At 38.6% G+C, this 133,284-nt stretch overlaps 3 protein-coding genes across 4 annotated transcripts; 2 read left to right on the forward strand and 1 right to left on the reverse strand.

Annotated features, from left to right (window-relative positions):
- The first annotated feature begins 2,959 nt into the window (after positions 1-2,959).
- LOC100892976 lies at positions 2,960-40,841 on the forward strand. Its single transcript, XM_030990411.1, has 20 exons — positions 2,960-3,020; positions 16,268-17,194; positions 17,658-17,909; positions 18,387-19,076; positions 20,469-20,708; positions 21,516-22,259; positions 22,726-22,968; positions 24,780-24,896; positions 25,868-26,015; positions 26,634-26,739; positions 28,109-28,247; positions 28,885-28,962; positions 30,121-30,258; positions 31,122-31,319; positions 36,671-36,868; positions 37,556-37,819; positions 38,207-38,405; positions 38,976-39,139; positions 39,785-40,035; positions 40,704-40,841. Exons 2-20 carry the CDS (start codon positions 16,360-16,362, stop codon positions 40,839-40,841), a joined length of 5,142 nt encoding a protein of 1,713 aa, XP_030846271.1. The 5' UTR covers positions 2,960-3,020; positions 16,268-16,359.
- Positions 40,842-63,663: 22,822 nt separating this feature from the next.
- On the reverse strand, positions 63,664-80,644 carry LOC100887844. Its single transcript, XM_030990420.1, has 13 exons — positions 79,770-80,644; positions 74,363-74,587; positions 73,034-73,726; positions 72,290-72,496; positions 71,599-71,732; positions 70,520-70,751; positions 69,136-69,269; positions 68,082-68,328; positions 67,523-67,656; positions 66,804-67,050; positions 65,312-65,474; positions 64,701-64,845; positions 63,664-63,803 (listed from the first exon to the last, which is right to left on the reverse strand). Exons 1-13 carry the CDS (start codon positions 80,587-80,589, stop codon positions 63,765-63,767), a joined length of 3,420 nt encoding a protein of 1,139 aa, XP_030846280.1. The 5' UTR covers positions 80,590-80,644; the 3' UTR covers positions 63,664-63,764.
- Positions 80,645-99,748: 19,104 nt separating this feature from the next.
- LOC100893569 lies at positions 99,749-125,717 on the forward strand. 2 transcript variants are annotated; one of them, XM_030990874.1, is made up of 10 exons: positions 99,749-99,885; positions 114,097-114,967; positions 115,833-116,072; positions 116,724-117,419; positions 118,065-118,301; positions 119,627-119,760; positions 120,571-120,808; positions 121,909-122,041; positions 122,825-122,880; positions 124,093-125,717. In XM_030990874.1, the coding sequence occupies exons 2-10, from the start codon at positions 114,175-114,177 to the stop codon at positions 124,098-124,100; spliced, it is 2,535 nt and encodes an 844-aa protein (XP_030846734.1). In that variant the 5' UTR covers positions 99,749-99,885; positions 114,097-114,174; the 3' UTR covers positions 124,101-125,717. The 2 variants fall into 2 exon arrangements, with proteins under 2 accessions (XP_030846734.1, XP_030846741.1); XM_030990881.1 differs by having other exon boundaries at positions 121,918-122,041.
- The last annotated feature ends 7,567 nt before the right edge of the window (positions 125,718-133,284 follow it).

A 133,284-nucleotide genomic window follows, 5' to 3' on the forward strand; every position in this document is an offset into this window, starting at 1 on the left:
TTCCTCCCTTTTCTTCGGCTCCCCCCCCCCTCTCTCTCTCTCTTCTTCCCCATCGCCCAGTCGACACACTTAAGGGCGGATATTTTAACTCTCTACGTCATCAAAACGACTCCCCAAAATCCCAGTACTACTTTAACCATAAAAAGGGAACAAAAACGAGGTTAACAAAAAAAGAAGAAAAAAAAAAGTCATGACACGATTTTCTATTCATTTAAAGCAGGTCATGACGCACTGAAACTTAGCCTCGTCTCGATTGTTACATGCAAGTTAATAATAATAACTATATTTGTTTATACAGCGCCTAACACTGACTTTATCCAAACTTAGCAGCCGTTAATGATAATAATATCGAATATTTAGGAGCGCTATATGAAAGTACCATAGAGAGTTTACATTCTAACTGTTTAAATAGATAAAATAATATGCATATAAATGATCAATGGCAACAGTTGAAACTGAATATTTCAAGGGTCTATAAATGCTCCAATAAGAAATGTGTAAATAATAAAAGAAATAATTGCTTCTTTTTAATGCACATTTTTCGCAGTTTATGAATCGCTGAAACTTATCTTTGTCTCGATTATTAAATGCATGAGCAGCCGTTTATACTGTTGAAATAGATTAAAGAAAACGCAAAGAACTATCAATAGCAACATTTGAAACAGAATATTTAAGGGTCTTAACGAGAAGGTTGAGTTCTGGGAAGAGGTGAAAAATAATTTGTTAGGGTTATCATTGTATTATGCAAGTATGGAGGAACATCAGAAAGAAAATGTTTCCTGAAAAGCATGGCTCTTCAAATGCCTTAATATTCTAAATATGGCATGTAACATCATACAAATCGAAGCGGATTTTTATGCCACATGTTCCTGTATTCCGAAATAAATCTTTGTATGTACAGTACTTGTAACTTTACCAAGACTGGGCCAAATTTCTTATTATTTTGATGATTCCAGAACCTTGCAGTACATACACTAGATGATCAACCTTTTATGATCGATTCCACAATGTTTCCTTCACAATCATGCAATCGCATGACCAGAACTCAACTTTAACTGTGATGATATAATAACAAACTTGCAAACAGTTGAATAAATATATGCCTTATAAATAAAAAGAAATACAATTTAAAAAGATAGACAAAAGCGCAAACGGGTTATTTTTAAGCAGTGCGTAATGCCCAATGTTTGTTTTTTTGGCACGCTGCCTAATGTTATTCCTTTACACTAGATTATGAGTTAATGACGCAGGATAACTACCGTGACTCTTAACTACCCAGTAGTTTTTTATTGTACTGTTAAATAAAAAACACAAACAAAGAATGACAATAATCTATTCGGAATATTTTTAGGTTGTACGTAATGCCCGTGATTTTTCTTTGCTTCTAAGCACGCCACTGTACGTTCTTTTTACACAGGCGATAACGCGTGAGAAACCATTGATTTTTTTTTATTCCATGCAAGTCATCAAATATCTCATTGATCAAACAAAAAGGGAAGAGGAACAAATCCAGACCGCAGGAGATCCTGGAACACAATTAAATCGTATTGCACCAACAAACCAGCAAATCAATGTACACACATGCACGTCAGAGCTATAGGCCTATAATGCTTTAGAACTTTATACGCAATACAAGACCAAATATGGGACGATGTACCGCTATTCATTATCACAATTCGTATTATTATGTCTGTATCGCCAGAATCTATTCAGTCACATGGTCATTCATTTTTTATAGGATTATTTTTTTGTTATTGACCTATTCATGGATGAAACCCGCGGCCTCGGCATAATATAATTATTAACCTCCCGGAAACTGGCTATTCAAATATTTACAAATAGTTTCAATAGTTGTCGCTAAGCCCATACGTTGCGTATAGGAGGCGATATTTAAAAAAAAACCTATTTACTAAATATTCTATGCTGAGCTATTGAACAAAAATTTCTCCATCCCTTTCTCCATAAGGCCTACGTGTTTATATATACAGACATTTTTATCTCTAAGTCTCTCTCTTGTTTTCCATCTCTCGATCAATCGAGATATCACACGACTCCTTATTATACGCGATCACACATTAATTTTCAAATATCACCATATGAATTTATTCACACGCTCAACACTTCCCCCAATGATATCAAATATTTCACTTCTTTTTCTCTTTTTCTCTCGAAATGCGCATAGTATATCGCTCATATGGCCTATTAGTGATGCCCTTATTATTATGTTCTAATGTAATTACATTTATTATGCTGACATAGCCAGTGGAGTGTCCACCTGACACATGTGTCTGACTCATTTGCATACAGCCAATCAGAAGAGTCTAGCTAGCTATCTAAACTTGCACGTGCACACATGGTAACCGTTAGGGTTAGTGATAGGGTTATAATAATCATGCAGACCCACCTATATTATCAACCCATCGTTAGCTCAATCGGTAAGGACAGCGTACATGTAATACAACGTTGGAGTTGTGGGTTCGAATATCAGTAAATATTCATTTCTATGTTTTGCCTTTATAACTAGTGAGGCAAAGCAATACATAATCAAAGTTTAATTGTTTGTGACCTTTTCCCAAGCTGCTAATGACGTAAAAACATATCATCCGGTACTCTCGTTGGATAAAATGGCACAGACCGGGGTTGCCCAGATACAGGAGCCCAACAATACTCCAATTTAAAGAACTACAGGTCTACATTGATCGAATGCAATGTTTTATACCCCCATCCGCAAATATAATAAATCAATTCAGATACTAATCTCAATATTCTTTTGCTTATTATTCGGATTCGCTGTTCCTATTCTATTCTGATATGCGCATATGATAAATGTGATCACGTGGTATAGCCTGTGCAATTAAAACGCAATGAACTATATCTGATTAAATGTGAATCGTGCATAAACCAATCATATCGCTCGGGACCAGTGTGATGTGGTTCCATATACACAGTGCGTATCGTCATCAATTAGAGCCGTTCATATTTTCAGATTGAAAACAACGATTGATAGACCCACGTTGAAGGTAAGAGATCATTGCTTATTACTTATTGATCATGCTTAGTATATTTGTCGTAGGCCTATGGTTTTAATTTTCACTTGCTTTATGTGTAATGGCATATACTTCAGCTGTGATATATACTGGTAGATACATCTAAATATGTATAAATAATGAGAGAATGTCACTGCATGGTGTTGGTACTCGTGCATACCAAACGCTTTGATCAGCAATATCAAGGGATAGGCGATAAATGATTATGATGAAGATGATGATAATTCTGATGATGATGGTGATGATAATTCTGATGATTATGATGAAGATGCTGATGATGGTGATGATAATTCTGATAATGATGGTGACTAAGTTCTTGTATATAGCGTCAATATACGTCTTGTTACCAACATCATACATATCCTTGTCTATGTGAATATCATTATGAGGATGAGCAGGAGACTCGTTAATAGTAAAAGCTGTTTTTTGATTAATAAACATAAAACCGTCTGCACAGGTATTACTGTTGTGTAGTTATGATTTTGTGATATGATTTTTTTTAAATAATGTCATCTTCTTGTGACAGTCTCTGCCCTGCGCTCATAATGCAACATTTTGCTTCTATCACCATTATAGATGAGTGGTATGTAATGACATGTGCTCCTGATGGCATCGAAATCTAATTAGTCTGATCAAATCAATTATAAATGCATTTGGTAATTCTTTATGTTCCCCAAGTTTTCTGGGCTACAGAATATTGATAAAAATACCACAAACGTCTCTAAAAAAAAAATACCCAGGTCTACACACACACACACACACACACATATATAACCCTATCGGGTACCTGGCGTGGACATCATAACAATCCTTACCCTAACCCTAAAACCCTAACCTTAAAACTTTTCTGTATAATTATTGTCCTCATAATGACAATGTCTACTTAATGACTCGCTTTTCCACTCCAAATGTCCATCTAATGATGCCTGATGTAAATAAAATAGGCCTTCTATGATGAATAAAACGTACACACTTAAAGAGGACACGAAATTGTCCTGATAACAATGTCTACTTAATAACTCATTTTAATTCCAAATGTACATACTATTTATTTATTATATTTACGACATGAAAGATTTTCATTTCAACTGATTAAATTATTATATGTAAATTAGATATATACATATTATGTGTGTGTGTTTGTGTAGGTATCTTTAGGTATCTATGATTATGTAGTTATGAAATGACAAAAGGCAAATCGATGGTCATTTTGCCTTCTGGTATTAATATTCATATTACTTCTACTTCTATATGTAGGCCCTACCACTAGACACACGTTTACTACTACTGCTCCAGCTACAACTACGACTCAATCACCACCACCACCAAATATATTCGAACTAGATGTATATTTTGTATAGATCTTTTGCGGTGGATAAATTAAAGACTCAATTCATTTTATGTTAAATGTCAGTAGATTCTAATATTTTCAACACCTTTCTCAGTTTGGTTTTACTGTCTTACTATGCAAGACAGTAAAGACAAACAACATGAGAAAGGTGGTGAACATAATATGCTATTACTACTGTTTCAAGACACAATATTCCGATGTTGCCACGGTGAAACTCACACAGAACAAACGACAGAAGAACTTTGATACCTTTATAAACATTAACAATACCAAGCTTTCATTATCAATCTCTCTTCTACCAAAATACGAAATTTGCCGCACGTTGTACTTTTCCATTCGCATTTGCAAATATGCATTATTCTGTAAACATTCAATAGCTTTTGGGAGACGTGCGCTATGACGTTTTTTCCCCTCAACTTTTATTTTGTTTCCTCTATTGACACAATAGTGGCGAAGCGTTGGCAGATATGTCTGGTTGTCTAGACCTCGGGAGGTGTCATTCTCTCGTACAAATCTCTCCCTAGGTTCCAGCTTCGTTGAGATAAAAGTGGTGGTTTTGGTTTTGATTGATGACGTAATTGTAAAACGCTTCACATTTCTGTTTCTTATAATAAAACAACACAAAGCTATAAAGTGAATAAGCACATTGTACATGTACCACGACATATCCGAGCATGTTTTTACGCTTACTCGGCTCTTATTTCTTTTTACTCCTGCGAAAATTACTTCGAGTCAATTTCCTACACTTACCGAAATCCTAACTTCAACCCCAAACCAGAACCCTTGCCCTGACTCTGAACATAATCTAAAACCCAATTGCAACCCTAACCTTAATGATCTTATCCTATACATTTGTTGAAGTAAAGCCCAGAACAATTGTCGCCTGAGCAAATGCCAGGTATTCACAGCGAACAGATCATCTGCCAAGCTGTGAGACAGAACGTACATACTGAGTAAGCTAAATGACCTTGTCTTTCATTTTTCAATAGTGAAAAGTTGTATTCGAGTGGCATTCCGAATATGAGCAGGGTGTTTTGGCATTTTAATTAATTTAGATTAATTTGTTTACCCTTTTCAAATGGTAATGCATAGCTTGAATAACGTAACAAAATGACATTAGTGTGCCCCATTGCATAAAACTGAGCATTGATTTTAACTTTGCCATTAACATTAACTACCATGACCCCATTGCATAAAACTTAATAGCATTGGTAACTTTGCTATTAATATTAACTACCAGAACCACATTGCATAAAAATTAGCATTAGTGGTAATGGACCAGGTAACCTTGATTTGATTGGCTGTTAAGTGATGTTGCCATGGTATATAGTAATTATATTGATGGCAAAGCTACCATCAGTAGAAAGCTTTATGCAACGAGCATCAACAACGTAACAATATACGATTTGTCATGTCATGAAATCTATGATAATTAATCCTTTGAAATAAGTAGGACAGGGCGGCCGAGCGACTTCCAAAGTGGGGGGGCACCAACAAAAAAGGGCACTTTTTGGAAAAATAAGGGCACCTACAGTGGGAAATCTCAAAGCGAAAATATACAATTTTTTAGACATTGGTAAATACCCCTACATTGTGATTACATTATCAGGGATGATTGCAATATTTGTTTCTCTTCATACATCATACAAGATATCGCTTAAGCATCATACTTTACAGTTGGGTGTGATGTCTGAATATGCATTTACGAGCGAGCGAAGCGAGCGAGAAAAACTTTAAAGATCTGTGAGGTCGCAGTGCGAAAAATTGGACTAGGAAAGCTAGAGACAGAAGAGAATGGAAATTTCATGAGGAGGGCTTTGTCCAACGTCTGGATGAACTATAGCCTGATAGATAGATAGATAGTGCGAAAAATTACATCTTATAAAGAGGAAAAAAGCCAATCGTGATGGGGTTATAAGCACATTCTCATAACGGAAGACTGAAAAGACCTTTGATAAGTAACATAATTATATCATCTTTAAATGCGAGCGAGCGCAGCGAGCGAACTTTTTGGGGAAATTGCTCTTAGTCGCTTTAAATAAGGGGCACGTTTAATGATTACATGAAAAGGGGACAATTATCGAAAGGGATAAGACACTTATTAGAAAAGAAAAGGAGCACGTGTCAAAGTACAAAGGATAATTATAAGAGGTGTAAATGAGGCATTTTTTTCACCTGAAAAGAGGCACTCACCAGTGATGAAAAAGAGGCGTTTACAAAAATGGGAAATAGGCATTTGTTGACGGAAAAGGGGCACCCATCAGATTTTGATAGGGGCATTTATAAGAGGTGAAAAGGGGATAGGTCCCTTATTGGAGAGGAAAAGGGGCACGTATCATTATTAAAAGGGGAATTAGCAGAGTTGAAAAGGGGCACTGACCAGATATGAAAAGGGGCACTTATGAAAATGTAAAAGGGGCACTTATAATAAAGGAAAATGTGCATTTGTTGAATAAAAAGGGGGCACCGTTCAGATTTTTAAAAGGGGCAGTTATGAGAAGGGGAAGGAGCTCTTTCTTTTCAATGGGGGCACTTATCATAAGGAAAAGGGGCACTTATTAGAAAGGGAAAGGGGTAGTTATGAGAAAGGGAAGGAGCTCTCTCTTTTTAATGGGGGCACTTATCATAAGGAAAAGGGGCACTTATTAGAAAATAAGACGGGCACATGTTAAAATGAAAGGTGTGCTCATCCGAGTTTAAAAAAGGGGTAGTTATTAAAAGGAGAAGGGGCACTTCTTACAAAGGAAAAAAGGGGAAGTTGTCAAAGTAAAAGGAGCACCTCTCAGTTTTGAATAGGGCAATTATCAGAGGTGAAGGGGGCACTTATTAAAAGTGAAAAGGGGCACTTCTCGTACCTGAAGAGAGGCATTTACTAGAGATTAAAAAGGGCACTTATTCAAGATAATTTCAAGATTTATGAGAATGGAAAATGGACACTTATTGCAAAGGAAAATGGAAACATGTCGAAGGAAAAGGGGCACGTGTCAAAAATAAAAAGGGCACTCGTCAGAGTTGAAAAGGGGGAAGGGGCACTTTTACTAAGTAATAGGAGCACTTGTCAAAGTAAAAGGGGCACCTTTCCTATGTAGAAGGGGCACTTCTTACAAAATAAAAGGGGCACTTTTCCTATGTAAAAAGGGGCACTTTTGGGGTATCTGAAAAAGTGGGGGGGCACTGTGCCCCCCCTGCCCCCCCGGGAGAACCGCCTCTGCAGGCTATCCTTATACATGTATATTACATTGCCCGAAACTATGTTAAAATATTCTGGTTGGGAAATTGTATAAATCTTCGTGATAAATGAGATGTCGTATTTTAATGGTTTAAACACTTGACTTGAAATACAAAGATCGTGGCGGGTTATTGGATATCTCGTCACTAGGTCCCCAGGAAAGAAACATCTATTAAGTAGAATATGTTAGTAAAACGGTTTATTGGGAGCTTCATTAATAATCATATCATCAATATATAGGTTAACGGAATACCTTGTCACTTGGTCCCGAGTTAGTATATCGGCTAATGGAATACCTCATCGCTAGGTCCCCAGGAAAGAAACATCCATACGTTGGAATATGTTAGTAAATCGGTTTATTGGGAGTTTCATTAATAATCAATTCATCAACATAACAGGTTAATGGAATACCTTGTCACTAGGTGAATAGTACGAAATATAGAAAGAGAATGCTTTGTACTCGTTTGCTATACTCGTAATGTACGAGACTATTTCTTGTACTGGTAATCATAATAAAAGCAAGAAGCAATCCATCTGCAGTTAATTGGTATTTGTGTTATTTTATGGAACCCCAGAATGTTGATTCGTAAATTACCATGACTACATAGTTACTGGATGATCCATTAGGCATGCATGCGTTATGAACTATTCTAATGGTTTTCGTTTGTAATTTATTAATTTTTGCAACCAGTATTCTTTCTGTCGAAATTGTACTTTTTACCTTATTTTCGATAATCTGATATACACTCTCATCCTTAGCATTATCTTTTATATATATCTCTCTGTCTCTCGCTTTGTCTCTATTTCTCTCTCTCCCTCTGCCTTTCTCTATCTTACACTTTTCCTGGATCTCCTGTGCTGTCTGCACTATTACCCCCTACCTCTCTTCTATATTTCCCTCCAGCCCTGTGATGATTGTGGAATACAATTAAGCAACTGTTAGCTGTTTTATGAATTTTATGAATTTTATGAATTTTATGAATTTGTATATATATATATATATATATGTGTGTACACTGATTTATTTTAAAAAGTCAATAATATGTCTTAATACGATTTATTTTTGTATAAATATTTATGTTTTTACAATGTACAGATTTCTGCAATTCAGCCATCTGGCTGAAAATGAATTTTTAATAAAACCATTACCATTGTAAAAGCCGGGGTAAAAGTATGATAACAAGGCCCTAAGCGAGCACAGTATTAATACTGATAAGTGATGAGGCTACACTGGGTACAAAAAAGGTATAATATCATCATTATCATCATTATTATCATATAATTATCATCACCCAAATGTATTGGTTAATTGTATTCAGCGATATTATCCCGCGAATAAGGTAAAACAAAAAGGAATTAAGTGTAGACTGCAGGGAGGGTTGTTCTTTGGAAGAAATATCTAAGTGATGACATTATTCCGACTTTTTAACGGAATTTAACATGATAAAATAACATAACGTAATGTTTATTTGTTTTCCGGTCTAGTTTATTGTATGTTGAAACCCTTAGGAATGGCACCCTAAACATTGTTAAATTATTATGTTGAGTTCAAAGAGTGTAAATAACGGTATTTATTTCATTCACCAACACAAAGAAGTTTTTTCCGACCGGACACATAAGCACAAAATCAAAATCAAAATCACATATTCTACACTAAAAAAAGATTATGAAATCTTCCAAAAGACCCCTAAACACAGATTTTATCCTCAGAAACTTATTGCAAATTACCTTTTATTTAAAAATTAAGTCTTTGTATTTCACTTATCTTCTTTAATTTTTGTTATTTTGTGAGCGCTATGATCATATGGTACTTTTGTTTTTAGCACTCCTTAATGATGGTTTATCCGTTCGTTTGTTATTGTTATCATTATCAATATTATTACACTTGTTAAACGAACAATCGTTAAAATATCACCAGATGCCGCAGAACGTAAGCGGTGTGAACAAAGGCCCATTGCTATAACAAAAATACATGTATTACATCCAATCAGAAGCGATAGTGAAACTAAAACACTCCAAAGCCATAGATATTAATCATGCCCTTAATCTTTGATGTAAAAATCACCTACTCTATCTTTATTGATTGTTGTCCTAGTGACGCTTGCACGCATTCCGTCCGTCCTGACCTTTGCTGAGAACGCGGTCACGGTGTACCGTTTTTTGGTTGGAATATCGGTGTTTTTTAATTATCTTATCTCCATCTCTCATGTAGCAGGATTTACGAGGCACAGCGTTGGTCCTACTATTGAATTTGAATTTGAATTTGTAGATGGGGGCACTGATGTCATGTGGAAGCGGTGGGGGGGGGGGGGGGGTGCATTGCACATTATACATGTTTTATGGAGATGATAGTTTATATTGAAACAAGGCCTTCGTTGAGAACGCAGTCACAATGTTCCGTTTTATTTTGAATAAAACACAATCAGTTTGTTTTCTTTATCTCTCATATTTGCAGGCATAGCGTTGGTCCAATTATTGATCATGTCAATGGGGCACTGATGTCATGAAGAGAGAGAGAGGGGGAGGGGGCGCATTGGACATAATACCTGTTTTATGGAAGATAATTATACTAAAACGAAACCAATACCAGGGTTAAAGAGAGAGAGAGAGAGAGAGAAAGATATATATATATATATATATATATATATATATATACTGCTTTATCTTCTCTCTTTTCTCCACTTTCCCTTTTCCTCATCTGTCTTTTCTTCTCTCTCCCTGTCTTTTAATTTTCGTCTCATTTTTGTCGTATCTACTCTATTTATGGCAATTTCTTAAATGCCCCTCCATGTGCTCCACGTAGTTTGGCCGCTGCGTATTGCCTATGACGATAATCATAGTTCGTTTTGAAAAAAAGAAATCGCTACAGTGCTGGAGCCGTTTGATACCGTACCAGGCGCCTTTCAAATGAGAGAGTAATTTGTGCACCTAAAGAATGAATCGCTAGAAAAGCCATTAATCCATTAGCCATTATCAATCCACTATGCCCCATGAACAACACATGCTGCTCACTTTGTTTACGAAAAGGGACTTAATTATGATTTGCTGTTTATTGTTTATCATTTCCCCCAATGCTACTCTCTATTATTCCTTCCGTGAATGTGCTCAATATTAGGAGCTTAAATAGAAAAATAGAAATAACTTCTGGCTTGTAACACTATTTCGTGTTATTCTTATATCAATAGCCAGAATGCTGATTGCAAACAGTTGTTATGAAGTGGTGGAACATCATGGCTTATCTACGGAGGTATAAACGTAGAGTGAAAGGGCGACTTGTTAAAACTCGCCAAGACGCCAGGAAACATGACTTATGTACAGAAGCTTAAACGTGCAGTAAGAAGGCGAGTTGATTAACACGCCAAGGCGTTATGCCAAGACGACGAGAAAGCGATATTTTAAAACTGTTAAAAACTCGCCAAGGCGCTAGCTTGTAAGAAAGCTGACCTAGGTACCTCGGTTACGTACATAAGGAGAGAAGTTGGCTTTATATTAAAACTCGGCCAAATATCCTTGTTTTAGGTCGGGAAGGCGAGAAAGCAACTTAATTGTTAAAATCCCACCAAGGCACCTTGTTTAAGACGAGAAGGTGAGTCGTTAAAACTCGTTATAGTGGCTTCTGCTAAGTGGATAAACCTCACTAAGTCGCCTTCTTTATCCTTCTCGACTTAAACAATGCACCTTGGTAAGTTTTAACAACTCCCCTTCTCGCTTTCTCGATTTAAACAAGGCGTATTTTCGCCTTCTCGACTTAAACATGACAGATTGACGAGTTTTAACAACTCCCCTTCTCGCCTTTGCGTCTGAAACAAGGCCCCTCACTCATACTAATCTTGAGCTCTGGTATGGGAATTGTATTTTGAGAGAGAATTGCTATGATTTAATATTCTGGATTGTTTATCCTGCAGTAGATTGGTTGTTTGAACCAGTGAATTAAAAAAACGCAAACAAAATTAATGGGCATGATCTTCGATAAAAACCACAACTCCCATTTGCACATAATGACCCGTTTATAAGCACATGGTGTCGGGTCTATACTTACCCGGATTTTCTCATCTGTTCATGCTCATTACTTAGCCACTAAAATTTTTCTACCAAAATTGTTTGGCACATTCAGAGTAGAGTTAGTTGTATTCTGTGAGAATCTATTTTTCAATATTTACCAGAACTCATGCTTATCTTGAAACTTCCGTAGTATTTCATTCAGATCCTGTCTTAATTATGACATATAATACTAAAGGGTGACAGGCATGATCAGTCACTAGGACTTCACAAAGTTGCAGGCATTAATCCATTGCAATTCGGTAATTTATAAAGGTCTACATGAATAAGTTGGCAGCAGTAATTTGTATTCTCCACTTTTTCAGAATTACACTAAAGAATAATGTGTATTGAATAGAGCCGTGTGAATGATAATTACAAACAAATAAAGAAGTAATTGCCAATTCTTACACAGTGATTGTAAATTCATTTTGCCTTACCTATATTATTTAGAGACTTATGACGATTATTTTTCGATTACATTGCTCTTAATCAACACAGTCTTCCATGGGCTTACAACTTTCAGTGATTGATACACATTTTGCTCATTTACATTTTGAATTTCAGAACATTCTAAATAAAAAAAATAAAAATAAAATGAAACGGTGACACTAAACTGATGTGTGTTCAATCTAGATATCTTACGGAAATGGCATGGTCTGTGTATTATTTGACAATAATGTTATATTATCAGTGCAGTCGTATTTTAAGAAGAACATTTATATATATATTTAATGCAAGTGGTTTGTACCAATATAGCAAAATAACAGGAGTGGGCCCAGTGTTTTTCTTAGGGAGGGTGAGGTGCTCTTTAAAAGTCAGAATTTCCCGGATAAACTTCATTTTGCATGAAATTGTAAAGGCTTATTGTTGGTGAATACCTGAATCTGTGCGAACGAATTTTATCGGTCTTTGTGCATGATGTGGTACTTTACTGACGGGATTCGCTGGTATGAATAGCTGTCAGATATTATCGCGTGATAACCTGAAGTATAGTTTGCAATTGCACATTTAGCAAAAAATGCCACAAAAAGACTCATTTTTTTTGGTATTAACTATTCATCTATGCAACAACAGCCTGCATTCCATAATGCGCACGCGGATGTATTCCTTTCAGAAAGAGGAACGGACTCAATTCTTAACCCGTTCGCTACTGAATTCTCTATTTCTCATAGGCTTATCACAGGGACCACCAGGCTCCGGTAAGCAATGGGTTAAAGTTCATCCATCCCTTCAGACAGGGAAGTCAGATCTATAAAATGCACAAAGTGAAACCTCGCCATGCGTCATGGACGCTATGTGTATTAAAAAGAAAGAATCATAATGCTAGCTATGCGAGCATAAACATGTTTACCAAGTTATAAGAAATAAAACGCTGTTCATAATTACAGAGGCTGCTACGCTGTAGTACGTGGACAAATACAGTGTGTCCCGAAAAAAACTATACACTTTTGAAATGGCTGCCGAATAACAAATATATGATTCTAGGGGAAAAGTTATATATGTATGGAAAGCTCATATACTCAACTTTCATATAACATCAAAAGTTGCGAAAATAATTCATGCTCGGGTGAGCACTGCTCACTTTTGTAAAGGGTATGAAAATTAGGTTGCGCAGGAATTAGCCTTCCAATTTGTGACACTTAATCCTTTGGAGCTTACGGAATTGAGGATGATATGGCCAATTTATGATCAATTGTGATGAGTTTGGGTTTGCTGAGTGAAATGTTTGGTTTATGGGATTAACATTTTATGCATGAGTGAACAGGAATTGCATTTTTTATTGTAGCACTGTAACTTCCCTGTTAGACTCAGTGGTGTGTTCATGGGAGTCAGGATGGGGTGATGGTACATGTTGTAATTTCCATGTTACAAACTGTTATTCTCTTACATCTGTGACTTTGAATAAAAACCTTCACCCCACATTTCAATTATTGTAAGATTAGTTGAACATCTCATTGATTTATTCAATACCCAGGTAGGGATAATGTAAATCGAATATTCAAATACGGTTTGTTGAAAAAAGGAATGTCCAAGATGTCGGCTACTTATTCTTCAGGTAAATGGTAACTGAAATGTGGGGTGAAGGTTTTTATTCAAAGTCACAAATGTAAAAAAATAACAGTTTGTAACATGGAAATTACAACGTGTACCATCACCCCATCCTGACTCTCATGAACACACCACTGAGTCTACCAGGGAAAGTTACAATGCTACAATAGAAAAATGAAAATCCTGTTCCGTGCATAAAAGTTTGGTTTAATAAACCATGGAATTCACTCAGTAAATCATGAATTTATCATATCACCCTCAATGTTGTAAGCTCCAAAGGATTTACCTCTCACACATTGGAAGGCTAATTCCTGCGCAACCTAATTTTCATACCCTTTACAAAAGTGAGCAGTGCTAACCCGAGCATGAATTATTTTCGCAACTTTTGGTGTCATATGAAAGTTGAGTTTATGGGCTTTCCATACATATACAACTTTTTCCCCTAGAATCATATATTTGTTATTCGGCAGCCATTTCAAAAGTGTATAGTTTTTTTTCGGGACACACTGTAGAGCATGAACACAGGCAGCAGATAATGCGGCAATGGTTCCTGGGAGGGGGGGGGGGTGAAACAGTCAACATAACTCATCATATTAATCAGTAAAATGTTCTTGCTAATACTATAGCGCCATAATCCTACTAATTGCTGCAATATTCTGCAACCTGCTCTAGTTTCTGCGATGATGGCGATATAATAAGATACATTCCACAATCGAGTTCCATACAACAACAAATATTAATGAAATTAATTGCAAAAGATTAATGAAGAAAGTGGGGGGGGGGGGGGGGGGGGGGGGGGCCGTGCAATCTTGATCCCACCCCAAAATGTGCCTCTTCAAATGTTTGACCATGAAGGCTTAGAGAGAGAGAGAGACAGAGAGAGAGAGAGGGAGGGAGGGAGAGAGAGAGAGACAGAGAGAGAGTGAGAGAGACAGAGAGAGACAGAGAGAGAGAGAGAGAGAGGGAGGGAGGGAGAGAGAGAGAGAGAGAGTGGGGGGGGGGGGAGGTGGAGAGACAATTTGCAAAAAAGCTGGGTTAATCTATTTATTCTCATTCCTTTCACTATTGCTGTTCATCATCTTTTGACATTTGCCAATAATTTATTGATTGCGTTATTAATTGATTAATAAAGGGAGGGAGAGAGAGAAAGAGGGAGAGAAAGAGAGAGAGAGAATAGAAAATAGATAGTAATAGTTATATTGATTATGACGGTGCTTTCGTGTGTGGGAAAGGGGGCGTGTGTGGAATGGGGGGAGAGAGAGAGATAGGCAGACGGAAAGGTGGTGGCTGGGAGGCGGAGGGGTTGAGATTGATATAGGAAGATACAGTTGGTAAAAATGCATTTCACTCAACTCTTTATCATACAAGATCATATATGCCGGCATAAATGCTTACGACGTTATTCACACGATCAACGACTTCCCCAATTCGATACAAAATTCCACTTTTCGTTCTCTCTCTCGTCCTCTCTCTCTCTCTCTCTCTCTCTCTCTCTCTCTCCCTCATTAATAATTGTATTTGTATGCCAGCGATATAAATTCGCGCTATTCCCATTAGGCACGATTTCCTCTTCCGGAAAGCTATAGTTGTGTTCTTTTCACAACCTTATGGTCATCAATTAAAATGAAACTAAAACGTCAGAGCTATTTTAGGGTATTGTGCTCGCATTTTTTTGTCACGAATCGTACCATTCCATTACCTCATGAAGCTCCATCGTCAAGATTCGTCTCTCTATCTTTCACTCTCTTGCCTTTTCTCTCTCCTGCTATTTATGGATTTCTCGAGGGAGAGTGTTCCACAGCATTATTCAGTCCTTCAGTTCAATTCAGTTCAACAAATATTTAACTAGAAGTCGTATTTTCCCTTTAAAAGACGAATAAACAAAGGGGTGTTTGACAACTGCACGTTCGTTCATTCGTTTTGTTCCTTCCAGCACCCCCCATGTCTGTGGTCTTAGTATAGATACTTTATATGGTATTGATTCAAGTAATTCAAATTATTTTATTTCTCATGCAAACACATAATACAAGAATAATTATATCACAACAAATATGCAATGAAACGATAAATATAAGGAAATAGCACGAGAGAGAAACTTGAAGCAGAGCTTGTTAAAGTGTTAGTTCCTCAGATGCTGTTTTACAATAAAACATGAACAAAGTATGCTTAGAAATCAATAAATAGTCAAATATGTAGCTAAGAAGTGAGTAGAAAACAAAAAGAAAGAAAGCTACAAAAAAGGGAAAATTAATGATTGCAAAAGCTCTAGAAAAGGGAAATTAGATCAGTATAATGAGGGAGAAAAGGATTGAGAAAGAGATTGAGTCGAGAGTCAATTTGGAGAGCGTATGTAGATCTAGGGCCGCGGAGATGTGATTGTGTCTTTTAGAGAAGCGAATGCAAAAAGAAGAAAAGGTCATTTCCAATATCATCTGGTGACCAATGACACACCATTGTCAGGCTATTCATCACGGTAATCGAATCGTTGTTGATTTAGAAGACCACATGGTTCTAAAATGTGCATAACCTCTTTTGTCTTTTTATTCGCAGGAAACCAAACTTCTAATTCTTCCGAAGCTGTGCAGGTACTATCGGGATATTTATACAAAGGTCTTTGAACTCCTTGCTACGCCTTATACACCATGAGGGCCTTAACAGTCCTTCTTTTGACAGCATTGCTGGTTGCTATGGTAACCGGACAGACCTCCTACCCACCATATCCAACATCTTACTACCCGGACAACCCGTACCCGTACCCGGACTACCCGGATCCGGAACCGCAACCGTTCCAGAATCCAGGAGAGATCATTCCTGGCTCTGGGTTTAACATCGAATTCCTGATCAACGCTGCTGGTGGTATCTGGCAGCAGGATCGGGTCATTGATTCAATGGCATATGTTTGTAAGGATGTCCTTCCGGTAGTCGGTTCGATGATACCGGAAGTGGACCCTACAAGTCTGTATTGGGGTTTCGTCTGTGATGAGGTCATCGAAGCTTCTAAAGATCTGGATGCATTTGATGCAACGGGATTCTGCAATGACATAATAACTGTGATCACTGACTTGATATCTCAGGAGAGTGGCGAAAGATATCGCAGACAAGCGGAATATATGGATGATCCCCTGGGTATCATCGAGATCCTGACCAACATCACCAGAGACCTCTATGGAATCGACATCAACATGATCATCAATGACCCATCTACAATCAACACCATCTGCACCAACGTCAAGAAGAATTTCTTGAGACCATCTCTTGAAGATCTCATCTCTCAGTTCGCGACTGAACTGATGAGTGCATTTCTACCCCAGGCAGCTCCGATATGTGACAACTGGGAAGGTTTCCTCGAGGACTTAAGGTTGGACTCCACCTCTCCAGTGTACCATATCATCGAGAAGGCTGCTAATATCGGATCTCAAGCCGTGGGGTACGACGACTTTGACGCGCTATGTGAGGCCATCACCCAGGCCCTTGAAAGTAGGTAACACACACACACACACACACACACACACATGCGCGCGCACACACCAGCTCGCACAAACACAGGCACGCACGCAGGTGCACCCACACACATACACACATGGACACTGATACATCACGGATATAATACAGTGCGAGTCAGAAAAAATGAAAGTTTTGTAATTGTCTATTGTTTGGAGTTAGTGGTAAATGATATATAGAAATATTTAGATATGTCCATGTATTACAAAATACTGCACACCTCTTTTGATACCATATGTCATGCATCCTTGCGCATGATCGGTCAATTGAGGAAGGCCTATACATGATTGTACCATGGACCTACAAGGCCCACGATTGTACACACATTATATGTTTATTCTATTGTATTCACATGAGAGGGTTTCGTGCCTTGATTCAATACCTTCATTATGTATACAGCCTACCGTGTTTTTTTTTTCATTCCTCGATCTGTTGGCAGATGATGACATCAACGCGAGGAGAACATTCTCCAGAAATGTCATCGAGAGTGTCATCGACCTCCTGGAGAACGGAGAAAGATGTACAGCTTTGGGCAATTATGCTATCACCAGCCTCGAGGAAAACAGCGCCCTCAACAGCGGCGGCATCGATTACTACCCGTCTTCCTATTCTATTGATCATCTACTCTATCTTTACACCGGTTTCTGGTCGGCCGAGGACATTTGTTATGCATTGGAGGAAGCATTTACTAGTGAGTTTATTCATAAGTTTGTCTAGTTTAAAACTAAATCTTTGTATCTATTTCACGGAAATGTTCACTCTGTTATACCTTTCAACTGACATAGTACGTGTATTTATATCTATATTTGCAATTATACGTACCCAATAATTCAACACTAATTAACATGCCTATACTGGAATTCAAGTGTAAACTATGAGCAAATGTAATAAAACTGTTAATTTTCCCCCTTTCTCGACAAAGCTCCTTCCTTTTTCTTCTCTTTGTCATATTTCCCAGGTTGTCCCTTTTCATTTCCCCCTTTCACTCTTAACTTAGATAATTGGAGATTCGATTCGATTCGATTTTTGTTTCTTGAATTGAAAATACCTTATTTATTGTTTTTGTTAGTTTCTCCGATAGACAGAACTTCTTTCTGGAAGAATAATTTAGACTTCGCTTCCCAGCAACATTATCTATTGTTTTTATTTCATTGTCGTCTTTATTCAGCCGAAGTGGAACTACCTACCCCTCGAGTCGATTTCATTCCAGGAACGAACCTCACTCTTAAGTTCTTCGTCAACGCTGCTGGGGGTTTGTGGCAACAGGACCGCCTCGTCGACACCCTCGACTATGCTTGTACTGATGCCCTCCCAGCAATCACCGTAATGGTACCTGTCGTGGGTTACTACCGTCACTACTACAACCCTATCTGCCAGGAGATTAGGGAAGCAGCAAGAGACCTTGAGGCTTTTGACTCGACCGGCTTTTGCGACCGCATCATGGATATGATTAGCGACATATCTCCTGGTGACACTGATGGTGGTATTGGAACCTACGACATCGCCGGATCCATACCAGATCCCATGGGCATCATCGGAACCCTGGTCAACATCACCAGAGAACTCTACGGAATCAACATCAATGACATCTCCACGATTTGTCCTAATGTCCATCAGTTCTTAGATCAGCCTCTTCCTGGGATTTTCTTAGAGTTTGGGACTGAGTTGATGAGTTCGCTACTGCCACTAGCAGAGCAAGTCTGCGAATGGGACGCTTTCTTAGAAGGGTTTGGAGTTGATTCATCCTCGTCATATTATCAAATTATCGAGGACGCTGCTCGTATAGGATCTCAGGCTATGGGATATGATAGTAGACAGGCTCTTTGTCAAGATCTGGTCCGCGCAATCTCTGCTGAAGGTAGGTATTATAAAAAAGTACCAAGGTATTATTATTATTATTATTATTATTATTATTATTATTATTTATATACTGCGCTTTTCCCAGAGTGGCCCAAAGCGCTTACAACAAGAAGAATCATACACAAAATAAAAATGAAAACTTACATAATCCTAAAAATCTGGATTACAAAAAAGAAATGTTTTAAGTCCCTTTTTGAATGAAGAGACAGATGGTGATTGTCTGAGTGTTAAAGGTAGCCTATTCCAATATTTAGATGCAGTTATAGTAAAAGTCCTATCTCCAGCTAGTTTCCGTGTGATGTTATATGTAAGACGGAGTGGGTCACTGGAGGCTCGTAGATTCCTGCTAGGGGTGTATAGGGTCAAACAATCACGTAGGTATTGAGGTGCCTGTTTATTAAGGGATTTATAAACTAAAAATAATAATTTAAAAACGATACGATGTCTTACAGGTAACCACGATTCTTTGTCCAAATTCCCATCCACAATCAAACCATGGTAACCACAATCGTAATTTCACTTCGATGGTCACCATGGTTCGAATGGTAGACGGTAATTCAGACAAAGAACAAAGTGTCATGTGTACAATACTGTTAAACCCATCCAGATGATTATTGGATGCATGCTAATATAGTTATGTAATCAATATTCATTTATTCACCGACCACACATTCTATGACACCCAGTTGGAGGTACTCTTCTCAAGAGAGCAACAAAAAAGGCATTCATGAAGCACCTCCATCACTTTGCTCAAAGCAGGACTCCGCTATGTTTAAAATACCTGTCTATATATTTTGGATCATTTGGACCATGTGCTTACTACAAACTGGTGTATTGCGTAATTGCCCGTTTCACCCGTTGACCATTGAATTATCTCATTTCAGTTATATTGAGTTTAAATTCCTTCGTCCCAATCTTTTCAATTATTCAGATACTTAAGATACATAACTAAAATGACTCTAACCCGACCAATTCGCGAATGAGGGTAAAGCTACGGTCACAATTAAAGGTTCGTACGAAAGATGCATTCGTAAGAACCTCCCTGTTTTCCCATGGTCTTTCCGAACTTCCATGGTCTGAAAATCGTTCGTTCGACGTTCGTAACAGTTCGTAATGGCATTGTGACCGAGGCTTAAATTAGTAGCAAGTTCGGTCTGTTGTCATGTTGTCGTGTTGTTATGGCAGCGTTTCACGAAACCGTCGTACAAGTGATATAAGTAATAAGCTCCCCTACAACTCATTGAAACGCGTGTTATTAACTTTAGCACGCATTTCAATCGAATGGCGGTGAACTCGTACCTGTGGCAGTTTCGTGAAACGGTACCCTATAGTGGAGGTGTCTTTGATGTGACTTGGAGTAAAATATAATGTGTTATTTTTGTATTTCTAGGAGACGAAGCAAGCATGACATTCTCCAGGAATATCATTATCAGAATGTTCGAGCTACCGACAGATGCAGATCGTTGTTCAATTCTGGTCAGCGAAACTCTTGAAGGTGTCCTAGAACCAGTACTCCATAATGTTCTTCCTAATGGGCCTTCCGTTCATATTAGCGACTACCTGATTTCTCGTTACACCGGCTATGAGAATGTCTATGAAATCTGTCAAGATGTAGAGACAGCATTCACGAGTAAGCCAACCACTTAACTTTTCAAATTCATGTTGGTCGAGAAAGTGCGCGTGCAGAATTCCACTCATACCCATGAGAATGTGTATGAAATCTGTCAAGATGTAGAGACAGCATTCACGAGTAAGCCAACCACTTAGCTTTTCAAATTCACGTTGGTCGAAAACATAAGAAAGTGCGCGTGTAGAATTCCACCTATTCTCATGGGATGTGTTTTAAAGGCTGTTTTCTCCGGATGGCAAGCATGTTTTCATGAAAACTACTGAAATCAAAGTCACATTAGTATTGTTTACGTGATTGAGAGTGAAAAATAGATAACAAGATTCTGTATTGTCTACCAAAAGATTGTAAAGGGAACATTCTTGTTCAAACAACATGCAAACCGAGCTAACAGGTAACTACATTTTGGCTAGGAGATGTATTGTATTTAATAAACTTCATTGATTGACATCAATAATATGGTTATAAACATATAAATCAATTTACAATGCAATGTAACAAATTAATATTCTGTTTGTAAACATATCATATATGGGGGGGGGGGGCGCGATATCTCAGTCAGTAGAGCAGTGGTCTCGTAATCCGGTGACCTGGGCTCGAAACCAAGTCGATGCGCTAGTGCCCTTTGGTAAGACATTAATTCTCATTACCAGGTCCTTCGGAGAGGACCTAAATCCGTCGGTCCTCTGGCTGCTTACTAACAAGCATCTATGCTTTCTTAGCAGTCAGGTAACATAACCACCACTAACTAAAAAGTAACTATATTTTGGTTAGGGGATGAACATACATGATTTATCTGGTTTATTGCAGGTGAGGTGCCACTTGTCCGTCCAACTTACGGGGAACTCTTCCCTGATTCTGGTCTCACCGTATCCCTTCTCATCAACCTGGCTGGTAGTCTTTGGGAGCAGGACCGCGCCGTCGACTCTTACGCTTACGTCTGCACCGACATCCTACCAATCATAGCAAGGACCATCCCCGACTTCCGGGGGACAGAGAGATACTGGAAGCCAATCTGCAACTCCATTGTCGAAGCAGCTGATGACTCTAATGGGTTCGACGCAACGGGATTGTGCTATGACCTTGAGCGCAGGTTCTCATCACTTCTCGGTCCTGTCATGACCGAAGAGACATACCCAGAAGTGCCGACTTATAATATGTCATCAGAAGGGAATTGGTCGTATACGTATGAAACGATGGTGTATGTCAGTCCGTTTGTACAGCTCCTAATGAACATCTCTGAAATCTACGGGATCGATATCAACAACATAAGCACTGTCTGCTCCATAGCCAGTGACCTTCTAGAGCCTTCCCTGAGTGATCTCGTTCTGGACTTCGGCTCTCGGATCCTCAGTTTCTTCCTCCCACAGGCCAGTCCGATCTGTGAAGACGTCGATGCTTTCCTGAGTAGTACCCTGACATCATTCGGAATTGTTCCGTCCTCACCCTACTATCAAGTCATTCAGGATGCTATTGACATCGCACCTCGCCTCGTAGGATATAATAGCATAGATGCCATCTGTCAGCAAATGAATCAAGCACTTCAAAACGAAGGTAGTTATGGTATTAAATAGAAATAGCTTAGCGATGTGGCAGCACAAAAAGACGCGTCCTGAACGCAAACTGCATTGTTAAAAACCATAATTGCTATCACATCGTAGTATAATGGAACTGGTTTTACATGCACCATCTCGATGAGGCATAATGTTAGTTAAACTTTCATTCAGATATGTTAGAAAATACTAACTATTACGCATTTTTAGTTCCGAATGCGTCTTTTAGTGCCCTATATTTCGCCAAACGCACCAATATATACAATGAGAATACACAAACATTCTTCATTTGAAGAACAAAAAGCAAGTAATGTGTAATATTAGCTTGTTGCGTTGGCCATCAATCTGACTGGTAAATTCCAATGAAGGTAATTTCTAACAAAATATTAGAAAATATAAACTTAAGACGAAGAAAGAAGTTAACCCGAAATATTATCTCTTTCGTTGTCTCTCTTTATTCTCATCAGACATCGATGACCCGGCGAGACTGGATTTTACAAGGGGTCTCATCTCAAATCTACTGTCTCTCACGACCGCTGTGGGGAGATGCGGAAGCATAGCCGATGACATCATCCATGACGTCATAGAACCTCTTATCAATATTGGCAATCCTGGAGAGAGGTTTAACATCACTGATGATTTAATCCATCAGTATACAGGCTTCATGGGAGTGCAACCGATATGCAGGGCATTGGCCTCCGCATTCAGAGGTTCGAAATCACCTTTTTGCCATACCTGCGATTGGAAAGACTTTCGGAAAAATATAAACTTCGGTCACCAAACCCGTTTACTAATGTATTTACATTTTTACATTTTCTCGAAAGCGTTCGTAGATAACCCATATAAACGCCAGTTAGTCATTTTCGTATTAAATGTAATGCACATATCTTTAAGTGCTCGTTATGACTTATTTCATTCACCTTTTACGGATATTTGTATTTCAATAGTCAGAATGCGAATTGCATAAATTACGCGTTGAATGGACAATGAAATTATTTTAACATTGGTAATTTGTCACATTCGTATGTGTTTCTCTTTTTTCCTTCATGTACTAATTGCAGTTGAAAGCAAGTTCCAGACTTAGTTTTACAAATTGAATAGCGCACAAACATACAATCTGGGGGGGGGGGGGGGGGAGGGGTAGGCTAAATGCCCTCTGCCAGCTGGGTTAATTAATTAATAATAATAATAATAATAATAATAATAATAATAATAATAATAATAATAATAATAATAATAATAGCCTAATAGTCCACTCCAAATTTTATTAAACCGAAACGGAAATTCTTTTTGCCCAATTGATCGTGAGCCCGGCAGCCACCGAGCAGCGCCAGATCGACGTTGCTCTATCCCATATTGTCAAAGTAGATATTCATTGATTTTAAATCTAGCTTTATTTTCATTATTGCAAAGTTGAAACTTTGATTCGACAAGGTTATCAAAATTCAATGCTTGGAAATATTCGAAGTAATGATTATTATAAATTACAAAACGCTTAAATACAGCCCCAGCATAGCACCTGAATAGCTCTCCGAACGCTGCTGAGATGTGTGAGATCACAGCAGGGACATGATTTGCACAAGCAGACGATGTCCCATGACATCTCACACATTTTCAGTGCCTGTGTTTTCATCTTCTCTTGAGTTCTTTCTCTTACTTCACTACCGTCAGGCTAAATGTATAATCTATTGCCTCACTCTAAACCCCGCGCATGGTTTTATTTTGATGACAAATGCAGCGATACAAAAATAAAGGAATCTGTCGCTTGTAAACAAAATAAGACGCCATTGTATATTCAGCTGCACACACCGGGGTATGTTCGGCGTTTCAAGAGGGAACACATGCCGTCCTTAATATCAATCCGGGGGCTTTTCAATTTGAAAGTCTGGTTTCTTTGATTGTTAATTAACCCCTATCCTGAGTATTTACAAGCAAAATATTTTAGTTATCAGAATCGGGTCATGTCCCCTTTTGATCGGTTTGACATGCCATTACATTTATATACACTAAACTCATTATAATTTGAGAAATAATAGCTTTGCAATTATGTTCATTCTTTATGGGATGTCGTCTGCTTGGGCAGTATTGGTCCCTGTTATGACGTCATTAAAACATCGTTATTTTTCTGGCGAATCTCTCGTATATCCCAGCTGCTATGGAGGTGGTTGTATTTTATTTTTATAAATCACCCGATATGTAGCTGACCTCAAACTTGTACGATGGCCATCTGTTAGCCAACCAGTTTCTAGTGATACATTAGTTGACATATTTGTGATTTTCTTTGAATTTCACCTTTAAGCCATATAATTAAGCCAGGATAATAATACTACACTTACTTTGCTGGCACCTTGTGCATCAAATGGAAAAATATACGTGCGCATTTTAAATGCAACTACTATTACTAGTATTATTGATACTAATTTTTTTGATTTTTATTCTTCTTCCTTTTTTCTTTCTTTTTGGATTCATTATTATTATCATCATCACCATCATCATTATTATTATTATGATAACTTCGCAGGATGCCCGAAGCGCTTCGATTTGGATGCTTGTGGAGTATGTGTGCCACGACTCGCAGGAAGCATTGAGTATCACTTCACGTCTGACGAGAGAGATTGCACAGGCAGATGCCCCCGAGGTGAGTGCCACTAACCTGTATTTTCAGTTATATACCTCTCTTTAGAAATCTAGCCATCTGATTGTCTCGAAATTAGAGTCGGGATTTTAGCCATTCCCGTAAAGAAACGAACAATGCCAGTACCGGTTAATAGTTCATAAGTGAGATGCCCGCAAGATTCCGGGGACCGGGAAAATAGTAAAATTTGGCTGCGATCCCCATTGGGTTACGTGTTAAAACTTAGTGTGTGCGGGCGCGAATACCATACAGTGCTTTTTTTCTGCGATTCCCATGATTGTAACATTCATGGGTGTCGATCTGTAACTGATACCTATTCATCGGGGGGGGGGGGGGGTGATCTATTCATTCATCCCCCCCCTGATGAATAGGTATTACGTAAGGATCGACACCCATGGTTATTTTCCAGCGAAGATTAAGAGACAGTGTCTCAGATTTTCCATGATGTTTTAACCAATCTTTACCCAAGAAAAGGATAAGGTGAAATTAGTGTAGGATTTTTGTTTCAATTCGGTATATACTTTAAAAGACATATCGTATGCTTTAATAGTCAAGGCCTGGTAGGATGCAATGTCCCCGTGAGCCTATAACACAGCCAGGCCTCTCACAGCACTCGATATACCTATACAATTTGGTCTAGTGGATTACGGGGTTCGATTCCTTGCCGTAGCACATTATGTCATTTGGCAAGACACTGATATACATGTACCGCACTTGTACGCTGGTGTAGGAAGTGGTTTGTGTTCCACTGTCCCAGGCATCACAAGAGGGTTTAAGTTGCCAAAACTTGTCAAAATTGAAAAAGTAGAAATCGGGCATGGGAAGTAAAGAGAGAGAGAGAGAGAGAGAACTCTATTTTTCTTTATCATCACCACTATTATTATCATTAACATTTTTGTTATTATGACTATAATAATTATTATTATTGTTTTGTTAACATTATCATTATCATGTTTGTCCTCGTTTCGTAACAGATGACGAATACGGTGCTATATTAAATGAGTGTGGACGATGCGTAGCAGGGGCGACTGGACGACCCGTCAATGCAGGCATGAATGAATGTGGTTCATGTGGGTACCTTGGTGGCCGTTCCTGTGTCGGCTGCGACGGAGTGATAAACAGGTACAGTTTTATCGAATGAAATCAATAACAAAATGTTTTTTCTAAGGTTAAACATAAATATGGCATGCCGCATAATATTCAAATGTAAAACATGCAAATACAGTTTTCTCTAAAGAGAAAGAAAACAAGAAGAAAAAAAGAGAAACCATAAAAGGGCATGTCATCACTTTATACTTTAAGACACTTATACAAACCAGTAAATTAATGATAAGAATAATAATATTGATAATGATAAAATTAACAGTAATTATAACATTATTATTATAACATTGCATGAATGTGTCCCAATACATTTGGGAAGAACAAGAAGCAAAAACACATAGAAAATAGGTTGCTGATTTCCTTTTATCCGATTTGTATGTGTAATAAGTGCATACCGAAGTCAGAAAGAAAATTTCATACATTAATTGTTGCTAGATATATAGATATGACAAACATTACGGATTGTCCTACCTAGCAACACGGGATGTATGCATTGCACATTCTGACTATTGAAATACATTATTCGTAACAGATGAATGAATTGTTTTGAGGCACTTTAAAAAAGTTTTGTGCATTTTATTTGATTCATTAAATTTAATTAATTACGAAAATAACCTATTGACCCTTTGTTAACAGTGGCAACGTATATGATGCGTGTATGGTGTGTGGTGGAGATGGCACAACATGTACTGAGGTATCTTCTATCTATCCTAATGTCATCCCAGCAGCAACACAACATGAGGTAAACGATCAATCAATATGTCTGTCAGATCATGGACCTATTACGGATGGACATTCAACGTGATTCTTTCTTTAATCCAATCATAGTCGCCGCCTTCTGATTATGTGCATCTTAATGAGAACATTCAGCTTTTTAACAATAACGACTGTGTAAGCATTTTCGGTCATTGACAAAGGAGCAGTTTCCCTCTCTTGGGTTTTGTTTGGATGGTGTGCTCTGTAAGAATGTGTCTTAAATAAAAGCATCCTCAATGGGGAGCAGCAAAGTTGAAAAGCAGATGATTTTGGTGATATGAAATGTATTATTACTGATTCGCAAACTTTCGCACACACCTATGACCTTATAAAACAATTAGAAAGAGATGATCTGTATCAGCCCTGTGCGTTGTAACTCTGGAATATTATGAGGAAATAGGGGGAAACGGGATTTTAAATCACAACCAAAAAATACAAAAATAACCTCTATCTGGTAATATCAACATGTTTTTCAAAAGAAATACATGTACAGTACACGAAAAAACAATTTCCGATTATAAGCCAGAACTGCACATCTATTTTCCATGATTTAGGCGAGTAATTATCTTCTGCGCATGTAGATTAACATGTGTAAATTCACTACCTTGATTCTGTCCCGGCTTTTCGCCGGCGATCATGATGAGACCAAAGGGAAGAAACATGTACGGAATATTATTGAGACGACATTGACGGATACAATCACAATGACTTCGTTAACTTAAAACGATGAATGTCCATCCGTAATAGGTCCATGGTCAGATTATATGTATTTCATGCGCTCTTTTATCTCACCACGTGGTCAAAAGTTGCAGATTAGCGCATAATTTTCATAACATAACGGCGGCTTGGAGCATGGGGTCAAACGAGAGCGATTTGATTCCACTCCTTCTCTATCACCTCCCTGCTTGGATGATGAGCAACCATGAATATCACCTATGTGGTATAACTGCTAAATATGACCATACAATTTTGAACGTTCATCTGTATTGGTAATACTATATTTTCTCTAAAAAAAGACTGGGACATTACACAGATTCCTAATGTCTACGAACCAAAAGACCGGTTTACTTATATATTCAAATTGTATGCATACATTTAAAACAAAGGTTGTTTTGACAGACATGGGTCCGAGTATTGTAGTTCATTCATAAATAGCAGGTCAATGGAATAACTCGTCCCTAGGTCCCGAGGAAAACATCCATCAATTTGAATATGTAAATAGGCCTATTGCGTCAAAAAGGTCAATTCGGGTCACTCCAAGGCTGTAGCTGAGATTCGTGAGGTAACGACTAATATGTTAACATTTAATGAGTTGTACTTTAAAACATGATGGCCATGTTTTTTTCTTCCTGTAGATCACTATTTCTGGAGCAGGATTCGACCCAGCTCCAGATTGTCGATTCAGGAACCAAGTGGGCACTCTGAACCGGCAGGTTACCATGGCGACATCCAGTGCATCCGAAGGAACGTGCACCATTACTCTTCCAGCAGCAGGTAACATAAATATGAAGACTATTTTGGAGATCATATGCAAAGATCTATCAAATTGTTTAAAATATATAGGCCTATAGATCCTATATATATCGAAGTAAAATGTTTTAAAGAGTACTATTTCATGCATGCATACAAAAATGAATACTAAAAATAGCCCGCTTTTATGTGTGCTTACACAACATAGATAGTTATCATTTCCGAAATATCAATGAAACAGAAATAAATGAGATATGAGAGAGATAATAAGTGTTGTTTTGAACAAGGGAGAAAACATTGATTATGTTCATATAACAAATATTAATAATATTTGTCAAATCGGAAACGCTGGATGTGAGGCACCAACAACGCCACCGATTTTCAATTCAAATGGAATATGTGACTACCTCAGACGGATCTGTAACAAATTAAACTCGTCATCAATACACAGGGTCTGCTATCTGCGGAGATGTCGTTAGATAATAATGACATGTTGACTTTTTTGAGGGGGGGGGGGGCGGTATGACAGAGGAGGTAAAAGAATGTATCTTTAGTGTGTACTATGTGTGAACATTTTAACGTGTGTAGGCTTATCTCCTTTCATTCTAGAGGTAATGGCATTTTAAACATTGCATTGACACGGTTACATGTTTTCTTGCAGGCACATACGACCTTTTACTAATATTTCCTGGTAACTCCGAGCCCGTGGAAACTTCAATTACACTCGAAGTCTATGCCCGTAAGTGTCCACCGTATAAGTCCAGCTGTTCCAATAAAGATTTCGGAGCGTTATGTCTAATGACGTATTAGGTTAAGGTTGAGTGGTTAATTTGCTTGACTCTCTGTCCAAGAGTTGAGGGTTCGAATCCCAGCCGACCACCTATTATCTTTTAGCAAGACGTCAATCCAAATTTGTATGTTTTACTTTTTCAGAATGGAGTTAACTCACGAAATATCGAGTTGTCAAGTTCACTGAATAGAATGTTTAGATACTTCATATGATTTTGTTATCATCAGGTTATGCATTTATAATTATGTTAGAAATTTCAGGTGCAATTATTTCGTATAAAATTATTTAATTACTCTATCTAGCTCTATTTCCTTCTTTCCTTCCTTCTTTCCTTCTTTTTGTTCTTTTCCTTTTTTCTTCTTTTGTTTCTTCTTTTTCATCTTCTTCTATGATATTCTTCTTCTTTATCATCTTGATCACCTTCTCCCTCTTCTTCTTCTTCTTCTTCTTCTTCTTCTCCTCTTCTTCTTCTCCTTCTTCCCTATTTCTTCTTCCTTTTCTCCTTCCTCTTCTTCTTCTTCTTCTTCCTCATCGTCTCCTTTTCCTTCATTATCTTCTTCTTCTCCCTCTTCTTCTTCTCCTTCTTTTCCTATTTCTTCTTATTCTCCTTCTTCTCTTCTCCTTCTTCTCCTATTTCTTTTTCTTCTTCTCCTTTTCCTTCTTCTTCTTCCTTATCTTCTTCTTCTTCTCCCTCTTCTGCTTCTTCTGCTTCTCCTTCTTCTCCTATTTCTTCTTCCTTTTCTCCTTCTTCTTCTTCTTCTTCTCTTCTTCTATGATCTTCTTCTTCTTCCTCATCTCTTCTTCTTCTTCTTCATCTTCTTCTTCTTCTTCTTCTTCTTCCTCATCGTCTCCTTTTTCTTCATTATCTTCTTCTTCTTCTCCCTCTTCTTCTTCTCCTTCTCATATTTCTTCTTCTTCTTATCCTTCTTTTCCTTCTATTTCTTTTTCTTCTTCTCCTTTTCCTCCTTCTTCTTCTTCTTCTTCTTCTCCTTCTTCTCCTTTTCCTCCTTCTTCTTCTTCTTCTTCTCCTTCTACTTCTTCTACTTCTTCTACTTCTTCTTCTTTTTCATAATATATATTATTCCAATCTATTATTCCAATCAACAGCGGTTACCATAGCGTCAGTAGCACCGGAAGAGATTACCCTCGATCCAACATCACTTGCCACCTTGACCTTTACCGCTGCTGCCAACTCCAACTTCCAGGCCGTTGAGGGCATAACACCATACCTCATTTTTGAGAATGGTAAGAGATAATTATGTACAATCATCATGATGATAAACAACATAAGCAATCATGGATAATTTCTGAAATCAAAAGTATTTTATCTTCAGAAAACTCAAATGCTTTGCATGTGATTAAAAAAGTAACATTATATCTGGTACAGAATGATCAACCTGACAGTATATTTGTTTTCATGAATTATGGGGAACTCTTTTCATCCCATATTTGTTTCTGCTTCATATACATAGTGGAATTCCCTCCATGTGCATACATTATCAATAAACCAAAACAATGTAAATAATTTTGTCTAAATAGTATAATCATGATAATTCTAGAGCATACTTGGCAATCACCATCTGCCTCGTCATTCTACAAGGGACTTAAAACATTTCTTTTTTGTAATCCAGATTTTCAGGATACTGTAAGTTTTCATTTCATTTGTTGTAAGATTGTTCTTGTTGTCAGCGCTTCGGGCCGCTCCGGGCCGCTCCGGGCCGCTCCGGGAAACGCGCAGTATATGAGTAAGCATGGTGAATAGGTTTAAACGTTTCAGCATTCATTGCATAGGCTAAATGCAGTATAGTGGATTGACTTACAGTAAAGCAAGGCTTGTTGTTACATGCTTGTTGTAACAGTAAAGCCAGACCTGTTGTAGCCCTGCAACAACCCTGTAACATCATTAAGTAGATTCAAAGAATCACAAGCATTGTCTCACTCACACAGTTTCAGAGTAACATGAGTTTAAAAAAAGATGATTTAGAGTGTTCCCGAATGTTACAATCAAGAATAAGGAGAGGGAAAACAAATTATTAAGAAATTTAAAAAATAACTTAATTTTCTCAAAGATATGTTGAAAAAGATTTCTCATGATCATTTCTCGTCAGGTTTGGAACCTCTGGCTGGAGAGATCAGTGGTGATTCAATGCAGGAGCTTACGTTTACCCTTCGATCCCCACCCACGCCAATGGAGTTGGTTGTCTCCCCGTCTCTCAATGGAATAGACCTGTTACCTGGCGGACCTTTCATGGTAACATTCTTCGCACCAGCACCCGCGATCGGCTCACTCACGTTTTTTCCTTCAAGTAAGAAAAAAAAATAAAAATGTATAAATTACATTATTCGAATTACATTCACAGTAACAAATGAAACGGGATGCGTTTTTGCGGGTACTTGAGATTTAATAGAGGATGGAATCTTGTTACCCTGAATATCAACATCATGACAATAATAACAACTACGACACAAACTTTCCCAACTGAATATAAAATACGTTTACTTAAACGTTACACTGCTCCAATCTGCCCCAGGGAAGGACCCGGGTATCATTTTCGAATCTTTTGATCAATTTATACAAGTATCTGCACATGAAAAACTGGATGGAGCCGGCATGTCCAATCCATAGTACTCTCTGCATCAGGGCCGTCAACAGACGAGAACTTGTGTACAACCCCCCACAGCCCGTAAAAAGGCGACACTGTTTCCTCATTAAAGAGGGCGAACAGAGTTTACCTTCTCATATGGAATTTAACTGTGAGTACCACAAAGTGGGCTGTACGTATAACACCCCTCTGCATACAAAGAAGACACACGGTTCCACTGTATTAAACAGGCGAACAGATGCCTACTTTACAGGCGGGTACATGTCGTCGCTGTTTTCACGAAGTGACGGTAGTGAAAAAAAATTGCATTCACTTTGCGTTAGGATTTTCCTCACTACCGTCACTTCGTGAAAACAAGGACGATGTTATAAATAAATAAACAGGATACCTGTTATCATCGGGGCCCTTACCGGAAAACCATAAATATTGAGCTCTGAAAAACTGGATGGAGCCGGCATGTCCAATCCAAAGTACTCTCTGCATCAGGGCCGTCAACAGACGAGAACTTGTGTACAACCCCCCACAGCCCGTAAAAAGGCGACACTGTTTCCTCATTAAAGAGGGCGAACAGAGTTTACCTTCTCATATGGAATTTAACTGTGAGTACCACAAAGTGGGCTATACGTATAACACCCCTCTGCATACAAAGAAGACACACGGTTCCACTGCATTAAACAGGCGAACAGATGCCTACTTTACAGGCGGGTACATGTTATAAATAAACAGGATACCTGTTATCATCGGGGCCCTTACCGGAAACCAATAAATATTGAGCTCTGCAAGATACAATGGCCAATTAAAATAATCCAAATCATATTCTCCAAAACACAACCTTCCCATGGGGTATTCTGCAGCAGTGTGTAATACACATAATAACCTTTATATGTATATATTAACATATATACACATACACATATATATATGCGAAGAGGCAAAAATGCCAATTTCCGCCACACGGGCACCGCCCGCCGCCACTGAGCGTATATATTTTTATCGCGTAATGTACGCATATAAACTGACATAGTAATTTCACCCTAAATTCTAATGGGTTACTTTCGTTTCACTACGCGTTTTAAACGCGAACACGAACTTGAACCTATTGAATTCAACCAATTACCTTAATTTCATTTCAATACCAACGTTGTGCGATTTCGAAGCTTGAGCTAAATCAACCAACTAACCAAAATAACGTGATAACCACCTTTCGTTTTCAACCAAAAACAATAAATTAAACACCTTAATGACCTCGACTGTGACTATGCTCATGAAAGCACTCCGCGATAACAGTAAGTATAGTAAAACAAAGCCACGAACGGCTATATATATATATGAACTAAGTACGCAAACTTGAACGTGAACATATTGAATCCAACCAATTAGCCAAAATAACATGATAACTACATGTACCTTTCGTTTCCAACCAAAAACTATAAGTTAAAAGCACATTTATGGCCACGACTGTGACTAAGCTCATGAAAACACTCTGCAATAATCGGTAAATAAAACAAAGCCACAAAACGGCTATATATATATATATATGTACAAAGTACGCGAACTTGAACTTGAACATAATGCATTCAACCAATTACCATATCTTTTCAATACCCACGTTTTGAAATTTCAAAGCTTAAGCTAAATCAACCAATTAATCAAAATAACGAGATAACTACCTTTCATCTTAAACCAAAAGCAGTCTTCAATGAAAAACGCGTTCATGGTCCCAACTGTGACCAAGCTCATGAGAAAGCTTTGTAATTTTCATTAACTGAAATACACAGCATCAAAATCCGGGTATATATATGTAATAAACTTAACATGTTAATCGTAACCATTAGCCTAATAAGTCTCTTTCGCGTTACATAAAAGTTTTATGCTTTTAAAGCTCGAGCTAAATAAACCAATTACCCGAAACCTAATAACTACCTTTAAACATCAAAATGGGGAAACATATACTGTATATATATATATATATATCTATACGTTAAATAAATCAACTTAACATCTTAATAAAAACCACTAGCCTGATAAGTCTCTTTTGCTATAACGTACGAGTTTTGTAATTACAAAGCTTGAGCTAAATAAAAATAGACCAATTACCCGAAACAAACGTGATTACTACGTTTCATTACGACTTGAATAACAAAAAACTCCACGAAAATCTATGCCATGTTTTCCAACCCCTTAATAAGGCTATGAAGAAACATATTATTTCCGGTCTCGGAGAGATGAATACCATCATTCCTAAACAGCTCGCGCCGCTCGTGCCTGATGCCCAGGTGAGTCAAAGCACTGCCCCCGATCGTGCGGCATATGCGCCTGGCGTGCTTGTTGAGAGCTCGCCGCGTCCGATCAATTTTGGGCTGCTCGTCTTTACTGAAGCCGCTGTAGGTCCTGCGAGGCAAAATATCCGACCAAATGATGCGGGCATTGGGGAAATGTTCGTGCAATTGTCCGAGTGTTGTATCCAAAAGCAAGAACAATTCGTCTTTTTTAGCTTGCCCGACGTCGTTCGTCCCCACGTGCAGAACGATGTGCGACGGAGAGGAACCGGGCAGCACCCGTTGGACATGTCCACTTAGTTGACCTAGCTTAAGGCCCCTCCTTCCTCTCCAAACGACGTTGGCTGCCGACCCCAAACCTTGTTTTCCCTTACGATGCGCGAAGGCGGCTAACCAGTGGATCATGGAATCGCCTATGAGCAGGATTGTACGAGACTGGCAACCTACAGCAGGAATGAAGAAAAAAGGAAAACTTCCGGCAGCTCATTGTTGTTGATAACTCGTTTCAAAATCACCAATGAAATGTAACAATATTGATCTTCAACTGCCTCATGCATAAACATGAGTCAATTATAAATACTATTTAAACATATAGATCAACCCAAATAACTGATAATTTTTCTTAACACGCTTCCTTAAACTCAAATGATTAAAGAAGTAATATGGTACAATACATCATGAATTATGCAACAGGTAGCATATTAATACGAACATATCTCTTATGCGCGTCCGAGGACCAGCGCCCCGTGTTCTCAATTTCCCCTGCGTCAAACCGGTCATAGCGGCTAATGTGGCCGCGCCTTTTCTGAAAGAATGTGAGTAAATCGTGCCACTGGCAGATCCAAAAAGGACAAACACTATTAATTTGTCTGGCCGAAGGGGTCGCTTTCACGAATTGCATCACCGTAGTAGGCGGGGGTTGAATGCGTGCATGATGCTGTGGCAGTCATAAGCCACAATTCACTATCAATGACAGCCCATGATCTAGTGGGTTCTCTTGCTTGCCTCAGCCTAAACTGCGCATCGTATGTGCGCCAGCCGTAGCCGCCAAATCTAGCCGCCGTCCGGACGGTGTCCATATACTTAAACATCTCTAAGGCCCGAACTATATGCTTCTCGGTGTATATAGACGCAAATACCAAAAATGCGCTGGTCCATTGCTCTATTGAGGTTATTCGCGGCACCCCTCGCCGCGGTTGTACCTGCAATGTCGACCCCGACAGGGCAATAACCGTGGGTGCGCTGCCGTCTGGAACGGGGACATTTTTTAGCAAGGCCCCTAAATCAACAAACTCGCCTTTCCAGATTCTATCCCGCAATGCGCGAGGAACAGCTGACCCCAGCACCTCCCGAGGAGTTGCCAACAAGGGAGGGGCATTGATCATAAGCCCCACCTGCTGCGCCTGCTCAGGGCCTCCAATTGAGTTTAATGTATCAATACCCGCGCAAACCAACGGCCTAGAATCGTACTCACTTGCGGATGGACCCGGTCCCCGCTGCTCCACTCCGGGGTTCGGCTGCGGTGCCTGGACGAGAGGCTCTGATACGGGCTGGGAAGGCGGAGCTGTTGCAGTTGCAGTTCTCCGTGGACGTGAGGACCCAGTTCGGTCAACAGTTGTCCACCTGGATTGCTGCTTAGCCTTCGGCATTATAATTCCCGACGCGATGATACAATTAACAAAGTTATGTAGCTAATATAAAGTTAACCAGTTATGAACTCCAAATGTACACAATTCAAAATCCCGTCGCCGTATATAATTACTCTGAAGAACCAAGTTGTATTAAAATGTTCCCTTCTGTAAATCCGATGTGGAATCGAAGTATAATAGTTGCCGACTACAATGTTTCCTCAATAAAGTCCAATAAATTAATTTGCCACCGAATAATGTCTATGACCATCCTCTAAAAAATCTGCAAGGTGAATGAGGATTCTCACGCCAACACCGTGAGAACCAATATATCCCGGCTAAAATAATTCCATATATAAATTCGAAACATACATTGCGCACATTCCTTTTATAGATACGCGTACATGAAAGAAGCCGCGCGGCTGACTCAAAGGGTGTCGGCATGTTATTGTTTTCTATCAAGATGCCGCTAAGGGTCATCACAGAAGAGAAGCCGCCGCGAACTCGTGATGTCACTGATGAATGTAAACCATTTATATCGCCCTTCGTTCGATAAAATTTCTTATTTAACATGCTATTACCATGTTCGCACAATTTAATATGTAAACAAGATCAAGGTTTTTAAATTTGATTTTGCATAATCCTCGAAAGTCTTCGCCACCGCCTTTCGCTAAGGATATGAAGACCAAGGGTCTGGTATACAATATCTAGGTTTAGCCAATTTAAAACCAGTCTGCACTAGTTTGACCAGGAGGATTAGACCTCCCTGCAAGATCACTGACAAGTGGTTATCTCATCAAATCAGATCTCAATTAGCATAAGAATTAGAGGATCCTGTGGGACAAACAGGCACCGATTAGGCATTGTTTGCTATATAGAGCGGGCGCAAGTAGCTACAAGTAGTGTGGGGCTTTAAAGGCCCACTGCACTACTTTTAGCTACTTGCGCCCTCTATATAACAAACAATGCCTAATCGGTGACCATTGGTTCCCCATGATCCTCTTTTACTTATGTTAACTGAGAGCTGAGTTGATGAGATAACCACCTGTCCAGTGACCTTGCGGGGCGGTCTAATCCCTCCTGTAAACTACGGCAGATAAGCTTTAATCTTCATCACCATTCCCCCCCCCCCCCGTTTTATTTGCAGAAAACAGACTCCTACTTGACTTCGAGGATGGAGTTCGAACCGACGACATTGACGACTGCAGCACCGTATTCCAAGATACTCCTGAGGAGAATGGCATCGCTAGAAATATTCTAGGAACCGGAAGCAGTTGCATGATCATCAGAGGCAACCGCGTCATTATGATCACTCTTGGAGATGGGGATGATCTCATTGGACCAGGTAAGTTTATTATTGAGTAAGTAACAAAGGCTCAGTGGTGGAGCAGTGGTTTCGTAGCTGGGAGGTCCCCAGTTCGAAACCAATAGCTATGTTGTTAGAAACCTACTATAGGCACCGGAAGCAATTGCATGATCATCATAAACAACCGCGTCATTATGATCACTCTCGGAGATGATGATGAACAGCATTTGTATGGCGCCATATATCTGTTTCAAAAAACATTCAAAGGCGCGAGCTCCTCCAATAAAGATGGAGGATGATCTTATTCGACCAGGTAAGTTTCATTGAGTAAGTGAGGTGCGATGGCTTAGTGGTAGAGCAGCAGTCTCATACCCGGGAGGTTCCCGGTTCGAAACCAATACGATGCGCTAGTGCCCTTTGGAAAGGCATTAATCCTCATTACCAAGTCCATCGGAGAGGACATAGAACCGTCGGTCCCCTGGTTGCTATTTTCGAAAAATCGGCTGGAGTGCACTTTCAATATCCTATTATACATCTTATAGAAATCATGTTCGCATTACGTAATAAGTCATTGTAATGACCGTACATATCTAAATGCTACGTCTCTCTCTATGCCAAAGGATGTTGGTCTAATGAAAGTGTATGGAACCCTTTAGATTTCTGATCCTCATACAAGCGACCTTTTTAAGGAATAAAACACAACTTTTTTTTTACACATCTCCACAGATGATACGCTTACACTGCGCGGTGATGTTATCTTCAGCCGATCCGACTTCTCTCGAGCGGTGCCCGAGTCAGTCCTAGCCGTTGAGGTCGGGGAAATCCCCACAGTTGAAGTGGTCTTGCGAGGCTTCTCAAAGATCAGTAGCTGTGGAGACGTACAGCTGTCGGCTCGAGGAACAAAAGGTGGCGCCGGTCGACCTTTGACCTATATGTGGTCCGTCCAATCAGAGGGTGATGTTTCAAACGAACTTGAAGCAGCAGTTACCGGTAATAATGCCCCCCCTCCCACCTTTCCGCTCCCAATAGCTTTCTATATACTCTCTGGATTAAAACATCTATTTCGAATATTACTCATTTCCTAGAATGTTGTTTTTTAAATTGCAATAAAACTGTTTCGAAAATTCTTGAAGAAATATTGAGATCATAGACCACATTTGCATTATCCATAGTTAAATGTTATATAAACTCAAACTTTAACACAAAATGAATGCCCCCTCAACTAAAAAAAAAGGAAAAAAAAGAAAGAAATATAAGAGATCAACCCCCCCCCCCCAAAAAAAAAAAAAAAAAAGAAGAAAAAAAAAAAATAACAATAACAATAATACCATACTTGCATACGCAATACATGCATTATTTATTCGTTCGCATCTTTAGCAATTACGACAGTAGACTTGACGGTAGATGGGGCCCTCCTCACAGCGAATCAAGCCTACACATTCTCCATCGAGGCAGTGAACTTCTTAGGCGGCCCAGGCTCCAAATCCATAGTTGTGATGCGGTCATCAGAGCCGGTTCCCGATCTGAGGATCAATCCGCGCGGCATAGACCCGGAGAACGTACCTGTGTCCCAAAGGTAAACTTTGAATCAACTGAAGCCTAGTTCATACTTGAGTGGCGACCGGTCGCTGCAATACAAATAATTATGATGATAATGATAATAACGATAATGATAATAATGATAATAACGATAATGATAATAATGATAATAATAATGATAATACAATTCTGATAAAGAGGTAGAAGAAGAAGGAAAAAATATAACGCGCTTATAGTGCGCCATCGACCTCATGAAACTGTTCCGAGGTGCATTATTGAATTAAAAAAGTAAGATAGGAGAGTAGGAATTATGTGAGATAACATCTATATGCATTACATTATTCATGATGATAGCCTAGGGTTAGGGTCTGGAAGAGTGTTGGGTCAAATTTTAAAGTTGGAAAAGGTTTAGAAATTGGAGCAATGTGTCGAACAATCTTCACCTGGGACCCGTTTCACAAAGCCTTATTCAATAAAAAATGACAAAACTCAGTGACAAATCTGCTGATAACCAATCAGAAGCAAGGATTTCAGTAGCTTATAACAAAAACTGTCATATGTCACTGATTATAAGTTCTGTGAAACGCCACTGTACAATGTCTTTCAGGTTCTTCCTTGACGCCGACGTGACCTTCTATTCGGACTGTGTGGGCGCTGGTCCAGAGGAGACAGAGTTCGTTTGGACAGCTAATACGGAGACCTTTGATAATAGTATCCATGCGGGGACTGCAAACTCCAGAACTCTGGTCATAAAGGCCTTCTCTTTCCTTGGTGAGTAAAGCCTGCCCTCTGTCGTTCTATTTTGGTTTGTTATCTTGGGAATTTTTAAAATCAAAATTACTTATGATAATTCCCCTAATATCTATATACTTGACCATCATGAAAAGAATTATAAGGACTAAAACGATATTAGATCACCTTAATAATTACCGATGATGGCGCCCAGTGAGTCGAAAGACTTTAATAGAGAGGGCCATTGTATAGCAGGTCTGTTCCTGATCATATAAAGCGTCATTTCAAGAATAAACTATCGCTTGACTAATCCAGACACTTAAACCGAAATCCAATTTCGTCCTATCCCTTTTTTAGTCATTCATTCTCTGGTCATTCCTCTCTTGATAGTAATTAAATCACCATTCCAGGGTTTTTAATTCAGTTCACCATTTACACTTTTGGGTCTATCTAATTTTAGCTTTTACAGATAGTATATCCCAGTCTTTGGATGTATTCATGATTCTTCCTGCAATACATTTAAATAAACGTTTTGATAATTGTAAACTCGATAATCAAAATTAAGTTTGGACGGCTCCATTCATCTTTTTTTTAATTAAAAAAAAAAAGACAAAAAGACGAAAAGAAATTATATATACGTGAGCTACTAACAGATTCATGCTTTACATTTTTTCTCTTGATCAGGCGATTCTGAAGTCACGTTCACTGTCCAAGCCAGACGGGCTGGTGCTACGTCAGGCCCTACCAGTGACATCACAATACGTTTCGCATCATCTGAGCTTGTTGCTACGATACGAGGGGGCAGTGAAAAAAGTGTGGGAGTGGACAGTGGGATGGTGACTCTTGATGGTTCACGGTCACGTGACCCTGATCAACCAACCGGTTCAGACCAGTCAGACTCTACTGATTTGACGTACGAATGGAGTTGCGAACAGGTATGTTGTTTCAGGCATTTCTTCATCTTTGAAACCCCCCTCTGTACTACTTATAGCTACTTGCGCCCTCTATATAGCAAACAATACCTAAGCGGTGATCGTTGGTACCACATGGTCCCATTTTTCATATGTTAATCGAGAGTTGATTTGATGAGATAACCACCTGTCAGGGACCATGCAGGGAGTTCTAATCCCTCCTGGCCAAACTAGTACACATAGGCTTTAAATGTGTGTGTCATCGGGTTTGAAGAGATGTGTATCAATCAGATATTATTAATTACGTCTATAGACACCGACCCTAACGTCACCATCCGAAAGAAGTGACTCAGTTTTGAACCAGCGTTGCCTAGCTGAGCCAGTGTGTAGGCAAAGACAGAAAGCTGACCAAGTGAACGTGCCGCTAGCCCAACTCATATCTCATTTTTTAAAGACCCTATCCAATGAAAATACAACTTGATATAAATGGAAAACTGAATGAATGTAGAATACAAATGTAAAGGAATACAAAGCATTTACCGTCTTTATTATTGCGCAAAAGCAAATTTAAACCTCATTTCCGCACCCCTCCAAATTACGGGTCAGCAGGGGTCAAATTTGCAGAAGTTACAATGACGACATAACATTTTGACCCGATCGGTTATTTGATGTTAATTTGATGTTATTTTCAGACGACAGATGCCACATATTGTACAAGCGCGCAAGACGGATCCATGTTCCCAGCTGACAATGCTACATCATCATCAACTTTGACCTTTGATGCCGATGACATGACCCCGGAAAGACTTACCAGTTCACTTTGGATGTAGCATCCGGAAACAGGAGGGCTTCGACAAGTGCGCTGATAGACGCAGTGGCGGGAAACCCCCCGTTGGTAAGACGCATTTTCAAGTTCATGTTTAAGTTAACTTTATTCAATACTTCATTAAAACATACAAAGGAAAACAAACATATAACAGTTAAAATATAATACACGTATCAATATATAACATGAGAATAACACAAGTAGAGAAGACATCAGGAACAAGGGGGAAACATTTTAAACATGTACATTAATGAAAGTATTTGGAGACTAGACAGGAAGGCCTGGCCTTATGTAAAAGTCTATCTTCAATAATTGTATAATAAACTAAGTACATTATTAAAATTATTTATTTTTTATAAAAGGAAGACAAAAGGAAATAATTTGCATTCACACACACACTCTCTCCTACACACACCAAAACACACTTATCTGATGAACCTTAAAAATATAGGTTATTGCACTATTATGTCAATATGTAGACTAATTTAATTACTCCAGTTAAGAAAATATTACAAAACATGACGATTATGAATACAATACGTAATTGCGAACAAGAAACAAAAATTGAAAATAAAGGAGAAAGTATACCCAATCAGAATAATTATTTTAAAATTTGCAATTGATCGCAAACCTTCTGTTACAGGTTCATTACAAGGACATAAATTTAACAACTGAATCGTTTATACCCCTTGTAGATTTGATTTTTTTTTAAATATGTTTTCCGTACTCAAGAATGAAAGGTGGACTAGTTGTACTGTAAGTGTCATGTAATGCAACAATGGTGTCATGCTTCTGATCTGGTTTCTGATCCACATGTACAAAATGTTCCCTACATGTATTTAGAAGCTAGACCTGATGCATATTCGTTGAAGTTGAAATTGAAGGGAAAACATTTTTGTGCTCCAGTACAGTTATACGCTAACAGTGTATCCACTTTTCAGATTTTGATATTGTTATCTGGCGATGTGAATCCGAACCCAGGCCCTGTCACACATAACTCGGCCTCCTCGGATAACGATAACAGTACAAGGTATTCTATATCATACAAGTATGACAGCAAAACACTTCACTCTTTTAATTCGCGTTCATGCTCGCTACTGTGGCGTGAACAGAATGAGGAATTATGTAATATGATTATGTCTTTAGGTATTAACAGACATGACATAGGGCGGAAGACACATCGAGGTATGAAGGGGGGCCGTGATCCTTTTAATAACAACCTCAAACTTGGTATGTTGAATCGCCGTTCTGTTCGTAATAAATCTACCTTATTAGAGGAATTTATTATTGACCATAGTTTAGATTTTACATGTGTTTGCGAAACTTGGCTAACTGCATCAGACGATGCAGTGATTGCTGATCTTTGCCCTCGTGGTTATCTGTTCAAGCACCATCCCAGAGCTGCTAAACGTGGCGGCGGGGTCGGCTTTCTCTACAGGGACAGTCTCCACGTCGATATTAGTCCAACAGGCAAATTCGAAACATTTGAATCAATGTCTGGAACTGTATCTGGCGGCTCTACACAGGTTGACATTATAGTCATATACAGACCACCAGGATACCAGTCTTTCACTCAGTTTCTTATCGACTTCTCTGCGCTTCTTGATGAGAGGTTGTGCAAACCATACCCACTTTTGATCACCGGAGATTTAAACATCCATCTAGATAACACTTCATCCCAGCATACACTCAGGTTTGTGGACCTTATTAACAGTCATGGCCTATCCCAATTGGTTACATCTCCGACTCACGACAAAGGTCACATTCTGGACGTCGTTCTGGTTCGCAATTCAGACAATTTGTCAATTTCGAAGCCAAGTATCGTTCCAGGTATATCAGATCATGCTGCAATCACTTGTGTACTTCGCTTCACTAAGCCTGCACGCAGCGACAGAACATTTGCTTCCCGTAATATTAAAGACATAAACAGGATAGCCTTCGCGAAGGATGTTGCTGAGAGCGACATTATGCCCTTAACGTCAGAGAGTGTCAACACAGCTACTAGTCGCTACAACACCATTCTTTCTTCGCTCCTCGATATTCACGCTCCTGCCAAGATCCGCAAGGTTCGAGACCGTCAGGACAATCCCTGGTACAACGGGGAGATTACTGCTGAGAAACGTAAACGTAGGCAGCTTGAGCGGAGATGGCGATCTAACGGCAAGCTTCACATTGACAAAGAGATGTTCCGTGCGCAACGAGATTTCACGAACTCTCTCGTCGAACGAGCCAAACGTTCGTACTTTGTCGGGCTAATCGATAAATGTGGACATGACTCTAAGAAACTCTTCTCTACGGCCAATCGTCTCTTGAATCGGAAACAGAACTCTCCACTTCCAAGACATTCTGGTAGTAAAGAACTGGCTCAAAGATTTATTCAGTTCTTCCGCTCCAAGGTTCAGAAGATCCAGGACAGTCTCACTCCTGACTTAACTCCACCTGATCCTGTCACGTCAGCATCCCTCGAGACGATTCAACCTACCACCTCCGATGAGATACAATCACTGCTTCATAGATTGCCAGCTAAGTCGTGTAAACTAGACCCTGTCTATACTGTTCTCGTTAAGGATTGCTCCTCTTCATTTGCATCTGTTATCTCACAGATTATCAACTTAAGTATTGTTCAGGCATGCGTACCTTCTGTTCTTAAAACGGCACACATTCTTCCTTTACTGAAGAAACCCAATCTTGATTCTGAATTACTAAGTAATTACCGTCCAGTTTCTAATCTCCCGTTTTTATTTAAAATACTTGAGAGGGTGGTGTTCTCTAGATTAAATGATTACTGTCTCGATAATGACCTCCTTGACCCATTTCAATCTGCATACCGTCCCCACCACAGTGTAGAAACCCTCCTTGTTAATGTATCCAACTTTATACTCCAGGAGATGGATGGCGGAAAAGTAACTGCTATGGTACTCCTTGATTTGTCTTCCGCCTTTGACACTGTTAACCACACTGTTCTGGTGAATACCCTCATTTCACTCGGTATTAAAGGTCAAGCCCTGGAATGGTTTAAATCATACCTGTCATGCCATTCTCAAGCTGTCTTGATAAACGGCTACCTTTCAGATTTTGTACCACTTACATGCGGAGTTCCACAAGGCTCTGTGGGCGGGCCCACGCTTTTTTCGTTATATTTAACGGGTTTGAAGAGTATTTTTCATCGCCATTCTCTCTCTTATCATGTTTATGCTGATGATATTCAAATATATACTTCTTTCAAACCCAATCAGAGCAATGCAGCCAGCGCTATCCATAACATTGAGACTTGTGTACAAGATGTTCATAATTGGTTAAACTCACATTCACTGAAATTAAATCTCGCCAAATGCGAATTTATAATGTATGGTTCCGAGACTCAGTTAGAGAAGATTTCTTCCATCACTTCAATTACTCTTGCTGGACATGAAATTACCCTATCTAATGTATGTCGCAACCTTGGTGTGTTTCTCGACTCAAACATGAAAATGTCTACTCAAATTCAATATGTCTCAAAATCAGTACGTTATCAGTTACGCAATTTGGGTTTTATTCGTAAATATCTTAACCGTGGTGCCACCGAGAAAATTACTCATGCTTTGATTTCTTCTCGCTTGGATTTTGGTAATGGCCTTTTGTTTAGTTCGCCTCACAACCTACTCGCAAAATTACAAAGATTACAGAATGCTGCTGCTCGTGTCGTGACCCTGTCCAACAAGTACAGTCACATCACACCAGTCCTCAAATCACTCCATTGGTTGCCCGTAGAAAAACGTGTTGTTTTCAAGATTATTTTGCTATTATTTCACTGTATACATGGCTCTGCTCCGCAGTATAACATCGGCTTGATTAAGCATTACTTTCCTTCTAGACAGCTACGTTCTCAAAACTCTGGCTTACTTGTTACTCCTAGGGTTAAAACAAAGTGGGGGGAACGAACCTTCGCTCATGCTGGGCCTTCGTTATGGAATACTCTCCCTCAATGGGTTAAGAATAGCAGTTCTGCTGAGGTGTTAAAAAACAATCTTAAGAAATATCTGTTTAATTTATCTTATAATTGATTACCATTACCTTTCATGTCTGTACCTTTCTTATCGCACTTTGTATAAATGTATCAAGTATGTATTTCATCTTTTGCACAAGCTGCGCCTTGAGCATTTGACTGTCAAGTGGATTTGGCGCCTTATAAATCATATGTATTATTATTATTATTATTTAAATTTAATAAATAAATAAATAAATAATAATAACAAAAACGTTACTTATAAAGCGCTTACCACCGAAGTCTCTAAGCGTCATTATGTCATATCCTCAAGAAACATAACCCGGGACATAGAAACCAATTCATCACATACAAAACACAAAACTTGATAAGAGTATGATTAATTTAGTTATAATAATAATAAATGTAACTTAGATAGCGCCAAATCCACTCTGTGGAGTGCTCAAGGCGTACAATTAGGGACTGTTAGATTCTGCACGACGAGAACGTGAACTGCCCTTTTAAGGCAATGTGACGTCCTTTTAAGGCACTGGCAGTGACGTCACATTGCCTTAAAAGGGCAGTCCACGTTCTCGTCGTGCAGAATCTAAAAGACCCTAGTGTTAACTGAAGAATTACTGTAGGATAACATTATAAAGGCTAAATTTCTTTTCTATTTATATAGATACTAGTATTCAGATCGACAGAGGGACCTGTGCTATCCACCGAACCAGTTTCATTAACAGCACTGATTGGTCATGCTTCACCGGACGTCATCGCATGGACCATCACCGGCCATGATATAGGTAACAACTACCAACTTAGAAAACAATACAAAATCAACTTTATTGCAAACAGGAAAATGGTTGCAATATCACCCCCAAAAAATTGCTTATGGATTACTTTTAAATTTAAAAATGAGTGGATATGATTGACATTTGGGATTAAATCACGATGGAACGCTACGGTAGTCCAAAATACATTTATCTGTTCGTAAGTTCTTGCTTTTCATTATTTTGTGATTTTCAGCAAATGTTCTAAATTTGTCTCCTTTGTAAGGAGGATTTAAAAAAAAAAATCAGTTTGATTTATTTCTGTCATTTTAAATCCTCATATGAATTTTTGTGATTCTAAGATTATACAACACACGATACTTGCTTCGTAATCTCAAACACATTTGCTAGGCCAGTTGTCAGAATTAAACGAATATTGGATATTAAGTACGTACATGTAACTGTTGCTATCCTACTACGACATATATCTGCTTGTTTTAGTGTGTTATGGTATCACCATTCGCAATATCACACACCTTTCCTTTATTTTTGCAGATCTTGACTACGATCTTGACGGGAATGCTGGAGATTTTCCGATTCCATCTCAGACCCTTTCTTTCACTTCCATAGATGCAGGTAATAATAATGATAATAATATAAAGAATATACTGCTAACACTACTATCACTACTACTATTACTACCACTTATACTACTACTTTCCTCTACTACTACTACTACTACTACTACTACTACTACTAGTACTACTACCACTACTACTACTACTACTACTACTGCTACTACTACTAGTACTACCACCACTACTACTACTTCTACTACTGCTACTACTGCTACAACATCAACAACTACTTCTACTACTACTACTACTACTACTACTACTACTACTACTTCTATTACTACTATTAATAATAATGATAATAATAATAATAATAATAATAATAATAATAATAATAATAATAATAATAATAATAATAATAATACTACTACTAATACTGCTGCTACTTTAATATCAATACAGCTATAGTGATAGCAATATCTATTAAAACGACACCCCACCCCCAATACGAAATATTTTTCACTATCCCGAATGGCCTCTGCGTTATTTTCTTAACAATACAGTAATAGTAGTATCCATTGACATAATACCCCTCCACCTAACATGAAATAAACTCATTTAGCATTGATATCTCTTCTGAGAACATATTATCATACCTGAATTTGGTATCATCAAAAAGCTGACGTATTTCTCTTTAATATGACGCCCCATTTGAAATTAGTATGATATCATTGCATGTACAGTACGCCTGAATATGGGGCCGATAAAATGTTGCAAAATACATTATCATCGTCGACAGTGAATTCTTCATTAATTTTGTCTGTAAGATAGATTGTGTTTGATGATATTGAGACGTTAATTCTACTTTCCTGATGCATGTATTACTTCAATTATTTTCCTTTCCCACATTCACTGAAATCAAAACATCTCGGGCGATGACTAGCGAGTGTAATTCATTCCTTAATTCTTTTTTTAAACATAACTTTCATCTTGTTTACAAAATGTTTTTTGTATTGTTCTATTTTCTTACGTTGCAAAGACATCCTACAGCCCGGTGAGATGTACACGGTAGATGTCACTGTGACGTATGGGGCGGATCAAACCGCTTATGGCCAGTTAGTTCTGGACGTAGCTGAGGGTATATCATCGTGCCAAGTATCCCTAGAGTCTGGAGATACATATACCGTACTTGATGAGGTAAAGAGAGACAGAGAGAGAGAGAGAGAGAGAGACAGACAGACAGAGAGACAGAGAGAGACAGAGAGAGACACAGAGAGAGAGAGAGACAGACAGACACAGAGAGAGAGAGAGAGAGAGACAGACAGAGAGGCAGAGACACAGAGAGAGAGAGAGATAGAGAGAGAGAGAGAGGGAGAGAGGGATAGAGAGACAGATAGACAGAGAGACAGAGAGAGAGAGAGCGAGAGAGAGATAGATAGAGAGAGAAGGAGAGAGACAGAGAGAGACAGAGAGAGAGAGCGAGAGAGAGAGAGAGAGTTCGAGTTCGAAACCGGTGAAAGCTATTAGAGCTAGTTTTAGTAAATGTTAGTCCATCTGTAATCTAGAGTATTATTCTACTAACAAATGTTAGCATTTACTATTTGAATCTGTCAGAATATGGAAAATGACAATGCAGTTAACAGTTTTGTTTTCTTAACGATTTTGTTTGCATCAACATTAATTCATGATTGTACACATTAAAGGCTTGTTCAGATATGGGGCGATAAACTGCTGCAAACGGCTGCAAAAAAGCCGCCGCGGTTTCTTTTTACGTGTATGGCAATGAATAATAACTGCCAACAACAAAGGACTTTCCCGTATTCACTGTGCTCCGTGTTATAAGATACAGAAAAGTAAGCCCTTTTACACTTTTCGTCATCATAAACAATTCGCCGTGGTTTAATCCGCGTCATATCTAAACGGGCCTTTAAATGTTGTAACAGCACAATTACTGTGCATAGCATTATTATATTTTTGTTTGGTTTATTATTTCCTGTTTCATAGGGGGTAAAAATAACCCTCCGTTCCTCCTACAAACGAAAAATAAATACAATATAAAGATGAAGAACACATTTTACACTCGGCAATAACTGCATGTGCATATCATTCTTGTTTCAAGATCGCATTTCTGGTTGACGACTGTGTGACCGATGAGGGCGCCTATCCGTTGACCTATCAGCTATTTGTTACGCGAAATGACGCAGGCAATAGAAGGTCGTTGACCCGCTCTGGAGGGGATTCTAGAATCAGCGTCAGAGGTCCCCCCGTCAGACGAAATGGCAATGGAGAGAATACATTCGTTATCGAGGTATGGAATATTTTTTCGAAAAATCATTTTCTATTGTTTTTTATTGGAAAATTTAACACAACATATAGAAAATAAAATTTATATGCATGTATAATAAGGCCTAAAAAGGATGTTGTATTGTCCTTTAGGTGCCAAAAATTGGTCGGTCGACCGTACATTTCAAGATTTTGGGTCGGTCGCAAAGGTCAATACAACATTTTTTTTGGGCCTAATTGTGAACATTAGTAAATCACATGGTTCACAGTTCGAGTCCCACCACGGCCCTTATGTCCTTTGGCAATGTTTTAATCTATATTTGCCGCTCTCGACCCGGGTGAGATGATTTGGTACCTGGTAAGAATAATTTCGTTGCAATTCTAGAGCACCATAACGACAGCCATGCTAAAGCCGTGGTAATAATTGTCGAGCGCCTGGGGAGTGTTTAACAAAGACGAACTTCAACTTAAAGTTGGACTTAACTATGGCAGGCCGTTCATGCCACTGTTTTCTCTCGCCATTTACTGGCATAGGTCTCTCAAGGGACGTACAAATCATGGTCACAAATTTACAGAATTTACATATTTTGTTGATAGTTCATTATTGAAGGAAAACATTATCTACAGATCATGATGATGAGAGCGACCAGTGGCATGAATGGCCTGCCATAGTTAAGTCCGACTTAAAGTCGACCTTAATCTTTGTGAAACACTCCCCTGGAGTGTCAAGTTTGACAGACAAGAGCGCTATACAAATACTCACTACTATCATTACAAGGTATTATATTGATATCAATTTTCCATTTTTTCAGGTGTGTAACCAGCACAGTAGCTGTACTTCATACACAATAACGGCTTCTGTACAGGACCGTCAATCATTCAACTATGAAGAGTTGAAGCAGGCCATCGTCGACGGTGAGGCTTTTAAAGGTAAAGTGCTGACTTGTTTTATATTCACTGGAATCGTGTCTTTCATTTCAAGTGCATCCAGGGGGGGGGGGGGGGTGTTTCACATGGGGTTTCACAAAACTTGTCATCAGTGACAAATTACAGTTTTTGTTATAAGCTACTGAAATCCTTGCTTCTTATTGGTTATCAGCAGATTTGTCACTGATTTTTGTCATTTGTCATTGAAAAAAAGGCTTTGTGAAACTGGTCCCAGGTTACTATCAGGCGAGTTGTGCAAAGGATTGATTTATGCGCAGTTAAGCATGATAACAACTTTAAATCGTCATCACCATCACTATCATCATTAATTTTTATTATTATTGTTATTGTTATTATTTTTATTATTATGTTACTTTTATCATAATTATTGCCATTTTTGTTACTGTTATACATACAGTAACAAAAATGGCAATAGTTAATGATTAGTAATTAGTAAAGATTACTGCTGTTATCAAGGGTGTCGATTTGTATCCGTGGTTGGGGGGATGATAGGTGCCAAAATATTTTCGGCAATGGATCAAAGCAACCAAAAGGTAGAAGCGTGTGGCAGGTTGCACCCCTCCCCAAGCGCGTAGCCAGGATTTGATTTTAGGGGGGGGGGGCGGTAGTGAGCATGCGAATCACTTACAGAGCGCGCTCCATAGGAGGTTGGGTGCGGGGAGGGGGCAGTTTCCCCCATCCCCCGCGAAGCGCGGAAGCTTTGACGTTTCATTAAATTATTAGAGAAAGAAGACGATTCGTTGGACCGTTCTCGACTCTTAATCCTTGTGTGAATCAAGTTACCCTTCCTCCGCGCGTAGCGCGGAAGCTCTGACGTTTCATTAGATTATTAAAGAAAGAAGACGATTCGATGTACCATTCTCGACTCTTAATCCTTGTTTGAATCAAATTCCCCCCTCCGCGCGTAGCGCGGAAGCTCTGACGTTTCATTAGATTATTAAAGAAAGAAGCCGATTCGATGTACCATTCTCGACTCTTAATCCTCGTCTGAATTCAGTTCCCCCCCCACCAATTCCGCGCAAAGCGCGGAAGCTTTCACGTTAATTAATAGAGAAAGAAGACGATTCGTCGTCTCGTGTCCTTGTCTGAATTCAGTTTCCCCGCGCGGAAGCTTTGCATTTCAATAAATTATTACTCTTAATCCACGTCTGAAATCATTTTCGCCCATCCCGCGCGTAGCGCGGAAGCTTTCACGTTTTCTTTAATTATTAGAAAAAGAAGACGATTCGTTGTATCGTGTACTTTGACGTGTCATTTAATTATAACTCTTAATCCTAGTCTGAATTCAGTTGCCCCCTCCTGCGCAAAGCGCGGAAGCTTTCACGTTTCATTTAATTAATAGAGAAAGAAAACGAATCGTTATATCGTGTCCTTGTCTGAATTCAGTTTTCCCCCTACCTCTCGAAGCGCGGAAGCTTTGACGTTTCATTTAATTATTACTCTTAATCCACGTCTAAAATTATTTTCGCCCATCCCGCGCGTAGCGCGGAAGTTTTCACGTTTCCCTAAATTATTAGGAAAAGAAGACGATTCGTTGTATCGTGTACTTTGACGTTTCATTTAATTATAACTCTTAATCCTAGTCTGAATTCAGTTGCCCCCTCCCGCGCAAAGCGCGGAAGCTTTGCCGTTTCACTAAATTATTAGAGAAAGAAGACGATTCGTTGTACTGTTCTCTATATTAATTCTTATCTGAATTCAGTTTCCCCACATGATGTACGTATGGAACGTTCGTTCGCAAATCTTTGCATGCACAGCCCGAGTGGTGGATATCATGTTATCTCCCGGCAGTGCTTGTCGCAATAGCTTCTGGAAAGGAATTGTATACTACTATTAGCGTTATCGGCCACTAATTAGGCCCATTAGTGACTATACAAAATATATGCTCTTCCTGGCTATTTGGGAATGTGTCAGTTTGCAACAGAAATGGAGAAACGCGAATTTTGTTGAAAATCATGTGATATCACGAACATTTATAAATCACTTGTATGAAATTGATAATAAGTTATGGTTACGCCAGTGACATAGGCCCACATCAGCTTTTCAATAAAACAAAAATAAGATGTGACAAAGTGATCTTTCTCCAAAAATGAAAAATGTTGTATGAAATGTCAGGAAAAAAAAATGAGTAAAAAAAATAAAATAAAGATACAATGACGTGAATTTTATAAAGGGTGAACGGAAACAACATAGCAACTAGTGAACTATCTTAGTAATAACCATTTACTACTCTCATCGGGCTCTCATTAATTTTTCTCTTCATTTTTTTTGTTTTTTTGATGGTGAATTATTGGGGGGGGGGGGGGATGATTGTACAGGCCATCCCCCCTCCCATCTGAAATATTGGGGGGGGGGGGGGGATATATCCCCCCATCCCCCCCCCCCCCCGGGATCGACACCCATGGCTGTTATTATTTGTGATACTGGCTGACAAGCAGGATTCGATTTTTCTTCTTCTCCGTATCTTACTAAAATGATTAAGTGTATACTTTAATATTATATTTTTGATCCAATATTTCTTTATTTTGTTAGCGGAACAGAAAACAGCAATGCTTGGTATATATTTGATTGCTAAATATTTCCATAATCAACTGAATTAATTGCAGGTGACTTCATCAGTGCTTTACGCAACATCAATGCTCTGATCAGGGTTCTTTCGGACCAACAAACCGGACGGAAGAAAAGAGCAACTACTACCGGTCAACAAACAGCAGATCAACTCGAGTTGTTACGAGAAGCTGTCGATGGGACAGTCCTCGATGTAAGCTCTGCAACCACCCTACTGGATGAATGCCCTTCCATTGAGGTCAATGACCTATCAGAGGAAGATCTAGGTATGAACCTGCTCATTTAAAGCCCGTCTGTACTAGTTTGGCCAGTGGGGATTAGACCTCCCTGTATTAAAGGTTACTGACAGGTGGTTATCTAATCAAATCAGCTCTCGATTAACATAAGAAAAAGGGGATCATGGGGGACCAACAGGCACCGATTAGGCATTGTTTGCTATATAGAGGGCGCAAGTAGCTATAAGAAGTACATTGGGACTTTAAAAAATAACAATGATAGGTAGTGGGTTATTGTAAAGCGTTCGTGTCTGTCAGACTTGGCACTCCTGGCGCTCCACCACTAAAACCTTGGCGTTAGAATGGCTGCCATTATGGGGCTTTACCATTTTAAGGTATTAATTCCTACACATTTACATCACCTCTGCATGAATTACTAACAAAAAGCAATTGTAAGAGATAGTACAACAAACGTGTTGTCAGACACCTCTGGAATACTGTGAATGTTTGGCAATTCGTTGTTGAACCCAGTGACCGCGATAATACTAATATTGTAAGTGTTTTGGTCAGTTAATGGTCAAATTCTTTATAAGAAACAGGTATTATTATTATCATCATCATTATTATTATTATTAATATTATTGTTATTATCATCTTTACCCAATGCAGAATCGTTCGTTAGCATTCTCCAAACTCTCGTCTCGGTTTTCTTCTCTGAAATGGAGGTCCTACCGCCATCCACTTATGAGGCTCTTGTTCCTATCACCGTGGAGATTGGAGAGGCTACCGAGGATGAAGATATTCTCGACATGCTCAGGTATGGTTTGGGTTTCCCTACTTATTCATCATTACGATCAAAAAGAATTTTATGAAACCAACTCACCAAGGGAAATCATCCTGCATGGCCGTTAGGACGAGCACTGTGGCAATGGGACGACCTTTGCGTGGTGCATTTTGTTCCTCTCGACACTGGTGTATTAAAGCCCCACTGCACTACTTATAGCTACTTGCGCCCTCTATATAGCAGACAATGCCTAATCGATGACCGTTGGTCTCCCATGATCCCCTCTTTCTGATGTTAATTGAGAGCTGATTTGGTGAGATAACCACCTGTCAATGACCATGCAGGGAAGTCTAATCCCTCCTGGCCAATTTAGTGCAGAGGGGCTTTAAAGAGTACGTGCTAGGGTAATAAGTATTGCAATACCCTTAGAACGAGCAATGTTCCCAAGGATTATCTAAGATGAAATTTGTTAATGTTAAACTTAACAATCTTTTACTAATCATTGATAAATCCACGACACATGACTCCATCTACACTTGTCTCTGATGATTTTATTCCAATTTTTGTTCTTCTTTCTGATACCAGTCACTTGTATAGTCCACTGCTTGGACAAATCTGAATGCATCTGGGGCCTGTTTCATAAAACTTGTTATCTATAACAACTGCTAAATGTCTATGACAAATTTGCTCTCAGCCAATCAGATGCCATGATTTCAGTAGCTTATAACAGTAGCTTGTAACTTGTTATTGATATCGATTTTGTATGAAACTAGACCAAGAACAACATGCCCACGCTCTCACACCAGTGTTTATCATTTATAAAAGGAATTATCATACAGACCATGAGTTGAGAATAGTGAAGTTTTATCTCGTGGCGTCAGCTCTCGCCAACGCACTCATAAAAGTTCAAAGATAAAAACAGCAAGAGTCTTTGGCTACCCCATGTATAGATCTATGTACAGTCAAACCTGCTTTAGTGACCACCTGTCTACAAAGACCACCTGTCTTCAACAAGGGCATTTGTTGTTTTCCTTGAAAATGGTTTCTTATTGAAACTTGTACTAAAGGAACCTGTCTACAAAGACCACGTGTCTTCAAAGACCACTTTTTTTTATTTCTCTTGGGCGGACGCTATCGACAGGTTTGACTATAAATTTTTCCCGTACTAGTTCTTTTCTCCTTCTATCTATTTTCTTACAACTGAATATCTGTAATAGTTTATTTATTATTTGTTAAAGTATCAACTAAACTATTATTTCGGATTCACAGGGACCTAGTCAGGAGCCTGACCAGAGCTATCCTGGTGCGTGATACCGTTGGGGATACTGCCGTGGAGACCGTGTCTTCAGGAGTGACGTCATCAGCCATCGTCGCTCTCCCTCAAGGCGCTCATCAGTCTCATAGTGGAGCGGACGCCCTCACTGTTGACTTCGGGACTGAGGTTGCTGAAAGGTGAGAGCTTTAAGAGAGTGGGTCGCCAGTTTCCATGCGCAGAAGGCCATAATTCGCTGACACCAGACTTAGTAGAAATACCATTGATAGGTGTACAAGTCTGGACACAGCAAACCCGTCTTTGGATGATGCGAATGTTAAAGGACTTTACCGTAATGAAAAAAAGGACATAGTAGTACATGAAGCATGTTGGTCATAAAACCGAAGGCTAACCCTGTTGGATTAATACCCGAACGATTTCGAGTTCCGCATGAGAGCCCACTTCTATGTGTCTTTAAAACCTCGCACAAACTTCTTGGGAGAGGGAGGGGGGGGGGATCCTCAAGCGGCCAGCTAGAGACTTCTAAACATCAGTTTTTGATGGCTAATGAAAATTACGATTTTTTTTTTTTTTTTTTTGGGGGGGGGGGGGGGAAGGGGCAAATGGAACGCTTTCTTTTTTGTGAGGAAAATGTCAAGCAATTTGAAATTTCATGAAATGTTGTGACATCTGATATGAATAAATTGACGTCAATTTTTTGAATGTAGGTATGGTGTCTGGGACTGTGAGTCCGGATCCTGTGTTGGAGTTCTTGTCGAGTTCGAGCAATACTCTGACGATTCGGATCCATATTCTACAAACGATGAGGATCGAAATGATAGAGCATCCGCGATCTTGCAGATTTCCCTCTTCGACCCTTCTTCCTGTAAGTTGACACTTCATATTTGATATAACCCTGTCTTCCGATACCATACAAAGATATTAAATTAAATAATAGTGAACTCTTCTCGAAATGTCTACATTATCAGAGCTTACCACTATCAAGAGATGGCATAAGACAGATATTGACTGGTATGGTGTTTGATATAACATTGTTTTTTTGTTTACAGCCGAAGGGAGTTATACAATGTACTTTCTCAAGGGGTTATATTTTTTTATGGAAAATATGATCACGAGGGAAAATATCAACACGCTAATACTTCGTTTTGGCACATGGCCGAAACAATGAATTTTTATTTTCATCTTGTTTTATTATTTCCAAAAACGTGAAAAGCAAAACAAAAATACTATTATTAACCAAAACTCGATATTTTGGTCGGAACATAAGTCCTTATAACAACAACAACAATTAGAGGTTTTTCGGCCGGCAAAGAGGTTCTTCCAAATGAATGAATACTACGCAGTCACTGGATCAAAGAAAGATTGATATAAATGTGATAACATTTACATTTAAATACTTGTATTCAAATGGGATACCTTTATTCTGTTTAGATCGACAATTATAGGCATCGGAAATGAGATTTTAAATTCTTCATTATATCACTGCAGTTTCAGAACTCGTCGTGGATTCTCTGACCGACCCCATAAGCATCCACATGGAAATCACCCGACCAAAACAATACCGTACCTACGAGTGTACCTTCTGGAACACCACAAGCAAAGAATGGAGTACCTCAGGGGTGGAGACCGTGATGACGTCAGGGACTGAGGTGGAATGCCGAACTAATCATCTGTCAGCCTTTAGTGTCCTTGCTGGAGAAGAGATTGCTTCTACCAGCGGCCCTTCTCCTACCAGCGGCTCTTCTCCTACCAGCGGCCCTTCTCCTACCAACGGCCCTTCCCCTGGAGAAAGTACGTATAAGTAAACATTATACCATCCATATCCGGACACTTACCCCCTGGAATTCCACCCCCGAATAACCATCCTCTAGGACAACGACCCCCTAGGGCAACCACCATCTAGGACAACTACCCCCCAGGACAACTAACCACAAACAACTACCCACAAACGACTACCCCTTGGACAACTACCCCTGGACAACTACCCCTGGACAACTACACCCAAGACAACTACCCCCTAGGATAGTTGTCCGGGGGTAGTTGTCCTAGGAGGTAGTTGTCCTAGAGGTGATTATTCTAGGGGTGGTTGTCCAGGGCGTAGGTGTCCTAGAACCCATACCGTCAAACATGAACATGGTGCCGCAGACACAACGAGTTCCAGAGACGTTCCTCGAATCGTCTCTAAGGTCCTTTATTTGATTTATCTTCTTATTAGATTGTATCCATGATACTTTCCAAAATCAAAATGCATGATGCATAGAATATGACTGGAACTAATTAGCAAAGTTAGATTGCATAATTAGATGTATCTTTTACTTTATCTAAATATGGGTAGAAATAATTTCATCTGAGATTGGCTTCTTCTGGATTGGGAGCTGTCTGTCTCGCATTTAATTTGATAGACTGCACAATGATCAGCAAGCTTTAATCTATCTTCAGTCAAACTACAGAGGTCACATCTCGATACAGCCCATAGCGTTTTGAAAGTGATAGTTGTGACAAGAGCACGGTCATATATGTCAAATCAAGGAGCTCCAAACTGTTAATTCCCACTGCAATCTCTTTAGAAGCTAGGGAACAATTCGAAGCCTCATGAAATAACTGATCAATCAGAAGTCGATCTCCATTGTCGTCACTCTTGGTAAATACAGTCTATAATATAGTCTATAATGGTCACCCTAAAGGTAGAAACATGTGTTGTAGACCTGTCTACAAAGCCCATCTGTCTAAATTGGTCTGTTTTCCCTGTTTCCCTCATGCTACGGTCACAAAGGTTCGTACGAACGAGAATTTCGTACGATCTCCCTGTTTTTCCATTGTCTTCTCGAATTTCCATTGTCTGAAAATCGTTCGTACGGCGTTCGTAGCAGTTCGCAATGGCATTTGTGACCGAGGCTTATAGCCGTTATAGACATATTTCAATGTATCTAACGTGAGTAATAACGCACAAGAGAACACATTATGCTCACTCGAGTCTCATTAAAAACATTCAAACTTCCTAACATTTTCCTTTGACGTAGAATCCAACATCGCGATCATTGTCGGTTGTGTCGTTGGTGGCTTGGTCGCTGTCGTCATCATCATCGTCATCATTCTCTTCTTATCGAAGAAAAAGAAAGTAGGTTCCACGGATAAGGAGATGGGACTGCAGCTTCACACCGGAGGACCCAAAGAAAATGTAGGTTTGCTTGGAAAATATTAATTGCTTTTTCACTATTTATTTATTTATTTAGTTATCTATAATTATGCACTATGAATATGACGGACAAAGAAAGTGGACAAAATATACAGTTCCTCATTCTACCCTCAACAATTGCTGTGGTAGACAAAGGAACAACCCTTCACTGCTATTATGTAAAAATAAGTAGAACAGGTGAATATGCATGTGACACCTGTTCTACTTATTTTTACATAATAGCAGTGAAGGGATGTTCCTTTCTCTACCACAGCAATTGTTGAGGGTAGAATGATGAACTGCATATTTTGTTCGCTTTCTTTGTCCGTCATGTTCATAGTGATGTTTATTTGTTAATGATTCATAGATTATTTGACATATTTTTATGTTTTAATTGATTGATTTATTAATTTGTTGATTCATTCATTTATTTAATCTTTCAATAATTGTTATCAATTTACAAGGACAACTAGATGGTCAATGTTCAAGATACATGCAGAATATCAGTATAAACAAAATAAGTTTAATAGGTCACGAATCAATTTCCGGTTTGCTTATTATCTTTATAAGGACATTTCAGTCAAAACCTGAGGAAAAAGACAAAACATGATTTCTAACTGATACCCCATTCACAGTGGCCTCAAACACCGCGACAGCAGCGGGACTGTCCCGCTGCTGTCGCGGTGTTGTCTTCAGTGTGAAGGCTCGGACCCGTTATAAACTATCGCGGGATAACACCGCCTCGCGATAACGCCGCGACAAACTATCGCTAGGCTCGCCTAGCTACAGCAGCGGGACAGTCCCGCTGCTGTCGCGGTGTTTACTCAGTGTGAAGGCTCTCCGCTATAACACCGCGACAAACACGTGTGATTTGTTTACTTACCTATCACTGACCTCTTTTCTCCAGCAATGGGGAACATAAAGTGAAATAGAAATAAAGTAACCAGTGGATTCAAATTGATTTTATTATTATGTAGATATTATAATTATCCAAATAAAAATATTTCACACTTCAAAAAATTAAAATATTCTGACTGGAAGCAATAAAAATGCTAGTTTTTTAAAAAGTAATATGATCGAGGATACAAAAAGCAACTTGACATGTTTACCCTAAAACCCCGCGCTGAAGTATTTCCGGTCATATCGGGGTCACTCGCGGGTCATGAGCCATGCATACACGTGTTTGTTACGGAGGTAATAAAAATCACCCGCTGCAGCGTGAATGGGTACATGATATTTATCCCGCTGCTGCAGCGGGATAACTTTTCTACTGTGAATGCATTTATAGCGGTGTTATGGCGGTGTCGCCGCTCCGCTACAACGCCGCTACAAATTTCAAAACCACTGTGAATGGGGTATTAGACATACAGTACTTTTTACTCAAGTTCTGACTTATTAATATTCATCGGTCTGCCATCAGGACATAAGCTTCTTGGGAATAAAACAAATCTCTACAAATTGAAATTACTCGCAGGAAGCCTATACATTCAATGTCAATAGTGTTATTACGTCGTTATTGTCGTTGATGTAGCGGTGTTGTATTGTATTGTATTGTATTGTATTTATTTTCCGTCAATTAAAAAACATCAACAAATATACATTTACAATCATAAAGACGCACTTATAAAAGGAAGACGGAGAGATGGCCCTACTCAGCGTTTTAGCAGAGTAATAATATTTTCCCGTTAATATTTACCTTTCCATTTTCGTTTTGTCTTCTTCATCTTTGTCCACACAGAATGTCTATGACTTCAACATGGATCATCCGATGTAAGGTGGATAAAAGCAGAGGTTTTCAGGACCCCGACAATCCTCATTGGTTAACCCATTGTATACGTTAACCAGGTGGTCCCTGTGTTAAGTCTATAGGAATGAGAAACTCAGAATTCCACGGGTCAACAAGGAGGTTACTTTGCTTTCGGTGAAGAGTTTAATTTGTCTTTCAACCTTGGTGTCTTGGTACCATCATACAGATGGTCTTATATTGATAAGGCTTTAAATATAAATATGTTTTGTAATCAGAAACTAGTACAAATATGTGTACATTTTCACTGTGAATGTTACCAGTGGCTTCCATGTAGTACAGATAAGACCGGGGTAATAATTAATGTGTGCGCCTCGGAATAGATTTGTCTATATAGACGGCGCTACATAAATGGCTATTATCATTATTACAGAGAAACTGTTCCAATGTAACTGGTGTTTAATTTGATTACGTAGAAAACCCTTCTCCGTGTGAATTACACACAAACCATCAATTTTGGCTACGGCGTTTTGATTCTACGGCTATTTGTTAACTTGTGAAGTAATATCGTTATCCAAATTTATGTTACGTTTGCAGCCATAGTCATACTTGAAGCATTAAGAAATTTGCGCATAACGGATCCCATAGAATCAGTTTAGAATGTTCCGTTAGCGTCTTATTTTTTCGTACCACAGCGAGCCCAGATTGAGCTCGTGAAGGAATCCTTTACATTCTGTAGCAAGACAGTAGCATAGAGCTTATTAGCAATATATTTTACCATTAAGATCTGAGTAAGACCTTAGTTATTGATCAATGGTAAATTCATGTTATTGTTGTTGGAGTTCTTGTAAATATTGCCCATTTAAATTTAACAATTTTCAGGATAATGTTTTTTTTTTTTTTTTTTTTTTTTTGGGGGGGGGGGTCGTCTATGACATTATTAAATGGCATTGTCAAAAGAGTATAAGAAACAATGGTCAATATGAATGCGAGTAGAGATCAATTTTATTATTACTGTACATAAATATTAATTTAACTCATGTTCTACTGCGAGTATGGTGTGATAAACTATAATACGTTTTATATGCAACATGAATTTTGTTTTAATTATTATTTTAAGTTTACTTATTTGAAGTTTCTTGATTGTCTTATCTTAAGCAAATATAATCTTGAAATACCTAGCAAAATACGGGCGACGATCTGAAATAATTATAGAGTGGACTTTTATACGACCTTTTTTGTATATAAATCAAACGCTGGAATGTAAATATTTGCCTGTGCATAGATAATAGTCGGTATTAATATTACGTTTTCATATTTTTATATTGCGAAAAGAAATTAAGACAAAGGTGAAATATAATTTGTGTTTTTCAATCAGATGATGTTTGGTAATGAATAGGCTAAACTGTTATTTGCATAGTTCATCATAGCAACTTTAACACGGTCGCTGTACAATTTGTTTCATAAGTGTAAACTGTATGGATAATCATATAGAAATGTTTTCAAAGATTATAACTAGTGGATAAATAAAGCATGCGTAATTTTCCAATAAACGAGAGGTATATTTATTAAATCTTTATAAACAAATTATTTTTAATATATTTGATAATATATGTTTGATTGTAAATGTTTGATTGTGAGTTTTAAATTTGAATGCAGTGTTATAACTTATTGAGCTGAGTTAAATTAAGTTCCTTTTTTATTCCCTGAATCTTTTATCAGGTTATAGTGTTGTTGTTTTTTAAATAATAAATGCGACTTGACAATTTCGGAAGCATCATGTGGTTGTATCTTTTTCTTTATAGGCAGAAATAAGGATGGTAAAACAGAGGGAAGGGATAGTGAGGATGGACACAATAGGGAGAAAGACAGACGTAGTGAGGAAGACAGGGGAGAGGGAGAAGGGAGAGAGGGACCAAGAGACAGAGAGACAGAGAGAGAGAGAGAGAGAGAGAGAGGGAGAGACAGAAGAATATATATATATATATATATACTTAGATTTGGTCTATATAGAGAAAGAGAGAGAGAGAGAGAGATATATATATAGACAGAGACAGAGATAGAGAGAGAAAAACAAATAGAGAAACAAGAGGGGGAGAGGGCTAGAGAGACAGAAAGAGAGAAAAACTGAGGGAGAGAGTGAAAGAGAGACAGATGGAAAGAGAGAATAGAGGGAAGCAGGGGGGGGGGGGGTAAATTGCATGAGGATATACAGCACTTTATCCTCTACATAAGAGTGACGAAATTTGCATGACGAAATCATATTTTGTGGGGAACTTATTAAGTTATCGAGGAAACAGTGACAGTTGTCTTGGAGACCATTAATAAAAACGTTCATTCTACCTGACTTCTCGTTGTACTCTATTTTTTTGTTTCAAATTGCAAGACCTAGAGTAAACCATTCTTCGTTTGGGAAGTTACCAGGTTATTAAGTGCTATATTATGATCGACATCAATGTCGGATGATAATTCCTTCGAATTATGTCCGTCTAATTAATCCCCTTCTCTCTCTCTCTCTCTCTCTCTCTCTCTCTCGCTCTGTCTCTGTCTCTGTCTCCCCGATCTTCTTTCTCTCTCTTCCTTTCACTCATTTTTTCTACTCTCTCTCTCTCTCTCTCTCTCTCTCCACTTCACTTATTTTTGTTTCTCATAATCCCACCTCTCCTCTTCTCATTCTGTCCGTCAGTCTCCTTTTCTTCCCGGATCTCCTTTTTCTTCGGTTCTCTTCCTTTCACTAATTCCATTTCTCTCTATATATATTTCTCTATATTAACTTGCTGCTTCTCTTCATGCCCCCTTTCTTCCCCTCTCCTTCTCCCGCGCGCTCTCTCTCTCTCTCTCTCTCCCTCTCCTTCTCCTTCTCCCGCTCTCTCTCTCCCTCTCTCTCTCCCTCTCCTTCTCCCGCTCTCTCTCTCTTTCCCTCTCCTTCTCCCGCTCTCTCTCTCTCTCTCTCTCTCTATTTCTTCCCAGATCTCCTTTTCTCTTCCTACCACTCATTTTCTCTCTCTCGTTATCTCTCCATTTTACTTATGTTTGGTACTCTTAACCCCTCTCTCTCTTTCTTCTATTTTCCCCTCACTCTTCCTCTCTCAACCCCATTTCCTAACAATACACCAGTTTACAGTTGTGTGCGCCATTTTAAACAAAGCCAATGACCTAGAGGTCATGTATTTATGCGTAAATTAAGATTGCGCCCATGCAAATTATGATGATATCACTGCCTGCGCGCTGCGTTGTGCGCGCATATCATCATTTGCATGGGCGCAATCTTAATTTACGCATAAATACCAGAGGTCAGAGGTTATTGGCCCCGGAACAGGGCCAATTTGGCCCTGTTCCGGGGCCAATGACCCGAGGTCAACTGTCTGCTCATGCGCACTGATACAACTGTAAACTGGTGTATTGTTCTTGCTTTTCCGTTTTCCCTCCTCAGTCTGCTTATTCTTTACTCAAGAAATTTAAACCGAGTACAAGCTTTTTTTTCTTTCTATATTCAATTTAATCTTATCCCGTTCTAGACCATAGCATAGGCTCTTGTAAAAAACAACGAAAAACGAAGTTAAACAAACATTATTCTCTACAAAAGAAGAAAAAAAAACCAATACAGATTATTCTGTTTGTATTTTCTATGTAACTTTGTCTTCCATTAGTTGCTCAATAGTGTTATAAATCGTAGCCAATCACAAAATATCTTCTTTGCAGTAGATGTAGAAGTATTTGATGCAATTATCTAATATCGAATATAAATGCTATATTACCAATGCCATAAACCGGACCCATAACCACGCTATTTACATGTAGTTTACAAGTACAGGTATACTCTTTAGCGATATAATAACGGAATTAGTTTTTTTTCCCCTAAATTTAAACCAACACCAAAATAGCTATATGATAATCACTTTTGTTTTGCGTATCCCTTTTTCTTCTTTGCCCCATCAGAGCATGTATTAGTTATATACATGGTTTACATTCAAAGATACAATACCACACATCAAACTTATACAATCACAAAAGCATCATTATTGCGTATCCTTAATATCTCACATATCTTAGTTTTAATTAGAGCAGAGTTCTAAGTTAATACGTTGAGTTTTAGTTTTTTTTTAAAACCTAGCTTCATTTCATTTGGTTATCTATTTAAGTTTATATCATTGGCACAATCAATAGTAAATAATCAAATAACGTGGATTCGAACATTCTAGATACAATTAATAAAATGAATATAAAATGAATGTACTTATCACAGATAAGTACATTTAAACAAGATTTTATATTTATATAAAAAAGCAGCTTATATATTTATGTAAAACATGATAAATACAAGGTAAAAATGAACTATGCATATTAAGATATGTATGTTATTAAAAAGCATTGCAAGATACATACATATATACAATGATATAACCTATTTTTGTAAGGATAAGAAGGCTAGATTAAATTTAATACAGAGAGAGGGGTATGAAGAGAGAGAGAGTGAGAGAGAGAGTGAGAGAGAGAGAGAGAGAGAGAGGGGTAGAGAGAGAGAGAGAGAGAGAGAGAGAGAGAGAGAGAGAGAGAGAGGGAGATGCGGAGCAAGGTACCGTTGACCTGGATTCCGTGGAAGTTCTGGAATCTGCAATATTAATTCACTTATGGAAAGTTGGATTGCGTGCGACGCTGTTCTTCTGTAAGCATAACGAATAAGACACAAATATACACATTTAATATTTCTTATTGGTTAATCATTGATTTTTCTCTCAAATCTATACAGTTCTTTTTTACTCATCATTGAAAGAAGGAAGAGGTAAAACAAAAATGATGTATAGGAAGAGTGGAAGGAAAGAATACATACGGAGAGAGACAGAGAGAGAGAGAGAGAGAGAGAGAGAGGAAGAAGATAAGGAGGAGGAGAAGAGGGAAAGAGGGGAGGAGGAGGAGAGGGGGTGTCTGTGGAGATGACAGTCGAGGTTCCAGAATAAAAATAGGGGGAGGGGATATAGGAGGCGGTCAGAAGACAAGAAATGGACGACGGGGATAACTTTTGTATAAAAATATCTCAGTTTTACTCATAATTTATGGAGCTTGATCTTTGTGGAGTAAGTACTAGAGAACATCAATCAACTTTGGTCCGTAATTCACAGTGTAAAGGAAGTTACTAATGACATCATTACTACACAGCATGGCAATGTATCGGTTCCAATCATTTTACTCTTAAGAAGGTCCATTGGTCAAATAATATTATCGAACGGGAAACATAATATCGCAAAGGTTTTCGAGAAATCAATTGAAGGACAATATCAATAACCTATTAATTGTCCATAGACACCATAGTCGTAATACGGAGTACATCATTATAATGGGATGGACAAGCGCTACTGAAATTGCCCAAAGTTGATTTTTCGAAAATCTTTGTTCAGGGCCCGTTTCACAAAGCCTTTTTTCAATGATAAATGACAAAAATCAGTGACAAATCTGCGAATAACCAATCGAAAGCAAGGATTTCAGTAGCTTATAACAAAAACTGTCAATTGTCACTTATGACAAGTTTTGTGAAACACCCCCCTGGTGTTTAAATTTCTTACCTCCCATTCCTGCTTAGATCCATACATCTTGCGATCAAGATGTGAGCGATCATACCCTGCATTCACTCCATACACGTATCGTGGTGTGTTGTAGGTTCCGTTATCATGAGAGAAACCGCCATTTTGTTTTCCTCGCTCTATGTTTCTGTTTTGAAAATAATATTAAACTTAGTGTATGCTCACACGTGTCGTAAAACAAACTTGAAAAATAAGCGTAAACTCGTCAAAACACTACTTTTCCCCGTTTATGCACTTCAACCAAATATTCATCAAACGGACACCTCCATTTTAATTCAATCCAATGTTCAATTCAATGTATTTATTTGTCCAATATTCGTTCACCATGGATATTTGTTTCGCTCACACGTAAAAAGGTGGACTGGCCGCTGCTGAACAGCACCCTCTACTTATATTTCTAGAGTTCAAGGTGAAAACAAAATAGTAATTTCAAATAAATGATCCAAAGGAAATCAACATATGAAAATGAATACAATTTCATTTCATCAAAAAATAAAGGAAAGGGTAATAAGCATTAAATGAGTCTCAAGTCTTGGGCTTACGGCTTTTTTTGACATTTTGAGGAGAAATTCGAATAAAGTGGAATAACTTACGCCCTCATCATCTGTTCTGCTTGAAGACGTCTCATGTTCTGGGCCATAAGGAAACAGGTAAACAACACGACGAAGATGATCAGAAAACAAATTACACCTACGATGATGCCGACAAGTGCCCCGACCGAGAGACCGCCCTCATCGGGCTCTTCTGCGTCCGGAGCTGTGGAGGTTTGGAAACGTTTTACTTCAATGTTGAATGTTTACAGATGTGGCAAATATTTTTCTTGGAGCGAAATTCAATCTATTCAAATGAATTTATTATAAGACTAACTGACTTTAAACGCAATAAGAAACAAACTTTATACAGTGTAGAAAGACTTGCTTGCGGCATGTCTGAGGTTCAGCCTGCGTGTTACTAGGGACTTTTAGATTCTGCATGACGAGAACGTGGACTGCCCTTTTACTCACTGCCAGTGCCTTAAAAGGACGTCACATTGCCTTAAAAGGGCAGTCCACGTTCTCGTCGTGCAGAATCTAAAAGTTCATATTAATTATTATTACGTGTTTGGCGTCACCGGTGCCTAGGAAAGGAAAATAGAACTGAATCGCTGTAACCCTAGGCTCTCAGATCTCATCCCGGTATAACTGATTAGGGATGTGCAGGTGAACCACTACACCGGGGGTTCCCGCCCCTACTCATATACCAATAACGCAGTGAGTTCTTATTCAAATGTGGTTACTCTCCTCTACACGGGGCCTCCATTAAATATCCTATCCGACAGACAGAGCGTTCACGAAACAGGGAGAGGCACGTTAACACCCAACGCATTGGATTTGAACCTACGATCTTTGGTTCGACGGGTAAACGCTTTAACGATTGAGCAGACTCGCCTTCTAAGTGTGTGATAGTATGTTTTTATTATCATTTCGACGCCGCCATAACCCTCGTGCTTTCTCGGAATTTCGCATTCTTCCTCCGTGCACAGTATACGTATACATCATATAATAAAGGTGGGCCATAATATTTTAATAGTATTTGCTAGAACTCTATGTTATAAGACTTTTAATGGACTACGTTGGAAGTTTTCTTGCAACTAAGAAAATTGATATTAAACCAGTATCGCTAAGATCAGTACACGTTAAACATCAAACCAACGTTCCGAAGGTAGCTACTATCTGAAGATCAAAAGGGTGTACCATGTTCTAGAGTAAGAAAGTAAAATGAGACCTGGGGAATGTTTCACAAAGATCCTAAGTTGAACTTATCTCTAAGTTGGACTTAACAATTATGGAATGCCATTAGCATCACTGAAAATATTTTGGAAAAGTTATTTCAAAAGGCATGATTCAAGTCAATCATATTTTCTATCATCAACGAGATTTCATGTTCTCGATGTGGAATCTATGAAAAGTCTATAATACTTCAATTTCTTGCTTTTAGAAATATTTTATTTTGAGGCTACAAATGGCTCTCCATAATTGTTAAGTCCGTCTTAGAGATTAGTTCAACTTAGGATCTTTGTGAAACACCCCCCTGAAAGCTTCCTACCTGTGGTGGTGCCTGGCAGAGACATGGAAGAAACGAAGAGGGAGTCCGCGCCAGCGGTAAGGGTCGTAGTGTCGGTAGCAGACACTATATTAGTAAGAACCTGTGCAAGAGAGTCAGCATCAGCTTGACTGGCAGCGAATACTTCCACCAATAAATCTCCAATCAGGCTGCCAGCACGAAACGCTGAAACCACGCAGTTCACACTTAAGAGAGATGACCCCACGTTGCTCATGACAAAGTTTTTCATCTGTTTGAAAAGATAATTATCCACGTAGAATATTCAAATAACAACCCTTTTTCCTCTCGTGAAATACCATTAACAGACACAAGATTGAAAAAAGGTACCTTGATTTTCACATTTACTTACAAAGACACCAATTTGTTTTGGACTTTGATAAACACACGACATGAGTATATGAAATAATTATTCTCTGGCATTTTGGAAGGTAAGGATTTATTATAAAAGTTTGTATCGCTCATTTTCTAAATCAATGTCTTAAGTGAACACAATGAACATGAAAATAACAAATTTTCTGCATTTTTGCACTTTCTTTTTTCCTCTCTCTCTCTTCGATAACGGACCATGTCCAATATTTGAAATATGAAAACTGAAACCCCATAGTCATACAACATTCAACTTGAAGGACAATTCAAAAGTATAAACTATCTCTTTGCAACTGAATTAATGTTAAAACAGAAAAATTATGACATTTTCGTACCCCTTCGCAGAACAAGGTCTGACGTTCCATGAAGAGAGTGGAACTCTGATTGGCTAGGTCAGAAGTGAAGGCAAGTTCCAAACCATTCAGGCTCTCACCAGTGACAATAACGTTGACGATACTTCCAAATGGCTCTGTTCAAAAGAAAACATTAATTTTGAGAAAAATGTAATGATAGCTACTTGTGTATGGTTGTTAATATTTGTTTTTCAGTCGTTTTGCATAAACAAGCTTTTTCTGGCCATCGGATTCAATCGGTATTCGGTACGCAACGTGTACTTTGTCCAGTCTACCGGAAAGCAATCCAGCCACGCATCATTTATCACGTTTGTATGCATCCATAACCTTGTCAAACTCAACGAATTTTTACCCAGTTATGAATCTGGGTGAAGTCAAGTGATGGAGAGTTCGAAACCGCCTTGAATAAAGATGTAACAAACGATGAAAATTTAAATCGAGTACTACAGGGCTCAGTGAGGACTATATAACATATTCAAGCAAACCCTAGTATTAAAAGACGCCTCCAAAAGATGGAAAATATGACCTGGCGGTTTCCTACCTGTGGTGGTGACTGTCAGGGACAGGGAAGACACAGAGAGTGACTCAGCGCCAGCAGTGAGGGTGGTATTGTTGGTAGCAGATGCTAGGTCAGTGACATCTTGAGCAAGGGAATCAGCATTAGTTTGACTGACAGCGAATAATTCAATCCATAAATCTGCAATCAGGCTGCCAGCACGAAACAAAGAAACACCGCAGTTCATGCTTAGAAGAGATGACCCTACGTTGCTCATGACAAAGTTTTTCATCTGTTTTGGAAACATAATGAATATTATTTTTTAAATCAAATATTTTCCATGCAAAATTTAATCTTTCAGAGATAAAACAAAAGGAAAAACGATGGGCAAACTTAATACATATTTATTGTTTACTTACAAAACATACTTATCACCCCGTTAGATTTTAGACCTCACTTAAAACACGACAATAAAAAGAAGGAGTTACTATTGGAGCTGAACAAAGGCAGGACACAAAAATGAAACTATTTTTTTTAAAACCCTTACAGACACAACGATATTTCCTGAAGGTTTTGTATTCCTCTTCTCCCGTTTGGCAGTGTTAAGGAGCTAGTTGTTCCGTTTTTGGAATTGCATGGATTGAATGACGTTCATGCATATCTTACAAATAAGAATTATAGTACTAAATGTCGGATGCATATCCCTTTTCTTTTCGGTAAAGATCCATCCATGATCGATAAATGACATGAAAATTGGAGAATCTTTAGAGTTTAGAGTATATATCGTTTGATTTCTTTGAACAAAAATTCATATTCGTTATAAATGTAATGCTTCCTGGGAGAAATTTCAATTATCTAAACATATTTGTGGCTTACACCCAGTAAATAAGATCGATTGATCGATCTGTATTGAAAAACAAGTCAGAAAAAATCTTGGAAGCAGCGGGACTTGAACTTGCATCTACTGGATCTAAACATTTTCTGACCTGTTTTTCAATACAGATCGACCAATCGATCTTACTTACTGGGTGTAAGCCACAAAAATGTTTAAATAATTAAAAAATCATATTGTAATAGAAAAACAAGACAAAATGCCTACCCCATCGCAGAACAACATCTGACGTTGCATGAAGAGAGCGGACTCCTTATTGGCTAGTTCAGAAGTGAAGTCAAGTTGTACACCGTCCAGGCTCTCACCAGTAACAGTGATGTTGACGATACTTCCCACAGGCTCTGTGCCAAAGATATATAGGCCCGAATTCACAAATGATGTTTGTCGACCGTAAACCTAGGTTTATGTGCGTCATATGACGCGTTTTGTCGCGTTTCAGACCAAGTTTTGTCTAATCCTTGGTCTGAAACGCATCAAAACGCATCATATGACGCACATAAACCTAGGTTTGTCGCCAAACCTCCTTTGTGAATTCGGGCCATAGCGTATGTATGAATATTGTTACGAATCTTATGAATATTATGCATAATTATACTAATCTTGCGAACGCATCGCTGATGATAGTTAGTGAATGAGAGATCAATTAAACCACCAATTATTGGACAACTTTAGATTTATCGTGTTGGTGTGAGTTGCCGAAAACGATTTTTTTCAACAATGTATAATGATCTCTTCCCAACATCATGGTCATATTGGGAACCTGTACAAAGAGCTCGTCGTCTCGTGATTTTGTACATCTCTTCGTAGTGATATATCAATAGCTACATTTTCATAGCGATGAATGCTATCATTCGGGGGGTGTTTCACAAAGATCCTAAGTTGAACTGATCTCTAAGTTGGACTTAACAATTATGGACAGCCGTTAGCATCTTTGAAAATGTTCTGTAAAAGTCATTTAAAAGGCTTAAAATGTTGATTCAAATCATTCATATTTGATTTTCTATTATCATGGGAGATTTCATGTCCTTGATGTGGAATCTATGAAGAGTCTAAAATATTAGAATTTTTGCTTTTGAATATATTTTATTTTAAGGCTACAAATGGCTCTCCATAATTTGTTAAGTTCAACTTACAGTTAAGTTCGAGTTAGAATCTGTGTGAAACACCCCACCCCCAGATCACTCTTCAATATTCATTATCTCCATCGTCTTTGACTTTATGTGGCACTCAGAACATAGTGTGAATCCTCTAACAATCAAAACATGACTAAACTATTTTGATTGATAAACGAATAATAGGATTGGCGATTGTTTTACTATGGTCCTTGATTATATCTTGCTTTTATGTTGAAAACTAGATAGCGAAGAGAATATGGGCCGTCGGGGATTACATCTTACGCGTATGATGTAGCTAGCCAGCTGAAAATTGGATGGTATTCTGAAGAAGAAACAAATTCTGTAGGTCAAATGATGTAAGGTTTAGAACAAACGGTATAAAACGAGGGCCTTTTCTCTACAGGTTTTTACAAGTTATCAATATATGACAACCAGTGCTGACAAAAAAAAAACCCATAATCATGATGATTGTTTACCAGCTACTGCAAGCGCAGATGCTGAGAGTGTCTCTCCATTCGCGGAGAGGGTCAGGTTATCACTTCCGGCGAGGTCGACCACATTTTGAGCCAGAGAATCGGCGACTTCTTGAGTGGGGGCTTGCACCTCGACCTGCATGTCAGCCACCACGCTTCCTGGTCTAAACTCTAAGACCTCACAGTTCACTCTCTGGAGATCAGGTCCCAACTCAGATGTAATATGGTTCTTGGTCTGTGAGGAAGAGATTAACGGATAGTCTTTATAAAGATTCGAAAAAGATTTTTCAAGAAATCAACCAAGGGCATGTACTGACTAAACCCTACTACATTGTTCATACAAACACCATGTTTGGGTTATGTGATATGGAATTGTCATATTTGCACTTTACAAGTGATAACCCACAAGGTTATTGGAATTGTATAAGATTGATTCTCGAAAGTCTATGCGATCGTGTTTGAAGATACAGGCCCGAATTCACAAAAGAGGTTTGTCGACAAACCTAGGGCTATGTACGTCATTTGACGCGCTTTTACAAAACTAGGTTTGTAAAAACGCGTAAAAACGCGTCATATGACGCACATAAACGTAAGTTTGTCGACAACCTCCTTTGTGAAATCGGGCCACAGTGTATAAAGGCAAAAAAAGATGAAAGCGAGCGATGTGTGCTTCATGTTTAACAATTTCATCCAGTTAAAATGAAGATGTTCTTGAAACATTCGTTCCACAACATTCAGGGTGACCTTCCTGCTATGATAGTTTTGAGGTTTCTTGAACAAACACATTTTTGGTTTGATAAAATGTTGAAGGTTAAGTCCTTATTTTCTCTCTTAATGAAGTGTTCTCTTCGTCCCTCTCTTTTCGTGTAACCACACACACACACACACAAAATACTGTATCGATCGGATATTATTATTTACCTATGGGTAACGATCTTAATGAGTTTTTGTTTCAACGTCACAAACCAAAATACACCACAGAGTTTCAAATCAAGGTCTGTCAGCAGGTTAGGGTCGGTCTGCTGGCCACAACTGAGAGCTGCCCACTGCAGATTCGACACATATCGTCACATTTGACTTACCCCTTCGCAGAAGAGTCTCCTCAGCTCCTGGAAGCGTGCCGACTCTCTGTCAGCTAGGTCAGGTGTATAGACCAGGGCTTGACCGTTGATGGCTTCAACAGAGACCGTGACCATTACCGTACTCCCAGGGTCCTCTGTGGAGCCAAGTTAGAAGAAGGGTATTTAGATCATGTTCCATGGGATGATTATCATTTTGATGAAAGATGAAAATAAATAAATGAACAATAATGGAGAAAATTCTCAATTTGACAAAATCGCCCCCCCCCCCAAAAAAAAAATAAATAAAAATAAAAAAAAAAAAAAAAAAAAAAACCGCTTAATTTGTGATACATTGGAGAGCAAGCATCATGAGCCCCCGTCGGAGGGGGATACCGGCGCTATACAATAAGTCATTATAATAATCATCATCATCATCATCAAATCGAACATTTAGCTGTTCGAGGTGCGCCGCGGGAGCAATTAAGACATTAATCTACATTTGCCACTCTCCATCCAGGTATAGAAAATGGGTACATGGTAAGAATTTATTCCTTGAATGCTTTCAGCTGCTTAGTGCAAGGGTTATAATACTTCTTTGCCGGCGCCTTGAGCATCCACTGGGCTGGATATGTGTGCAATATAAATGTAAATATAGTACTAGTATTATCTCTATTGTTATCATGTTTTTTTTTAAATTTAGAGTATGACTCACTGGTGAATGCTTTCGCCGTGGCATTGCATATCCCCTCCACTCCCATGAATCCAGTGTAACGATAGATCACATAATAACGAAAGATTGGTTCGATGATGTCATTGATGACGCCGTTGATTTGCATGGAACACACGCTACTGCTTGTGAAGACGTCAAAGCTGTTCTCGATGATATTTCTGGCAAATGTTCGCCGCGCTGTGCCATCATCTATTGTGACACAGAAATTCACAACACAAATTAGATAAACTTGACTTTACCAGCGCACAACAATGGATGCTAAACAGTGATAATAAAGTAAAAAGATTAGAATGCGTATTTTAATACTTTCTGGTGAAATACTCTGATCGATGAAATTGAATGTAAACTACGTATTGTTTTTGAGAACGTGTTATATTTCGGCTAACATTGTATGTACTTTCTTTAATATTTTTAATTTGAAAATGCAACTTCAATTTTTAAATAAATTTACAGTAGTCATGATACTTTACACCTTAATTCATACATGTAACACTAATCAATTTCCTCTTCTTCTAGACAACACAATAATGTCCCCTTTGCTAAAAACTGATAAAGGTGATATTTCTGCAGTTTATATAAACTACACTACATTTAATACATTCCTTTTGTTATTCAATACATGATTTGCACACTGGAGTAAAATAAATATAAATTCATTTCTTGTCATAATGTTCATATTGATTATTCTGTTCGAAATGAAAATGAAACTGACACTGAAAGTGGTACCTTGTACAGCAAGTGCTTGGTCAAGAGCAGAACACATGTCTTGTCTATTGTCATATCCAACCGCTTGTGCTCCAAATTCATACGCACTCTGAAGGATTTGATACAAAGGGGATGAGCTGTCTATCCCAAAGGTCAAAAGGAGACCATCCCAGTCCTGGCAGAATGGCGCTGCCTGATCTAGGAAAGCACCCATCATCTCCGCACCAAACTGAGACAGCAGGTCAGGCAGAGACGACCTCAGGAACTGAGCGACATTCGGGCAGATAGTTGAAGGATCGTTGACGTCGATTCCGTAGAGGTCTTTGGTGGTGTTCGCAAGGAGTTCAATGATGCCGAGTGGATCTTCCATGAATGGGTCTACCTGTCTGCGACGTCGGTCAGCGGTTACTCCAGATACCAAAGCGGTGATCGTCGCGGTTATGTTGTTACAAGATCCTGTCACGTCGAAAGAACTCAGGTCCCTGGCAGCTGCGTCTACCTGATGACATATTGATTGGTAGTACTGGGAAAATGCAACAATATCAGGTACCATGGACTCAAGGTCAGGGAGGGCGTCGTTACATACGAAGGCCAGTGAGTCAATGAGTCTGTCCTGGCGCCAGATTCCTCCAGCGGCATCGATGAAGAACTCAACGGTCAGGCTGGTTCCAGGGATGAGCTGAACTGGGTGTGGCGCTGGGAGTTCGACTACATCTGAGATGAGACATAAAAAAGGTAATTTCAATGTGAATAAGTATATGTTTATCTAGTGCCCGTTGGTAAGGCTTTAATCGTAATGACGTAATCCCTCGGAGAGGACCTTTAACAAACCCTGGTTCCCTGGTTGCTTACTAATAAGCACATACATGCTTTCGTAGCAGTTAGGTGAAGAAAACAAAAATCAACCTTTATCACGAGGAAAAAAAACTACCTAGCAAATACTGCAAATTGCTTGTTACACATGGCTCATGGTATTTTCAGTTTTTGGAATGATTTTATTCTAATTTCATTACCAAGTATAATCATAAAAACATTTCGGTTGTTTATAATGAATTTGCGATGTATCATATACAAGATTTACACTTTCACTACCAACCACTAATTTAGGTATTTTTTTAAGTTATCTTTGTATATAGGGTAATAAAGGGGGTCAATGTCGCAATTTATACGCTCCGCTATTCATAAGGTCCGCTATTCATAAGGACCGCTTTTCATAATTTGAGAAAAGGGTGATCCCTCTTCTCCTATTATGAATAGCGGTTCTAGAGATATGGGGAGTTCCAAGGTTTAATAGCGGTCCTTATGAATAACGGTCCTTACGAATAGCGACAAGACCTGAATAAACCTTACTAGTGAAAGCGACTTCGACGTTAGTACAGAGATCTGTAACTCCATGAAATCCGGTGGTTTGGTAGATGGTGCCATCGGTAAGTTGGAAGGCATCTGGCGCCTCCAATTGCAGGATCGGGTTGATGATGCCGTTGATTGTGTCGTTCGCTAACTTGGTACATCTGATCGCATCCTCGGGGATAGTTAAAATGTTGGTGATCGCATCAATTGAGAATATTCTCTCCTCTACGATATAACACAAGAGAGAGAGAGAGAGAGAGAAAGAGAGAGAAGGGGACGATGAGCAGAGGGAGAGAGAGAGAGAGAGAGAGGGAGGGAGAGAGAGGGAAGAAGAGAGAGAGAGAGGGAGGGTGGGAGAGAGAGAGAGAGAGAAGAAGAGAGAGAGAGAGAGAGAGGGTGGGAGAGAGAGAGAGAGGGAGAGAGAGGGAAGAAGAGAGAGAGAGAGAGGGAGGGTGGGAGAGAGAGAGAGAGAGAGAGAGAGGAAGAAGAGAGAGAGAGAGAGAGGGAGGGTGGGAGAGAGAGAGAGAGAGAGAGAGGAGAGGTATGAGGGGAAAAGAAGAATGATCATGCCAGTTGAGTATGACAAACTTTATTTGACCTTGATGAAATCGAATGCGAAATTATGAAATTTATTGGACAAAGTAATATCAAAAATATGAATTTCAAAAACCGAAATTGACTATGACATTTGCAAGATTAGGGAGTTTCGGGACGCAATTGAACGAAAACAAGTATGTAAGTGATTGAACAATTGTTTTAAATGGACAGAAAAGCCTGACTATACATGGTCGTTTAAATCGTGAGAATATGTACTTTTCTCTCCCTCTATGCTCAATCCTCCTAACACAAGTTTGGAACATAACAACAAATGATTTCTTCCCTATGAAGTTTGAACAGGATGTTGATGTTCTTAGGTTGAAAACACTTTATTCATCAGCTTCTGAATATCCAAATAACATTAAAGAGCACTTTGGTATATTGATAAGGACTCTTGGATTTTAATAGAGTGCAGATTTGCATCCACCCGTATGCGAATTGGGCAGATGGTGCTGCCATTGTAGCAGAATTGTACCTTTATTTCTTAGTGTGTATCAGTGCTACTGCTTACATCTCTTTTTGCCTACATATTCCCTCTCTTGCAGGGCCCACAGGAACAGCATTATCAATCCTGATGTGGCTACACCTAGGCTAAAGTAAATACAATTTCAGTCATGTGATCACAATTCTCACACCTTTTCTGCTTATTTTGCAAGGCAAGCGTCGGGAACAAGTATATCGACTGATCAATAGCGCAGGTGTACCAGCCCCTATGAATGCAGAGTATTATTATTATCATTACATCGTGTTTTTTTCGTGTGATATTGACCTATCCTAGTTTTCAAGGTAAGGCAAATAAAGTAATGAAAACATCATATCTATAGTTTCTTGTCGTGAATATTTAATAAGGATAATGGACACCATTTGTGTTCATGTATACGTTCTGTTCACGCTGATGTATTTATATCAACTGTTATTGTTTATTGTTCCATTGTGGCACCCAGGCGCGTACGCAGGATTTTTTCAAGGGGGGGGGGGGGGGGGGTTAACATTTATAAATCGGGCCGAAAATTTCGCAACGACTCAGCCAGCCGCTGAATAAGCGGGGGGGGGGGGGGGGGGGGGTAAGAGGACACTTTTTTTTTTTTTTGGTATCGAAATTTGAAAAATTGACATTTTGCTCGTTGGGGGGGGGGGGGGGGGGGGGTAAGGTCATCTTTTTGAGGTCAGCCATGGGAATATTTTTTTTTTTTAATAAAAAAAAAAAAATCCAAAAGGGGGGGGGGGTCTTAGGGAAATTTAGGGGGGGGGGGGTTACACACACAAAAATAACAAAGGTCATCTTTTTGAGGTCAGCCATGGGAATATTTTTTTTTTTAATAAAAAAAAAAAAATCCAAAAGGGGGGGGGGGTCTTAGGGAAATTTAGGGGGGGGGGGGTTACACACACAAAAATAACAAAGGGGGGGGGGTTTAACCCCCCCCCCCCTTTTGGATTTTTTTTTTTTTTATTAAAAAAAAAAATATTCCCATCCCCCCTTTGTACGCGCCTGGTGGCATCACAAAGACATATCACACATACATCTGTATGCCACAATCGGGTTATGTACAGTGTGTCTTTACTCAAATATTGCATCCTGTAAAAAGACATCAATTTATTTTGGAAAATTTATCCATCACATTTTCTGATCTGATCTTTGCTGTTATATCTGTGGCATACACCAACATACATCATATGTTTAATTAAGATGTATTTGAGGAAGACAAAAATTGAATTGTTAAATTTAACTGCATTGATATTTTGAGGAAATGGAGAGGTCCACTGAAAAGCAGAGCTTGAAAATTGTTGACCCCACAGATAAAGGAATTCAAATTGATTTGGATTATATTCTATGACATTTCTATGAATGCTATTCTTAAAAAATGGTCTGTATGTTTATTTAGATCTTTTATTCAGACAGAAAGTATATCGGTAATAAAAAGCATGTTTGGAAATATGGCATTTTATTTCAGACCATGATGTACTATTTTGATTCGGGATCTGTCGTTGGGCTAATAAGCATGAAAAATAAAGAATGTACTCTTGTCGAGCAAATAGTAATTTTTAAAAAAACTAATAGCCCTTTGAAGATTACTTGAAGAAAAAAAACAACATCAAGAAGAAAAGGAAAAGATATATATTTGTGATATCAGCTTTAGATCTTACAGTGCTTTTATAATATTGAATTATTTTTTCTTCTTTCAATTAACATTTTATACATGATTAGTTGGCTTATCAGAATTGGCAACATTGATACAAGTGGACTTGTCTGTAGTAGTTGCTGAGGAGGAGCAGTCAGCATAAGGAGCATGTGACGGCAAAACAACATGGGTACCTCTCCCAAGTTCATCTCTAACCACAAAGGCTCTTTAGTAATCAAGATAAAGAAGGAGTTTGTTACCCTCCTGATTTGGACTACCGGTACTCATAATATACATACTCAATCAATGGATTGTAGAACTTCTGCACACAACACAACCAGTCATGATTGAGCAAATCAATCATGGTATTAACTGGTATTAGGGTAGGTTTCAGCTTGTTAATTTTATAAGGAACTTTGTCTGAAAAGAACCTCACTGGTCCTCATAGTTCCACGCCTCAAGCTGCCCCCTCCCCTGTTTCTGTAAACCCTCACAATCGGGAGCTCAAATGAATTAAAATCCACACTTGATTAGTGATTACTAATGAATTATCTTTTGACTAAGGTCATCATTTCTGGATGGTTTTGGTTACAGGTTAGTGTGAGCTTTCAGTGGGTAAAATTTGAGGGTGCCATTTCCATCTACAATGCAAGAGAGGTGTCTATCTTCATGGACTTCAGGATGTCAATTCCAATGAAGATGACTGGTTTATAAGGGAAGGAAGCTACTAGATGATGTTTGAATGGCATGGACAGTGGCGTACGCAGGATTTTTTCAAGGAGGGTGTTTGAAAATCTAAAATCTAAAATCGCGCCTACTGATATTTCGCTAAGTGGAAGGGAGGAGGGGGAGGGGGGGGGGGGGGGTAGTGAGCAATAATTGTTTATATTTTTTGCCCCCGGAAATGGGAAAATCGCGTAGACCAATATTTCGCTCAGTGAGGAGGAGGAGGAGGGGAGGGGGGGGGGGGGGGGGGGTTCACCCATTATTATTATTATTATTATTATTATTATAGCACTAATGCACCCAGTAGATTTGTATCATGTGTTTGATCTTGTTATTGAAAACAAGATCAAACACGTCATCATAATCTACAGATATGACAATGTGAATAAACATATTTCGTATTAGAACTCAGTGTTATTTTGATCCCTCCTCCACGGTGTCCACCTTTTGTTCCTATCTCTCTCCCCTCTCTCTATTTCTCCCTCCCCCCTCTCTCTCTCTCTCTCTCTCTCTCTCTTACTATTCCGCTCTTCAGTCTAGTTTCCTTTCGACCTCTTTCTATCTTCTCTATCTTTAAATGTCGACTACTTTCTTAGATTTTCCCTATTTCTACGTAATACATGTATATGTATGCTGTTTTTGAATGTCACGACTTTTGTGTGAATTTGTGTACATTATGTGACGTATATACTAAAGTGTTTATCACTTATCTTGTTACTACATTGTATTTTATTTATGTGCTGCCAGTGGAGGCCAATGTTCTATGTTTTGAATATGGATCAATAAAAGCATCTATTTATATCAATTGAAAGGTCTTTTGCAGATAATACATATTTGGTCAAAAATTAAAATTCATGATTTTTTACATAGGCCTAGTAAAAAATTAATGCGCGTGGCATCCACCCGTATCTTATTCCTTTATATTTTTGCAAGAGTTTTAGCATGGATGCCATGTATTACCCCCTAATGCCATGGAATTTTTTTCAGAGCCTCGTTTAAATGTTTTGCTGGTCTACTACATAGAGAAGTAATATTTGAAGCTCCTACTTTCAGAATGCAATAGCGAGTTGGAACTCCTAACATTCAGAGCGCATTAGTAGTTTGGTAATTGGTATAGTTTAAACAAAAACTTGAGTTCTTGTAAATACAGAATATTAATTCACAAAGAATCCGACGAAACTTACACTAAATGTTAAAGATTAAAAATAAATGACATGTGCAAAACATTTTTTGAAGAGTGTATAAGGAAATCCGAGTAAGTAGGCCCGACACCATGTGCTTATTAAACACAGGTCACTATGTGCAAATTGGATTTGTGGTTTTTATCGAAGATGATGCCCAGTAAGTCTTTGTGCGTTTCATTTATTTAACTGGTTCAAACAACCAATCTACTAGCTGCAGGGTAACAAATCAGAATAAATCAAAGCAAACTCCTCTCAAAATACGATTTCCATACCGGAGCTCAAGACTAGCATTCTTTAAAAGAGATGGCTTATAATCGCATCTTGTACACCCTTACGTCAGCATGATAATGCGGCAACTATATGCACTCTTATTGGCTAGAGTATACTGTATGCCTTATTTACTCGAGTAAAATGCATGTAATACACAATGATGTCCGCCAAATCTTATAATGAATATCACTAATAGTAATACAATGGATATACTAGCGTTGCTACAACATATCTATGCCATTACCTTACGATAATGATATCTGATGGTACTTCAACCTATTAAACTTTGTTCTCGATTAAAGATAAGTTCCAACCAGCCACAAAAAAGCACAACAAATATCGAAGAAGATTTCAGGGGAAAGAATCACCACATCTTACATGCTTATTGCATACAGGTAACACACATTAAAGTCTAGATCTAATTTTCCGAGCAACTTTGGTACTGTGATTCAGACAGTTGAAACCTTCAATTCTGCATTTATATCTTTCTTCTTTTAACAAACAACTAACCTTGTAGTGACGTATCCTGCTCTATTATAGCAAGACAAAGATTCTCTCTGCTGCCATATCCGACCGCTTCCGACGCGGTGAGAGCAGCCTGCTGGATGATTGGATAATAGGGAGAGGCGGAGTCTTCTATCCCGAGAAACTGCAGGAACGATTCCCAGTCTTGGCAGATCGGAACCAGTAATTCAGGAAACAAAGCGCCCATCATCTCAACCCCGAACTGAGAGATGATACCTGGCAGAGATGGTCTCAGGAAATTCTCCTTGACGTTGGTGCAGATGGTGCTGATTGTAGATGGGTCGTTGATGATCATGTTGATGTCGATTCCATAGAGGTCTTTGGTGATGTTGGTCAGGATTTGCAGGATATTGAAAGGATCGCCACCCTGGGGAGGATCTGGATTTATCTCAAGAGTTTCGTTTTCAGATGTTAAGCCTGTAAACATTGAAGTTAACGTGTCACACAGTCCAATCGCGTCAAAGGCATCCAGGTCATTGGAAGCTTTGACGGCTTCATCGCATAGGAAACCCCAATACAGACTTGTCTGGTCTACCACTGGTATTTTCGAACCTAGATACGGTAGGATATGCTTGCAAGCATAGGCAATCGAATCAATGGCACGCCCCTGCTGCCATATACCACCAGCGGCGTTAATAATGAACGAGATCGTGAGATTAGTGCCAGGGATGATCTCTCCTGGCTTCTCGGTATGCCCCAAAAAGTCCTGCATCGGTTGTGACACAATCTGGCCATGTACCATTGCGACCATTATTGAGGTCGCAACGATGATGGTGGAGAACGTCTTCATGGTTAAGAGATCCATTGACTCCTCCAGGAGAAATATAAAGACTGCTCGGGAATGACTTGACTCCTGGAAGTAGAACGGGAACACTGAGAAACGGAGTTTCGACACCACCTCAGCCTTGATACTGACAATACCATCCCGCCCCGCCCCGCCCTCGTTTTTTTAAATAATAGAAATTGGGAAAAGATTGCCAATAACGGCTAACAATGAATAGAAATACCACTGCGTAACAATACAAACACACAGAGAAGAAGGTGAACTCTAAAAGATGTTAGACCCGTTCACACATAACAATTAGCCCGCGGCGATTTGAATCACGATGCATTTAGATTGATTTTTTGTTGGCGATCATTCACACAAAGGGAGAGTTCTCGGTTGACGGCAAGAACGTTCGAACTAAGTTTGCGTGAATCTCGACGACGTATATTGCGCGCTTGGAATCCTGGGATTAAATACATCGATTTGTGATTCTCATTACCATTCGCACACACAGCGCCCGGCAAGCTATCGCGATTATTCTGAAAAATCGCAAGACTTACGGCGAATTGGTTTGCGATGCGAATCGCGAAGATTAGTGAAACACGCCAACTACAAGAAATGACTTTTAATCTCACTTTTTTCCGTAGGTGTGACGCCCATAAAAAACTCAAAGTATTCGAATTCCCTCTATTGTTATTACGTCCTTGAAGTATTGACCTACTTGTATTTATGAAGTGAATGAAAATAGAGCTAATTGACATCCTTTAAAGAGAAGGTTGAGTTCTGGGAAGAGGTGAACAATAATTTGTGAGCGTTATCATTGTTATTATTGAAGTGTGGAAGAACATCAGATAACATATGTTTCCTGAAAAAACATGGCTTTTCAATGCTTTCATATTTTTAATATGGCATGTAACATAAAAATCGAGACGGATTTTTATTCCACATGTTCGTGTAGCCCCATCATTACATCTTTCTGTGTACAGTGCTTGTAACTTTACCAATACTGGGCCAAATTTCTTATGATGATTCCAGAACCTTGCAAGTACACACCAATACACTAGATGATCAACCTTTTCTGATCGATTCCACATTGTTTCTTTCACAATGCAACTGCATGACCAGAACTCAACTACGCAATATGTGAGAGAGGGCGATTAATATAAAGATGAATATACATTTAGAGATAATGGAAGGGAGAGAGGGTGTGAGGGGGAGGGATGGTGAGAGAGAGAGAGAAAGAGAGAGGTTGGAAGGATGGGCAGAATGGGGTTGGGAGAGAGGGAGATAGTGAGAGAAAGATAGAGAGAGAGAATGAGAGGTAATACATAAATATATGGAGATAGAGAGGAAGAGAGAGAGAGAGAGAGAGAGAATGAGAGATAATACACACACATATTATATATAGAGAGAGAGTGAGAGAGAGAGAGTTAGAGATAATAATATATATATATATATAGAGAGAGAGAGAGAGAGAGAGAGAGTGAGAGAGAGAGAGAGATACTACACATACATGTATAAAGAGAGAGAGAGAGAGAGAGAGAGAGTAATATTACGAACGTGACTAGGCTGAATTCAGTCGATACGTGCACTACCTTCCTATTGTTGTTTTAATTTCATAAACTATTCTTCTCCCTATCGTATGTCTATTCTACACAGTAGGCGCATTTATACTGTCAAATACCTCATTTTGAAAAGTCGCGATGTTTCGTGCACCCGGTTACACTTGTGCTGAAACATCACCGACGGAGCTGTTCAGCGATGTTTTGGCGTGTTTCGGTTGGTAATGCGCATGTGCAGTCTTCCCGACCTTTGACCCCGGCCTGCTATAAGATTTTTAGCGCGCGCAATTTCCAGCTAGCGCTATAGCTAGCTAAATAGCGATTCATCCCATGCGCATGCATGCGATATGTTTTGTTTATCTCGCGTGTAGTATTTGAGGCAAGAGTGGATAAGTTACGAAGTACGGACTACGGCTGCTGATTCAGTTTTCCCAAATTCAATCGAAATCTAGTAGTAAAAACGATATGGGAAGGTTAAGAAAATCATCGTTGTTAATTGGAATTATGAGAATTCGCCGACGTCGATTAATTAATTAATCTAACAAAACACTCAAATACTACTACTAGACAGATATGGCCAGACGGGAATAACGAAGATTGAATAAAGGATGAGTTAACGGAATTGGAACAAACGGAGCTGAATGAACGGATAACACGCGCGACGATGGAAATGCTATAAATATCACACGGGAAGAACGTGGTTTAAAAGAGCGCGGGTAACAATCCGGAAGTGCCGGAAGACACGTGCCTAACATCGCGATGTTACAACTGCGAGCGGTTATACTTGCCAAACACGCCAAAACACGCCAAAACACGCCAAAAGATCACACTTCGTTTTGGAATGTTTGGGGCTTGGCATGTCTGCCGGTAAAGCGTAGTTGCCCTTGGTAACATCGCGGCCAGGCTCCGGTTTGGCATTTTTTGGCGTGTTTGGATGACAGTGTAACGGCGGCATGTTATTCTTTCAATGAATCGGCGCCAGAATATTGAGGATGTTGTTTTCTTTACTTGAGTTGCTAATGAGCATGGGGGGGGGGGGGGGGGGGTGGGGTGTTTCCAGAGAATATTATTCAAGGGATGGTAGGTCTCGTGGTCTGTTACTGCTACTTATGACGTCTTTTTAAGGCCCTATGACTATCAGTGCCTTAAACGGACGTCACACGTCGCAGTGAACTATGTCGACGCCCATATATTGCCGTTTGGTCCCCAACCAGTTCGTCTTATTCCCAATAATTTTATTCCCAAGTGGCCTACACCTAGCAAGTCTACTATCCACTTGGTTTAATAATCATTTCGTCTACTTATCATTATTTTAGTCTAATGACCATTTAGGCTAATATTAATTTGGTTTTATTTACATTTTGTCTAATCTCCAATAAGTCTACTAGTACTACCCATTTGGTGTATTGTTTATTTAGTCCAATTTCCAGTCGGTCTGAAGACAAACTGGGAAATAGACGTCTATTTCCCAGTTCGTCTAAATAATGTTCTTTTTGTCTACTATCCATATGGTCTAATAACTATTTAATCATAAATAGGGGTTATCAATAAATGATTATTATGGATAGCATACGAAATAGGAGTTAGACAAACTGGGAATTAGACTAACTGGTCATTGGACTCAATAAACAATTGACAATATGGGTAGTGGATTAATTGGAGAGTAGACCAAATGGTCATTAGACCAAATATAATAAGACGAAATTATTGTTAAAGGTAAAGACCAGTATTGGAAACGCCCCAATTTCAAAAAATAAAATGGAAGCTCTCATTACCAATCATGTGAAAGAATATGTTTTGACTAATACATGATGATAAAAAATTTGCCGGGAAACCGCCTACTAATTCATATATTTGGTACATTTGTTTCTCTCATGTTCTGTGAGAGATATAGGGTAGTCCCATATACATCTTTCTGTGTATAGTGCTTGTAACTTTACGAAGAATGGGCCAAATTTCTTATCATTTTGATGATTCCAGAACCTTGGAGATGCTAGATGTTAGATGATCAACCTTTTCTGATCGATTCCACAACGTTTCTTTCACAATGCAATCGCATGACCATAACTGGTCTTTACCTTTAAGCCATTTGGGTGTTTTTAAACGGCAATACTGTTTGATGATTTAAAACCATGTTGTCTATAAGCGTTGCTGAAGAATTCGTAATGTGTGTAGGTTTGTTTATTAAAGGAATACTTGAGTGTGAAAGCATAGTGTCTATTAAGAAATCCTGACAGAAAAAATCTTCTTCTTTAATGAGGTTTATTTTGAAATTACCCATTATTATGCAAGATTTTTTCCTCATATATTCTGAAGATAATAATATTCTGACATTTCTGAAAATTTGATATTGTAACAATGTAACATATTTTGGGGGTACAGTTTGAATGATCAGAAATTCGTTCTCTTATTGTTGCTATAATTCATGTTATGTCCAATATTATTGTACTTTCTTTTGTTGTATAATGAAATCGATTGTAATAACTAATTAACGCCAACGTCATCGTAATTTCTTATAGTATTCCAAAATCAGAAATTGTCGTTGTGATAATGTACAATAATCAAAGAACAGAATGATATGCGTCAATGTAATGTAATTATATTTCAAAAACAGATATCCATAATTTTAAAGAGAAATCCAACCTTAATAGCCAACTGAGATTCGCATAGACTTAGTGATCTCGTATTACTAACCTTCATACTTTTCTTAAAGGGACTTGGTAACATTGTTAAGTAAAGAGAAAATGGTGTTAAGGTAGTGAATTAATGCAAGATGTACAATCAAATATAATCTGAAAGTTTGAATGAAAACAGATTATTTATTATACAAAGTCACAAAACAATGAATTGGCTCTTTATACCATTCCAGACATTAATGTTGACAGATTTTTTAAAGTCTGTTTTACGTCTCATTTTCATGGAAAAACAGTTAGGAAAATTGAAAAATTGGTTAGGAGAATTTACTGTTACAGGGTGTCGCACATATAAACGCGCCTTCAAAGAAAAAACATAAATATCTTTGTGGTTCGATAATTTTGTTCAGGATATTTTGCATATTAGAGGGTTAGTACGGTAGAAGGAATATAATAAGTAACATTTCAAACAAAAATTGCACGTTTTTTTGTTAGCCTAATTCAACAATGTTACCGAGTCACTTGAATATTGGCCTGAATTATTTCAAACTTTTGCCATTCTGTGTACATGTATATTGTTTGTCTGCTTTTTATGAACTTATTACAAGGGATGGAATTTCCCTTGAATATGCCCTTTTACACATAACAATCGTTGCGATTTGGATCGCGATGCAAAGATCAATTTTGTTTGCGACCGTTCACACAGGGAGAATTCTCGCTCGACGGCAAGATCGTCCGAACTACGCGTGCGTGAATATCTCGACGATGTATGCGCTTGGAATCCTGGGATTAGATAAATCGATTTGTTATTCTCAATACCATTCGCTAACACAGCGCCCGGCAAACTGTCGCGATTATTATGACAAATCTCAAGACTTACTTCGAATCGGATCGCGAAGATTAGTGAAATTATTTTGTCCACACACGCAAAAAACCCCAATGTGTGGAGTGCGATGCGAAAAATCGATTTTAAAATCTCACTTTTGTGTGTAGGTGTGAACGCCCCTATTGTATTGTACTCGAAAAACAGACAATCGCCATTGCAATGTACGTAATGTATATAGACCAACTCCAAATGAGTATACATGTATATATCGTCGATATATTGAGCGCTTTTTCAACCCAGAACATTATATTAGGCCTCTTTTTATGACAAACCCATACCATTCATTTACATGTTCTTCATCCTGAAATGTGAAGCACAAGAGTTCGAGAAAGAAAAAAATAATTACGAATATGTCACCTTTTGCTGAAAACCAAGCATGCAAATCGGTATCCTTTACAATTATGAAAAATGGTAAGAATGAAAGACTGCATTCTGTGATGTCATGTCCATGTTTAGATGCATTATATTTGTCACGTCACTAGGGCTTTTCGATTTGCACGCCAAAATAGTGGACTGCTGCGTGTGACGTCTCACACGTAGCAGTCCACTATGTCGACAGGCAAATCGAAAAGTCCTTTATATCAAGTGAAGTAAATGAGGAACTATGCTGAAGATAATTAGACCGTGTAAATCGTGTTTTCAATTAAGCTGAATAAAAGACGTATTGAGTTAGCAAAGATGAGAAGCTAAAAATGCCCTTTCTGCGTATTCAGAGCATTTCACTGTATTTTACTTCTGTTTCCCTTTTTTGTTAGAAATACTTCATTATTATTACCATTATTTTGTTGACTAGTCGTAGTAGTACAGGTAGTTGTAGTTGCAATACTACTACTAGTAGTAGTAGTAGAAGTAGTATTAGTATTAGTAGTAGTAGTAGTAGTAGTAGTACATGTAGTAGTAGTAGTAGTAGTAGTAGTAGTAGTAGGAGTAGTAGTATAAGTAGTAGTAGTACTAGAAGAAGAAGAAGAAGTAGTAGTAGTAGTAATAAAAGTGTTCTTTTGTGATATACAGCAGCCATAGCTAATCTTTAATATTTGCTGGCAAACTTTAATACATGAGGTCAGAGAGTGAGAGTGAGAGAGCGAGTAGAAAGGAGGAGGGAAAGGTGGTGTGAGAGAGAGAGAGAGAGAGGGAGAAAGAGGAAAAAAGGAGAGAGAGGTAGAGAGGGAGAGATAAAGAGAGAGCGAGTCGAGAGGGGGAGAGAGAGAGAGATAAATGAAGATAGAGCAGAGAGATAGATAGAGGAAGAGATAAATAGAGAGAGAGAGAAAGAGAGGGAGAGATAAAGAGAGAGCGAGTCGAGAGGGGGAGAGATAGATAGATAAAGGAAGAGATAGATAGAGAGAGACAGATTATGCATAGGCCCTACATGTAGATCACTAGCTGGTTAAACGGGGAATCCCCACCAATACAAGGACGTTACAAACTTCCCCAAACATTGTAATACAATGCAACGCAAGTATTCAGGCGTGAATGACTATTGAATTGATAAGTGTTGAAGTTCACCATTGAGAAAGAATCGTTGCTGGTATTCAATGCCCTACGTATTAATTGCACAACAAGTTGTAGCCTTCGTGTATTGTTATCCATTCACTTATATTTTAACAGTAAAACTCAGTTCAGCCTCAACAGCTATTCTTCAGCAAGTCGACCGCTCCCCTTGGAACCTTAAACTTACTATATAGTAGAACATGAATGGGTAAAATACAGGACAAACTTTTCAGTTAATGCATTGATTGAAATAGGCTACAACTAAAATAACATTTTACTTCTACTTGTTTACAAAGAAGTTGGATAATTCTTCCGATTATCTGCAACGATGGATGCAGCTAGGAAGCAACCATCAAAGAGAAGGGATAGCGAGATCCGCCGTAAACTCGGACTTAGTCGAAAGCAGGATTCATCTGATTCTTCTGACTCTCACTCTGACAAAAGGAAACGAATTCGAAGGACGTTGAAAGTTGATCAGGAAGAGAGTATTTCTAGGGAAGAGAATTTTGGAAGGGAGCTAGTTCAAGTGAGGACTGGCAATACCCCACCAAGGAACCAAACGGGAAGAAGAGAGAGTTACTCAAATGCGCACTGCAAGTCAAATGTCCCTGGTGGAATTAGCCTCCGAGAGGGACACATATCTGCAAAACAAAATGATAATATCGCTGTTGCTTATCATGAGAATTCTGAACGTCATCATATCAAATTGGCCACAAATAGCACTACATGTACATATTACAACTTTCACACCAAAGAGACCTACACCGGACCGACATCTAACGGAACAGAATATTACATTGCTGGGACTGACCAAGAATCTGTTGGTTTGGAATCGGACCGGAGTCGTGTTGGTGGTGTGACCGATGTTCAACAGGAGAGCAATTCTGGCTCAACTGATGACCCAAATCTGAGAGAATCTACTAGTACCGAATCTAGGATGGAACACATGTCTCTTGGTCTGCGTGAGATCAATACAGAAGCATTTCCTTGCCACACCATTACTGACGCTGATAGAGCTGTAGCCACAGCCAACACTGTATCAAGTCGGTATGCGCTGCCGAGCAGTTCTTTCTCCAATTCTTCATTGAAGCTGAACGTCAATGAAACCGCTACTGACAATTCACCAGCCCAAATAAGTTCTCATCTTGTAGATGTTGATGCAGCTGAAGGAGGGGATTCTGATCAATCCGACATCATCACTTTCGAGGAAGACTGTACAGATGACGTCATATTCGTTGGTAGAACTGTAGCCACAGACAAGACTGTGCCAAGTCGGTATGCACAGCCGAGCGGTTCTATTTCCAGCTCCGCATTGAAGCTACACGTAGATGGAGCCGCTACCGACAATTCACCAGCCCAAATAAGTTCTCATCTTGTAGACGGTGATGCAGCTGGAGGAGAGGATTATAATCAATCTGACATCTTCACGTCCGAGGAAGACTGTACAGATGACGTCATATTCGTCTTTGAAGGTAAGGCCCAACTGATTCTGGGAGAGAGTATTGAAAAACAGAATAAAAGCAAGAAACGCTTTTACATCAGCACTTGTGAAACATGAAGGTACAGGTACCATCTTCGTCTGTAAACTTTAAGGTAGGTCTAAGTCTCATCTAAATTCGGGAGATAAAAAATCTATACCTGCAAAAAGCCACCATGAGGTGATTTCGTATAGGAAGAAAAAAAACCCATATATTTACCAAAACGAAATTAGTATCATCGAGTAATAACCGTATAATTATCACCAGTCCAGCAACTTTCCTGCTATGTTTCATACCAGTTGCTAATATATCTATATCATATGTATGCATCTGTTGTAATGCTTATTTATTTTCTATCCTCTTCTTGCTCAAACATCCAGCGCTGAAACAATTTGACCTAAGCATGTTCGAATCTCCAGAGACTATGAAAACCCTACCGAAGAGCTTGAAAGAAATAGCAAGGACATGTTCTACGCCAAAAGCCTTTCGTCTTCCGAAATATACGCAGAATGACATCATCACGATCGAGAGAGAAACGAGAGGAAAACAAGACAATCCGAAATGGATCGAGTTTCGCACTGGATGTATCGAGGCAGAGATTTTCAAAGCTGTAGCTACGAGGAAAGACCAGGCTGTCCAAAGGAATCCTGTACGATGCGATGGAGAAACGAGGGAACTCGTCAATGATGTTATGAATAACATGAAGAAGCCTACCTCTCCCCGTAAGGATACGGCTGAAAAGGAGATGATACATATTGCAAAGCAAATATACACCAAGGAACGCAGATGCCAATGCCACAGTCCTCTTGATATCAGTGAATGTGGTTTATACATTCATCCAGAAATGATTTTCATCGGGGCTTCGCCAAGTGCTCAGGTAAGCTGCAAAAACTGTGGCGACGGTCTTCTTCAAATCAATTGTCCTAAAGTAAAAGGTTGGGAGAAACCAACGCATCAGAACACTGAATACCTTGTTAAAACAAGAAGTGGTAAGGTCGAGCTCAAGACAACCCATGCTGTGTATATCCAAATCCAGACACAGCTAGTTGTGACTGGACGACCCTGGTGTGATTTTTTCAGCTTTACTAAAGCTGGTCATTTCCGACAGAGAGTAAGGATGAGCGATACGAATACCTTGCAATGGCAGAGATTTGCAGAACATGTCAAGGATTTCTTCCTCACACATGTAGTCCCAGGACTATTACATGTGGGTATTGCCCAGAGCATTCTTAATAGCAATCCGACGTCTTCAACAAGTTACCACCGACCTGTTTCTTCATCTGCGACTTGCTCAACGTTTGAGTGTGTGCCAAACAATAGATCAGACACAGACAGTTCGATACAGCCCTCAGGTTGTGCCAGAAGCACAAGAACAAATACAGCAGAACCTCAGGAGGCTTCTGAGGGTGCGTCGAATGATGAAGTACTACCTGACAGTCTGAGTGACAGAGCGAGACGATGTAGATCTACTGGTGAAGCTTTTTCGTTACCAAGGTACGATCAAGAAGATATCGACACAATTGAAGCAAAAACAAGAGGACAGAGTGATAATCCGTTGTGGTTTCAATATCGCATCGGTTGCATCAGCGCTTCGCGCATTAAGGATGTGGTCTCATTGAGAGGATCAAGACGTCGGGATCCAAACGTGCTTGTGAAAACAATAATGAAGTATACTGTTCTGAACCCAAATCACCCAAACCTCGTATGGGGTCGGACCATGGAGCCAGTTGCAAGATACGTATACTTACAAGTTATGAAAAGCAAGGGCCACGAAGAGATTGAGGTTAAAGAATGCGGGATCTTTTTCCACCCAGAAAAGACTTTCATCGGTGCATCCCCAGATGGCCTTGTAAGTTGTAAGTCTGGTTGCAATGCTTGCAAAAGAGAAGATGATAGATATGGCATTTTAGAAATCAAATGTCCTGTAAGTCTAAAGCCCGGTGAGACACCGGGACCTCGTAATACTGGATACATTAAAGAATCTGCACGTGATCGCAATGTACTCAGCACCCAACATACATACTATCATCAGGTTCAAACCCAACTAGCAGTGACTGGACTTCCTTGGTGCGATTTCTTCGTCTATAATCATCTCGGCAAGAGCTTCATTCAAAGAATTAGACCACGTCATCGGCAATGGAATTTCGATGCGATCCAAGCGGAGCAATTCTTCTGGAAGTACATCGTTCCTGAGCTCGTACACAGAAAGCTCCAAAACCAGATGGCCAGAGCTCCTGTCGGTCATGACTCTCCCGAAAGGTTCGAGTGGTAACTTCATAAATATATTGCTATAATTGGAAACACTACATAAAATGACATCCTTACACGAAAATATAATGTTTTCCCCTAATTTTTGTCGTGCCATGTTAAAGGGCCGCAAGCTTTAAGCTTTTATTATTGGTAAATTTTAGGTAACTGTTCTGCCCCAAAAATTCCCAATAACTTGACATGATTTTGGTTAATCAAAGTGTGAAAGGGGGTTGTGTGCACTATTTTTTTTTTTTTTTTTTGGGGGGGGGAGCCCTCGGAAATTTGAAAAATTGCACCCCCCCCCCCCCCCCTTGAGCGCCAGGGGAGGGGGCCCATCTCCGAAAAGGGTCAAATTAACGTGTTTTTACCACAAAAATAAAAACAGGTGCCCCCTGGATCCGCCACTGGTAGTAGTAGTACTGCTATGATGAGGAGGAGGAATAGCGGCACTAGTAGTAGTAGTAGTAGAAGTAGTAGCAGGATGATCAATACTAGTAGTAGCAGTTTTAGAATATGAGTTCCTATAAGACATGACTATCATCCGTCCCTGTGTTTAATCCATTCTGCTTAATCCCTTTCATTAGGAATGCTCGACACAGAAGGGTAAACTTGCCAGGTACCGAGGCTCCTTCTAGATCTACTCCAGGAAGCAGAGCTATATGTATAGAGATCAGGGATAGTAATAATCCAGATAACAGCAGCATCTGCAATGTGAGAAGTACAGACACTGAGGTGGTTACCCAGGGTAAATTCTTCTTCTTCAATTTGTCTTTTTCTTCTTCTTCTTCTTCTTCGTCTTCTATATATTATTATCATCATCATTGTTTGATTTTGATTTTTTGATTTTGATTTTTGTTATCATCTTTATTATTATTATTATTATTATTATTATTATTATTATCAGTAGTAGTAGTAGTAGTACTAATAGTAGCAGGAGGAATAGCCCGGGTGATTATATGATTGTAGGGCTGTCAGGGAGAACAGTTTCAATACTGACGAGGCTACCCTGGGTACAATATATTATTATTATTATCATCATCATCATTAGGTGGTCTGTTATCAACAGACCACCTATTGATTTCGTCAGAATTTTCTTTCTTCTTTATTATTATTATTATTTCTTTATTAGGTGGTCTGTCAACGACAGATCACCTATTGATTTCGCTAGAATTTTCTTTCTTTCTTTCTTTATTTTTATTTCTTCCGTACACTTTTTTGTACACACGTTCACTCGAAATCGACATGGTCAATTTCCTTCAAATTTCTGTCAGTCATCAAGCCCTATAATTTCAAGTCAAATTAACTTTTTCAAGGTCATTAGGTCATCGTGACGTCATCCAGGCGCCATTTTGTAAAAGTCAGGTCATTATCATATCTCAATAACGAGTCATCAAAAATCAACCATATTTAATATACATCAACTTCAGGTCAAAGGTCAACTAAAAGGGTCAACAAATTCCGCGCGCGCACCTCGACGCGCACGTACGCGCGTATCACAATTTTAAAATGCTCCAATTCGTTTAAAAAAATTTTTGCACACGTTTCAGGCCATTTTAAGCATTTTGCAAAAAACGCGCGCACGGACATGCGCGCGCGTTTTCGCGCGTAATTGCATCTTCCAATATAGAATCGCCAAATTTTTTTCTGTCATCATATTTGGCACATTTTTTCAAGCATTTTGATACCTTGTTCACCTTTTTCTGACCATTAATAACGGAATGAGCGTCCGTTAAGATACGCATCCGTGCGTGCGAGCTCTTGTAATACATAACATACATGTGCCAAAACATGCCTATACAAAATTCATTGTAACTCTTCAGAATGGACAGATACCCCCAATTTTCTTTCATATTTCGATAGATTATGAGTCGGAGATATGATTTCATGTCTAATTTGTCCCTCAATTAACTCATGACGTCATCATAATGGCCTCCGAACTCAAAATTTCAATTTTCATATTATGACGTCAGCAGATTTTTGGAAAATTGATTGTATCTCTGCAAATGTTGATCAATTTTCTTTCAAATTTTGATATGTTCTACCTTAGAATATTCTCTACAAATGCAGTTGCCACGATATTTCATTTTGACAAAGGCATCATGGCGTATTTTTGCGATTAAAGGAGGCATGTCAATTTTTCACATTTTGCGTGTATTCTCTATGGGACATGACTTTTTCTCAAAACTGGATTCTACATTCTCGTCTTTCGCGAGCAATATCTCCGTCGTTTTATTTTTGTTAAGGCTGAGCTTTGAGTATGTTGTAGCTGAGACAATAAGCTATCATAAGTGTGCTCTTTATTTTTCGATCAGATGCCGGGATCATGCTCATATTTCACTTACAAAGTGGGATTAGAGAATTCCATTTTCCGTTTACGTGTAATCTCTATGTGAAATGTTTTGGTATATCGGTAACGCATTTGACTTCCGACCTCGAGGTCCCTGGTTCGAGTCCGGGCGTCTCCAACAATTTGTTTTCTTCACTTTTTTTTCTTTTTGACCTTTCACTGTACCATCTCCTTTGAATATTAAAACACGTAGAATCGCAAATGATGTAATAAACAACCATATTTACTTTATTATTACCCTATAATCACTTGATCCATTACTTTTTGCGTGTAATCCTTATGGGAGATGACTTTTTCTCAAATCTGGATTCTACATTCTTGTCTTTTGCGAGCAATATCGCCGTTATTTCGGCTTGATTTTTGTTGATTTTTGAGTATGTTGTAGCTGAGACTATATACTATCTCAAAGTTCTCTCATTTTGTTCAGTCTGATGTCATCATGGTCTGTTGATGATGATCATCAACATCATCATGATCGTGATGATCATCATGATCGTCATCACCATTACTATCAAGATCATCATCATCATGATCATCATCATGATCATCATTGTTTACATGTCTATATAACTTGAAGGCAGACCACCTTATTCGTCCTCGTGACGAATTAAAATCTAGTTTTTATTTATTTCTTCACTTTTTTGTGTGTCGGATAACGTAAGATTGGTTATGTCAATTTCTTTTAATTTTGGCACAGGCATAAGTCATTGTCATAAGACGTGACAGAAACATTTTCAAGGTGATCAGGTCATCGTGACGTCATTTAGGCGCCATTTTGTGAAATCACATTTTCAATCATATCTTCATGATGCGTTATCAAAGGTCATTCATATTCATATCATATATACTTTAGGTCAAGGGTCAACAGGTCATGTCATTAAAGGTCACATAAAGGTCATGACGCGCGCGTACGTGTGCGTCAAAATTTTAAAAAGCTCAAAATCACTTAACTACTAAAGGAGAGTACGAATCAGGTCATTTTAAGCATTTCAAAATTTTCCGTCCGTACATGTCCCCGCGCGCGTTGCGCGCGCTCATGTCGCGCGGAAAAAGTCAAATTCAAAATATTTACATGATTTGGATTCCTCTTAACGTAATTGACAATTTACATTAATTTCAGTCACTCTTCATATTTCATAAGGCCGTGAGCGTGCGTCAAAGTTCAAAATCCGCGCGTGCTGCTATGGGAAATATAATGCAAATTTGATCAAAAACATGCCAATTTAAAAATCAAAATAGCTCTTCAGATAGTCCGTTGACCCCCATTTTTTATATCATGGTTAGAAAAAGCATGAGTTGGAGATATGATTTCATACCACTCTGACTCGTACAAAGTGAAACAAAGTCATCATATTGGCATCTAAACTCAAACAAATGTATTTTGTTGATGACGTCATTGTTTTTGTTTTTGTCTTTGTTTATTTGAGATTATCTCACTTATCGGTGATCGATCTTCTCCCAGATTTTGATATGTTGTAGCTGAGATAATTCTCTATCAAAAATATGCCATTTATTTTTCATTTAGATGACGTCATTATAGTTAAATATTCGATTAAAGGTGACAATGCATAATTTGTCATATTTACGTGTTATGTCTATGGGAGGTCACTTTTTTCAAAACATGAATCTGCATGACAAGGTGTTTTGACTAGGATCTCGATTGTTATTCAATAGTTTTCCCCCAAATTTTAGTATGTTGTAGCTGAGACTATTTGCTATCTAATTATTTCCTCAATTTTTTTAATCAGTTGTCAGGATCATGCTCTTGCTCATCATCATCATTAACTTTATCGTTTTTATCGCCATATAACATTATCATTATCATCATCATCACCTTTACTATCATGATCATCACCATGTTCATCATGATCATCATTGTTTACATGTCTATATAACTTCTCCCATTCTCAAAGCTATCATAAGACTTAGACAGACCACCTTATTCGTCTTCGTGACGAATTAAATTCTAGTTATTATTATTATTATTGTTATAATTATATCTTATTATCATGACCATTATTATAAGTAGTATTACTGGTAGTAGATAAGGTATGCAAGAAGACCCCCACACCCGAATGGAGAACCGCTAGAGGAAGGGAAGGATGCGATATAGCAATAAGCAACGTCCGCATACAAATCAGCCCCCATCAGTTTTTAAGAAATTATTAAAGTCAAATTCGAAGCTGATTTTTCTATTGTCAACAAGGAACAAACCTTGGGTGGGGTTTCCATGATGTTCAGAAGTTTGCTGTAAAATATTATCAAGACACGCACCCACGTTAAGGTCGATTAATGAGATCCTAAATACTTCCCTCCCATAAACAAGCTCGATCTATGTAAAGGAAAATGTGCTCAATGAATATGACTTATCAATGGATAGGTGCCACTTCCGGTGACGTGACTATCTACTATATTATTTCGTATAGCTATGGCGCTGTTAGGAAGAGAAGCGTGGTTATTATGGGCCATTTTCCTAATGTAACCAAATGTATGCATGCATATGCCTTCGTGAAGCGCCTCGATGCGAAGTATTTCATTCATCTGCTACGAATAAATGTCAATAGTTTTCTAAAAAACTCATAATATTTTTCCTACCTTGCAACAACTTATGCATGCAATTTGAATTCTGACTACTAAAATTCAATTATCCGTATCTGTGAATGAAATAATTTGTATCGAGGCACTTATGTATAAGTTGGTTTCATTGCGAAAATGGTCTATTAACTCCAGAATTATACAAACACGCGTTTAATTTAAACTAGTAACTTTAAAATATTTGTTTTCAATACAGATTACAACTTGTCACCATCAGATGAGGAGTTGCAGAACTTGCTTATCAACCTGTAAATACAGAGATTAATCTGAAGGAACTTTAGCTGAACAGAGCTGGGGGGGGGGGGGGCGTTTCATCAAACAGAGTGGTGTGGATAAAATGTCTCATAACGAATTCACGAAGTGTTTTGGCCTCGTGGAGTTGTAGTGGTCTGCATAGAGGTGTTGCGGTCTAGTGGATACGTTTCCGGAATGTGAACCATAAGGTACGGGGTTCGAATCCCTGCTGCGGCACTAACGTCCTTTGTCAAGACATTATTATACATTTTCCACGCTCGACACAGGTTTAGGACGGTGATACCTGGTACAATTTATTTCTTGAATGTATTGTCAATATCCTAACGCACCTTGTCTTTTTGCCTATATGTACATTTGCTAATATCGAAACAGCTTACAATTTCCCGATAATATCGAGATAATAAAACGAAATAATTGTAGTATAATTAGAAGATATGAAAGTTAATTAAGTGTATTGCAAACGAACCAATATCGTCATTTTCTTTTTCGGTCTAATATATTTTGATATTTGCTAAGTACTGCGCCACCTAAAGTGAAACGCCAGAAAGGAACGATGGTGTTCTCGAATCACAGGCGATACAATATAGGCATAATGCTTATTACAAATATGGAACAAAATATGTTGAAAGATACATAAAAACAATATAAATTATTGTAAAGTATGTTTTTATACAATACAGTGTGAGTCAAAAACAAGTTTACACCTAGAAATTGCTAATTATTTAAAAATCATCTATGTTCAGTAAATTATTATACATCTTACGAAAGAGTGTTTTATCCCAAATCATTTGGTATCATTTTTGTGTGGTATGTGTTCACGCGTGGATGAACAGGAGGCATTTTTGCGAGAGTGCAAAAATCGGTCATCCAAGCGTGAACAAATACCACACAAATATGATACCAAATGATTTGGGATAAAACACTCTTTCATAATATATATAACAACTTACTGTTCATAGATGATTTATTAAATAATTAGCAATTTTCTAGGTGTAAACTTTTTTTGACTCGGCACACGGTATTTCAAATTAGATTAAATGTTCAGAATATGACAAACGGTAATTCATATAAAATATATTTGTATCGATAATCTACCTGCTTGTGTATTGCATTAATCATGGCAAATGATATTAGGGTGAATGTGTAATGAAAACGATCATAATAACTGATCATCGCCAACGTCATTGTAATTTCTTATAGTACTCCAAAATCAGATATTCTTCGTTGTGATAATGTTATATATTCAAAGAACAGATGGTCGTCAATGTAATGTATTATATTGCAAAGAGAAATCCAACCTAAATAGCAAACTCCTCTAGAGGAAAGCAGATAGATCAGAGAAGTAGACTTGTGAAAGATGAGGAAGTAAAATGCCTTATCTTCGTATTCAAAAAGTATTTCACTGCATTTAACTTTGTTTCCCCTTAAATTCGTCCTATTATTGTTATCATTAGTGGTATAATAGTCGTAGTAGTAGTCGTAATATCAGTGTTCCTTTCTGATGCACAGCAGCCATAGCTCATCTTTTCTCAAACTTTGATCCATCGACCAGAGAGTTAGTCAAGAATCTGGTCTATTTAATTTTGATCTCCACCACACCAACGCTACCTCTCCCTACTTCCTTGCTACCAGCCGATGATGGCGTGACGGGGCTGGTGAGCATAATTATTATGAGTTTGTTTATACCGCCATCTTCGACGGCTTGAATCAAGTGTGTAGGGAATTTATCAAGGACCATGCAGATTCTGGACTACCGGAGAGTGAGAGCGACAGCACGAATCGAGAGGGGGAGGGAGAGAGTCGAGAGAGAGAGAGTGATGAATATAGATGAGGAGAGGGAGACAGAGAGAAAGATAGAGAAAGAGCAAGACATATTGAGGGAGAGAGAGAGAGAGCGAGTCGAGAGGGGAAGGAGAAAGAAAGAGATAGATGGAGAGAGAGATGATGAGAGGGGATAGAGAGAGAGAGAGAGAGAGAGAGAGAGAGAGAGGGGAACAGAGGGAGGAGGGGGGGGGGGAGAAAGAATTATAGATAGATGAAGAGAGGGAGAGAGAGAGAGAGAGAGGAACAAAGATATATATATATATATATATAGAGAGAGAGAGAGAGAGAGAGACATAGAGATAGATAGAGAGAGAGAGAGAGACGGTAGAGAGAGAGAGAAAGAGAGAGAGACAGAGAGATAGATAGAGAGATAGACAGAGACAGAGAGACAGAGAGATAGATTGAGAGAGAGAGAGAGAGAGAGACAGAGAGATAGATATAGAGAGAGATAGATAGAGAGAGAGACATATAGATAGATAGAGAGAGAGAGAGACGGAAAGACAGAGAGAAAGATAGAGAGAGCGATAGATAGAGAGAGAGAGACAGACAGATAGATACAGAGAGAGAGAGAGAGAGAGAGAGACGGCAGAGATAGAGTACACAAGAAACAAGAGAACAATGATCATAGAATAATTATAGGGGCGATGGACCCCTGTGGAGATCAGCTTTTGTCGTTAGGGTGTTCAACCCCATGTGAGGAGAAGAACAATTATGACTAAAATAAATGTTGAGTAGCGAAAAAGAAAAATTGACATGAAAACTGAATGAGAATGGAGAAAGAAAGAAAGGTGGAAAAAGCGACAGAAAAGGGAAAGGTGAAGATGGAATGAGAGAGATATAGATAAACAGTGAGAGAGAAAAGAGAGAGAGAGAGAGTGAGTGAGAGAGAGAGAGAGAGAGATGAAGGATAGAAAGCTAAACTGATACCACCAAGTTGTTGAGATATCAATGAGTAGTAGCCACTAGAGAATACAAATCATAATCAATTTTGTTAAGAGCTTCAATTGGAAAATGGGAACGTCGGTAATTACCTAATTGTAGACTCAATACTGGCTTACTCTGTAGTGCCCTTGCCTAATAGTGTATTAATTATAATAATACAATGCGTATCAAAATAAAAATCTACACAACTTTAATAGCTCTTAATTAAACGTTCATAACCAACATGACTTTAAAATCTATTTCATGATGAAGAATAACTTATTCTCTGCTCAATGATATCATATTCATAATATTTTTGATAAGCCTGCTGCTCATTCATCCGTGGCAGCACAATTATGAGTATGGCATCATTAGACAGGATTTTAGTAACCCAAAACCATGATACATGATTTTCCTTTTGTTTTGCTATAAACACTGCATTGTATATGGATTTAAACGGTATATATGTTTACAGAATATTGATATGTTACATTACATTGTTAATTGACTTATATGATGAACATGTTCCCAAACAGAATATTGATTGTTACATTACATTGTAAAGTGATTATAATTATGTTTATAGACAGAATATTGGTGTACATCAATGAAGTTTAATAAATACAATACAATACAATACATGATTCAAGGTCACAAAGGTTATACTCTCTTTGATTAGAAGCTACCGTAGTTGTATACACTTTTTTTGAAACGCACTGTACACATATTTCATATGGAAAAAAAACGTGTACATCTTAGTCATCTGCTGTATAGATGGATGATATGAAATATACATGACCGCTTTTGTCAGGCACTGTCGAACAATAGAAGAGTCACGTGATGGAGTGACGTGTGCAATATGCATATTTTTTTTAATACCAGACCAACGGAATGATATGGTTTGAATCGAGGGTTGCTTGTGTACTTACCATTTCGAGGTGTGTTGGAGCATTTGTATGTACAGACGATACGCGAAAAGGAAGGAGTGTTAAAGCATTCAAGGTTAGGTGATACTGTATCACGGATTCGAGTACATATTTTTTATATCCTACCTACGAGACGGTTTTGCCTTTACTTGGCGTTCTTCGAAAAGGTAAGAATTATATATATAGTAGATTTCTGCCAGGTAGATTTCCATTTACACAACGATTCTGGCCAGTGTTAAGCTCACTGAGAATTGGCGGATCTGACTGCCATTAGATTGGTGAGAGAAAGTCGCGATTGCATTAATAGGAATTTATGCAAAAATAATCATCCTAGTTGAGATTTTTAGCAATGCTAATCCAACTAATCACAATATTCGTGCATTGTAAGCCTACTGGCCGAAGTAATGGCCAAGTTAGCTTCAAATTGGAGATTGTCGCACGACAGTCTTTAGTGTATACGACTTGAAGTGAGAGTACCACAAAGACGGTTAAAGTATTTCGATATTTCGATTTGGTGCAGCATGTAGCAACTTAGAGTGTGTGGTTGTTATTTTACCTGACTGCTAAGAGAGCATAAAGGCTTGTTAGTACGCAACCAGAGGACCGACTGCTTTAGGTCCTCTCGGAGGGACCTGGTAATGAGGATTAATGCCTTATCAAAGGTTTCGAACCCGGGTCGCCGGAATACGAGACCACTACTCTACCAACTGAGCTATCGTGCCTCCTCAAGCATAATCTCGAGATCATTAATATTTCATATGCCTGAAAGTTGAGTCAAAATTTGATCGCAGTCAGATCATAAAATGTCTGATAGGCTTTTTCATTAGAACATGTAAAATGATCTGTGTGCCGATATGCGTGTGTGTCTTTTCTTCATTATGTACATTTGGCTTGTTGGCATGGAGTGTACGGTTTATTGATTTTTTTAAAATACAAACTCAGACTCGCACATACACGAACATGCAGCGTATTAAATATTATACAGTCATCGGTGGAATTGACATAATATTGCGTACAATATTCGACTCATTTTGATAATTTTTCAGGGCATTCAATGCATAGAATCGACTTCTAGAGCAAAGTAACATATTCATTTTACTAATTGAATACGTGGAGATGACTTTGGATCCAAGGGTAAAATGGCGCGTGGCTGGAATGCTCCTCAGGGAGTGAAGAATGTACATATATTATGTGCGGGAAAGTATTGTAATAATAATAATAACGATTATATTACTATTTTTATCAGCATCATTAGCATAATCATAATCTTAATTTCTATTTACCTATTTTACACGGAACAGGTGCCAATTGCTTTTATTGTATATGTTGCAGTTTTTTTGTGAATACAAGATATATCAGCTTTGACTTTGAATTGTTATCAATAAACCTAATCAATCGAACTCAATTCAATAGTCAGCAATGACAGTAGTATAGTAGTAGGCCTAGTAGCTGTGGTTTCATTCTCATTCTTATTATGATGATTTTCTTTTGCAACACATCATGGGCCCAGGATTTATTATTATACTACATCCCAGATATCTTTATTATCAAGAGAAAAGAAGAAACATAATAGAAGATTATTTTCAAAACAAAGTAAAATATAAAGAAGAATAAAGTAGACACTATAATCATGACAATAATTTTTACGAAGTGACGGTAGTGAGGAAAATCGCCACGCAAAGTGAATGCAATTTTATTTCACTACCGTCACACTTTGTGAAAACAGCGACGAATTTACAATATGTCAAAAATGAATGTCTTTAAATCCTAATAAAGCAATTTTCTAAATATATTTCTAAATTTTCTAACTCATGCTATACAAAATAGGTAAATAAGGTACGTGTATGCAATGATCCACTCAAATTAACAGTCGACCCAAAACTTTTTGCAAATTAAACCATTTCACTGCAGTCTTCTTCGGGGTAATCCTCGGGGTTGATCATCTAGCAAATAAGTATTGGTATGTACTGCAAGGTTTTAGCTCATGCTGCAATGATAATTATAAACATTTGGGTCATTCAGGAGCCCCATGACTTTTACAAGCCGATCGCCTGTCTAGTTATCAAGATATTTATGATTGGAAATCGAAACCAAATTGTGCGTTTTCCTAACGGTTTTATAACACTACAGTCTATTGGGGGAAACGTATATGGTAAAAACGGTCACTCAAAGATTTTTACTTTTTTGAGGCACTTCTTGATCATTTTGAAGCGCAATTTGTGTAGGGCTTCAATATTACACCATATCACAGACATGGCCGTGCATCTCAGATTTAACATTGTTAAACGATGCCTTTAAAAGTGGGTATTCCTAGATCTCCCGAACGTGCATAAAGAGCGCATGCGCCTGAGAAAATGGATAATAGAAACATTATGTATGTTTGTCCGCTTCCCACAGACTGAGTAACTTTGTATTGTATGACATGGATAGCACGGGGAATCATACAATTTATTCGGGTAACACATACAATGTATTCAAAAGTTATTAAATCAAATCATCGTCAGGATCTTGTTGATAAATACAACAAGAACAGAAATGTACAGACCACTATACTAAACAAAATAAAAAAGGAATTACTCGTGCAATTTCCTATATAATTTAATAATATTAATCAACGATTTATATCCGTGTTTCCATATGAATATGTCATTGTACATTTGCTACTGTGTATTATGTATTTGTGTATAATATTTCTATTGTATATTGTTCATGTGCTTCACGTAATGCCAACAACTGAATTTCCAAATGGCCCAATAAAATTAATCTGAATCTGAATCTGAATCTGAATCTGAATAATGGAAATGACACCACATAAACATCGGTCATTAACAATGAATTAAAATCTGGCCAAGATACGACGAATTTCGTAGGGATCTATGAAATAAATGAGCTATTATATTTTATTCTTCATGAATATTTTGTCTAAATTATCCTACTTCAGTTACTATTCCGTTAGTTTTTTCCATATTAATTTTGTTTAAATTAATTCGATGTTAGGCTGGGCAACACCTTTAAAAGTGGTTATTCCCAGATCTCCCGCACATGAATAATGAGCGCATGCGCCTGAGAACATGGATATAAAAGACGTTTTTGGTTAGTTTTTTGCCCGCTTTCTCAGACTGAGTAAATTCGTTTGACATGCATAGCTTGAGGAATCATAACATCTATTTGTGTAAAACATACAATGTATTCAAGAGTTATTAAATCAAATCATCGTGAGGATATTGTTGATAAGTACAGTATTGTACTGACCACTATACTAAATAAAATCCCAAAAAGAAATTACTCTTCCAATTTGCTATATAATAATGAACGGGACACAACTTAACATCGGCTATTAACAATAAATTACAAGTTTGCCAAGATATGACAAATTTCGTAAGGATCTATAAAATAAATGAGTTAGTATATATTATTCTTTATGGATCTAATGTCTAAATTCACCTAATTCAGTTACTATTCCGTTTATCTTTTACATTCTTAAAATTAATTCGATGTTATGCTAGGCTACACCTTTAAAATAAATGAGTTAGTATATTTTATTCTTCATGAATCTTCTCTCTAAATTTTCATTCTTCAGTAACCGGTTTTTTTAAAATAATTGTATTAATTCGATGCAGGCGCGGATCCAGGATTTCTTAGGGGGGGGGGGGGGCCCAAATTTGAAATTATGCGAGCCAAATATTGGTACGTAATGGTGACCAGCAGTGACGTAATGCAGGGGGATGTAGGGAGGGGTGAGTTTCCCCCCTCCCTCCTCTGCAAAGCGCGGAAGCTATATATGACGTTTCATTAAAGTATTAGAGAAAGAAGACAAGTCGTTGTACCGTTCTCGACTCTTAATCCTTCTCTTAATTCACCCCCCCCCTCCGCGCAGCGCGGAAGCTTTGACGTTTCATTAAACTATTATTGAAAGAAGACGATTCGTTATAGCGTTCTCGAAAATTATCCTCGTTTGAATTCAATTTTCCCCTCCCGCGTGAAGCGCGGAAACTTTTACGTTTCATTAAATCATTGACGAAAGAAAACGATTCGTTGTACCGTTCTCGACTCTTAATCTTTGTCTTAATTCAGCCCCCCTCCCCCCCCCCCCCGTCTCGCGCGAAGCGCGGAAGCTTTTACGTTTCATTAAATCATTGGAGAAAGAAAGCGATTCGTTGAATCGTTCTCGACTCTTAATCCTTGTCTTAATTCAACACCCCCCTCCGCGAAGCGCGGAAGCTTTGACGTTTCATTAAATTATTAAAGATAGAAGACGATTCGTTGTACCGTTCTCTATACTCTTAATCCTTGTCTTAATTCAGTCCCCCCCCCCTCCGCGAAGCGCGGACGCTTTGACGATTCATTAAATTATTAGAGATAGAAGACGAATCGTTGTACCGTTCAAGGTGTGAGAAAACTCTGATTCAGGAAAGAATGCAAGGGTGAAAGTAAAAGCGAAAAAAGTGGACACTCTCACATGGCTTCCATGGATGCCGTCTTTGTTCTCTTTTTGCCTTCTTCTTACTCCTTGACCGTTCGCGCATATTTTTTTTTTTTTAAACTGTTTAGCCATATATAGTTCATGTGCAAGCACGTATACCCAGGGAAGAGAAGGTAATAGAAAAGGGAAAACAAAAAAATACATAAGGAGAGTGTAGAGGATATGGAGAAAGAAAGACAAAGAAATACATAAGAAATACATAACGGAAGGGCTTTTAGGCACCAAATTACGCATCTAGGGACCCGCCTTAGGCCCCTTGGTTGGGTCCAAAGGGCAGAGCCCCCGAAAGCTCAAGGACTTTAGGCATTTAATTACGGCCAGATGAGCAAACAGGGCCCGCCTTAGGGCCCTTGGTGGGTTCCAGGGGGTAGAGCCCCCGGGAGCTCATGGAAAAATACTGCCATTTTTAGCAATACTTGTAAATCACTGGTATCAAATTAAAAATAACCCATGTTTAAATTGTATTGGGGGGGGGGGGTGGGGGTTACTGCCCCCCCCCCCCATCAGTACGCCAGTGAAAGAGGCGGAGGTGACGGAAGGGACTACCCCCATAAAGCTGTATGATAAGTCTTATATGTAAACCCCTCACAGGTTTTTGAAGTTTTGTTGTGTTACAAAATTACATTCTTTAGCAAAACTACAGCATAAAAACAAGCAATATACTTTTTTCACGCTTCACTTTTACTTTGCCGATATCTAGTGTGCAGTCGAAGGGTTGTAAATATTTACTAGGTAAATTTTAGTTTGACTGAGCAGGAAGGGACTTCTTAAAAGAGCAAGCTGAATATTCATTTTTGGAACACTGATCTATTTCTATAACTTTTAATCTTGTTAACATACAGTGTAATTTGTACATACGTGATACCAACAGAATACATATTTTCTTCAATATTTACTTGTATATTTTTAGGATATTATGCGAAGGAGCGTAGCGACCGAGCGAGAAGATTTTAGCATTTCTATTAGTCTAAACGCTGTACTCTTGGGCCCACCAGAGCCTTAAAGCGTGTTGCAGTCTTTAGTCAGTATTTGCTATACATTTTGTTGGTGTGCACTTTTTCAAATTATCCATAGGGGACGATCCCCCTCAGAAAATTGAAGAAAGACGTGTACCCCGTCCTTCCACCTATTTTGTGTTTTGCTCAAAAAACTATCCACAAAAAAGGACTATGTATGCCCCTTTTGTGAAGCGACCTATCAATATTAATGTTCACATATCAGTTCCTTTTTGGATTGCCCTCCTCCCGCCCCCCCCCCCCAGAAAAAATATTATCACATTGTTACATGTGTGCACAATATATATTGATGTGTCAACCTTACGAAAGTGGTGTTTTCGTAATGATTATTGACCTCCTTTAAATTTATATTTATATGGAAGACTTAAGAAGACAACTGTTTACAGTCCAACTAAGGGTGTAGAGCATATCGTGTAGACTAAAATGTGCAATGTTGTTCAATTTCTGAATTCTTTGTTTAAAAAACTTGCTTGCTGTCAATAGTGTATACATTTTTTATACGTTTCAAATGTCTAGTCTGGTTAAAAATAGCACGTAATGATTTATTATTTGACACGTACTTCACATTGATTTATCTTATCGATAAGCGAAACGATTTGCTTTAGTATCATATAACAAATATAACAGTAATGACAAGTATGGTTTTCCTGAAAATTGCATCATACAATGTATATTCATCGTTATGGAAAATGTTGTATAATATACAACAATGGGCATTAACATTTTCCAGACCATTGATTTAATTACGTTTAATATTGAAGCTGTTGCCCTTTGTATATACATGAACTTGAAATAATAAGTAGCCTTGAAAGTGTCGCAATAAATCATGTGTGAGTGAGCTTGAAGTTTAATGGTGTAGGTTTGTTTGAAACTGTATAGCCTTTACTCTGTTTTTAATGAGATATATCTCCAATCAAATCAAATCAAACTGAGTGATGTTATCGTACAACTAAACAATATCAATCTTCTGTTCTCCTAAATAGGCCTGGGAAACTTGAAAATTGCATTACAATGTGAATTCATTGTCAGTGAAAATGTAATACAATACACAACAATGGGCAAATAATTGTTTCCAGACCAATGATTTAAGTAAGAAGAACTTACATTTTATATTAAAACTGTTGCCGCTGTATATATACATCAGGCGCGGATCCAGGATTTCTTGGGGGGGGGGGGGGGGGGGGCAAAATTTGAAATTATGCGAGCCAAATATTGGTTCGTAATGGTGACCAGCAGTGACGTAATTGGGGGTGGGTGGGTGGGTGCAGGGAGGGGCATTTCCCCCTCCCTCCTCCGCGAAACGCGGAAGCTTTGACATTTCAATAAATTATTAGAGAAAGAAGACGATTTGCTGTACCGTTCCCAAAAAATAATCCTCGTCTGAATTGAGTTTTCTTCCTCCCGCGCTAAGCGGAAGCTTACGTTTCATTAAATCATTAGAGAAAGAAGACGATTTGTTGTGTGGTTATCCCCTTTTTTTTTCTTTTCTTCTTCCTCTTTTTTCCTTTCTTGTATCTCCTCTTTTCCTTTTTTTCTTTCCCTTTCCTTGCTTCTCTTTTATTGTTTGATTGGGGGGGGGGGGGGGCAACAGCCTGGGAGGCAAGTCCTTTTGCCTCCCCCCCCCCGATCTACTTCTTCTCTCTTTTCTTTTCTTCTTCCTCTTCTTTTTTCCCTTTCTCTCCTCTTTCCCTTTCACTTCTTTCCTTCTCTCTCTCTCTTTTTTTTTTTTTTTTTTTTTTTTTTTGGGGGGGGGGGGGGGGGCCAAGGCCCGCTCGGCCCCCCCCCCCTGGATCCGCGCCTGATTCGATGTTAGGCTGAGCTACACCTTTAAAAGTGGTTATTCCCAGACTTCTGCACATGGATAAAGAGCGCATGCGCCTAAAAACATGGCTATTAAAGAAACTTTTGTTTGTTTTTGCCCCCTTCCCCAGTTGAGTAACTTCCTTTGACAGGCATAGCTCGAGGAATCATAACATCTATTTGTGTAAAACATACAATGTATTCAAAAGTTATTAAATCAAATCATCGTGAGGATCTTATTGATAAGTACAACAAGTACAGAAGTGTACTGACCACTATGCTAAATAAAATCAAAAAAAGTAATTACTAATGCAATTGGTTTATGATAATACAAAGGACACAACTAAAACATGGGGCATTAACAATGAATTCGAAACTGGCCTGGCCAAGATATGCCAAATTTCGTGGGTATCTATAAACTGAATGAGCTAGTATATTTTATTCTTCATGAATCTTGTGTCTTAATTCACCTAAATACGGTTACTATTCCGTTATGTTTACTCCCCCTTTAAAAGTCAGTATTCCCAGATCTCCCGCACATGGATAAAGAGCACATGCGCCTGAGGACATTCTTGCACAGCAAGCAATGATCTGTTTCATTCTCGAAGTTTTCTTGTGTAAAGCATTCTTCAATCTCCTGTCAAGTAATGTATTCTTCAGCTATTTTTTAACAAGGGGTACCTACCTCAAAAGAAATCCGGCATAAAATTCAATAGACTCGAGGTAAGACGTACTCAATGGGAATTTTGTTGCATGCCTTCACCTTTTCATTTGTAAATTCTTAATTTAGACTATTTAATTGGACATTTCGTCCACCGGCTGGCAAAAGGGCGTTAGAGCGCGAGCAAATTATTCGCATTTAAAAATGTGTCTTCTATTTAAACTGCTTTCCGTCCTGAAAATTGGATTAAAACTTAAAAGACTTATAAAGTTGTTATAGTAGAACACGGCCACAATTTTTTTTCTCGGAAATAAGTCAGTTTTATAAAAGTTTGTGGTGACTTAGTGCTAACGCCCTTCTGCTTGATGTTTCATTTTTTACCTGAAATTCGAGCTAACGCCCTTCTGCCACCCAGGCGAATTTTTTTCTTCCCTGCTCTCATAATTTCATAAGTAAAATCTCAATTAAGGCTACTCAATGTGAAATTGTCTTGCATAATTTTACCCTTTCATAATTTGATTTTCAATTAAGCCGAACGTCCTCGATGTTAAATTGTCTTGCGTGCATTATGAAAGGGTAAATTGACCCTTTTATAATTTTATTCTCGATTTAGCCGAACGTACTCGACGTTATATTAGGCAGCAGCGCCTTTAATAAAAGAACGTCACATTGCCTTAAAAGGATGTCACACGTGGCAGTCCACGTTATCGTCGTGCAAGTCTAAAAGTCCTTATTATCTTTAATGCATAATAATCCTTTCACTTTAAATCTCCAAGAGGTTTTTAAAGATACTATGTCCCTTTTGCAGCCAACATGAAATTGTGTAGAACTTTGCAGGAATTATGAATGTGTCATGTATGTCCTATCTGTGAAATGTAAACGTTAACGGTGTGCTAATATTCAAATTATGCAAGAAAACCCATTTACTTGCTAGACATCACTGTCAGACACTTTTGAGTGACTGATTGGTTTTTTCTTCTTTGGTAAAATGAGCTGTAAAGGGTACATGAGCATGAATGTGTCTACATCAATAACCCACTTCTTGTAATGGCCAAAATTAAACTGATTGAATCATTGCGCAGCATAAAACATACGACCATTCGGTACAATGGTCTGAAATCAGACTATTACTTACTGGCTCTATAGTTCTTAAGTCGATTCGACAACTAATAGTCTTTATTTTCCCACTTAACGAAATTTTCAAGCCCCACCCCCCTTTTTTTAGGGAAGTTCTAAATTAGTACTTACTTTCAAATGCCGGTGGAATTTAACACTTTCATTTTTTTGGCCTGCAAATGGGACATAGTACCTTCAATGGGTAAATATCTTGTTATATGCTTTCACTTTTCATTTTTTTAAAATTTGAATTCTCAATAAGTTTAACCCTTTATTATCGTAAGGACAGTAACTGAGAAACATATTTTTCGTTGTATCGTTTATACTTTTCTCAATTCCCCTTTTCTCTTTAGTCAATATTTCTTACCACATTGTTCTGATTCATTGCATGTTTAATCAAAAGGAAGAAAATAAACGTGACACTGGTATTATCCACCTGTATTCAATTTCCCCATGTGTTTTGAATCGGTACTAAAAGCAGTGAATTAACTGATGGTCTTTAATATTGTTATGTCTCAAAATATCAGTAATATCATGCTTTCCATTACTGTAGCTTGTTTACCTGAGGAGGCGCGATAGCTCAGTCGGTAGAGCAGTGGTCTCGTAATCCGGTGACCCGGGTTCGAAGCCAAGGCGATGCGCTAGTGCCCTTTGGTAAGGCATTAATCCTTATTACCAGGTCCCTCGGAGAGGACCTAAAGCCGTTGGCCGTCTGGTTGCTTTCTTACAAGCATTTATGCTGACTTAGCAGTCAGGTATAATAACAACCACCACCAATACTTTCACATATTGGTATGAGCGCATCTTATTACATTGCGTGTATTTCCTTCTTGATATTATGCACCATTATATTTATTGGGCATCTCGCCAGGAACATGCTCAGATGCTCCACTATTGTCATCCCCCTAAAAAATTATTTTGCAATTTGCCTTATAATAATGAAAGGACAAAAAATAAAACATGGTCCATTAATCAGGAGCTGGCCAAGGTAGGACAAATTTTGTAGGGATCTATAAAATAAATGAGTTAGTATATTTTATTCTTCATGAATCTTCTCTCTAAATTCTCATTCTTCAATAACCGTTTTTTTAAAATAACTGTATTAATTCGATGTTGGGCTGAGCTACACCTTTAAAAGTGGTTATTCCCAGACTTCTGCACATGGATAAAGAGCGCATGCGCCTAAAAACATGGCTATTAAAGAATATTTTGTTTGTTTTTTGCCCCCTTCCCCAGTTGAGAAACTTTCTTTGACAGGCATAGCTCGAGGAATCATAACATCTATTTGTGTAAAACATACAATGTATTCAAAAGTTATTAAATCAAATCATCGTGAGGATCTTATTGATAAGTACAACAAGTACAGAAGTGTACTGACCACTTTGCTAAATAAAATCAAAAAAAAAAAAATTACTAATGCAATTGGTTTATGATAATACAAAGGACACAACTAAAACATGGGGCATTAACAATGAATTCGAAACTGGCCAAGATATGCCAAATTTCGTGGGTATCTATAAACTGAATGAGCTAGTATATTTTATTCTTCATGAATCTTGTGTCTTAATTCACCTAAATACGGTTACTATTCCGTTATTTTTTTCTACATTTTGTTGAAATTAATTCGATGTTTAGGCTGGGCTACACCTTTAAAAGTCGGTATTCCCAGATCCCCCGCACATGGATAAATAGCGCATGCGCCTGAAAACATTCTTTTACAGCAAGCAATAATCTGTTTCATTCTCGGAGCTTTCTTGTGTGAAGCATTCTTCAATCTCCTTTCAATTAATGATAGTCTTCAGCTATTTTCTAACAAGGGGTACCTACTTCAAAAGAAATCCGGCATAAAAGTCAATAGACTCGAGGTAAGACGTACTCAATGGGAATGCTGTTGCATGCATTTACCTTTTAATTTGTAAATTCTTAATTTAGCCTATTTAATGGAAATTTTCTTCTCTCCAATCCAATCCAATCCAATCCAAAAGATATTTGATATAGCGCCTTTTCCTTGCAGTTACAAAGTGCTGCTCACACGCTCTCACACACGCTAAACCTGCTCTCATAATTTCATATGTAATTTCTCAATTAAGGCTATTCAATGTGAAATTGTCCTGCATCATTTACCCTTTCATATTATGATTTTCAATTAAGCCGAACGTCCTCGATGTTTAATTGTCTTGCATGCATTAATTCACCCTTTCATTTTAAATCCACAAGAGATTCTCAATGTGTAATTGTCTTGTTTGGCAGTATGCTTTCATCTTTCTTTCTTTTTTATTTGAATTCTCAATAAGATAAACCGTTTATTATCGTATGGACAGTAACTGAGAAACATATTTCGCGTTTTATCGTTGATACTTTTCTCAATTCCCCTTTTCTTTAGTCAATATTTCTTACTACATTGTTCTGTTTCATTGCATGTTTAATCAAAAGAAAAAAAAAATTGTGACACAGGTATTACCCACCTGTATTCAATTTCCCCATGTGTTTTGAATCGGTACTAAAAGCAGTGAATTAACTGATGGTCTTTAATATTGTTATGTCTCAAAATATCAGTAATATCATGCTTTCCATATTGTAGACATTGTAGACATTTTTGTTCTTGTTTTTTTGCTATAAAATAATATAAAGGACACAAATAAAACATGGGCCATTATAAATGAATTGGAAGATGGCCAAGAAATAACAAATTGTATAGGGATCTATAAAAATAAATGAACTGGCTTGTATTGTTTTTTGTTGTTATTAGAACAATATTAGTGGAAAGTATAACAATCTACATACTATGTGCATTAGCTATTTTCATTTAGAAATTTCATATTTAGTGCTCCCAAATAAATGTGCATATAATGTGGCAACTCTAAAGGGTCTTTGTGTATAAAGTGATGTCTTAATGTCAGTGAATGAAATTATATTTTCAGATCCACATAATAAACATAATTCGCAAAATAGGCAAATGAACATTGGTCATATGTTAATAAGTACCCGATTGTTATAACTCAAATGCCCCACACTATATTGTTAATGTTACTAAACAAGGTGCATACATTTTGAGGTCCAAAGTTTCAGCCCGGTTTGCCTGATATGCAGAAAAATCCATATTGATTTTTTGATTTGATAATATCAATTTTTAACATTTTGTATGAGCTTCTATTAATAAATGTAAATATTCATTTTTATTTTCTAATTTGCCAGCTAAGAACCCGGTTTGGTCAATTCAAATGGATTGATAATAATGGCATTGTCACTGAACATGTAATCCATCTCTTTCTTATTTTGTATTGCCTATTTTTATTTTCACTATTATCTTCTTTTCTCTTCTCTTCTCTTCATTTCTCTTTCTTCCCTTCCCTTCCCTTCCCTTCCATTCTCTTCTCTTCTTTTCTCTTTTTTCACTTCCTTCCTTTCCATTCCAATCTCTTTCTTCTTTTCTCTTCCTTCCCTTCCTTTTTCTTCTCTTTTTTTCTCTAATCTACTCTTCTATTCTCCCCTCTCTTTCCCCATCCCCCTTCTCTTAAACGACATGTATGCATGTGTAGATAGGGGGCGTATATGCCTATGTGTGTACACTTTCTGCTGCTTTATATTATATCCACATCTTGTCAACCATGTTTTGTCATTTGAAGTGCTCTGTTCCAAAAAAACATTTTTTTTTGTTTGCATTAATGTACACATTCCCAGTAGTAGCCTCATACACTGACACTTCCAAAAGTCTGAAAGTCTCAAAAATGGCATTGAAACACCAGTTCGGTTCCAAAAGGCACTATATCCAATCAAGTCATTAATTGTAACTTGCATACAGTATGCAATATGTTCGGTTCTAAAAAGTACTACATCCACAACAATTAAAACCACATAAATTAATGAAAAATATTTGTGCAGACTTAGATTTTGTTAAAGAGTGGTTTTATACTTGAATCATACAATACAATAGTCTAATCAGCTAAAGTATCATTCCCAACTGACATTGCTAACTATGACAATTAAAAAAAATCGTTCGGGGTAGCTTTCGTTTGTTTGATGTATCCCAACCGTTTTTCTACTAATGTGTTATAACTGTAACTTTCTGGCAATCATTCGATAAACTATGCATTTGTATTGAATATATTCTTTATTTCTTAATGATGAAATAAATATAAACATGAAATTGATTCAAATGAGAATCATAATTGTTCTAAGTTCACAAGAGTTGCCGTAAATAAAATTTACGTAGAAAGCACTTAGGTAGTATGAATCTGCTTAAATATCACAAAAACAGAAGGGAAAAAATTATTCCCACGATTCCGACAGATGTGTCTCTATTGCAAACAAGGCTGTGTACACAACTTTTTATTGAAAAAAAGGGAGGAAAATTCCACAAATTTGTTCAAAAACATAAATATGCCTGCACTCATTGTGCAGACAGAGTCGAAGGCCGCGAGACCGATAACAATAGGTGGTGACGTCAGAAACGTATGGATATTTCCTTTTTGTTGGTCTTTCAAATTTGTGTAAACTTTAATTTTCATATTTGAGTGAGGTTTGCGGTTACACCACATATTCTTTCGACAGGGTTATTTATCTCTGAAAAATGCCCACTCATGCTCTGTATCGACGTTTCGAATGGTTGTACCAATCGTCTTCGGGATGAGTGTGTATAATGGGTCTATATACACTTGGGTTGGACCACTGCACAAGTCAGGGGGGTTATGCTCTTAATATTGTTGCGTATTTCTTGAATTGCCATTCTTCATGGGGGGTCTTTCACAAATTCTAAAATCAACTTTTAGTTGGACTTGACTATGGCAAGCCGTTCATACCAATGTTTGCTCTCACCATTAACTGGAATCGGTCTCTTAACGGACGTACAAATCAATGTCACAAATCTACATAATTTACTTTTTTGGATAATTCATTATAATTGAAGGAATATGTAATACCTAAATATCATAATGGTGAGAGCAAACAGTGGCATGAACGGCCTGTCATAGTTAAGTCCAACTTAAAGTCAATCTTAGTCTTTGTGAAACACCCCCCCCCCCCCTGTTTTGTATCTATATTACTGACCATGATCTGGCATTGGTTGAATTTTAAGCCCGATGCTGGGTGTATGCTTTAAACAAAATCGGATTTAAAAAAGGAAGTCCCTCTGACGTCTAAAGTTTAAATTTGTTAAACGTGATTTAGATAGACCTAGGCCCATTTTTATCCGAATTAGGATAGACTATGGGCCTATGGATTTTGTAAAGGTTAGTAGTTAGTAGTAAGTCGGAACATAACCTGATTTCTCACAATTCATTTCTATATATTTATGTACTTACAGGACTTGAGACGTTGAACTTTCTCGATTTCGACTGGTGCGATCGACCTTTTATTAGGCCAGCTGTTGAACGAACCAACAATGAGGTCGTTTGCTTTTCTCGCAATCTCAATACTGGTTGCCATGGCATCAGGCCAGGCTCCCTCGGACTATCAGGAGCCATTCCAGAACCCGGGAGAGATAATTTCTGGTTTGACCATCAAATTCATGATCAACGCTGCTGGTGGTATCTGGCAGCAGGATCGTATCATTGATTCGTTGGCCTATGTATGCAGAGGTGTCCTACCGGTAATCGGTTCGGCGGTACCGGAAGTGGACCAGTCAAGTCTGTATTGGGGTTTCGTCTGTGATAAAGTCATCGAAGCTTCTGAAGATCTGGATGCCTTTGACGCAACGGGATTCTGTAATGACATAATTACTGAGGTCAATAGCCTTATATCTCAAGACAGTGGCGGAAGATATCGCAGACAATGGGAACCAACTACGGAATACCCTGACTACATGGAAGATCCCCTGGGTATCCTTGGAATCCTGACCAACATCACCAGAGACCTCTATGGAATCGACATCAACATGATCATCAATGACCTATCTACAATCAACACCATCTGCACCAACGTCAAGGAGAATTTCCTGAGGCCATCTCTTCAAGATCTCATCTCTCAGTTCGGGGCTGAACTGATGAGTGCCTATCTACCCCAGGCAGCTCCGATATGTCAAGACTGGCAAGGCTTCCTTGCAGGTGCAGGCATCGATTCCACGTCGCCTTACTACAACATTATCCAAGATGGCGCTGGTATCGGATCTCACGCGGTCGGATATGACGACAGAGAGGATCTTTGTCAACATCTTGAGCAAGCACTATCGGTGCAAGGTAAGATAATGATTTTTACTTAATGTATTGCTAAAATATAGACATCTTCTTTTCTTTTTATTTCTTCGTGCCTACCGATTTATATTCAGTTATCCGTCTTGGTTACTGAGAAATGTCACTTCAAGGCCAGAAGGATATGTGTTAAGGCCCACCTGGCTCCATACAAACGATATGTCAGTTGATCGCGACCGTGTAATCGTTGGGTGATGAACGACTAAAGAACATATAGAAACCTTGTTTGTTTGGCCCATTTGATATTTAACTAGTCTGATAATTAAATAGGATGCTTGCCGCTTATTCTCCGCTTCGACTTAGCCATTCACAAGTCGCTTTTTCCTGAATTTGTAGTGTAATGTCGATTTAAACCCGCAGTTGTCTTTGACAGTAGTGAATGCATGATAATGATGGTTTAGCTATATGAAAGCCAAATGTACAAAACAAGCAAACGCTTGGTCCCTGTTTATCATTCAGATACACTGTGTACCGCTACAGCATGACGTCACAATGTTTTACTGATCGGCCGATGTCGTCCTGTCAAGGACGATACATAGATCCCTGTTTTGTAGACAGGGTCGTCCTCGATTTCTAATAGTTTTCACGAAGTACAGTATATAAGCTTACTCTCTCAGTGATCCAATCTCAACGTGATCCTAAAGACTTCCGAAAAGACAAGATACTTTCCAATAACCATGTACACCATCATGTAAGATGGGCGAACATTATAATGATATCAATAGGACGTTATCCGAACTTGATTATTTGAGGCAAACTTATGTGTTATTAAAATGTCCTTACTTTGATTTCTGGAAAGTCTTTGTGATATTATGATGCTCATAATTTGTTTTGCTTCTTGTTTGTTTTGCAGGAGATAACAACGCCGCAAGGAGAACGTTCTCCATGGACATCATCTCCGAAATCTTCGCTTCCATGGAGGAGGCTGACAGATGTACTCCATTGGCTAATGACGTCATTCGCCAGGTCATCCAGCCCCTCATACGTATGGACTTACCCGCCTATGTGCTTTCGAACGAAGAGATTCTTGCTTATACCGGCATTGATGGTGGAGTGGCAGCTGTTTGTACAGCAATGGAGAACGCTGTCACGTGTAAGTTCATAAACTGTGATAATATTAAACGTATACACTGTACTATTATAAAACAAAAAGAAGAAGCAGAGAGAAAAAAGAAAACATATTTTATATGTTCGTTTCATGAAAACGACGCTCAGAGATTAGATTTCGATTCGATCGTCGGCTGCCGTAAATGCCATGAACATTACATACCTGTAACGCCCTTCTTGTCGGCAGGTAGCCGACGGGATTTTTATTTATATTTTAATTAACAGAGCTCACGTTGTAATGTACTGTACTTTCTTTGGTATTCTTTGCTCAATTTTTAGCAGATAACATGTTTACAAAAATTAAAACACAAGGGTTAGCCTGTAGTATATTAGAAAAGCGTTTAGAGTCATCGTGGATAGTTTAATTGCCATACAAATGAAGATGTATTAATTACTGAGTCAGCGACTGGTGCGGTGTGGGGGAGGGGGGGGGGCATCGTTAAGTGAAGTTGTTCAAAAGGTTTGTGAAAAATATACAGAACAGACGCTGGGCTAATGATGATACAAAATAACTTGACACTTCATGAGCAATGTGGATTAGAATTTATTGAAACTTACTTGACTCTGGTTGCTCATTTATATCGATTGATCCGTTTGGCGATAAGTAAAATGGCTTTTATTTCATTTCTAATCTCAGATGAAATAGACCTCCCAGACCCTGTTCCGGTTCAGATCATCTATGGGACCACACTGACCGTTGAGTTCTTCTTGAATGCTGTTGGTGGCATCTGGCAACAAGACCGACTCATCGACTCCCTGGCCTTTGTATGTACAGACGTCTTACCTGAGCTCGAATCGATGGTACCCGACTTTAAGTCTCTCGTTAAAGATTCCTGGGATTATAAGCCAGTCTGCGGGAGGATCCGCGATGCAGCTAGTAACTTGGAGGCATTTGACGCGACGGAATTCTGTAAAGACGTAACCAAGATAGTCGACGACTTGATCTACGGCCCGGGAACTGGTGAAAGGGTTCGCAGGCAGGCAGACCCATACATGGATATCCTAGACATCATTGCGAATATCACCAAAGAACTCTACAACATTGACATCAATGACCTGTCGACCATCTGTCCAAACATCGCCCAGTTCCTGGACAGGTCCATTCCTGATATCATATCGGAATTCGGTGCTAAGCTGATGGTTGTCTATCTACCCAATATAGATGGTATGCTCTGTCAAAACTGGGACCAGACAATTAGGTCGTTGGGGATAGATTCTACTTCGGCGTTGGGCGACGTTGTCCAGAATGCTGCTCGTATTGCATCCCAGGCTGCAGGATATGAAAGCAGACAGGCTCTCTGCCAAGAAATCACCAGAGTACTAGCCATAACAGGTGACGTCTTTAGGGGACAAATAATATTCTGAAGGAAAAACGAAGTTAAAACCGAACTTACATTAATGAGCTAATGCGGTAAATTATTTCAACAACAAAAAACACCACTGGATAAAATCCTTATATAGTGTTTCTGCAGAGTTCTATCTCCCTATTAACCTTGTAAGCCTAATTGTATCTCTACGCATTTCTTATATTGAGCTCAAACTACAATGTGATGTCTCTGATGGTTTGCAGAAACCGATCAGGTTTAAGTCAAGAAATTCATTGGGACTATGCCTTCTATTTACATGAATAAATTGGGGTTAAATAGAACAATTTCTTCCCGAATACTAACAAAGCTTTGAAGGCGTTAATTTAGAGTTTTCTGATATTCCAACTAAAGAACAAGCTTTAACAAAAAATAAACTGGTGTCATTAATTCGGCCATCATTTAGTTTACAAAAGTTAAATAATTTATTTAATTATAGAGTCGTAGTGAGGAATCGATAGCAGAAGACGTCGGTACGGATGTTTCTTTCAACAATTCGTATGTGTTTTTATTTGTAATACCACATCATTTAATCATACTTCTTATTATAGTTATACATGTTCTTAAACGCATATTCTTATCTCGAATTGTTTTATATTCGTATATCTATACAGGAGATGATAACGAAGAGCGTCAGACTTTTGCCAAGAATATCATCGAGAGCAGTTTTGAGATTTATACAAACAACGACAGGTGTTCAATGTACTTCAATGACGCCATCGATGACATCATCGAACCAATCTTTGAGATTCAAAACCTTCAGATTAAAATCAGCGATTATACCATTTATCGTTACACCGGGTACATGGGCGTAGAAGAGGTCTGCGAGGCACTGGAGACAGATTTCACGAGTGAGTCTAAATTATTGGGGAGGTTTCGAGGTATATTAGTTTATTCACCTGTCTTTTAGTAGACCGGTTTACTTAAAGCTACGGTCACAAATGTTCGTACGGCCGCCTTGCGAAGAGAGGGTTTCATACGAGTTTAAAAAAAAATCTTGGACAAGACCATCGACCAGTCTGTGAACTTACGAACGGTCTACGATCTACGAACGCTGGTTACGTACGACCTTCTTAAGAAGATCTTACGAAATGGTCTGAAATCGTTCGTACGGTGTTCATAGCAGCTCGTAATGGTATTTGTGACCGAGGGTCAATGTACATGTATTTCGTTTTATAAATGAAATTTCCCCTAAGCACAGGTTACCAGTCATTTCGTGTCCCTATGGATGGAATTCACTGTGCATATATTAAGTGTTGCCATGTCGGACAAACATTCCCTTTTTTTTAGTTGTCAAGAGAGTCTTTTGTTTAAAAGGTATGCGTAAAATAATTTAAAATGTATATTCAAGGGTTGAGGGTTCGAATCCCAGCCAGCTGACATAAATCTACATTTGCCAATCCCACCAAGGTGTAGCAAGCATGGGCGTAAATCCTTACGTAATACCTATTGTTCAGGGGGGGGGGGGGGATTAATAAATAGATCATCCCCCCTGAACAATAGGTATTACGTAAGGATTTACGCCCATGGTATAGCAAGCATTTGCTTAAGTGAAATTATGATTCTATTATTATTATTATCATTATTATTATTATTAATATTCGTCCTGTTATTATTATTATTATTCATCCTTTTCTTCTTAATATTATCATAACATTTCCTCGAGCCTTTTTTTCGTTAATCAGTGGGAGAGCACTGTTGAACATTGATGAAGGATTGATTTTCATATGAGAAGTTCCGGGTTCGATCCTTTCTCGGTGCTTACATATATATTTAGACACGTTAGACAATATGTTTTACCCACTTTTTTGCAACTCTCTACCCTTGTCTATTAAGATATACATGTCATTTGGCAAGACATTAATCTACTTTTGCCAGCCTCTACCCAGGTGATGCAAATGGGTACCTGGTAGGAATTTATTCCCTGAATGTTCTAGCGCCTCACGTCAGCTTGGCTAAAGCAACGGTAATAATAACACTTCCGAAGCACCCTGAGCAGCCCATGGGATCATACGAGCGCGATATTGTTTTAGTAGATATACTATTGTTTCGACCCCGACGAAGAACAGTATTATCAGTTATTGATGAGGCTTTCCTAGGTTGATTAGACTATCATTATCAAATTTGGTTAAAATTTGATGCACTTTTTCCTCAAAATTTTGTTTCCGATTCCCAGAGCTTTCTACTAGCACTGTAACGATGACTCTGACAGGCGAGAGACTAAACGGAGAGCTTCTTGTGTTCACTGATGATCTGAAGAACCAGGCGTCTCCTCGCTTCAAGAAGCTTGAAACGCTGTACTGTGGAGTGGTAAGTTTGAAACAATGATTAAACATTGATAGTGAAACAACAACAACAACGATGACGACAACAATGATAATACCTCAAGTTATGATTTTAACTCTACTTCTACTACTACTACTATTACAACTACTAATACTGCTACTAATACCACCACTACTACTACTACTACTACTACTACTACTACTACTATTGTACAACAACTGCTACTACTATTTTACAACTACTACTACTGCTACTACTATTATTGATAATAACAACGATAACAATAATGATAATAATGATAGTAATACAAATAATAAAAATCAACATCATTGTCATCATCATCATTATCATCATCCATTGTTGTAAAACACATATACTGTCCTTATGGATAAACATGATTGAGAAGCTCGCTCAACGTACGCAGCAGGGTTGGCCGGGACGGTACATTCCCCGCAGAGGACAAGCGAAAGCACAGGCGCACAGTTTTCTCAACTACAAATAATTTGACGGTCACCGACAATACTACTACTACTACTACTGCTTCTACTAAACAGACAGGCGTAAATAGTCAATTTTGACTGAACGCCCAAAATACAAACAACAACATCAACACATGAACCTGCTGTTTTGAATATCATTTATCAGCAGGGAATCCAACATATAATGATCAAAACGTTTTGGTCACCTACAAAAGGCCAAATTGTATTAAGTCAAACCATATATGTTCATGAAAATGTATATATGATCAAGAAAGAAAAAAAAGATGCAGAAATCAATAAATCAAATCAAATCAAATCAAAATTCAAATAAATGTTTGTTTTTCCTTCCTAATAGATAGGGAATCATCTTAGGCGGGAGTTAGGATCGGACCTTCGAGGTATGGACTGTGTAGCCACGTCTTTCAGCCCTGGCAGCATTATCGCTGAGTTGGAGATTGAGATTCATGCCTACACTCAGGATGATGCTGATTCTCTCGCTGAGGATGCGGTAGACCTGTCTACCAGCGGCACTCTCATCCTCTCCTCCGATGGAGAAACCTTGACAGTGTCCTCACTTCAAGGATCAGGATCAGGTAATAGACTGTCCAGGGAGCGGTTTGATTAAAGCCCCACTGCATTACTTATAGCTACTTCCGCCCTCTATATAGCAAATAATGCCTAATCGGTGCCTGTTGGTCCCCCATGATCCACTTTTTCTTATGTTAATTGAGAGCTGATTTGATGAGATAACCACCTGTCCGTGACCTGGCAGGGAGGTCTAATCCCCCTGGCCAAACTGGTGCAGACGGGCTTATTAAGAGGCATCGCTGCGGGGTAGGAGCTCCAAATCCCTCCATTCATTACAAACAAATGTTTTTTTTTTTTTTAATATTTTGCTGAATTTTTCCTTTTTAGACAGATAGTTTAGGGAATTTTCTAACCCAGTTTAAAAATCGCTGAATTGGTGACTCCATGTCTTTATTTTGTTTTGCTTTGCTTTGTTATGTTTTGTTTTTGTTTGTTTGTTTATTTGCTGTTTATTTGTTTGTTTAATGTTGCATGCCGGGAAACAATTTTATCTCTTTGAAGGCAAATTGGAATATCTTTGAAACCTTTATTTGGGGAGAGGGGAGGGGAGGGGGGGGGGGGGGGCTTACGTATGTACAAGTTTAAGCTGACTTCACCCCCTTCCACTACGACCCCCTCCCCCCCCCCCCCCTCCGCCATTCTAATTGGTCTAGTGACATCATTCTAAGTGTGATCTTAAGAATCACAGGAGTCACTTCCTAATATGAAGGAAATCGCCAGAGAATAAATGATCGAATTACTCTCTTTTGGAGAGGATCTACAGTCAATTCTTAAAGTCGAATTCCACTCCCAAATAGAAAGATTCCTACTAAGGCATTCCAAATTAGACGAGGCTCTAAGACCTATACGAGTTGATTCATAATATGATTTTTAAAAGACCCGATTCAAAGATATCAATCATGACTCCAAACATGTACATAACTTTGCATATAGAGACTATACTTATAACTCTTTTGAAATACATTTCAGTTCAGTTAATTTTATTCAAAACCACACAAACATGATATCATCTGTTACATAAAAAAGAAACTGGTAATAGTACATCAATCAACAACTTGATTACATCATAAACTGAACATCTTCTGACGTGTTCCCTTCTTTTCAGCCGGCCAAGGGGGTGGTGGCTTGGCTACGGGAGCCATCATAGGCATTGTCATTGCGGTCGTCGTGGTCTTGGTGGTCGTCCTCATCATCATCGCCGTCGTCGTGCACTCCAAGGGAAAAGGCACAAGGGATACGTGAGTATTAAATACCAATACATTGCAAGGTAAAGGATTCGATTCCCTGTGCTTGTTAGATGTAATACACCCTTTCACGGTAACAAGAGTGCGCATGCGCCGACACTGGCGCCATTTTAAATTACGAGAAAATAAGTTGTTTCGTAATTCAAAGGTGGCGCCCATGTCAATTAAAGCGTGAGGCGCAGTCAGTGACGCAACAATACATAATTATGTGCATCTGAAAACAGTGATGGTGCAATATTTACTCGTAAATTAAAATGGCGGCCTTAACCGTAAAAGGGTGTATTATAGGTGCAGGGTTCTAAACCCCGGAACAAAAAGCTTAGCACTTGATCGGATGATTGATTCGGTGCGATTGATGGCACATAGGAATCAATGCAATTAATCGCAAAAAATAATCGTACGATCAATTGCTATGTTAGTATTACAGGACCTAGATCCATATAATGTTCTCGCTACGCATAATACCGATCGATCACGGGGTACAGGATGCCTGGCCCCTGTACTTGTCAGGTTTAATACCAAACAATAACAATGTATAGGTTCCGATTCCCTGTACTTGTTAATACGTTAATCTTTCAACTCATAAAAATATTTGCACTATTGAACTCGTAAACAAATACATTTTGTGTATACTACTGCACGCTTTTTTCTCTGTAAATGAATCACACATGACTGCATTTAACATATCATTTGGTTAGGATGTAGGAGTGAGTTGTATAACTAGAGTGTGTGTGAGGTTATTATATTCAACATTTCTTTTTTGTATTATCTGTGCAGTGAGCGCGGAGTAGGAATGCAGAACCCAGGATTCTCTAAAGATGAGCACCAATATAGTAAGTAATACTATCCCGGATACTGTTAAGCCATTGACTACTGAATTCTCTAATCCCCATTGGCTTAATACAGGGACCACCATGTTCCAGTAGGTTAGGGGTCAATTCTGCAGATTTAGACAACCTCCCCTATCGAGAACTTGAATAATGAATAATCATCATACGAATTTTTATAATTGTGCTTAAATTGTGTATTCGGACAGTAATTTCATTTAAAACAGAAATTTGAAGAAGTTTACAAGCAATATTTCATAAATCTTTTAAGACTAATGCCGGACAAATATTCATGGTGGTGACTTGTGAGTGCTATTTTATATTAATATGTACCGTAAATCTAAAGGCAAAAGAGAAATCTCCATGTCCAGACACCTAATACATATAATAATTCTGCTCTCTTTAAACGCATACGGATGTAATTATTCAATATTCAAGAACAACACTATATTGCAATAATTACAAGTGTTTTCGTTCTTAATAATCATTAAAAGTCATTATTATCATTCTTCATCATCTTCTTCTTCTCCTCCTTCTTCTTCCCCTTCTTCTTCTATTTCCATTTCTACGTGATTTTTTTTTTCTTCTTCTTCTTCTTCTTTTTCTTCATCTTCTTTCTCTTCTTCGTCTTCATCTTCTCTTCTTCTCATTCTTCTTCTCCTTCTTCTTCTCTTCTTATTCTTCTTCTTCCTCGTCTTCTTTTTTTCCTTCTTCTTCTTCCTCCTCTTCTTCTTCTTCTCTTCTTCTCCTTATTCCATTTAATTTCTTCTTCTTCCTCTTTTTTCCTCCCTTCTTCTTCTTCTTCTTCATCATCATCTTCTTCTTCTACTTCTTCTTCAGCCTTCCTTTTCTTCTATTTTCTCTTATTCCTCTTCTTTTCCCTTTCTTCTTCTTCTTCTTCTTCTTCTTCTTCTTCTTCTTCTTCTTCTTCTTTCTTCGTCTTCTTCCTCTTATTGTTCCTCCTCTTCTCCTTCTTCTTCATCTTCTTCATCTTCTTCCTATTCTTCTTCTTTTCATCTTCTCAGTACTTCTCCTTCTTCTTCTTTCTCTCCTTCTTAGTAGTATTAGTAGTAGTACCATGTAGTAGGTAAAGAAATACATAATAGAGATAGTAGAAGTAGCAGTAGTTGTATTAGTTGTAGAAGTAGTAGTTTTGCAAGAAGTAGCTGCATCATCACCATTATAATCATCACTTAATTTGTTTTTTTCTGTATCCAGAGAAATAACTGTCTCGGATTGATCTTGGCTGCAGCACAACAATCCAGACAGAAATTCATGGATGGATCGTAATAAGCAGAATTGCACCCTCAAGGGCTTTCATCATTGAATGTTAATTTAAAGCTCTTCATTTATTTGGCTGAACATAATGGTACGTTCTGCATAACGTAAAATATATTACTCAGATTACACCTTTATTCAGTTTGCGTACGTAAAATATATTACTCAGATTACACCTTTATTCAGTTTGCGTTTGAACTCAGATAATGCTTTTATTTTATTTGAGAGGCCTTTGATATGAACTGGAATTATAATTCGCTGAAATGAAATGTACATCATTAACAAAATTATTGATTTGCATTTTTTTTAAAGTTAATAAAAAAACATATAAACCCAGTTTCCATGTTTATTAATGGTGTCGTGGTTTAGCGGATACATCACCGCTGACTGGACTGTGGATCGCATGGTCCGTGGTTTATTCCCGCCTCGGCACTAATGCTTTTTGCCACTCTCCATCCTGGTGAAGTAATGCTTTGGCGCCTGATCATGGCGGTTAGCTAGTGCAGGGGGTATTAATGTGATGCTTTATATTAAGCACAGTGGAGTATATTCATATAGAAGCTACACTCTCTAAATAGAAGTAATTCTTATCATTACATTTTTTTAAAGGAAAAACTGGAATATCGTTATGGAAGTGGCTTAAAGTGCTCAACTGGAACTTATAGAAACAAATTCTTCCCTTGTTCCATTAATTTTAAGCTGTGTGAAAATATTATTTTCTTGGTTATGATAATGCGAGCTTCCAAGTACTTTCTGGATAATTTGTTGCTGTGTTTGTTGTTGTAATAGAACATTGATATTGATTAATAGATCCATTTGATTTCTTCTTTGATTTATCGTTGGTACATGGATATAAATGTCTGTACATTTGTATTATGTTTATGTTGACTGTAAAAATGCTATGTGATCTATATCAAATATAAAAATATAAAAAAGGAGAGGACATTGATGTTCAGCGTAGATGTACATCAGTGAGGTTTTTTCTTATTATACGTAGAATATGCAATACACAGATATTAGTATGGAGTATAATTCCAACTATACAATTTTCTACTTTTTTCCAATGAAAATGGTAGTATAGATATCGCTTAGAGATGAATAAATACCCTTCTTGTCTACGTAGCTGTTGGTCCATTACGTGGTCTAATCAGTGGCAACCATTTTGCAAATATCTTTGTTTTGGGATCAATAGAAGGTACCTCTGGAATGTAATTGGAGTAACGTCTTCACCTTCATTCCCTTTCTTTACCATAATTCTTTGCCAAATCTAGAAAATGATTTTGGGGACTAACTTGATGTTCTTTTGAATAACTCCTTCATTGATAGTGCACGTTGTATCTTACCATTCCAAATTAATAATACGATGCCTCTGAGAATTCATTAGAGTAATGTTGCTACACCTTTTCTATGGCCAATTTTATCAGAGGACATTAGGCCAAATTTTGAAAATTGACAGTTTTTGTAAAAACTCTGATGACTGTTTAGTTTTTCGTATTATTGGGTATTCTGATGTACATGATTTTAAGGTTTTCAAAAATATAACATGATTAAACAAGTGGCTTGAATACTTTATCATTGTATATTTGCGATTTTTTTTAAAAATCCTTGAGTAATGAATTAAATTCATTAAGAGTGTATCTCCCTCTAAGTGTTCAGTACTATTCAATGTAATATCTGAATTCTTGAAGTTCATGCCTAGGAGTAAAAGATAATTATATAAACAAAAGTCATGAATATTCGTGTTTTCATTGGGATGTTGCCTTCCTGTTGGGTAGTGTAAATGAGTATCCGGATACCTACCCCCAGGATAACAACAAATAGGATAACCATCCTCTAGGACAATTAACACCTAGCACAACTTCCCCCGGTCAACTTCCCCTGGACAACTATTCCCCGGACAACTACCTCCAGACAAATACCACCTAGGATAGTTGTCCGGGGGTAGTTGTCCTAGAGGATTGTTGTCGTAGGGAGTGGTTGTCAGGGGGTAGTTGTCCGGGAGTAGTTGTCTTGAGAAAGTTGTCCTAGGGGTCAATTGTCCGGGGTAGTTATCCGGGGGTAGTTGTACTATGTGGATATTCATCCTAGAGGGGGGTTTGGGGGGGTTAACCCCCCTTTGGTAATTTTATGTATGTAACCCCCCCTAAAAAAAACTAAACCCCCCCCCCTTTTGATTTAATAAAAAAATAAATAAAAAAATAAAAAAAATTATTCCCACGACCGACCTAAAAAAGGTGACCTTACCCCCAACCCCCCCCCCCAACTGAGCAAAATACGAAATGTCCAAATTTCGAGACCCCCCCCCAAAAAAAGTGTCCTCTTACCCCCCCCCCCCCCCCCGCTTATTCAGCGGTCGGCTGAGTCGTTGCGTTTTTTTTTGGGACCCCCCCCCAAAAAAAAAGTGTCCTCTTACCCCCCCCCCCCCCCCCCCCTTGAAAAAATCCTGCGTACGCGCCTGCTTCCACCTGTGTATCATGGAGTGCACTGAATGTGCACTGAATAAATTATGTTACATAACTTTCATGAGCACGTATCCAGTATTTCGTCTCCGTGTATTTCAAAATTTGTTCTGCAATGACCTTTATCTGCTCATGCTCAGACTGCAACCGTGAACCACAGAATTATAAGAAGTGTGCCGTGAACTGGTTCCCTACACACTTGATTCAAGCCGTCGAAGATGGCGTTATCAACAAACTCATAATTATGCTCACCAGCCCAGCCTGAGGTCACGCCATCATCGGCTGGTAGCAAAGAAGTAGGGAAAGGTAGCTGTGGGTGTGTGTGTGTGTGGGTGTGTGTATGTGTGTGAGAGAGAGAGAGAGAGAGAGAGAGAGAGAGAGAGAGGAAGAAATAGAAATAGAAAGAGAGAAAGAGTGTGTGAGAGAGAGAGAGAGAGAGAGAGATAGAGAGAGGGAGGGATAAAGACAGAGCGAGTCGAGAGGGGAGAGAGAGAAAGATAAATGAAGATAGAGGAGAGACAGGGGGAAGAGATAGGGGAAGAGAGAAAGAGACAGAGAGAGAGAGAGAGACGGGGGGGGGGAGAGGCCTTTTCATGTGTAAGAGAATATAATTCCATTATCTTTGTTACAACATTTGCTTTATACCATTTCGTGATATTTCCATTTTACTGTATATACATACTCACTGGCGTACTGGTGAGGGTGCTTGGGGGGGGGGGGGGGGGGGGGGGGGGCTTCAGCCCCCCCAAATAAAATTGAACCATGACATTTTTTCACAAGTGATGTATATGTTCGTGATATCACATGATTTTCAACAAAATGCTAGTTTCTCCATTTATTCTTGCAAACTGACCCATTCCCACAAAAAGCCAGGAAGAGCTTATGTTTTTTATAGTCACTAAGGGCCTTATAGTGGCCACTAACAGTAACACTGGTAAAAAATCCTTTCCAGAAGCTTTGTGCAAAGCACTCCCGGGAGATAACATGCTACCTACCACTCGGGCTGAGCATGCACAGATTTGCGAACAGCGTTCCATTCTTACACCATGTAACACTGCACATATAGTGGGGGAAATTGAATTCAGACAAGATTAAGCGTAGAGAACGGTACAACGAATCGTCTTCTTTCTCTAATAATTTAATGAAACGGCAAAGCCTTCCGCGCTTTGCACGGGAGGGGGAGGGGGGGGGATTGAATTCAGACTAGGATTAAGAGTCGAGAACGGTTTTGATGAAACGCGAAAATGATTTCAGACAAGGATTAAGAGTAATAATTAATTAAAACGACAAAGCTTCCGCGCTTCGCGTGGGAGGGGGAAAACTGAATTCAGACAAATACACGATAAAATGAATAATCTTCTTTCTCTATAAATTTATTGAAACGTGATAGCTTCCGCGCTTCACGCAGGATGGGCGAAAATGAATTCAGACAAGGGTTAAGAGTAATAATTTATTGAAAGACAAAGTTTCCGCATTTCGCGCGGGAGGGGGACTGATTTCAGACAAGAATTAAGAGTCGGGGTTGAAACAATGAATCGTCTTCTTTCTCTAATTATTAAATGAAACGTCATAGCTTCCACGCTTTGCGCAGGAGGGGCGAACCAAGAATTAAGAGTCAAGAACGGTACAACGGATCGTCTTCTATCTCTAATAATATAATGAAGTGTCAAAGCTTCCGCGCTTTGCGCGGGAGGGGGGGGGGGGAACTGAAAAAAATAATTAGTTCCTGGCCCCGGGTTTATGGGGTTAAAATTGTAGGCATTTGGACATTGGCATTTTTATATTTGTTGGTAATTGGTGGCTCGTTTTGTCGGTAATCGGTGGCCTCTACACCCTTCCCCCCTCCCCCACTGAAAAAGATCTAGCCGCGCCCCCGATAACGACACAGTTTATACACTCGAGATAATTTTTGCAAGTACTACAGTGAAGTACCGGCATCAAAGCATAATCTATACAACGTCTCACGACGTGTCAGATCACTTTTCTCTAACTTCTAACGAATACCCTCCCGCGCAAAGCGCGGAAGCTTTGCCGTTTCATTAAATTATTAAAGAAAGAAGACGATTCGTTGTACTGGTCTCTACTCTTAATCTTGTCTGAATTCAAGAAGGCCTCTTTTTTCCAGGAAGTGCCGGTGGACATTAATGCGCCAAATGTGGTTCTCAAATTGCAAAAGATCCCTACTCTTGGAAGGGGTAGGAGAAAGCAATTTTACGTCATATTATATTACTCCAGGAAGCAGGGGCGTCGCCAAAGGGGGGGGGGGGGGTGAGGGGGTGCGACACCCCCCCCCCCATCTGTCAGGATATTGTCGGTAAAATTGCGCTGCCGTCGGAAAAAGGAGAAAAGGGGGAGGGAAAAAAAGAGAGGGAAAAAAAAGAGAGGGAAAAAAGAGAGGGAAAGGGGAAAGAAAAGAAGAAAAAAAGGAAAAGAAAAGAAAGAAAGGAAAAGAAAGGAAAGAAAAGAGAAGAAAGAAAGAGAAAAAAGAAAAAGAGGGAGGAGAGGAAAGAAAGGAAAAGAAAGAAAAGAAAGAAAAGAAAAAAGAAGAAAAAAGAGTTAAAGGGAAACAAACGAAACGGGGGATGAAAGAGAGGAGAGAGAAGGGAGGTAAGAGTCTGAGAGAGGAGGAGTGGGAGTAAAAGAGAGAAGGGAGTTGTTGGGTGGAGTCGTCTCGTCGAGGGAGCAAGAAAGAAACGGGTAAATATGTTGCTGTGTCGGGTCAGCTGTGTCGGTATTCTTGATCGATCCTCTTGTACTATATCAATGCAGAAGTTTGAAGTCGGTGAGATGTATATTGTCGGTCGGCCGACAAGTTTTTTTCCCTACGAACTGTGTCTTCTTATCCGCTGTGACGACTTCGAGAGTGACTACAACTACAATACTTGTTTTTTCTCGAAGTTTCACTTTTCTATAATATCAGCTAAAGAAATCAGAGGTTAACATTTTCGGGAAAACTAAATTCAAACAAGATTTAAGAGTCAACAACGGTACGACGAATCGTCTTCCTTTCTATATATTGTGATGAAACGCCAAAAATTCCGTGCTTCGCGCGAAAGGGAAACTTCATTTAGTCGAGTCGAGAACGGTACAACGAATCGTCTTCTTTCTCTAATAATTTAAGGAAACGTCAAAGCTTCCGCGCTTCGCGCGAGAGGGGAAACTGAGTTCAGACAAAATTAATAGGGCTTATTTAGAGTCGAAAATGGTACAACGAATCGTGTTCTTTCTCTAATGATATGAGAAAACGTCAAAGCTTTCGCACTTTGCGCGAGAGGGGGGAAACTGAATTCAAAAGAATATGGCTTATTTAGAGTCGAAAACGGTACGACGAATCGTCTTGTTTCTCTAATAATTTTAATGAAACGTCAAAACTTCCGCGCTTCGCGCGGGAGGGAGAAGCTTCATTCAGATAAGGATTAAGAGTCGAGAACAGTACACCGAATCGTCTGCTTTTTCTCATAATTTAATGAAACGTCAAAGAGGGGGGTGGGGGATGGGAGGGGGTGGGGGAACTTCATTCAGCCAAGGATTACTAGTCGAAAACGGTACAATTAATCGTCTTCTTTTCCTTATAATTAAAGGAAACGTCTAAGCTTTCGCGCTTCGCGCAGGAGGCCCATCACCCACACCCCCTAATGAGCGCGCTTTTAAGTGAATTTCTTGCTCACTACCGCCCCTCCCTAAAATAAGATCCTAGCTCCGCGCCTGCATTAAAATATATAGCTATGATGCTGACTAAATTGAAGAAATATTACGTATATTTATGTCTTCGAGGAAAATGACCATTTCGCGCATATGCAAGTACTATAGATAGTCCATATGAATTTTTTTTTTAGCTTCGGCCCAGGGTTTATAGGGTTATTTGTAGATATTGAACATTTAATTTTGTCGGTAATTGGTGGCTAGTTTTGTCGGTAATCGGTGGCCTCTACATCCCCCCCCCCCCCACTAAAAAAGGTCTAGCGACGCCCCTGCCAGGAAGTGCCTGAAAATGCGTATAATTTGGTTCTAAAATTGCAAACGCTTCTTACTCTGGGAGGGGGCCAGAACCCCCTCCCGGACCCACCCCCTGCTTGGTCACTCCAATCCCTCGCCGTTAAAGCCTCGTTCTGTCGCTTCATCGTTTTACATTTCAACCCTTGCCATTTTGTGCCCCCCCCCCCCCCCGGTAAGAAATTCCTGGATCCGCCACTGATGCCCATACCCCTTGAGCTTGGGGGCTCCGCCCCTTGACCCCCGCCGGGCTTTGCCACTAAACCCCATTTCGAGAAACGTTCAGCAGGGACTGCATGTTAGAGTGGGGGTGATTCGGATTTTTTTTTGTCAGCCCCCCCCCCCCAAACGTTTTTGCTCATTACGCCACTGTACATACTAAGAAATAAGGATGCAATTGGGGTGCAGATTTGCATCCACCTACGCGTATTTTGCAGACGGTGCTGCTATTGTAGCAAAATTGTGCCTTTATTTCTGAGTGTGTAAAGCAAATAAAGTACTTGTTTTTTGTATTCGACACAAACAAGTTATCCTCTATTAAATACCAACTGACAAGCAAAAATAATCAGAAAAAAAGTAATCACCTCAAAAGGGACCATTAGACCTAAAAGGCACCTAAAGAATTGGATAACTATTTCCTTGCTTGCTCGTCATATTTTTTTCTCGGAAAGGACCCCCTCTTCTTTATCTAAATTATGCATAGGCCTCACAGTCACAGCCAATACAAGGACGTTACAAACTTCCCCAAACGCTAAATACAATGCAACACAAATATTCAGGTGTGATTATTGATTTGATTAGTGTTGAATTTCCCCACTGAGAAAGAATAGCTGCTGGCATTCATTGCCCTACATAGTAATTGCACACAACAAGTTGTAGCCTTCGTGTATTGCTATTCATTCACTTATATTTTAACAGCAAAACTCAATTCAGTCTCAACGGCTATTCTCCAGCAAGTCGACCACTCTCCTTGGAACCTTAAACTTACTATAAAGTAGAACATGAATGATTCAAATACAGATTTTTTTCTCCAGTTAATGCATTGACTGACATAGGCTAGAACTAAAATAACATTTTACTTCTACTTCTTTGAAAAGAAGTTAGATAATTCTTCAGATTATCTGCAACGATGGATGCAGTTAGAAAGCGACCATCAAAGAGGAGGAATTCCCAAATCCGCCGTCAATTCGGACTTGGTCGAACACAGGATTTATCTGATTCTTCTGACTCGGACTCTGAAAAAAGCAAACGAATTCGAAGGACGTTGAAAGTTGATCAGGAAGAGAGTATTTCTAGGGAAAAGAATTTTAGAAGGGATCTAGTTCAAGTGAGAACTGACAATACCCCACCAAGGAATCAAACGGGAAGAAGAGAGAGTTACTCAAATGCGCACTGCAAGTCAAATGTCCCTTGTGGAATTGGCCTCCGAGAGGGACACATATCTACAAAACAAAATGATAATATCGCTGTTGCTTATCATGAGAATTCTGAACGTCATCATATCAAATTGGCCACAAATAGCACTACATGAACATATTACAATTTTCACACCAAAGAGACCTTCACCGGACCGACATCTGACGGAATTGAATGTTACATTGCTGGGACTGACCAAGAATCTGTTGGTTTGGAATCGGACCGGAGTCGTGTTGGTGGTGTGACCGATGTTCAACAGGAGAGCAATTCTGGCTCAACTGATGACCCAAATCCGAGAGAATGTAAAAGTACCGAATCCAGGATGGAACACATGTCTCTTGGTCTGCGTGAGATCAATACAGAAGCATTTCCTTGCTACACCATTACTGACGCTGATAGAGCTGTAGCCACAGACAACACTGTTGCAAGTCGCTGTGCGCAGACGAGCAGTTCTTTCTCCAATTCTGCGTTGAAGCTGAACGTCAATGAAACCGCTACTGACAATTCACCAGCCCAAATGAATTCTCACCTTGTAGACGGTGATGCAGCTGAAGGAGGGGATTCTGATCAATCTGATATCATCACTTCCGAGGAAGACTGTACAGATGACGTCATATTCGTTGATAGAGCTGTAGCCATCGACAAGACTGTGCCAAGTCGGTATGCACAGCCGAGCAGTTCTATTTCCAGCTCCGCATTGAAGCTACACGTAGATGGAACCGCTACCGACAATTCAACAGCCCAAATGAATTCTCTCCTTGTAGACGGTGATGCAGCTGGAGGAGAGGATTCTAATCAATCTAACATCACTATTTTTGAAGAAGACTGTACAGATGACGTCCCATTCGTCTTTGAAGGTAAGGCCAACTGGTGCTGGGAGATGATATTGAAAAACAGAATAAAAGCAAGAAACGCTTTTACAACAGCCCTTGTAAAAAAGAATGACGACACAGGTATCATCTTAGTCTGTAAACTTTAAGATAGGTTTAAGTTTCATCTAAATTCGGGAGATAAAAACTTTATGTCTGCAAAAGAGCCACCATGAGGTGATTTCGTAAAGGAAGAAAAAACCCATATATTTACCAAAACGAAATTAGTATCATCGAGTAATATCCGTATAATTATCATCATTTTGTTCCAGCAACTTTCCTGCTATGTTTCATACCAGTTGTTAATATATCTATATCATATGTATGCATCTGTTGTAATGGTTATTTATTTTCTATCCTCTTCTTGCTCAAACATCCAGCGCTGAAACAATTTG

The sequence above is a fragment of the Strongylocentrotus purpuratus genome, unplaced genomic scaffold (genome assembly GCF_000002235.5).
Source record: "Strongylocentrotus purpuratus isolate Spur 01 unplaced genomic scaffold, Spur_5.0 spur5_contig_844, whole genome shotgun sequence".
Classification (NCBI taxonomy): domain Eukaryota; kingdom Metazoa; phylum Echinodermata; class Echinoidea; order Camarodonta; family Strongylocentrotidae; genus Strongylocentrotus; species Strongylocentrotus purpuratus.

What these genes read in the sequence shown, in the direction of transcription:
- LOC100893569 (XM_030990874.1), top strand. Translation starts at nt 114,175, where the DNA reads ATGAGGTCGTTTGCTTTTCTCGCAATCTCAATACTGGTTGCCATGGCA. An exon ending in ACTGGAGACAGATTTCACGA is followed by an intron (nt 118,302 to 119,626) that starts GTGAGTCTAAAT and finishes TCCGATTCCCAG; the next exon opens with AGCTTTCTACTAGCACTGTA. An exon ending in GGAAAAGGCACAAGGGATAC is followed by an intron (nt 122,042 to 122,824) that starts GTGAGTATTAAA and finishes TTATCTGTGCAG; the next exon opens with TGAGCGCGGAGTAGGAATGC.
- LOC100892976 (XM_030990411.1), top strand. Translation starts at nt 16,360, where the DNA reads ATGAGGGCCTTAACAGTCCTTCTTTTGACAGCATTGCTGGTTGCTATG. An exon ending in ATTGGCCTCCGCATTCAGAG is followed by an intron (nt 22,969 to 24,779) that starts GTTCGAAATCAC and finishes ATAACTTCGCAG; the next exon opens with GATGCCCGAAGCGCTTCGAT. An exon ending in CAGCAGCAACACAACATGAG is followed by an intron (nt 26,740 to 28,108) that starts GTAAACGATCAA and finishes TTCTTCCTGTAG; the next exon opens with ATCACTATTTCTGGAGCAGG.
- LOC100887844 (XM_030990420.1), bottom strand. Translation starts at nt 80,589, where the DNA reads ATGGATCTCTTAACCATGAAGACGTTCTCCACCATCATCGTTGCGACC. An exon ending in CCAAGCACTTGCTGTACAAG is followed by an intron (nt 72,497 to 73,033) that starts GTACCACTTTCA and finishes GTGTCACAATAG; the next exon opens with ATGATGGCACAGCGCGGCGA. An exon ending in ATCTGCGCTTGCAGTAGCTG is followed by an intron (nt 69,270 to 70,519) that starts GTAAACAATCAT and finishes TCTTTGGCACAG; the next exon opens with AGCCTGTGGGAAGTATCGTC.